The sequence below is a fragment of the Pseudopipra pipra genome, chromosome 9, assembly GCF_036250125.1.
Source record: "Pseudopipra pipra isolate bDixPip1 chromosome 9, bDixPip1.hap1, whole genome shotgun sequence".
In the NCBI taxonomy this organism is placed as follows: domain Eukaryota; kingdom Metazoa; phylum Chordata; class Aves; order Passeriformes; family Pipridae; genus Pseudopipra; species Pseudopipra pipra.
This window is the reverse complement of record NC_087557.1, coordinates 5,244,652-5,385,372: the sequence shown is the minus strand read 5'-3', so window position 1 is coordinate 5,385,372 and position 140,721 is coordinate 5,244,652. Positions and strand designations below refer to the sequence as shown.

The 140,721-nt window shown below is 48.4% G+C and overlaps 6 protein-coding genes across 9 annotated transcripts; 3 read left to right on the top strand and 3 right to left on the bottom strand.

Moving 5' to 3' along the window:
- Positions 1–61,694: 61,694 nt before the first annotated feature.
- NUF2 (NUF2 component of NDC80 kinetochore complex) lies at positions 61,695–75,391 on the bottom strand. 3 transcript variants are annotated; one of them, XM_064664271.1, is made up of 13 exons: positions 75,185–75,391; positions 74,171–74,245; positions 72,708–72,784; positions 71,997–72,058; positions 70,993–71,090; positions 70,489–70,562; positions 69,185–69,281; positions 68,210–68,272; positions 67,211–67,348; positions 66,333–66,473; positions 65,352–65,527; positions 63,225–63,360; positions 61,695–62,573 (listed from the first exon to the last, which is right to left on the bottom strand). In XM_064664271.1, exons 1-13 carry the CDS (start codon positions 75,305–75,307, stop codon positions 62,424–62,426), a joined length of 1,410 nt encoding a protein of 469 aa, XP_064520341.1. In that variant the 5' UTR covers positions 75,308–75,391; the 3' UTR covers positions 61,695–62,423. The 3 variants fall into 3 exon arrangements, with proteins under 3 accessions (XP_064520341.1, XP_064520343.1, XP_064520342.1); XM_064664273.1 differs by having other exon boundaries at positions 62,379–62,573; positions 74,152–74,245; positions 75,185–75,297; XM_064664272.1 differs by lacking the exon at positions 74,171–74,245 and having other exon boundaries at positions 62,379–62,573; positions 75,185–75,383.
- A 1,118-nt stretch (positions 75,392–76,509) lies between these two features.
- Positions 76,510–79,358, top strand: LRRC52 (leucine rich repeat containing 52). The gene is made up of 2 exons (XM_064664277.1): positions 76,510–77,252; positions 78,979–79,358. Exons 1-2 carry the CDS (start codon positions 76,616–76,618, stop codon positions 79,236–79,238), a joined length of 897 nt encoding a protein of 298 aa, XP_064520347.1. The 5' UTR covers positions 76,510–76,615; the 3' UTR covers positions 79,239–79,358.
- A 1,087-nt stretch (positions 79,359–80,445) lies between these two features.
- Positions 80,446–86,197, top strand: MGST3 (microsomal glutathione S-transferase 3). Its single transcript, XM_064664280.1, has 6 exons — positions 80,446–80,555; positions 83,111–83,234; positions 84,128–84,201; positions 84,832–84,889; positions 85,543–85,615; positions 85,973–86,197. The coding sequence occupies exons 2-6, from the start codon at positions 83,118–83,120 to the stop codon at positions 86,098–86,100; spliced, it is 450 nt and encodes a 149-aa protein (XP_064520350.1). The 5' UTR covers positions 80,446–80,555; positions 83,111–83,117; the 3' UTR covers positions 86,101–86,197.
- Positions 86,198–86,402: 205 nt separating this feature from the next.
- ALDH9A1 (aldehyde dehydrogenase 9 family member A1) lies at positions 86,403–94,360 on the bottom strand. Its single transcript, XM_064664270.1, has 11 exons — positions 94,111–94,360; positions 93,293–93,438; positions 92,065–92,194; positions 91,637–91,771; positions 90,965–91,161; positions 90,021–90,161; positions 89,123–89,311; positions 88,522–88,609; positions 88,023–88,164; positions 87,388–87,500; positions 86,403–87,283 (listed from the first exon to the last, which is right to left on the bottom strand). The coding sequence occupies exons 1-11, from the start codon at positions 94,289–94,291 to the stop codon at positions 87,189–87,191; spliced, it is 1,557 nt and encodes a 518-aa protein (XP_064520340.1). The 5' UTR covers positions 94,292–94,360; the 3' UTR covers positions 86,403–87,188.
- A 100-nt stretch (positions 94,361–94,460) lies between these two features.
- TMCO1 (transmembrane and coiled-coil domains 1) lies at positions 94,461–112,937 on the bottom strand. 2 transcript variants are annotated; one of them, XM_064664278.1, is made up of 7 exons: positions 112,792–112,937; positions 111,394–111,471; positions 108,058–108,117; positions 104,801–104,847; positions 104,125–104,192; positions 100,432–100,576; positions 94,461–94,793 (listed from the first exon to the last, which is right to left on the bottom strand). In XM_064664278.1, the coding sequence occupies exons 1-7, from the start codon at positions 112,859–112,861 to the stop codon at positions 94,695–94,697; spliced, it is 567 nt and encodes a 188-aa protein (XP_064520348.1). In that variant the 5' UTR covers positions 112,862–112,937; the 3' UTR covers positions 94,461–94,694. The 2 variants fall into 2 exon arrangements, with proteins under 2 accessions (XP_064520348.1, XP_064520349.1); XM_064664279.1 differs by lacking the exon at positions 100,432–100,576.
- A 5,142-nt stretch (positions 112,938–118,079) lies between these two features.
- On the top strand, positions 118,080–137,912 carry UCK2 (uridine-cytidine kinase 2). Its single transcript, XM_064664275.1, has 7 exons — positions 118,080–118,358; positions 128,431–128,590; positions 129,609–129,705; positions 130,560–130,702; positions 134,959–135,056; positions 136,958–137,006; positions 137,502–137,912. The coding sequence occupies exons 1-7, from the start codon at positions 118,104–118,106 to the stop codon at positions 137,639–137,641; spliced, it is 942 nt and encodes a 313-aa protein (XP_064520345.1). The 5' UTR covers positions 118,080–118,103; the 3' UTR covers positions 137,642–137,912.
- The last annotated feature ends 2,809 nt before the right edge of the window (positions 137,913–140,721 follow it).

The following is a 140,721-nucleotide window of genomic DNA, read 5'->3' as shown; positions in this document are numbered from 1 at the left end:
CAGGGGTACCTCCCTAGAAAAGAGTCTCTAACAACCTAAGGGATTGAGCAATCAAGGTCTCAGCTGTGATTCCTACTCCAAGTGGGCAGCAGCATCTACAGAGACCTCTGATTAAGCATGAAAAAAAAAAAAAGGCAACAACTAGGAAATTGGTAAGTGGACAACTTAAGTTCAGCTTTTACACATCAAAATCAACAATGAGAATCATTTCTTTTTCCACTGTAATTGTTGTAACAGCATTGACTCTAATCTTAGAGAGAAAAAAATACCCACCCCAGATTTCACTCCAGTCTAGAAGTGAGTCAGCTCTCAAACCTCAGTGAGAAAGAAAGGCACTTGCTAGGAAGGATGTGAGAAAATAGAGGGTTAGATTCACCAGTCTCCTCTTGGGTCATGCTAAAATTACTACGATTTAAGTTAATGAATAGATTTCCTTTTGTTCCAGCTCAGCTTCATTCTGCAGCATTACAGCCCTTATCCCAAGCTGGAAGCAAGCGCTATTCAGATAAAACAAAGCCCAGCTTCCCTTTGGCATTACCACCAAGACTTCTTCATAATAATATTTATAAAATAGCTATTAGGATGGGAGGGGATAGTAAAACCACGCCGGTAAAAGGCACTCAGGTTATAAAATACCAGGAATTAAATCTGCCCTGCAACACAAATTCCCTTCCCGCCCACGTGCTTGCTTGTTTCAAAGCACCTTTAAAGGCAGAGTTGCATCCTTCTTATTCCTCAGGACCTCGGGCTCGTCCAGGCTGGGGGCCAAGCAAAGAAGTCCCCAGAGGCGCTACTGCTGCATCTCCTCTTACCACATTGGGCTCTATTCTCTGTTGAGACCTCTCTGACAGTGATTGCAGGGGCAGTTTTGGTCAGGGCACATCCATTTGGACTATCTCCACATCCCTACGGAGCAGGGAAGCTCAACCACACGTTGCTCTGAGCTCCCCAGGCAGCAACAGAGGTCACAGCACAACCACAGGTGACTGGGGCAATGGGACTTGCTCCTTGGCAGGCTTGGTTTGGCACCACCTGTGCTTCTTCCAGGAAGAAAGAAAATGTTTTTGTACAGCTTCTGGCAAAATGAGCTTTCCAAGGACAACCTCGTGTGCGGCACATCCCAACAGATTGCAGCAGCAAGGGATAGGTCAGCCCATAAAGTAGACTCTAATGTCTTCCCATCCTTGCCCTACATACCCACCAACAAAAGGCAGGCTACCTGGCTGCTCCAGATCACTGGGAAGCATTGACCTCTCAGGAGTTATTAGCAGCCAGGACAAGAAGCTAACAAGGTGGAAACTTCCCCCAAAAGGTTAATTTGCTGGAACCAAGCATCAGTGCAACCACCAGGACAGAGAATAAAAAGCACACAGCTCACTGCCAGTCTCTCAGCATCACCACACAGAGATGAGGCTAAAGCACAAGACCAGGAGGTCAGGCTGCAGATCTGCACATCCAGCGAGACAGGGCCATGGCAGCACCTCTGCTAGGAATGTTTTCAGGGCGTTTCCCAAGTTTACAGAATCCTGATAACCCCAAACCAAGGAGTGACATCTCACTGCAGCCAGCCTTGTTGCTCATCATATCTGATTTCCAGCCTAAGCTCAGCTCTGGAGTTCACCCAGCAACAATCCATTAAGCCCCAAAGAGTCACATTGGGAACACACAGAGTGAGGCTGCAAAGGCCAGCAAGCCAAGGGGGACCTGGGAGGGAAGGCTACCCACAGGCTGCACTAACGTTTTCCTGGCTTTTTTCAGCATCTTGAAGGTGAGGAGGGAGCGGGAAAGGAGATTTGTGAGAACAGAAAGAACCACTGTATTTATCCAGGCTGACACCTCGCATAACACCAGCCAGAGCATCTCAGCTGTAACCCCTGCGCTCGCCAAGCGTTGACACTAATAGGACAACAGCTGAGCAATTAAAAGGAGGAGAGACAACAAGATATCAAGTCAAAAAGGCTCATGGACAAGAGACAGAAAGCCCTAATTTCTGCTTGTTCGCTTTGGTGAGAGGAATATTGTCAGGCACATACCATGCTCAGGAAAAACTACATTTCTGTGTCACCACCAATTAGTGCCTCTTTCTTAGGAAACTGAATCCTCCTGCCTTTTTGCTGGACCAGGCTTTCATATGGATGCTTGACAAAGGGTGTCAGAACTTGGAGTGCACAGCATCCCTCTGCACAGAGAAGTGGCTGAAATAAGCAGCTGGCCCTGTGCTAACTCATTTAAAGACTGTCCAGAAACTGTGGGAAACAAGAATTTACAGTGCCTTTGCTAGGGATAGAGGCAGAGGGAAACACAGAGGAGAGCCTCTGAATCAGGAGGCAAACAGCAACTCCCCGAGGTTTTGTTTACATGCTTGCCCAGCAGAGTTAACAACCAGGACAGTGTGGAAGTGGTTGTACTGGTTTTGGGGGCCCAGGTAAAACTACTCCAAAATCCCTGAACATAGGATTATACATCCCTAGCTCCCTGTGTCCTGGGCAGTCTTGGGGCCCTGGCTGGTGAGAGGGCCCTGGGGGGAGCAGGGCTGCAGGTTTGGGCAGGCATCTCTTCTAACACATCATTTAGACAGACACGCTTCAATGGGGAAAAAGCAAGCAGCAAGAAAGAGCCCACCCCAAACAGGCAGGACTAATGTCCCCAGTGTCGCCCCCAGAGCCTGTGAACCCCTGTCCTAACAAAGCTGTCTGAGGTCTCACAGGAAAATCACAGCAAAAAGCCACTGGCAGGGCTGAGGACAAGGTCAGGAAGGAAAATGAAGGGCAGGGAGGAGGGGCAGCCAGTAGGCGCAGACAGACTGAAAAGCTGGACATCAGACCTGGATTATGGTAGCAGCTGAAAGGAAGAAAACCAGGACTGGAGGCTGCGTTGCCAATCCTTGCTTTCACTAGATTAAAAATGTAAATTCCCCCGTGTACTAGTCTGCCTTGGAGATATCAAGAGTAACAGGCAATTAGGAGTAACAGAGTAGCAATGATGGCAGCAACAGGCGAATGTCTCTGGGAAAGGAGGGGGTTCTGGTGTGAGGCACAAATCTCCCTCACACTTTGAAGGATGCATGGGGAGGGGTGTCTGGTCCAGCTCCCGGTTTACTTCTCCAACAGTTGAATGTTTCCTATCAAGCAGTGGTTGTATCACATTTAATCTGGGTTAATAGAATTGCCGGCACACTCAAGGGAGACAATGCTGGGAAGTGGGAAGCAGCAGGGGCAATGTGACCCGTGGGCCTCAGAAGGCCACGGGCACACGTGGCTCTAGAGTCAGACACGTGCCCTGCAGCTGGATCCTCAGGGTGCTAACAAAGGTCCATCATACACCACATGCCCTTCCCCAGCAGGGTGTTAATCTCCCTTTGCTACCCAGACACGCCTTTTCACGTGACTAGCAGGAGCTTAACCCCTCCAAGATCACGATCCATCGCTGCCAGGGAAACCACACAGCTCCAAAAAAAGGAAAAAAAAAAACAAAAACACTCAAAAATAAATAAATGGGAAGGGAAAGCAGTTGATGAGCACAGTGGTAGAAGTCTCACCCTCTTGGAAAACCAGGCTAGAAAGACAATTTGGCATCCTCTGGTCTCCTGTGAAATGCAGCAGCACCATGAGCAGCACCAGAGCTGAATAACCTGGGAAGTATCTGCCAGTCACCCACCACCTCGAGCTCTGCCAACATAGCCCATGATGGAGTAACACCACAGAAATGGCCCACCTGGACACCCCCACTTCCACCCCAGCCAGGAAACCTAACTAGAGAGGAAACCCAAGATTTAGACAACACCAAGAGAAGGGAAGTACTAGGAAACATCAGAAACCTGGGAAAAAATATGAGGATGAAAAGCCACACCAACACAGAAAATAGTGGTGAAGGGAATCTGAGAAATAAGAGATACAGAAGGGCTGGTGAGAAGGAGACAGAGCTACGTGGAGGCAACTGGGTTATAGGCAATCTTACATCAGTTTATGAAAATATCCCATTAATCTTCATAGCGCAATCTTAATTGCAAAATCTTTCATCAGCCTTGTTATTTGTGCACCTGTCACTGGAGACACTCGGAGTTGTTTTGTCGTCATTTCTCACACTAATTAGAGGGGCTTGGGGTGGTTTGTGGGGTGGGGTGGGAAGGGGGGGTGCTGTTGTTTTTTTAATTGTCCTCGAGCACAGCTCAGCTTTATGGTAACGCTGCCAATTAGGGTCCTGCCCTGTGCAGGGCTTGTAAGCCTTCTAGGCACATTACACAGGACTAGAGGGGTTGTTTTAATTAAATACCCCCAGACTAGTAGGGAAATATTTAGAGCAATTTAACAATCTGCTGCAGAGTTGTTAAGCCTCCAATATATCTGCTTAATGTTCATTTGGGTATTTAATAATCTCCCTACCTTATCTAATCCTGTTTAAATTTAAAGAGATGCATCTAAGCTGGTGAAGTAGCTGGTGCTTATTAACAGCCGCTGGTTATTAAAACATATTTGAAATGTCATCACCAGTGAGCAGTCCCAGTAGCAGGCAGGTGACTTGGAGCCTGAGGATGTATTTCCTTCTTAACTGGAGCTGCCCAGGGACAAGACCCAGTGGTATCATTGCAAGCTTTGCTCTCACCACACTGGTGCCTTTAATTTCCAGCCTGCTTCACCTGCTTGTGGAAGGGAGTGTGGTGGCCTTATTGTGTAATTAGTCAAAGCTACAGGTTGCTTATTTTTAAGGCTATTTTCCAAGGCTGCAGCTACTCAGATTGGGGCATTTCTAAAGAACTGGATGTTTTGTTTTCTCAAGTGAATGGAAGCTGTGTTTTGTTTTGCTCAGCCAGTTCTGCACAACTCAGTGAGGTCCACAGAAAATCATTTGCCTGAGGATAGCCTACGAGGCCAGAAAGACTTTATTTTGCAAGGTTTTAGTCTAGCTATACTTGCATAATTTGTATGTTTCTAGGCTGGCTGTCCTGTTCTTGGTAGTCTCCTTACCTCAGTTTGATGCACTGTCTTTTCCAATGTCTCCTTTGTTCCCTCCAGATCAGGCAGCCCCAGCACACTTCAGAGTGGTGCCACTCAAAACTATGATCAGGGCAGGTCCCAAAATACTGCTATCACAGACAAGAAGAGGGTGGTATAGAACACACAACTCTCAGCTTGGACAACTTATACAAAAGGAGAGTCAAGCAAACAATTGAAGTTTAAATGTGAAATGGCCTCCAGGCAAAGCAAACAATTTTCAGGACACAAACAATAAGTCACTCTTAAATCCCATGGAACTGAACAGCCCAGACTGTTTCACAAGCACTAACCCGCCCAATTTTAAAGCACCTTCACTGCTGAAGATGGCAAATAGCAGTTGTCTATGTAAAGAGAGGAAAAAACTCTGCCAGCCAATTTAAAACAGAAAAGCACATCTGGGAGAAATCTCCCTGCCCAGTTGAATGAGACATGCTGTTCTGAAGAGCTAAGGCCACAATGCCTTGAAGGTTTAATGTCAGTGTCCTCAGATGAGCAAGGTTCCCCATACATCTTGTTCAAGCAGGAGTATCTCAGCTTCTTACCTTAAAGGGCAGATTTTCATCATAAGTCTGGTGCTCTGTTTTTGGCCACCGTGTTTTGAGACAGAAATGGACCATTTGAAGAGAGTGAGCCCAGAGGTGACACATCTGTCACACACACTGCATAGGAGCACAGCCATCCCAGTTGGTCCTCATTGATTAGAGAGCAGCTTTCAAACAGCCTGTTAGAAACATGAAGGAAAAGGTTTTCCCAGCCACATTCACCACAGAACATAAACAACAGGCTAAAAATGGAGGCAAGGAAGAGGAAAAAAAGAAAAAGAAAACAAAACCCCCACCACCCTTTCTATGCTTGTTACATTACTCTTGTTGAAAGTCCTGGAAGATGTTGAGCAACCTGTATCCCCAGGGGTCTTTAAAAACAGATTAGTCTAGCAATGACATAGGTAGAGTTGATCTTACCTTGAGGCAGGGAGACAGACTCATACAACCTTGGCAAGGTCCTTCCAACGCCTCTTCTGCAGCACAAGCCACACCAAGTCCTACCCCATCCCCCCTTTTCCCCACTGCAAGGGACTGGTTATGATACCAGTCAGAGGAACCTGTACACCAGAAACAAGCTAAAAACAGGGATAGAGAGACCACAACCACAGGCCAGCAGAAGCAGCACTCTGGCCTGCAAGGCTTGGTGAAAAAAGATAACCCATCTCATATCCGCAGCAGAACCCCCAAATCCAAGCCCTTCTCCACACTCCCCACTGCAGATTTGGATGACAGATGACCAGAGGGCAGCAAACGGAGCAGATATTTTTATTTGTTTGTTCTTTGTTCCTCATCTCTCAGACACTGGTGTCATTGAGGATTTTTTGTGGAAGAGACACATCAGCACAGTGACGGATCCTGTCTGGTCCCATCAGCACCAAGGCGGTGTGTCCCCAGAGTAACGCGAGAGGACTGCCATTCCTGCAGGGAAGGATGCTCAGTGGGAGGTGTCAGCCTGGGAAACACAACAATTGTTTCTCTCCCATCGGTTCGGTGGCACTTGGAAACTTTCAGGATGGGGGAGAGGGCTGAGTCTGAACCCAGAGGTGTGCCAAGGACTTGCACCACTGAAGGGCAGGGAGCAGACTTCACACCCAGGCATCAACACAATGCCAGCCACCAGTCCTGTCAAGGGAAAAGGAACAAGTATTCTTTAAGTGGCTGTTTCCTACTGGATGTGCCCTGCAGGATAAGGAAAGGGACTTCCTTAACCTCCACCCACTAGCTGACACTTCCCACTGCGCTCCCTCGTCACCTCTGTGTGCAGAGCTGCAGTCACAAATCATGGGCTTATTTAGACTCTTTAAAAAAAAAAATAATAACGAAAGGATGCAAGTGCTTACAATGCCATTTCCTTAATTCTCAATAAAGGATCCTATTTGCTTCCTCCTCCATAAGTCACCTCTGGTTGAGCAGTGTGGGAGCAGGATGAAGGGATGGCGTGAGTTAACACTCCAGTGCCCTCTAGCAAACACAGCTTTGACTGTAGCAGAAGGACTGCATATCCCCTTTCATGAGAGCATCAGAGGACTTCGGATTCTCGGTGGCCATGTGGAGAAAAGCCTGGTGGAGTCTGGCTGTGCTGTTCTGCCTGCCAGGCAAACAGGGATCTGAGATGCAGAAAGACTGAGTTATGTGCCAGACACACATACAAGCTGAAGAGCACCAGCTCCCTGGAGACCTGGCCACCAGATCACCCATGCTCAGCACCCTGAAGATCTCAGCTGGGGCTGTAGGTATAATTTTATACAGCAGATGGGGAAAACTGCCACCAAAGATTCGTTTCTGCATTTGCCTTATTGGGAGAGGAACTGGGTCTGGGCTTTTTCTCTGTGCAACAAAGTGGGATGTCCCAATATCAAGTAGAGATGTATTACAATTCCACATTTAGTCTCATCTCTGCAGTTTAGGTCTACCCAGGCCTTACCTTAGGCCAGCAGGAGATGCCACAACACAGCCCTTCGCCGGGTGGAAAGTGCTTGGAGGAGCTGCTTGTGAACAGCAGGCTCAGAGGGATGAACCAGCAGAGGCATGCACAGAGCAAGTGATAATTTCTGTTCCGTGCAATTACAGCTGGGAAGGAGTAAACCTCTGGTGCACAAACCTGCCAACAGTTTACTGCCGACAAGGAAACAAAACCGACAGTTGACACTGGAACAGCTACTGATACCCTGTAATCATCTTAAAAATAGACTCTTCACAAACCTGCTTGTTAGTAGGGAGAACATATGCTCTTTTTAAGAGGGTGGGGGGAGGAAAACCTCTCAGCATCTCCAAAGCAACATTTGCATTAGCCAGAGCACATGTTTGGTGAAGCTGAAAGTATCTTCCCAGAATTTGGTCCAGTGCTGCTGGGTGACCAAGGCACAGAGATCCTGCATTGCTGCAGCACAAGAACACAGTCCTCTGAGCCCAGCAGCCAGTGCTTGCACTGCTATTGCAGACACCCAGCTTATTCCATCTTATTACACATATCTGCTCTGCAGGCTCCTGGTGCACAGCTTTTATTCACGGTGAGTAGTTCCCAGGGCTCCTTTTAACTACAGCCCACAGGAGCCCAGCTGCTTTACCCCTGACCAGAGTGGACAGAGAAACACCATCTCTGAGCCAAGTGCTCTGGAGCCTTGTTCCAGCCTGGAGCACTGTCCATGACAGAGTGGGATGACAGCACAACCCTGGCCCAGGGACTGTGGCATCCTAGGGAAAGTGCCAAGAGTAAGTTATTCCCATAAAAGATAGCACAGCTCAGGACTATTCCAAAATCCATCAGAACAGATAGTTCAACCAGGATCTGGTCTGGGTTGCTGTTTTTTTCTTGATTCCAGCTTGCTTTTGCTGAATCTCTTAGAAGACAGAAGGGCATTCATGCAGAGAGGCCTGGTTTGGTTCCTACCATATTCACCACCAAATTCACTCACCCACTAATTTCTGTCCCCTCTGTGCTCAACACATCAGCACTGCAGGAGAGAGAGGGACACACATTCCCTTGTAAGTGGATTTCATTTTGGTATGAGCCATTTAGAGATTATATCCATTTCAATTTGGGCAGGGATCCAAGGTTAACATCCCTGCTCTTGTTAACAGAGCTTTGCTTGCAAAAGCCCATCAGCTCAGTTTTACATCTTATTTGGGAAAGTCAGTGCAATGTTACACTGTGCACCGGGACAAGGGGAGAGGAAAGGCAGATTTTAGTGGGGCTTCCCAAGTGCTGGAGCTGAGAGCAGTTTCCCTAGGATTCCTGGACACATACCACTGGGATCCTCTGTCTGCCACTTGTGATCAAAGACATTGCAGACTGTTATTGTACAGCCCTAGGGTCACCTCAAAGATTTTCCAGTGTCTCCACACGGTCAGGAAGGAAGACCTCTGCCAATCAGACACAACACAGCATGAGGGTGGCACCCTCCATCCAGGCTCACAGCAGCATTCAAAGCCACCCCTTCCTTTAGAATTCACATTTATGCAAACCGTGGTTCCCCAGTTTCTGGAAGTCACATCCACCTCTTGGTGAAGGTTGCTAGCCAAGTTCCCAAGGCCTCTCTGAGCCTTTCAGTAGGTTGGCCAGCCAAGGTAAGCCTGGATACTCTTTCCTGCCTTGCAACCCCCCCAGGGAAGATCACAGACTGTGCCTACACACAATGATGTGTCAGAGCAGCAGCTGAAAATTCAGCCCTGAGACCATCCCATCACAGGAGGATTTCAACCCCAGCACCTCTGGGACAGTAGTCACAAGAGTCCATCTGCAAATTACAAACTATGGTAAAAGCTGGTCTTGAACGGTTTGGGTTCTCCAGCCACTTTGTGACACCCAAGAAGCAGGAGAAGAGGAGCATGCTTTGGATAACAAGGAGCAGTCTTGGCTGCCATAATTGCCAGCCTGGAAAGGATCTGGCAGTGCAGCAGCAGCCACCTTGCCATCAGGAGACTGCCTTTCCTGCATAACCCCGGCACCTGAGCGGGAAGACAGCTCCTTCACCCAGGGCAAGGGTACGAGCGGCTTTCACGGCGGCGCTCTCAGATTAGCTCCCAACAGTCAATACTGCCAGCATGAATTATTAATCAGCGTGTCATCCAGCCTCAGAAGCTGATATATCCACACCACACAGGAAAAAAGCTTTTAGCAACACACCCGTGTCAGCAAGCCCAAGGCGAGCTCGCCAGGCACCTCCTCACACCTCCCTGCTGAGCTGCCGGGAGCCGGCGGGAGGGGGCCCGCGGTGGTATCCGTGTGCTCCCGTCTCCAGCACGGAGCTGTGCCGGCCCCAGAACCGGCTGCATGAGCTCAGCACATCCACCTGTCACGCAAGCCATTCGCTTGGAAAATTATTCTGCTGGAGCATCGCTGAGGACACCTTGCCAGTGAAATATCAGACAACATCAGGCGGTGTTTACTTGCTCCAGTGCAGATACTACACGTTTATTATTTACACTTTGCAGCATATTTTTTGGAGTTATGTCAATAAGACTGAGAGTTATCAAGTGATCTGTTTGCAGTCAGTCAAAACCTGCCACTTTGCCAAAGGAATTTTAGGATGGGGATTTACCATTTCACACGGGCCTAATCCACAGCACAAGAGACTGAGGATCTGGGAGATGTTTGCATTTGCAGGACCTCAGACTCAGTTTGTATTGCTTACCTTCTCTTCTTCCTACCTGAGGGTTCTCCACTAGTCCCAAGGGGAAAGGAAATGTTGCATCCTGAAATGGTGTAACAACAAAGCACAGATCTCCTCTCTCAATCTCAAGCATTTGAAGAGAGGGTTGGGTGGACTTTTATAGACTGTGCCAACTATTCTAAAAACAATACAGAAGTGGAAAAGAGAATTAGGCCAAGCTGAACACATTGTCCCACTCCTTGGTCATGTTTGGAGACTGATCAATCAAAACTGATGTACTGGATACCAGGTTTGACTGAGAAGATCCCATTCATTGCCCATTTGTGGTGAACAAAAAGATGCAAAGTATTTCCCAGGTGGCATCTCTTGCACTGCAGGGCTTTGCACTCCTCCTGAGCGCAGGAATTCCTTCATGTGATGCTACCAGCTGCATCCTGCTGATCCAGAACCATGCCAACACCATGGCTGCCCCCATCTCTCCCTGAGCTGGAGGTCAGCTCTCCCATACAGCATCCCAGCATGAGGATGCAGCTTATCCAGCCTGGAAGAACTTGGGAAAGACCAGGCCAGCACAGTTGGGGACTCCCCATACATGGGGAACACAGATGGGTCTGGAGAGAGTGTGTCACAGCTGTCCCACCTGTAGATATCACCTGCTGTCCTAGCCAGCATTTTCTCCCATCTTGTCTACTGGCTTTTGTCAGAGACAAAGAAAACAATGAGCACTCCCAACCCAGCCATGGCATAAACTCATTATTCCCCTTGCTAAGAGCTGGTTAACAGTAAATCTAGCAAACGTCCTCCCTGAAACCTGAACACATTTTTAATTTTGAACTGCCTTTTGAAATGAAATTTTACATCCAGAGCTAGAGGAAACAACTTCAGAGAAGACCATTGGACAGCACACACTTGAGCACTTTCACTGGTAACACAGACCAACCACTATTTCCCTCTTCCAAATCTGGATATGAGGGACAATTGAGTGCCAAAAGCTGTGGTTATCCCAAAGAGTTTAAGATAGTTTTCAAGGGCTCAGAATAATAGCCAGCCTCCAGGAGACAAAGCAGGCACCAAATTCTAGCAGCCACTCTCTAATATGGAAAGATTAGAATCATAGAATATACTGAGTTAGAAGGAACCCATCAAGATCATCAAGTCCAACTCCTGGCCCTGCACAGGACACCCCAACAATCCCACCATGTGCCTGAGAGTGTTGCCCAATTGTTTCATGAGCTCTGTCAGGCTTGGGGCTGTGACCACTTCCCTGGGGAGCCTGTTCAGTGACCAACCACCCCTGGGTGAAAAACTTTTTCCTAGTATCCAGCCTAAATCAAGATCCTCTCCCCATTCTCACATTTTTGATTAGCAAAGTGCCTTTATAGTTCTGGCTGAAAGACAAAAGCATTCAGCCATACATCCATGCAAAGCCACCACGTATTTTAGCAGTCATGCTCTCCTGCAAGTACTGTTTCCACAATGGGAAATGTTTAAGATTTGGTTTCTGAAAAGTCCCCTTTCATCACTTCTTGAGCTGAACTGGTTCTAGTATTCAACCCAGCTCTGCAGTTCGGCAGCAGAGATCTGAATTCTTGGCCCAGTAATGAGTGCCAAGGCAGTTGTTTTTATCTTATTCAGTCAACAAGAACATGGAAATCAATTTTTCCCAATCTCAGTTATGGCTAGAAATCCATTCCTTTTAGGCCAGCTACAGGATTAATCTATTGAATGGTTTGCAGGCATTTTGCTGACATACAAACATTTGAAGAATACATTATGCTTCCCTCCTCCTACTATAGCATTAGTGCACTTTTTTTTTTCCTGTAAACATCTTTGTTCGGGAATCCATAAGACAGGATGTGGAAATGCATGTCTGTCTTGCAAACAAGCATCGTGTCTGCAAAGTTTTGCACTGCACTTAAATCTCTGGTGCTTGGTGACTTCAGAAAAAGAGCAGAGACACCTTGTGATGCACAAGAGCTGCAAACAACACAGAGCACAAGCTGAGGTGCCTCCACACAGCCAATACTGAGCAAAGCATCAGCGAGGATATATGAAATAAGTGAGATAAATTCCAGCTTGAGTGGAAGCCTCGACCCAAAGACCTGTGAGTCTAACAATTAGTCTCCTCTGCTGGTTTCACAACATCAGGGCGTGCGTGCAAAAAGCCACCTCACAGCTATCACTGCAGCAGTGCAGTACAGTTCTGTCACCCATAAAAAGGGAGTAGTTGGCCATGGTTTGTTCTCTTCTCATAGGAAAAGAGGAATTTCATCTCTTTTGGTCCTTATTTTGGGCTCCAGAAAGTTTCTTGCCCTGTTCTCAGCAGGATTGCAAGACACTCTGCAAACTTCCTGGAAGAGTGTGTTACATTCAGTGAAACAGCTGAATTTTAATTTTTTCCCCATTTTACAGGCACAGACATAGAAGTGTGTTTTCCTATTTCATCAGCATAAGCAGTCCTTCCTAAAACCACTGCATACTTTCAGCACCAGAACCTTTCCAGTTACCAGAGATTTTTCCCACCCAAACCTGGGGATACGTCACCCTCAGTTCCAGTATCAGCACTTACTCATAAGAAACAGGATCTAAATTTCCACTTTTCCAATATCACAGCTTTTCCACACCCAGCCTCCAAATGTCAGGATTGTTTGTAAAACTTTCCACAGGTGATGTATTTCAGGCCAAAGGCTAAGATTTGTTTTAAAATGTTCTTCACAAAATTTGATCTGGGCAGCAGTATCGAAATGGTTTTGGAAGAACAGAGAAGGATAAAGCAATTATATCCCACGCAGCAGGACAGCAGAAAGTGAGTGCATCCATCTCACCACAGCTGTCCTTTCTTCCTCCAGCAACCTGAGTCCAACAGACTGTGCAGATCTATTTCCCACCGCTGTGCAGGGCACTACAGGTATATCCAATTCAGAAAATACTCTCTGTGCTATAATGTGTCAGCCTGGCCAGAAGGGACATATCTAGTTATGAAGATGTGGTAGCCCTGCTTGCTTACCTACAAAAAGGCTCAATGCTCCAGGGCCACAGGGAGATGACAGAGCTGCTCCAGAGCTGTCCCCATGCCTGGACACTCCACCTGACACAGACAGCAGTGGAGACCTCAGTATGCACACAGGAAATCTATCCTTTTCTTTGCCTTAAAATCCTGGGTACTGATGGAACCTAGAAATGAGAGCAGAACAGCACAAATCACTCCTATCAGCAGCTGATCCACGCTCCAAAATATTCAGGCTGTGGACGCTGACCTTAATGTCTAAATAGTGCTACATTCACCTGGAGTATCACATTGTCCAATTAGACCTACCCCAAGAGCTCTCAAGTTGCCTATGAAGTACATCTTTGTGTCTGTCACCATCATGGTGCCCTCCTTCTCCCAGCTGACCTTTCCAAATGATTGCCCCCCTGTTTCTGTACAGTCACCTGCTGGGCTGGGGCTAAGACAACACATTGCACTTGCTTTTCAGCTGGGAGCAAACCTCCAAAAGTGGATTTATCTCACATAGCTCCCAGTACTTGCAGCAATACATTTCCTCGTGAGCCCTCTGGAGGGTCTCCAGCTGCCACCTGCAAGACCCAGTCAACAGGTGAGTCCCTTCAAGCAGCATGTGCAGGCTGAAATAGGTTGGTTCTGACTGTGCCTTGCAAGTCTTTGTTGCCTGTACCAGGACACACACCAGTCATAGGCGTGAAGGCACCTGCACCATTTTGGGAAGCAATTCCCTTGTAGGGAGAGCAACATGCCCATGCTGTGCAGTGCCTGGAGGGGAGCAGGGGATGCTCAAGGACTCCTTCGTGCTACCATATAACATCACTGGAGAGCTTCCATCAGGTTCTCTCATCTTGCCAGGACATCCAAGACAGATCCATAGTAACTGAATAATCAATTAATCCTCCTGTAGAGCTCCATTTACATAATGAAAACGCAGCCTCCCAATATACCACTATTTTTCAGTTGTCTAGACCAATATATCTGTCCTGTAGTTGGAGGGGGGAGACCTAACACAGCTTCTATTACAGGTGGCAGAGTTCCAGATGAAATCACGTGGTGGCAATAAAACTTCTATTGATTTCATGTAAGCATTTAACCCTAGCAGAGCACATATTCCTCCAACAGCCCACAGTGGACTCCAGGTCCAGCAACCCAGACTGAATTACAGTTGCACCTCACATGGAGCCTGGGGAATCTCTTCTCTTTCTCTCTAGCTCCCAAAGAAGCCATAGACAAGCAGAGAGCAGACAGGCTTCACTGCACATCTTGAAATATGGCAAGAAGTTTGGATTTTTCAGTTCAATACCTGCAGCTTATCTCAGACCACAGAGGCAGGTCTCGCCCTACAGACCTCAATGAGAAACAAATCAGCCATAATTCTAGATCCAGCTTGTTTAGCACACAAGGGCCTGTGTTGGGGTCTGTCCTCAGAAGCCTTCTCCCAGACTGAAGACTAGGACCAATAGTGCTGAATAATCCCCCTTCTCCACTCTACACAGCACTGGCTCAAGTCAGTAGCCAGCAGAGACTCCAAAGTCAAGTTAGAGCCCTCACTCTTCCTTCGGCTTTCACCTCAGTAAATAGGATATGAAGAGCACACAACCAGTATCTCACAGCAGGGCCCGTTTGCTGGCCCTGTCTCCCAGCCAAATGGGACTGGCTGCAGATGGGCCATCAGCAGAAGAGGCTGAAATTCAGCTGCAGCCCTTGGTCCCGCCACAGATTTCTGCAGGTCAACAGGCAAATCATTTTGCACTTATCTCCAAGCCCACAAAGTTAGTGCAAGTATCCCCAATAATGCCCATTTGGAAAGGGCACCAAATGTCTGGCCAGCACTGCCAACAACACTGCTGGGCCAGTGGAGGTAAAGAGACAAAGCTGTGTCAGACCCTGTCCTGGGCAGGATGGGCTCTGTGTGCAGCATGACAAGCTCTGAAACAGCGTGCAAGGCTCCCCTCGCCTCAGTAACAGCTCTTTATTCCTGCATTTCCTTAGGAGCATGGTTTAAGTGAGCATGCTCTGCCCTCCTCTGCTTGCTCCAGGTTGTCTCTTCAGCCTGCTGAAGTCCAGGTAAACTCGTGCATCTGGTCCAGGGGATCACACTGTGCTTTCTGGATGACACAGCCACCTAACACAGCCCTAGTGACTTCTGGCCATTCCTGTGACCAGGGCACACGCACCAATCAGCCACTAACTGTGGCAGCCTAACATTGCAGCTGGGAACAAGGACACTGGTGCCACACCACAGGGCTCTCCACGACCAGCTGACAGGAATGCTGAGCACAACTTGTTCCCATCTGCACAAGCAACTGTTCCTCCTGCCAAGGCAGCTCCCCCAGGGCACTGTCCTGACCCTGCACCGCTGTCAGAGGACACAAGGTCTTCAGAGCACACAAAAAGCATCAAGAGTATCTCACACCACAGCATTCCAACAGCCAGGAACTGCCACGCCTGGGGACACGTGGGCTGGTCAGACCCTGTGGGGGTGGGACAGCCACCATGCCAAGTGAGTGTCAGGGACACATCCTTAAAGTCTCCCATCTCTTCCCACTCAGCCAAGCACAAGGTCAGGAGATTTTGCTTCCTGTGTAAGCAAGTACCAAGATTTGCCTTGACATTTGCAGGTCACTGGAATCCAAAGGTTTCAGAAGGCGAGACTTCAAAACCCTTTAAACTCAGCTTTTGCCAGCACACCTCAGTCTCAAGCTGCCATGCTTCCCACTGGCCTTTCCTTGCTCCCCACAACATCTATCTGGCTCTCCCAACCTTCCAAACAGAGCCCAGCTTCCACAAAACTGAAGTGAACACATCTCTGCTGTGGTCCAGGTGACCTCTGTTTCTTCTCCAGAACCATCTCAAATGTACTTTGAGGAGCCCTGACCTGCCTGACATTCACCATACCTCTTGCTCCTCCAAAATGTGAATTCCAATTTTTGCTGTCAAAGTTCTTCCAACCCCTCTGAGTTCCCAGGGAGGATCAAAGTGCAGAATAAATTAGATTTCCAGGGCAAATTCCTCTATATATCCTCAGCAAAGAGGAGACCACTAGGAGCCATATCACAGCACTGACAGAAGAGCAGGAAATCCCTGCTTCCAGGGCACCTCAAAGCTTCAATCATGAGGAGAGCCCTGGGCTACTGTGATCTTGTTCTCCTCACAGAGGAGCGCTTAGGCCCAGAGTTTTCCATTTGCCAGGTGCCTAGAGCTGCCCAAGGATGACAGAGAGCAACTCATTTAGTCTTGGCAGCCCTGTATGTCCCAGGCATAAATTTTGGCACAGACTCCAAAGCCTGGGAAGCCAATATCTTCCTAGATAGCAGTGATGCTCCTCAGTACTTCTGTTGAGGCTTTCCCTGCTTTGCTTCTCGTATTCTACATCCTCCCTGGGGACCATGGCAAGCACAAAGGCAGTTCCTTTTCCGCACGTCTCAGAACGGCTGCCTTGCAAAACCACTTTCTCCACAGGTCTGGAGCTCTTGAGAACAGCCTGCATCTGGTATGACGCTGCATTTGGAGTCGTCCCCACTCCCAAAGGACAATCTGAGCCAAGCTTATGTTACCAGCACCAGAAGCATGTTCCCCACTTCCTAAACATTGCATCAGAGCACACAGTGTCAGGAGCATTTGGAAATGCACTGAAGCTTCCTCTGCATATGTGTGTCAGAGGACACGCACGCATCCCGTCTGGAAGCTCGAAGGAAGGCCATCTGCCTTTCATCGCCAACTGGTGACGGTCGCAGATTCTCCCTGTCGCTTTGGCTACTACACGCTGAGCTGTGCCCAGCTCCACAGCGTGCTCCAGAGCCACCTCCTGGCTGAACGGATAACAGTCCCGGAGCAGAGCAAAAAGGGAGAATAAACGAAAAACTCCCTAACGAATCCAAACGCCACCTTCCCGGTCACAGTCCTTTGATTTGTAGCTGCCATGCCCCTCCATATCAGGTTTCAGCATCACTCCAAACAGAGACACCACCCTGCTCCCGTGCCTGACTACGGCCCCAAAGCCAGTACAGAGTAGGGATCGCGTTGTTGGGATTGAACAGTTTTGCCTGCAGCCCTGCCTGCCTTGCCACCCTGGTTCCAGTGCCAGCATGTCTGGTGCACCTGTGCTCACACCAGCTTCCACCAGGATGCCCCCAGTGACTGACAGGCAGCTGGACACAGATGCTGCCATGCGGAGGCAGGGAAGGTGGCTGGCACCAGGCAGGGTAAAACCCCAAGGCAGAGGCTGAACCCTTGCAGTCAGGCAGGGAAAGGCTGTGACTCTCCTTAGCCCTCTTCCTCTCTCTGTCTCCCACTTGCACTTGGCTCATGGGCACCAGAAACCCACCCTACCCCTCCCAGCTTCAAATATTCATCTATTTCAGCTGTTTCTGGATCTGTCTACACCAGGACTCCTCCTTCTCTTCCGAAGGTCTGTGCCACTCCTTCACCAAGCTCAAGTCACTCTGGGACAGTCAGGAACTGCTCCCTTCCAGACCAAAAGAAAGGACAGGAGACACAGTCACCTCACAAAAAGGTCCTTGGTCTGGCAGCACAGAGCAAGAAACATTTCTCTCAATCCATAACAAGGCCAGGTCCTGCTATTTGAATAGGCTTGTTTTCCAGCAAAGCTGTGCAAGACATCCAGGCAATTGAGGTGCCTCAAGGAGTGCAAGACACACTTCACATGGCCAAAGGTCCTTCCCCAGCCCTGCCAAAGGCAGGTGAAGACATAACCACCAGGATCCTTCTCTCTGATGACAGGTAACGCCCTTCACACTTGATGCTACTTCAAACAACAGGTACATTACCCAGCACTGGGAGCACAGGCTGCAGACAGAGGCAAACTAAAGCACAGACTTAAATCTTAAGTCGGGGTTGTGCACACAAAAACAACTGATAAAACATCAGATTGAGCCTTATAAGAAGGTTTCACCACTGTAAATCTATTAACATCAGGTAAAGGAAGGGTTCCAGGAATTTATAGTGATCTCTAGCCTGAGCTACTTTCCTCTCCACCTTCTTTCTTCCTGCCTCTTCCAGCCCGATACAGAACATTCCCAACATCAGACCAGACTGAGGCGACAACTACAGACCTCAAGAGGTCTGGTGAGAGGACTCCACGCACAGCTACAACCCCACTGCAGGAAAACCCAAAAGCAGCCAGCAACCCACCCACCATGCACGCTTCAAACAGGTAAAAAAGCACCAGACGAGCAGCGTAACCAAGAATGACACTGGAGTCCTTAGGATGTAAAATCTCTTCCCATGTTGCAGCATGTTGACCTGACAACATGCCATCAGAATTTTAAATTATGTATCTGAAAACTCTTCTCCCTGTCAGCGAGCGTTTGAACCTGAAGCGAAGCCGGCAGCAGAGAAGAACAGACAGGAGAGGTAATTACCCGCGGTCTCCTCCAAGAGCTGACAGAAAGCAGGCCCCGTGCTGGAGATCCTGGCCTCATTACGGGCTCTCCTGGAGGCTGCAGCTGCTCCTCTCCACGGTCAGATGTGAGTCACAGCGTTTGGGAGGAGAGAGGAATGCTCCCACAAGCTCTTTAATGGCTGAGGGGCCCATCGGCCATGGCACAGCCACAGCCATGGTGGTGTTTTAAGCCCCAGTGCTGTGCTCAAACTTCAGCAACAGAGCAAAAAACCAGCCAAGATGTTGGCTTTCTCATTCCTAGGGCATTTCTAAGCAGGAAGGGGCTTTCTCCTGAGCCAATGGGTGCTTTAGAGCTAACGGAAGTAACAGAGCAAACTCTCACTCCTTTCTCGTTGATGGCAGCAAGACAAAAACTGTAGGATTCCACAGGACCGATTTCTGCAGCAGTGGGACCTCCCAGAAAAAAAAAGGCACTTTGCCCCAAGAGATCTACCACTCCACAAAATCCAGGGTCTCCTGGAAGTCACACATGCTCCTCAGACATTGCTTATGTGAGGCAGAGTCTCCTTGTGGTCCACAGAGCCCCATTCCATGGCTCAGGACAGTCTCCTGCCATGCAGCTGCCAAGGAAAGCAAACTGCAGCAGCATAGAACACAGCAAGGTCTACAGGCTGAGACAACTTGGCTGAGGTCTTCTCCACATGCATCTCTAATAGCCTCTCCTGGCAGTGACCCTCGTTGACCTGTCGATCCTAGGGAACAGGAAAGTAATTCCAGCTCCATTCTCCCAACCTGCTGCTGCCCATCTTCCCAGCCATGCATGCACAAGGAGGTTGGAAAACCCCTCCATGACGGATTGCTGCCCAAGGGGGGCTGAGCCACCGAGCCTGTTTGACAGAGAAACTGCCAGCATGGACCCAAGCAGCAAAAGGTGACCCATTCCAGCCACCTCAGTCCCTTCCTAGCAAAAGCCTGGCCCAGGGAATTAAATGTCCCGAACAGCAAAGAAGCAGGGAGAGACATGTCAGTAGCCCAGTCCTGCATGGGCTTAAGAAATGCTCTGAGCCCATTTCCTCCAGGGGAAGAGACATGAAGCATGTGAAGCCACTTCAACACGAAAACAGAGTTGCAGTGGTGATGGAGAACCTACAATACCTATTTTCCCCTCAGTGCTACCTGCCCTCCTGGCTGGTGGCCCAGGATGAGCCACAGCAGAGGGACCAGTGAGGGACACAGCACACTTCTCTCAGTGAAGTGATGCTGCAAGGCTGCAGCAGGTCCAGCTCTTCCCACAAAGCCAGGAACGAGTATTTTTGCCTCCAAAGGGTCTACTATTAACTAGCAGTTTCCTTTGGGAAAATACAGACCTCATAAAGCCAAAACCTGGAGCAGCAGTTGTTGTCTCCCCAGCACAGCCAGCAAACCTGGGCTGGCAGTGCTGGCACAGCTTGTCCTTGGATCCTGGGAGTGCAGGCAGAGCAAGGAGAGGAAAGATCACAGAATCACAGAATATGCTGAGTTGGAAGAGACCTACATGGATCACTGAGTCCAACTCTTAGCCCTGCACAGGACCATCCCCAAGACTCACACCATGTGCCTGAGAGCACTGTCCAAGCTGTGCCAGGCTGTTCCCTCCCTGCTCCCAAGGAAGAGGACAAGAGGGGAATGTGTATGCATTCAAAGGGTAATATTGGCACATTACAGAAAGCAAGTTTAATGACACCTAATCATAATGCTACAGAATTTTGGAAGGGACATAAACCCTTGGGCATTAAATGACCTTTTGAAAGACAGAGCAAATGGGAGCTAAGTCACCCCACAAAGCTGCCTGCTCTACAAGTTCCTCCATCTTCCACAAAAACACACAGTGCTGGAAACACCAAAAACACCAGACTGAGTCAAATGGATCTTGGTGCAACTCCTGCCATCCCTTCGTGCCTAAATAATTAACATGGTAAATCATTTCCTTTCTAACAGTCTTTTTCTCAGTTGAGAGACATTTTCTGCCACCTCCTTCTCTCCTCTTCCCAACTCTTTACCTCAGCCTTTATTTTTTTTTTTCAATACAAGCCAAATTAGTTTGGCAGCTTGGGGCCAACAGCACAGGTACATACCCAAGCTGCAGAGTCCTCCCGCACCCTCCAGTCCCCATCACACCCGAGCTGGCACTTTGTGTGTTAACAAATTTCCCACCGAGCTCTAGGGAGCGAGATCAGACTCCAAATGCCTCCGAGAAAGCCTCGTATTTCTCTCCACTGCATGTCCCATGAGGATCTGTTAACACAGGCAGCTTCTGTGCCATCCTGGTCAGGGCTGTGCTCGAGGAGTCTTAAAACGGAGCATAAACTCCTGCCACCTCCCCTGGAAGTGTGGTACTCCTGAAGGGATCGGTGGGAAATTTCACACCGGGTTAGTTTTAATGCTTTAAATATTCTGTGAGGTTTGTGTTCAATTTCTCGTCATAAAGTTTTAATGGGAACTCCTTGAAATTGCCAGCTCTTCTGATGCATCTTCAGTCAGAAACTGTCTGTCTAGGCAAAACTTGGTGAGGTGCATCCTGGTTATATATATCTGGGGTACTGTCTGCAGTTTTTAGTTTAAAAAAGAAAGCACATCAGATATGCAAGGTTTAGCAACATTTTTAACGATGATGTGTCAACATTTGTCCCACACTTGCAAGCCTGATAGCCTAAATCTTTGGTGGGGGATTATATATATATTTGATAAAGGTGATTCTGTAGCTATCTACTGCAAAGGGAGACAGGGAGCTGAGGACACAGAGGCTCAGCTGCGAGCTGCCACGGGCTAAAACCCACTCCCCCACAGATCACTCGGCCCCCTCTCTCTGTCATAAACACTGCTGCAAAACTCTTGGAAACACCAGGGAACAAAAAACTTTGTGGAATAAGCTCACTGCTATGCTACATAACAAGATCCCAAAAGTAAATCCATGTCTTCTCCCCTGAGATCTAGGCATTGCCAGCATGAGCAGAGCTGTGGAAGAAGACTGTAAAGAGGCACTGGGCAGCTTTTCTTAATATGTCATTGCTGTTCAGGACTGGATCTGGACACAAAATCTAATCCTAGACAGTCAGGGGCTTCAGAGAAAAGCAGAAGAGATTAAAGGAATTTTAAAAATTAAAAAAAAAAAAAAAGAGGAAGTGGAAAATGGAGGCAGGAGGAATAACTAGAAACTAATTTTGTTCAGGGAGAAAAGGTAACCCTGGTTTTCCAATCTATCAGCTCACCATAAGAGTCAAAAGTGTGGACATCGTGCAAAAAAAAAAAAAGTTACTTATAAGGGAGGATGAATTTTGTAAAATAGAAACTAAAGTTCCTGCTCTGAGATGGGATTTGACTCCTCGCATATTATTCCCTGGATTTGATCCTTCTTCTTGCATGCTAAAGAATAGCACATGTGCCCTATCCACTTGCCCTGCACGGGATACCTCTCCCAGCAGCCCCTGCTCACAGGTAACAGCCACAGCTCTCAACAGATACCACTGAGCTGTAGAGATTAAAGAGCCACAGAATGGCCTGCGTTGGAAGGGACCTCAAGGATAATTTTGTTCCAACCCCCCTGCCATGGGCAGGGACACCTTCCACTAGACCAGGCTGCTCAGAGCCCCATCCAACCTGGCCCTGAACACTGTCAGGGATGGGGCAGCCACAGCTTCTCTGGGCAACAGGTCCTGCGTGGCCCTTCCTTGGGCAGCAGTGACAGACACTCATGAGGACACAGCTGGACCACAGAGTTGCTCCTCACCTTGCCCCACTGGCACAGCACTAGTCTCAGTTAGGGAGAGGATTTTCTACCCCCTACCTACCCACTGACCCTGCTCAGTGCTGATCCCCCCCAGAATGAAGCAGCCTTCAGCTGTGTGCTGCCTGGGCAGCAGGTCATGGTGCCCTTTACCCTGCATGCCTGGACCACCCCCAATCCAGGAATGGGGGCTGCTTTCTCAGAGCAGCACTGTGTTTCTCTCTGCTTCTTCCCTCTCTTTACCAGCAATACTTTATGCAAATCAAATCTCTCTTTTGCTGGCTCCTGCTGTGCTGCAGAGGGTTGGTGAAGGGGAGGAGAGGGGAAGGGGTGGGAAGGAGGGGGGGAAGAGGATGGAGCCTTGTTCGCTATCAGCTGCTCAGAAGAGCAGAGCAGAGACAAGATTGATGATGCTCTCTGGATATAAGATCTCCTCCTTGTGAAAGGCTGCTTATGAGGCCTGATAGACTTGTCATCTCTTAATAAACATCGCTGATATGTCGGTGAGGAGAAAGCGGGAGCGAGGGGAGGACACACAGAAAGGCGGCTGACAATTTACTTAGAACGATGCCCTTCTCTTGCCTTGGCCTTCACACGCAATTCGGTGGCCTCTTCCCAGGGGAAACATTCCCAGTCCAGCCTCACCACTACCTCCCATCTCAGCAGAACCCAGGGACGAGGTGAACCCAGCATCTGGGCATTTCCACTGAGACAACCCCTTTCCCTATGAGCCTGGGGCCACCAGGCCTTGGCACGTACCTTGCCCCAAGCCTCAACAAAGCCAGCAGGATTTTCAAACAACTTACACAGTAGCTGTGAGAGCAGATCCCAGTGGGACAGAATGCAAGGGAGACATTTCATCAGCACCTTGCAGAGTCCAAAGCTGTTTCATTGCTCTTGTGCTCCTCCTATAAACTGCTCTCTAAATGTAAGGGGCTCTGCTCTTGCCCTCATGGCTGTAAGTCAGAGGGACTTGCCCATGATCAGGAAACACATCCTTTGCTTTTATTTAACCCCTGTAAAGCAACAACAAAAATTTTAATGCCTGGAGTAGGCATTTGTCCTACCCTGTTCCAACAATGACAATCATAGGTAGAAAATGTGATGTTATCCCCAGGAGCTTGTTTGGATACAAAAAATCCACGTAAGGCACACAGGTTTTGTGTGGCTACAGCCACATTTTCCTTGCATATCTGGCTCAATTTGTATTTAATCAAATACACGGTTAAAAATCCTCCAGAGCATTAGCAGGTGCTTAGTGGTGCTGTGTAAGTGCAGAGCTAAGGAATAACGTGCTGTAAGCACAGCTAACATAAGTGTTCATAGCTCCCCGTGGGGCTAAGAATGACTGCAAACCAGCTTCTCCACCCCAGGCTTGCATATGCAAAGAGAAGTTCCTACAGAGACCACACTGGGAGCAGTCTGCCTGGAAGGCAGGTCCTCTGCATGTCATCGCTGCTCCCTTACGAGGCTCAGACCTGCCCTCAGCTCCAGGGACCCTTCTCCAGCAGTGCAGGAGGACATGGGGCTCCTCTGCACATTTGTGCCAGCCCAGCACACGATGATGAGCAGCAATTCCACTCCTGCAGGCAACTCAGTCAGCCAGGCTCCTTCTGCGAATGCTTTTGGACCCCTCCAGGGTTTCTACTACCTCCCCTCACACACCGCCTTCTGCAAAACCTGCCCCAGCACACTGATGCTTCACAACACACCTCATCTCACACTATTTCTCTGTAAAACAACGCCGTGAAGCAATTTCCCCCGTCCCGCACTGATTCCATTATCACTTTATTATCATGGAATAATTTGGGTTGGAAGGTACCCGCAAAGGCCACATAGTCCAACCCCCCTGCAACAAACAGAAACAACATTTGCAATTATGCCAGGCAGCTCAAAGCCCTGTGCAGCCTGATCCTGAACGTTTCTAGGGATGGGGCATCCACCGCCCCTCTGGGCAGCCTGTGCCAGTGTTTTACCACCCTCATTATAAAAAGCTTCTTCTAAACCAACTTTATGAACAAGTTCTGAGACAAACTCATTGAACTACAAGGACTCCCTCCATCTGCTGCACCAATACTAATATTTTTAGCAAACTAAGTCCTTCCAGGCTTTGGATTAATTTTATTTTTTTTCCTCAACTCACTATATTTTCTCCATAGCATTTGTGTTTGCAGGAACACAAAACTATCTGTGGCTCTTTCAAAAAATTTAATATAGGACTAGACTTCCAAGGGCTAGATTGACCACCAAAACACACTTGTGCTAAATGAGCACAGGAGGGATCACCCCAAATGACTACCTGACAGAGGAAACAAACACGTTTCTCTCTGTTTTGCACATTACCTTTCTACCATAACTCCCAGGGGAGAGATGCCATGCCTCTCTCCTCCCCAAAATTAGTGACCCACAAGGAATAAGTTTCTCGAGGCTGGAACCCACAGCTCAAAGGAGACCTGAACGGCCTCAATTTGATTAGAAAGGAAAACAACCTCCACTCCAGAAGGTGAGAGTGCAGCCCTGGCATTTCCTGCCCTCAGCAGCCCATAACGAACCAACGTCCCCAGCATCACCTTCTCACTCAAAAGGGCACTTCAACACTCGAAACCCTCCTCCTCCACCCACAGAAAATCAGTTTGTCCAGTTCTAAGGTCAACACTGAGGCATTAAAGTGGGATCACACTCACTAACTGGCGTGTCCCTGCCTCCCTTCAGCTCCCCAGCTTTGCAGGAACACCAGGTCATGTTCAGCTCGTCTGACTGCAGGTTCCCTTCCTTACAAGATTGTCCTTGGACAGCCAACACACCATACCCACATCTAAGTGCACAGCTTGACTCTCTAGCTCATATTTTAGTAAGAAACAGCTTGTTTTGCAGCTATTCCATGTATACAAACATCTCTTATTCCCCTGGCACCTCAGGCCAGATCCGTGAAACAACAGTTCCCCAGCACTCTCAAACAGATAAAAGTTCAGGTCCCTCATGCAATATTCCTAAATCCTCATTATTTCCTTTTCTTAAGTTATTTCAGGGGGTTTTTCCCAGCTTCAGCTGCTGGTGGCAAGTGAACACATGAGAACCACAATAAAGGTGCTAAAGAACAATTATGAGCTTCTAACCTCTGTGGCTGTGAAGTCCTTGAAACCAGCAACAAATGGAAAGTCTCCAGTTGAATTTTCCTTAAATTTCACTCCACCATGTAACACCCAGTGGCCCCTCTTCTCAAATTAAGACTCAGAGCTCAGCTGGATTTTCAGATTCATTCACAGATGTTTGTTTCATTGCACTGGGAAAGTGATTTTTAATTCTAAATCCCTGCAAAATCACATGCGTTTTGTAGACTTTACTATTTTCTCTCTCAAAAAAAAAAAAAAAAGATAACACTAAAAATAAAGGATAAGTGGTTTTAACAAACACGAGAGGAAAAAAGCTTTGCTGAGGCTGTAGACAATAAAGAACCAATTAACTACCTCATCCAAGAAACTGAATTGCTGGTCATTAAAAAAAGATAGCACCAATCTAAACTCTGCCTCTGTGATTACAAACTTAAGGTACAGTATATACATTTTCTCCTCAGCACTTAACCTAATGGTTATAATGAGGATATCTAAGTGACTGAGGATATTAGTTGGTCAGAGGGTCACCACAGAGCCAGAAGGACAAAACATAGCTAGAAAATATGATGGTATTTTCACATCACATTTTACAAGTTGTCTTCCAATACAAATAGAGCCATGGAAGAAGAAAAAAAAAAAAACTCGCTACATCATTTAGAAATTTTTCGCATTAATATAATTTAAATAAACAACAAAAATAAGAAAAAACAGGATTCATGAGCGATGATCAAGTGGGAGGATGAAATCCTGTATTTGGGAAGATGCACTTTCTTTTTGAGAAATCTGAACGTAATCAATCTAGAAAAAGAACCCACAAAGGGGAGGAGAGTTATTCACACTCAGGAACTGTTTGCAATCTTCCAGTGCTATCCCAGCTATGCACCCCCACAGTTTTGTGCCTGGAGCACACAGACATTTCCTTCCAGGAGTATCACTGTGGATTCCAATGGGCTGCTTCAGGGAGTGGGAGGGGGTGCAACTGAAGGATCACGGGGCATGAGAGAGAGAAAGAAAGAAAGAAAGAAGAAAAAAGAATATTTGGGAAAAAAACGAGACTTAAAAGTCTAAGGGCAGCTGAAGGGGGGTGTATTTCTCCAGCACAACCCTACTTGAACAGCAAAACTCTCAGAAATACAGGATTGGAGCCCTTTGAAAACTGCCTACAGCACACAGCACCAAAGATTAAAACCCCAGCAGTTCCCATCCATAACTCACCCTGTTTGGCAGGGAGCATCACACAACTGAAAACGCAGAGACAAACGGAAGGTGTCAGGTTAGTAATTTCCTAGCTCTGCAGTGAGCAGCATGGAAAATATGTGAACCTCTATTTCATCCTCCACATCATATTAATACTCAGAGCTCAAGCAAGAGATAACTCAAGGGTTTCCTCCCTGTGAGGGTGGTGAGGCCCTGGCACAGGTTGCCCAGAGAAGCTGTGGCTGCCCCATCCCTGGAAGTGTTCAAGGCCAGGCTGGATGGGGTTTGGAGCAACCTGGGATTAGCAGAAGGTGTCCTGGCCCATGGTAGGGGGTTGGGGCAACATCATATTTAAGATCTCTTCCACCCCAAACGATTCTGTAAGTCTATGAACTAAGCTGTTCTAGCTTTTGAAACATGGGGATAGAAATAAAATGCAAGTAGTATTTTAGGATATATATTAAAATACCAAGTGGAGGGTGGAACTAAGTTAATGAACTTAAAAGAAGACATCTGAGCAAGTAGCCCATTACCCAGATTCCAGCATGCACAAAAATCATAGATCATTTGCTTTCACATAAGCGTCCATTATCTCTGGTTTGTTTGGTTTTCTTTTTTACATAGAAAGACATTATCCCTCCTAATATTCCCTGACAAAGATTTAATGCTGACATTTGTTGTGGTTTAACCCCAGCCAGCAACTCAACCCCACGAGGCTCTCACTCATTCTCCCCTGGTGGGATGGGGGAGAGAGAACTGAAAGGGTAAAAGTGAGAAAACTTGTGGGTTGGGATAAAGACAGTTTAATAACCAAAAAAAGCCACACATGCAAAACAAGGAATTCATTCACCACTCTCCATGGACAGACAGATGTTCAGCCATCCCCAGGAAAGCAGAGCTCCATCACACAGTTTTTTGGGAAGACAAACACCATGACCCCAAATGGGTCCTCTTTTTCTTTCCCCAACTTTATATCATCATATATATGGTATAGAACATCCCTTGGGTCAGTTGGGACCAGCTGTCCCAGCTGTGTCCCCTCCCAATTCCTTGTGCATCCCTGGACTCCTCACCGGTTGGGCAGTGCAAGGAGCAGCAAAGGCCTTCACTCTGTGCAAGCTCTGCTCAGCAGTAACAAAAACATCCCATTGTCATCAACATTGTTCTCAGCACACATCCAAAACACAGCTACTGTAAAGAAAATTATCCCAGCCAAAACCAGCACACCATTTTGTATCCTTTTGCAGATAAGGAGATATCTCCTTCATCTTCTCAGCAAAAAATCTCTCCTCCCCTCCCCTTGCTGACACAGTGTAATTCTCCAAATCTGCAGTTTTAAGTGAAAGTGAATCTGATTTTGACTCAGACTCCAGATGGGTATAGCTGTAAAGATATTGTTATGTGAAAGATTAGGCGCTAGCTTAGACAAAGAGGTGTTCAGCTGCAAGCTTAATAGCCTCTGAAACAGCAACTGCCACAAAAGAGCTTCCAGGTACCCATATTGCTATCCATAATAACCACGGTATTGCAACAGATGATGGAAAGGCTGGAAACTCCCCGTGGTATTCAGTGCTCTGCACAGAAAGCTACTGACCCCAGCTACAGCTCTGAACCCTTGCTGGTTGTCTTTGCCCACACACTGCAGTGGTGACAGTGTGGAGAGGGGTGAGATGCTGTGGAGGGACAACAGTGCAGGTGATCTGCCAGCTCTTCAGGGCTGGGGACCTGTGGCACAGTTACCTACTGTGCTTTTACCTGGCAAACACAATGGATGGAAACTGCAGGAGCTGGGTTAATCCTGCCTGTCCAGCCCACTGACCACCCACCATTCACCCCGGGCTCTCCTCACAACTCTCTCACCCTTGTACAAGGCTTGACACCTACACTCCACATAGCCCAAGCAAAATTAGGAGTATAAGTGAAGGAGAGATGTAAAATCAGCAATTGCAGCACCAGGTCTGGAATGAGATTGCCACCTCCTGCCCCCTAGAAATCCTAGAACAGCTCCCAGCTTGGGGGCTGGGAAGAATCATGTCCCATCCTAGATCCATTCCCATGAGCACATTGAATTGTCCTCCTGGCCCCTGTAGCTCTGAGTCATCAAACAGGACATTTTTCCACAAACCCTTCTGCATCCCCAGACACCGCCTCATTACCCAGCTTAGTGGAGGCCACTTACATCCAAGTCACTGCCCTAAGATCCTAAAACTCTGCATCCACCTCAGCCAGCAGCAGTTTCATCATCATCTTCAAAAAAAGCAGGGATTACTGTCACTCTGATAAGACTCAGTGTCAGTGCCACATAGTAGAGACCAAGACCACATGGCAGACGATGCTATCAAAATAAATACAACTGGAGAAACACCACAGAAAGCTCAAATGCCCTCTGATCACCCCAAAAAGCCAGAGTCCATCAGTACAGCTCCATACCTATGTGAAAGGTATGATTCTTCTGTGCAGAGCTTGCTGGCTGTCCCTCCTGCTGCCACCATCACTAAGTGGTTTGGGACTTCCAGATAGTCTTGGATTATATTTGTGGAAAAAACAACCCGTGGGATTCAGTATGCCAAGGGGCTGGAATGGATAAGCAGAAACAGCCAGAACACTGCACAAGATGTGGTGTTTGTCAGATAGGGGCCATAAGTGCTGAACAAAGCTTGTCAGGGTCCTCCTATACCCACAACCCCAGCAATTGCTGCAGAAAGGCACGATAAGCCTCCCTTCCAGAAATCCCAACCTACCACCCCGGCACTAATAGTTCTGTGCTAAAAAAACTTCCTCCTGTTGAAGAAATAATGCAAAGGGAGAAACTTCTCTGCTACTTGCCATGGCTCCTCCAAGGAGAATGAGCATCCTCAGAGTTGAAACGGGGCCTGTGCATGAAAGGCAAAACTGTGTTGACCTATAAAATGCCAAGAATCCATTATAAGCACCTCACACAGGTAAGTTGCACCTTATGGAGAGAGCTCAAACTAGGAGATGCCTCAGCATCCCTTCCACTTTGTCCTAGAAAATCCTGTTGTCTGGTGCTCCTCCTGCCTCCACAGTGCTCAAAAAATGCCACTGGGAGTTAAGAGACAGGTTTCCAGGGCACACGAGGCACTCTGTCCATCACTGGAAAGGCACATTCCTTTGGTGCACAGTGGAGGCACAGATGTGACCTGTGATTCCCACGTCACCATAACTCACCCAGCTTTAAAAACATCCCCTCACCCAGCACACGGCCCCATTTGTTTCACATGAAGTGACACTGGCCAGCCCCACAGCAAACAAATGTTCAGAGGGAGAGGGATGTTAAGGGACCTCCTTTCTTCATCTCAGATTAATTAATTAATCTATACTGCTTGTCAAGGAGCCACTTTGGAGCTGCGAGGAGCCAGTCATACACTACACGTGGCTTTCTGGAGTTCAGCAATATTCCCTGGCACAGCCATGCCAGGTAGAGCTGGGGAAACACTAAATTAACACTGGCATTCATTTGCACCAGGCAAACACTGTGGTTCCAGGAAATAAACAAACAAGAAAAAGGTAATATTTTTAGGAAATGCTACAGTAGAGCCAAAACACGCAGAGCTGGCATCAGGCTTATAATGAAGATTTTTTTTTTTTTCCCCTGTTATCCATCTTGCCTTGTGTCCAAGAAGCCAAAAGGGATCAGGCTAAAGGCACACTATTATTTTTTTTTCTTGATAGGGCATGCAAATACAACATTATTAATGACTGACACAGTGCCAACATGTACACAAGTGTAGTTGAGTGATTTTTACACAGACAGCAGGAGGAAAGTTTAGCTTCCCCAGGTTCACTCTAGGAAACCAGACCATAGATCTGGTGAAATGTAGGAGAAGCTTTGTGCAACAGTGAAGCGTTGCAATAGATGATGAATAGATAATGGGGTTTAAGGGCTCTGAAAAGGTCACCTGCACCATCTCCTTGCCCTAAAACAGGAGCCATAAACCATCTCCATGCTTCCCCATGCGCACACTTTTATATCTGTTGAGCATCCAGCACAAAAGAGCCCTTTGCTGATGGACACTTTGATGATTTAAGTGTTAAATAACAGATAGGTGCTATTTATGTGGAAATTATTTCTGTTGGGACAGAGACAAGAAAGCAGCATTTTCTCTTGTGCCTCTGCCTGCCTCACCTGCGCTCTCACTGCTCATCCATCTCCCAGGATTGCCTGGAACATTGCACATGTAGGAGCATTTTCAAACAGCTCACATTTTCTTTAGAAAGTCAACCTGTTCAGTAATGGCTCATCCTGCTCCTCCCACCCTCTGCTACACACTCCCTCGGGATGAAGAGGGGAGAAGATTCAGCCTGCACTGGAAAACAGCTTTATGTACATTAAAATATCACCACTTGCAAGTCTGATGCCACTGCAACCTACAAAGCCAGAAATAGCAGCTTTGTCCCAGTGGAATAGAGAAGGACAAATTTCCAGCCTCCCAGAAGAGCTCAAGGAATGCAGGTGCACTTAGTCCTGCAGTAACACAATCTGTAACAGCAAAAATATTACAGGAAGGGTGGGAAAATAGTGTCTCAGGTCATTATATTTTATGTAACGGCCTTGTACGTCTGTACAATGAACCTCCTGCTCAAAGATTAAAAGAAAAGCATTTCACAGAGATGAAAGCAATAATCCCAGATCTATAATTTTCCAAAACACTGAAAGAACTTTATGAAGTATTTGGTGATGTCAAGGATCTCTATGGGGTACACAGTAGGAAACAAAGAAATAATAGGATGGTTTGGGTTGGAAGGAATATTAAAGGTCACCTCATTCTAACACCCCTGCCATGGGCAGGGACACCTTCCACTAGACCAGGTTGCTCAGAGCTTCATCCACCCTTGTCTTGAACACTTCCAGGGATGGGGCATCTACAGCTTCTCTGGGCAAAACTTCCCTGCAACCAGCCATCTTCTCAAAATTACAAATACAGACCCCAAAAAATTTTGCATTACCTCCTTTCCCATGTTAATCAAAAAATCAATATTTCCATCTTTCGAACAAAAACATTTTTTCTGTCCACAAAGGTGCAGGATTCCTGGTTCTGCCACAAGCATTCCCTACAACTCAGTCAAACTGCTCCAACCTGGACGTGCAGAGGCTCAGACATTTCCAAAGGTATGCAAAGAACAGGAGCAACCAGGCAATTGCACGTCTTCAAAAACACTCTGGTGTCTTGTAGTATGAGAAGACGAAGGCAGGAGCATAACCCATTGATCCCACAGCCGTGGGAGAGCGAGGGCAGGGAGTTGTCACAGACTATCAGTAGGACTGTTGGCAGTGGGAACAGGAGTAAGAAAAACAAGGAGAAGACTTGTACCAGCTTTTCCTCCCCACGCTGAAGGAATTGTGTGTTGATTGGGAATAAATATGGCAATGGGTGTAGACCCTCCTGTGTTTACAGAATCACAGCCCAAAAGGCTGGTGTGCAGGAGAGGGAGAGAGCAGAGCTGAAGGCAGCAGGGTGAGCCACAGCACCCAGGGGACAAGCAGGAGTTCACTCTCTTCCCTCGGGGGCCACAATGAGGCAAAAGCCATCGTAATTGTCTGTTTCCAACAAGGAGGGATGATTCAGAAGATCACTGGTAATCTCCAGTCACTCTGAGACACAAATATTTTGGAGGGAAAAAAAAAAAAAATCAAAGCAAGTCCTCAGTTCACTCACCCCTTTCCTTGCTGCTTTTCAGACTACATGGTCCCCCAGGAAAGCACCTGGGAGACCAGCAGTTGTCTCCAGCCCTGTGACAGGAGAGAGATCAGGACTGCCAAGGACTGTCACCCATCACAGTTCTTTAGGCACCAAGCTCTGGAGATTTTTTTTGAGATTTGCACAGCTACAGGAGCAGCAGCCAGGCCCACAGAGGGATGTGTCATCTGACTGTATCACCTTTTGGGAAGGTTTTAGTGTTACTTGCCCCAGGAAACCTGGAGGGGAGAGAGCTCCCTCAACACCACAGCAGCTGAGCTAAAGCAAGCAGCCAGATTTTTAGGCAGAAAGCAGCCAAAAGAGCCCCAGGAGTTAAAACCAAGAGTTACTAACTCCAGATATCATCTGCCTCTTGGTGCCATCACCGCAGCAAACCATTTTGCATTTTGCTGGCAAGATAAGAGTCTTAGAGAAGCCAAGCAGAAAGAAAAGTATTTCACCCTGCAGGAACCACTCTTGGATGGCTCTCAGTGACCTTCCCAGAGATACACAGGTGTGCACACGCAGATCCACACACACCATCACTCTGACACAGCCGGGGCCGCTCTTTTGGCAGCCCCTGGAATCCGAGTGAGGGAAAATGCAGCGGATGCAAGAGGAGTGTGCACAGTGGCACTCCTGCAAAACAAGAGCTCAATGCAGTGGCGGCAGCAGCAGCAACCGCCGAATTCCCATTTAAATAAAATGCCAAAAGGCAGTCAGCGAAAGTGACATTTATGGTGTTACTACAAATGCATTCAGTGGGAAGCCGAGTAGCAGAAGCAGGTTGGGGGGAAAAAAACAAGCTGTAGTGAAAACTGCCATCTGTATATTGTGCCCCATTTTTAATATTCTGTATTCTCATAAAAAGTGTTGTTTCTGTCACTATTCAATCTCCCAAACTCACATGGAACACTGTTAAAAGTCAGCAGTGTGTGAAATGGTATTTTAAAATAAATGAAACCCGCTCGCAAAGCTGCGGAGGAATATTGCAATGCCAGGGTGCTGACAGACAGGCATTGAAAAGTAACAACCGTTATCATCTTAAAGCAAAGCGGATTAAATAAAAACCCACAGCTAGTGGTGCATTACCAAGTCTGATATTGACACAGCTGCCGTGGTGGTTATTTTTCATTGTCTCATCAAGACAAAGCATCACGGGATATCAATCTTCCCTCTGTCAGGCCATGCCTGCTGTAAAGTTTTTCGTTTACATTTTCATTATATCCCTTTTATCTCAGCTGCCAGCAAAAAAATATATATATGTATTTTATATATATATATATACACATGCATATACATATATATGTATATGCATATTTGTATGTATGTCTGTATGTAAATACTTTTAGGAATGCTGAGACTGGCTGACCTTCAGTGCATGTGCCAAGCCACAGCCTCAATCCATAAGGATCCATGTTCTCCCAAGACAAAGCCAGTCCCTACTTGGTGGGCTGCAAGGACTGGTTTAGATCCCCTCCAGTTGGGGACAGGCTGGTAAAGGTATGATCCCTCGAGTGCTCTCTAGCCAAGAAATCCAACCCACACAGCTGCCAATGTTTTCTAGGAAGGCCCCTTCCTGTAACCTGATTTCACTGGTTGGACCAGTCACATCTCTTTTGCTATCAAGCTCAGTTTGGTGCGTGGAGGAGAGGAAGAAAATTAAGCAGAAATCATAATTCTCCATGGAGGGCACTGGCTGTCTCATCAATACTGGTAGCTGTTACATTTCTCCCTTTGTAGCTCTACAGGCTGATCTCTGCTTCCAATCATTCCACACATTTCTGTCCATCTTTAACTTTTCCAGCCTGGCAGTACCACCAAAGTGCTGCTCAGGAGGCTCACAGGCAAGTGTTGCTAGGGCAGAGAGCCTTCCCGAGTGTGCTGAAAGCCTCACAGAGCTCACCTGCAAACACAGCATTGTAAATCCAGCCTATCCTTTCACTCCCACTAACAACTCTGCTGTTTCAAGGCATGAGACAGAACCAGCTGTTTGCAGCTGCCCACAGCATTCCCCAGAGCAACAGGGACTGCAGGAGGAAGAAATGGAACCTTCCCTTATTCTTAAGCGAGCCTCATCTTCCAAACCTATCACAAATGGCACCTATGGCTGCTCTTCTGTGCTTGTTATTTAATTAAGTTAAAGCCTCGGCTCCAACACTTCTTGTTCTTGCGTTTCCTGAGAGGCAGCTCAGCACTGCCCGGCACAGCACATCAGCCCTTTAAGAGTTGGAACTCTGGGAAACGTAGTTCCCAGGGGAAAAACAAGGCTAAAGCGGCCACAGAGAGCTGCTGGTGCCCTGGGAGAGCTACAACAGAGGCAGAAAAAACAGTGAAGGAAGACCCCTTGGAAAGAGGCCGCAAATGGAAATGTATCTAAGTGACCCACCACAAAAAAATTCCCTGCCTCATTCCCGTGATCCCTCTGTGGGCTGACAGTGCAGAGCCAAACCCCCTCTACTCGGCTCCCAAGCCAAGTAACCACCCAAATCCTCTGCAACGTTGGACACACACATTTGCACCAGTCCACACATACCCTCCTTATAGACCCTGTGCAGAGTAGCAGGAGGAAAAACATTGATTACACCTTTCCTAAGCCAGGAAAGGGCTCTCTTCTGTGGCCCACAGTGCATTTTCCCATCCAAGTGGGGATTACCTCCAGTAAGCTCATCAGCTTCACTGGCACTTATCCTGAGGTCAAGCCTTAGCTGCTGAAAACCACACTGCAGTGTAAAGCAATTCACCCTCCCACCATGTCTTCCCTGCCTCAGTTTCCCAGCACTGCACATGGTGTCCCTGAGCACTCCATGATCCCTCTTCCTGCTGCATCTCCCAGGCTGTCTGCACCATTCTCCCACTGTAAATCCAAATTCCCCTGTCAGAAACATCCATCCCACTGAAGGGTCTCTACAACCCTGGGATGTGTGTCCTTTATCCTGCGGCTAGAAACATTCCCTCTCCATCCCCCAAAACATTTCCTTCTTCCAAGCAACAGTCTCCCCAAGGTGTTTTCATTTAGAGAGAATCATTAACCCCTGAAAAAGGCAAACTTCTGGGAAGCCATGGCAGTTCAGTGATGCTCCAGCCCTCACTGCATCCCTCCAAGGTCACCTGTGTCTGTGTTCACTTCCAATGAGCTCAAATTGAACCCCCAGGTCCTGCCCCATGACCCTGTGGCCCCAGACCAGCTGCAGTTACACCTTCTCCACAGCCCTCAGCATAGCAAAGGGTTACACCAGCTCTTCCAGCAGTGTTTCCTCTCTCTCCCTCTCTGCAAGCAGCAGCAATTGCCATTCTGCATCCTTAATAGCAGCGTAATCAAAAGTTATGATGCATTTTTCAGTAATCACAAGAAATGATCCCCACTTAGCGTTAAGTAAAGCAAATTTGCCACTGGAAGGATAAAAAAAAAAAAAAAGGAAGAAAAAGAAGAAGTCAAAAGCATTTCAATTTTCATTTGAAACGAATGAGTCAGAGTCAATTTGGTAAAGCAGTTAACAGCAGCTGTGCTCCCCTTCCCAGCCCCTTAACAGGTACAATTTGCTTTTAACAAACAACCTCACAGAGGTCTCTGGCACCATGTTAACACAGTGGCATTCAACCCCTCTTGCTGTTGTGTATTTAAATTGGGTAATAGAGTCAGGCAGAGGAGATCCACCATGAATCTTAAGAAGTGCAATTTGACAGCATCTTTAAAAAACAAACAAAAAAAAAAAGTGGGGGGAGCCTTTATTAAAAAAAAATAATAAATTATTTTAAGAGCAGGTTTTGTTGGGTTATTTCAAAGCAGCATATTAGAAACAACAAGAGTCCTTGAAAGCCCCAGCAGGGTGGCAAGACCCCAAGCTTGGGGCTGTGAGCAAGGAGAGACCATCTGCAAAGATCTCTGCAACACATGGCATTTGACATTTGACAGCCAAAGCACCCTCAGCCTGGGTGTATTTGGGGTACCTCAACCCACACCAAGAGCAAAAGTGGAAGACTGTATGTCAGAAAAGAAGAGGGAAAAGCCAACAACAATAAAGCCAGAACACAACAGCCCCGCACGCTCCAACACTAAGGTTGCCCCAACCCCTCAGGGGATCCCACACCATCCCATAAACTCAGCAGTTGCTACCTCTCTGCAGAGAGGGCTACCCCTGGGCTGGAAGGAAAAGCAGCATCCCTTCTTAGCCCTCCTGACCCCAGAGCATCCCTGTCCTTCCCTCACCCCAAAGTCAGGCCCTTGACAATGCCCTCATCTCACTTTTGGTTCAGACAGTCATCTCCTCTCATTCATTTGTTCTTTGAAGAATTCTCATTTCATTACCTTCCAGGCTCCTCAGCTTTGTGGGGAATTACAGGAGGTCAATGAAAAATTCATGTTCTCAGTCAGTAATTGGCATTTTTGTTTCCTTTTTTTAGAGGAAGGAAAGCAAAGAAAAGGATGTGAATGGGGCAGACAGCAGGGCGAGTGGGTATCTTCTGCCGGTTATTAAGATAAAGTCTCTCATATTGCTCCCAGTCAGTGCACTCTGGTGCTTGCTCCAAGCAAACCCTGTAATCCTGCATATTGAAATCTGAAAGCATTCCTGGTACTTTCATTAGAGGGACAAGTAATGAAAGCAGACTGGACATACACAATTATTACAGTGTAATCCGCTGGAAATGAAGTCAATCCAATCACCCAGCATTCTGCTTTCTTCTCATTTTTTCGACTTCAAGTAAGTGCTTCCCAAATTCCAGCTGAAGTTACTGTTACAATCAATAGCACAAGGGCTCTTAGCATAAGACTCAATTAATATGATGCTTTGCAAGTGCTCCCCTATTGATCTCAGGCTGGTCTGAAACACCAGCCAGCACTGGCACCAACTACAGCACTAGCAAGGAAGACAAATGCAAAACTGGGGGATGCCAGAGAGCTAAAAGGAGCAGCAGAGCTCTTTAAAGATCACCAAGAAAAGGAGAAACCCCAGTCCTGGAAGCACGGGAAGTTCTCCAAAAACTAAAACGAGCCTGGTTGCGACCTGCTCCATCGGATTTGCCACCAACAAACATGAGACCAGGATTTCACCCTCCCACTTCGTGAAAAGAAACTCCCTCCAGCCACCTCCAAGGTCCCGCCCTGCCGAGCCGGGGGGCGGGCGAGGCTTCTTCCCCCGTCTCTCCCTCCTGCTCGCGGCGAGCCCGCTGTCAGCCAGGAAACAGATTGCTACATCCAGCACGACCAAGGCTTGCCATGATTAGATCTATTAATACAGTGCATCTGATTCACCTCCAAGGCCCCAGCGCTCAGTGACAAATAGGGACGGGCTTCCCCGTTTTGCTGAGCGGGTCCCCGCAGGAATGACCTCCTGCTCGGAGCCCAGGCAGGCAGGACCAGCAAGCACCAGGGAGGGCAGCATCGCCCCTGTGCTGGTGGGTGCCCTGGGAAGAGCCCCAGCAAAATAGAAGACTGACAGCGCAGAGAGCTGTTAACCACAGGTGGTGGTCCCAGAGATTGTGTCCCAGCAGGTCTTTCTCAATTTGAGGATGTAAATGAGTCCTTGTTTGCCCTTCCTGCAATCTTTTCCAGGCAGAATTATCTCCAGTCCCACCAAAGAGATCACTCTAATGGCCCAGTCCCTCCTGCCTCATGCCATCAAAGGCCCTTGCAATTCCATGTGTCCCTACTGACTGCCACTTGGGATCCACATTTCCCTGAGGTCAAGGAAGGATCTGTTCCTCTGGACTTGTCACCTCCTCCATGATCACACCTCCTCACCCAACTCCCGCATCAAGGACAGCCACTCACTGAGGCACAGCAGGGGCTGTGGGATGGGCAATTCCCTGGGACACAGGCTTCCCTAGAGCTTCTCTGACTTCAATTCTAGGCCCAAATCCTCCTGGTATCACCCATTCCAAAGGGTGGTAAGGCACTGGAACAGGTTGCCAAAGAAGTTATGGATGCCTCATCCCTGGAAGTAAGTGTTCCAGACCAGGTAGGATGGGAGTTTGAGCAACCTGGTCTAGTGGAAGCTGTACCTGCCCATGGCAGGGAATTAGATGATCATTAAGGTCCCTTTCAACCCAAACCATTCCAGGATTCTGTGGTACCACAGCCTGCTCCCATTTTCTCAGAGCAGGGGGGGAGCATCATCCTGTTTTTTTGACTCAGCATTCTCTTGTACTTCCTAAGCACCTCCATCAAGCTGACCTTTCTCCATCACCTCATGCACTGAAAACCAGAAACATCACAATTTTAGTACCTCAACCAAAGACACAAAATTTTTCCACGACAAAGCGAAACCCTACCCACTCTCTACCACAACCTGCTGCCTGACTTGCAGAAATAAGACAGGCCCCACTGCCTCCAGGGCTGATTTACATGGGATGAAGCTTTCATACCTTAACCTGCTTCCCCTTAACCTTGCCCTGCAGAGCTTGTGCTCTCCCCTGCCATGCCTGTGGCTGGGAGAGAAAAGCCAGACAGGCATCGCTCCAGCAGGCCTGGCATCATCTGCTCATCAGCCTGGGTGACGTCTCCTCATCAGCAGCTGCAGCCCAGGGTCTGCCACGGTGGGGAGGCACACAGGCAAGTTGAAGGTGGACACTTAGCACATTTATTACCTGCTTATTAGATACCAGGCTCCCATTATGATGAATTGGCTGAGTGATGGCTCCCGCCAGCTCCCAGTGCTCAGCAAGGCTTTCTAATTCCATTTTGCAAAAGCTGGGCCAAGGCAAAATCGTTTCCGAGAGGAAGGAATAAGCAGTTGTTTTTATCCTGCCTGCAAAATAATCTGACCCTTTGCAGAGCTTCAGCAGGACCTTTCCTCGATGCACTGTCTTTCCTCCTGACCACGTGAATGCAAAAGTTAAATTGGATATTAGGAAGAAATTCTTCCCTGTGAGGGTGGTGAGGCCCTGGCACAGGTTGCCCAGAGAAGTTGTGGCTGCCCCATCCCTGGAAGTGTCCAAGACCAGGTTGGACAGGGCTTGGAACAACCTGGGATACAGGAAGGTGTCCCTGCCCATGGCAGAGGGGTTGGAACTAACTGGTCTTTAAGGTCCCTTCCAACCCAAACCATTCCATGATTCTATAAAAGGGGACAGCTGGGAACCAGCAGCTCCAGTGGCCACACAAGTTGGGGCATCCCTGGTGCTCCCACAAAGTCCCTGCCAAGGGAAGCACTGCATTAGAGGGCAAACCCACTGATCACACCCCCACACACCCCATCATTGCTGCACCACGGCGGTGACAGGGCTCCCTGCCAGCCCTCACTCAGCACAGAGAGCACACAGCTGGTCAATATCCAGATGGACAACACCACGGCATTTTGGTCTGAACCACAACTCTGCTGTCTCCTGAAGGTGCCACAGAGCCCACAGCAGCTTCACCCTGTACAAAAGGACTCATGCCAACCTCCACAGTAAAATACCACATCCATGAGCCTCCTGGTGGAAAGACAGGTATCATGAGGTTAAAAAGTCAGTAGAAGGTGCAAAGACTTGTCAGGAAATGGAGACAGGCTTGAAAGACATTCCAGAAGACTGGAACCCGGGAAGGAGATGTTTTTGCAAAGCAAAATGATAAAGAGATAAGGAAATTCACAATTGTTTCACGAGACCACTGTTCAACTCTTCTAAAGGCAGTAGAGAAAGTCACGGCCAACAGACTGATGGCTTTGGGTGCCTCTCCCAGGTGCTGTCATTCCTTTTGTGATTATTTCTTCATTGTTCCTCAGTTCTGTAGAAACCTGTTCTGATATCCCTTATCCCTCCCGCAGGCCAGATTAAAAACTACATGCAGGGGCAAAAAGTTCAAAGGATAAGGAAGCTGCATTCCCACCAAGTCACTCCCAGACTTTGGTGCTTTTCACATTCTTGGTTTTTTTCTGCTCATTTTGATCAGTGAAAGCGACCCTTGGATGCCCAGTCCAGCAGAAATGACCGTGCTTTCTTTGCTTAAGCAGAGGTGCTTCATTGCCTATTCACCCCTGTTGGCAGGAAAGACATTCCCACACTGTGATTTCACAAGGGGCACCAACTATGGGCAGGCAACAACACCACACTGCATTTGTTCTGAACAATACAGAGCAACTCCTTGCTTAAGGGAGACTTTCTGTGAGGGAGTTTGAGAGCCTTGGAGGCTGGAAAGTGTCAGCTGTTGGTGGACAACCTGCCTGCAAACCAAGTACCCAGATCTACAGAGGAGACAAACAGAATCACAGAATATGCTGAGTGGGAAGGGACCCACAAGGATCATCTAGTCCAACTCCTGGCCCTGAACAGGACCATCCCCAAGACTCACACCACGTGCCTGAGAGCATTGTCCAAATGCTTCTTAAGCTCTGTCAGGGTTAGTGCTGCGAACAATTCCCTGGGGAGCCTGTTCAAGCACCCCAACCACCCTCTGGGGGAAGAACCTTTTTCTTACATCCAACCTAAACCTCCCCTGACACAGCTTCAGGCCATTCCTTTGGGTCCTGTCACTGGTCATCTCTGGTGATGATGAAGAGATCAATGCCTGCCCCTCCTCTTCCCCTCCTGAGGAAGTTGTAGCCTGGGATGAGGACACTTCTCCTACAAACAGTCCTGCAGTGGCAGAGAGACCAGCTCATGAGTTTTCACCTCCCTCCAGCTTCCCCTGCCAGGGTTCTGTGGGGTTTTGTCCCTTTGCTCCCCGCTGCACCTTGCAAGGGAATATTCACAGGCAGAGACAGACGGGGTGAGGAACCTCATTCACACAGAGCTGAGCGCAGAGAGGTTGCTGTGAGCGAGCTGATCTCTCTGCTCGGCAGGAGATGAACACCTGCCCCCCTTAGGGATGGGCTCCGTGCTCAGAGTTTCCCTCCCCTTCCATTGCTGGAGGGCCCTCGGCCCCAGCCCGGGGGAGGACCAGGCGTCCTACATATCCCCACTGAACTGTTACACATTTCTGCCGTGTTCCTTAGACAGAGGACTCTGCTACCAGCGAGCGGGAGAGAAGCTGCCATCTGGGACCGCATGTGCTTTCCAGACAGATGGCTGACTATTCTAGTCGTGTTTTATTTCTAGCAATGGTTCATACAGCAACAGCGCTAGTGTGAAAATGGGATGTGACAAGATGTGTATTGCTTACACCTTCTGTAAAGTTCAGATAAAACCAAGATTTACAGAATGTAAAAAAAAAAAAAAATCAATATAATTAGGTAATTAAGAGAAGCAAAACCCCCTGATTTAATGCTGCATTGCGTTCATGTGTATTACAGACTGTGTATATGTGTGCGATATGGAACATACATATGTATGTTTCCACATTTGTGCATGTACACAATGCAAAACGACTGAAAAATAATGAATGTATACATCCAGCCATTGAAATAAACACAGCTACCTGCTCCAGCAGGCGTTTCAGACAGAACTGCTGACAACCACCCACTGTTTCACCCTTTACACTGAAGCTCCGCAGGGCGGGAAACACCCTCTGTTGTGCTGGAGCAGGTCACAGTGCAAGGTCCTGGTTCTTTACCGTGTTCCTTGAACATTTTTTTCCTGCATTCTGCATTGCAGAACACCAACACCTAGGAAGGTTATCAGTAAGAGCAGCATCACATGCACAAGTTCTTACTGGTTAAATTAGGATAATTGCCTTGCTTTCTGCAGAGCCAAGGCTTCACCTCTGATCGAGGTAGGGAGGCACATCCACAAAGAGCTTGACACATTCCAGTGTAAAACTGGTGAAACTCAGCTATAAAACCCATTTCCAAGTTCTTTTGCAGCTCAGGTTTCAATGAAGGCCTGAGCTGAACGTGTTAAAAGGCACTGGTCACACATTTGGAGCTAGCTAGAAGCAGGCTTCCCTCCCACATGGAGACCCTTGGCAGCTCAGCTCAAGAATTCACATATCCCACACAAGCTCAGAAAGAAGAGAAAAGATGGCAAGAAAAGTATCAGAGACACAAGTACCTGTCCTCTGGCTGCCCAAAGGAGCCAGTTCAGATGGAATGAGCTTCTGGAAGAGGCTGCTGCTGGCCTCAGGTATGTCCAAGGTTACTCCTACAGCCTCAAGAGCAGCGAGGGTCCATCTCGTTTTGCACCACAGGATACCCTGGGGCACTACACAGAAGAGCAAGTGGAAAAAAGGTACTAACTGACCTACATCTCAATATATAAATCCCATCCAGCAAAGTCCTGTGCTCGTGGCCTCACAGCCCAGCTCCTAATGGGCTCAGGAAAAGCAGAGATGTCCTCTGAAATAGCAATGAGGAGCTGTTAAACATTTGTTACAGTGAGTTAATGCAGAGCAGCTAGTGGTAAGAGACCCGAATGCAGTGTAGCACGCTGAGGTTGTCAGCATATAAAGTCCCTGTCTCTGCAAAGTTATTACCAGACAAGCAGAGAAAAAGTACGCAGCTCTCCTAATATTAAAATGCAGGATTGTGGCTCAGTAAGGGGTGAGTGCCAGCTAACACAGGAACCCCGGGCCTTATGTGCATGAGTGTGCTATGCAGAGACACAAAATCATACTCAAAGATAAGCCTGGAGATGCAGAACAGGGAAAATTCACCTGAGGAGCAAGAGATGAGCCAGACAGGTCAAACCACATGCTGCAGGCAGGGATCCAAGCCTGGTCAGACAGGCAAGTGAAAAACTGCCACCGCTACACCCCTCGTGACCGACTGACTCAGCAAATGGTTTTTTGCACTTTCAGGCCCTAAAGTAGAGTAGAAAGGACATTGCATAGAAACCAGACCGTATTTGGGGAGTTTTGGCAACTCTGCCTTTTTGTCACTTTGCAGCTCCCCGGGTGTCACTCAAACTGGAAATCTTCGGTCCGGTTCCCGTTAGGTGTAGATGTGTTTTCACACTTCTGCCTAGCCAGGTACTTTCTGTACTGCTGATGGTTAATTACTTGAGGATGAATCACACTGCTCAGCAGGGAGGTGGGGCAGGCAGAGTTCGCTGAGCAAGTCGTGGAGTGGGGTGGCAGGGAAGAAAACATCTCTGCATCAGGCGGGTGGGCACACGTGTACAGGATTCGCGAGGAATAAATTCAGAGAGGAATCTCAATAAATCTCCCAGCCCGACCACTGGGGTGGGAGTTTCTTTTCCCCCTCCCCGCAACAGGGAAATTCTGCTCTTTCCATGGGGGGTGGGAAGTGGCGCAGGGCTGCATTGAAATGTAAATTCACTCAAATTATTAAGCACAAGAGAGCAGCTCCTGCCAGCCCTTTGTTCCGCAGTCAGAATGTGTAATCTAGAAGAATAAATATAGTCAGATATCAGCTAAACAAAGAGACCCGGGGCCATGCATATTCAGCGACCCTCTCCCCCAGGACATCCCTTCCCCCTTTATCAGGGAGGCTCTTTCTGCAGTCAACAATTGTAGATCAAAATGCCCTCATTAACCAGGGCTGAGCTGGAAACCTCTTGCTGCTTCACACTGAGGGTGGGTTCCTTTATTTCTCTCCAGGAGCAGAGATCTCCCTACCCCTTTGTTTTCTCCTCAGCCCACTTTCCCTCCTGGGAGGACAGGGCAGGGGTGCCCCTGAAGCCCACCGGTGCTGCACTCCCATCAGCAAGGTGGGGTAGCCACAGGACAAAGTCCTGGGCTCCAGGAGCTGTGGTGGCTCCAAAACTGCCCTACACTTTGCTGCGATCTCCATCCCTGTTCCAGCAAAGGGAACTCCCCCCACAGAAGGCAGCCAGGCTACAGGTCTACACAAGTGCCCTAAAGAGGGCAGAAGACACCAAATATATCCCCTCTGCCACTTCAGAACATATTCCCAAGACTGAGTGATTACCTGGAGACTCTCAGAGATGCTTAAAAAAAAAAAAGACCACCCAAAGAAATAATTTCAATTTTTTTTCCCCACAGCCCAGAGGGGGCTGAAGCCACCATAGGATCTCCAGGTCCAACAGGCTTTGCAGAGGTGCAAGTTTCACACTGTGACTACCTCCACTGTCCTGCCGTGTGGGAGCAGGTGACCACGCTGGCATGAAGCCAAGCTGGGAACTGGGTGGAAGGGACAGGGCCTTCCACAGCCATTCCCTTACCACAACCATTCCAGCAGCAGGGAACAGAATATAAAACAGCCAGCCGAGGATTGCATCTGCCCCAAGCCATAAGGAGAGGTGGCTGGAGGGGAAGAAGGCACCAGGTGAGGAGGAGAGGGTGCTGTCCCCCCACCCAGGGCTGGGGTTGTTACCTAAGCACAGCTTCTCATCTCCAGTGCTGTCAGTCTCACACCTGTCACTACCACTAAGCTTGCTGCAGGATTTAAAAATGAGGTGGAGGAGGAGGGGGGGAAGAAAAAAAAAAAATCAATTTGACTGTTTTTGAGTTATATGAATATAATAAACCCTGAGTGTCCTGCTTTTGGATGCAGTTTGCGCTTCCAATAACTCAGCAATATATTCATTAAACAAAGAGAGGTAAAAGCAGCAAGCCATTAAAAATAAAGCACCAGGAGAGGGAAGGCCATGCAGGCTGTAAATATCTTTGACTCTTTTTCAACCTCCATTTTCTTATCCCTGCTCATTCACTAATTGACCTCTGGATCTTGCTTCTCAGAACTGTTTCCATCACTGCACTTTGTCCTTCAACCACAGAGGCAACAAAGGATGTCAGGCACTCTCTAAATGCAGAGTAACTCACATTATAGACCTCCAAAGGAGGAGACAGAGTCCATTTCCCTCATCACCCTAGTGCTGTGATGCAACACCCCCTGCACAGGGCTACAAAAACCACAACAACAAAGAGCAGGTGTTTCAGGTGAAAAAATACATCCAGTTTTAATCTGTTTATGCACTGTGCACAGACCCTGTACGCAAACATAAGAAATTCCTACCTTCTGGTATTTCAGCTTCACTGCATGAAGTCCACCCATAGCTATAGAGACAGACTCTTCTTTCTCATCCACATGGAGGCATTCTGGCCACGGGGCAGTGCTCCCATTACTGATCCAGGCAGGACTTATCTCCAGCTGGCAGCCACCAGATCTTCACATGCCGATCCAGACTGAGGACCAGCACACATTAGCACTGAGCCATCCCACAAGGAGGATGCCCCACTCCATGGGTGGAGGGTGCACAACCCTACAAACCCTGTAAAGGTTGAGCCTATCACATGTAGACCTTCCAAACCTAACTACAGGATCACCACCTTGCCAGCATGGCTGCCAGGAAACTGCCTCTGACCCATCAATGAAGTCTGTCTTATCTTGCCCAGCCAGAAGGACCACCCCCAGTACCAGGTGTTTTGACTCCCAAATTAAATACCAACTCCAATCACATGGCACAGCAGTGATTCAGAAGACAGCACCTGGCTGGCTCAGCACCCTCCAAAAGTCTCCCTAACAGCTGGGATAGATGTCCTGCTGGTATGGAGGGAAGTGGTTACTCAGTGGGAGGCTCAACTCCATCTCTGCAGCATCTGGTTCTTCCTTGGAGCTCATAATCCTCTGCGTGATCTTGTTTCTTCACAAGTTTTAGGAGCATCTCAGAGCATCACCCAACATGACAAAAAAAAACCCAGCAAGTGAGACTTCCCTAATATTTCCTCTGATTAGCAAAAATGCTTGCTGAGGGAGGCAGGCTCAGTTTGGTAAGGGCACGTGGGTTTTTTCTGCCCCAAAACCAAAGTGATGAGATTCCTCTATTCCTTGCCTGCAGGCATTCAAAATGCCATGTTTCCTCCTTTCCCTGGGATTTAAAAGAGCAGCCTTCTCATGTTCTTAATCCCTCCCAAAGCTCACAGCATATGGCAGTTTTGAAGGAAATTGGGTTAAGAGCATAAAGGCTATTAGAGGAGTTTTGCTAAATACTGGCTCTGCAAGGGAAGCTGCAGGCAAGGGACAGCCTGAGGATGTCACAGACCTTACTGGGCCTCGGAGAGCAGAAAGCAGGGCCAGGAGCTCAGTATTCCTGACCCTTTGACAAGTTATCTACATCCAGTCCCTGTCAATGCTGAGCAGCAGAACAAAGAGATCAGACAAGCTCATCTCCTTGTTTTCTCTGAGAAAAAGATGTGCTCAGCACAAGGAGGGAGGAAGAGTGCTTCCTTCAGGTTCAACAAGGACCAGGTGCTGGGTCCTGTACTTGAGTCACAACAAGACCCTACAGTGCTCCATGCTGGGGGCAGAGTGGCTGGAAAGGACCAGAGGTGCTGGTCAACAGCAGCTGAATGTGAGCCCAGGTGTGCCCAGGTGGCCAAGGGCATCCTGGCCTGTATCAGCAATGGTGTAGCCAGCAGGACCAGAGCACTGGTTGCCCCCCCTCTTCCAGGCACTGGTGAGGCCACATCTTGAATCCTTGGGTGAGTTTTGGGCTGCTTATGAACAGGACATTGAGGTGCTGGAACGAGTCCAGAGAAGGGCAATGGAGCTGTGGAAGGGTCTGGAGCACAAGTCTGATGAGGAGTGGCTGAGGGAGAGGGGAAGGCTCAGGGAGGACCTTCTCACTCTCCCACAGCCACCTGACAGGGGGGTGCAGCCAGGTGGGGGTTGCTCTCTTCTCCCAGGTAACAAGCAACAGGACGAGAGGAAACAGCCTCAAGTCACACCAGGGGAGGTTTAGGTTGGATATCAGGAAAAATTTCTTCACCTAAAGGGTGACCAAGTATTGGAACAGGCTGTCCAGGGAAGTGATGGAATCACCATCCCTGAAATTATTAAAAAAACATGTGGACAGGGGAAATGGTTCAGTGGTGACCACGGCAGTGCTGGGTTAACAGCTGGACTTGATCTTAGGGGCTTTTTCCAACCTTAACGATTCTATGATCCCTAGAGGTTCTCATCCTCCACATGGCCCAAGGCTGATGGGGAACTGTTCGTGGAACCTCTCCCCTCAGGCACAGCACAGGACATTAGTTCAGCCCACCCTGAGGAAGGAGAAAAACCTTAAAAGCAGAGATGTCCAAAGTCGTCCAGGTGTCGAGGCACTGCTCTCAGCCAGCCAACACCCACCTGTGTATCAAGTAAGTGATTAACAAGTGATTAACACTAGGGTTTTTGGGTTAAACACAGAGTCTGACTGGCCACCAGTGTGCTAGACAGAAGCCTCCTGCTGCAGGGAGGGGACTTGCCACAGCCAGCAGCTTTCACTGAGCAAGCCTGTTTTTAACTACAAATCAGTTAATTTAGAGAAAAGTGCCACCTTCTCCCCTTAATAATGAACAGCTTTTCTCTCACTGTGATTTTACAACGGTGCAAGCTCAGCTGAATATAAGTCAGAAGCAAAAGAGAGCAGAATCTGGCCTCAGCTACTTGTATTTTGTCCCCTAAACAAAGGCACATTTGATCAGGAATCTCCTTTTCCATCTGCTCATCACTGGTAGTAGGAGACATTTTCAGAGCAGCCCGGTACCTGGACAGTTTCAGACAAGATTTCTTACACTGCATTTTGCAGGATCGTCTGGAAGTTTATCAAATGCTCCTTTATCCCCAGATATCCCCTGACCCATGCACGGGTACATGAAGTCACCACAGATTTGACACAAAACCATTAGAGAGGAAAAAAGTAATTCAAGGCCTCTCAGTCTGGCTCATCAGTGAATATTAATTTCTATTGTCATGCAGTTGACTTGTAGATCAACCGGATCATTAACTCAGACCTTTTGTGCAGTAACATTACACGATGCTGCAAGTTGCTCAGACACCAACCACTGTGTTTCCTGCACTCCCACTGTGTGAATGCAGAGTTCTGCTTCCAGGAGAAGGGTGGCACAGCTCGAGTCCACCCAAATATCAGGTGACTGTCCTGGCTACCCACGTGGAATTTGCCGAAATAACCACACCATGCTAACCTTTCTAGGCAAATAGTGCCTTATGCTGGATAGCTTATTCCCAGATGTACTGGAATGGCCAGACTAATGAAAGCCCTGGTTCTCCCAAGATGAAGGTGTTCAGTTTAAAGAAGTTTACAGGTCTAGGCAAAAGGCTGAAGTTTTAACTAAGGATTTGTGGCCCTGCAGACTGTAGTTTCAGGGAGTGAACAGATCTATATCGATTTACAACATCAAAAGGCTCAGATCTTGTCTCTTTCATATCTATAAATAATAAGTATTGACCATAATAAACCAATTGAGAACACACTGCTGGATCTCAGGCTGCTGTGAATACTGAATTAGTGATGTGAAGCACAGCTTGTTTACTTCCCAGGCTGTTGCTGCCGTGGATGTCCCACCTTGCCAAGCATTCCTGATCATCCTCCTGAAGAAAGGCACAGGCATCCATAGTCTCTGCTGGAAGCTCTCATTTGCTTTTTCTCCAGAGAGAAGCAATGAAGTTAAAAGCCAAGGTGCTTTCAGGCACTAAGGAATGCTGGCATAAGATGTGAATTCACCTGGGCAACTTGCAGCAGGTCGAGACCTATGGGATTTTATGGAGATTCGTAAAAGGAGCTGAGCATTTTCATCCAGCTCTCCTTGTCTGGGAATGGACTCAGTGCAGACACACTCACAGCCACGTCAGGATCAGCTGGGCCCAGTGTTCAGCTCTGTGCCTCCTGCCAGAGCTCTGCCCAGGAGAGGATGATACCCCACTGCAGGAATGCAACCTGTGTGTAGCAGCAGTAGTTTAACCTCCAGAACAGCCGAAAGGGGCTCAATTAGCCCATTAAAATAAATAAATAAATAAATAAAAATGGGTTTCCCTGCAGTGCTGCTACTCAGATCAAGTTTTTCTCCTTTCATAGACAGTCACCAGGGCTAAACGAAGGGAATTCTGCCATGGGTAAGACTGTGCTGGGAACCAGGAATGAATGAAACAGAGGAGCTGCAGATTAAGGTTATTTGCAGGATGTGTTAGCAGGAATACAGGGCAAGAGTGAACTGCAGAGAAATAGAGCTCAGCTATCCTGTCCTGCACTCTCCTTTGGCTGCACCTCTTCAGCCCCTAGTGCTGTGCTTCTGAGAGCACAGTCTTTTTGTAGGGGAAAAGCAGCCTGAGGTATTACAGAGCGGGTTCGGAGACGGGCACAATAGAAAGAAGGTGGCCCTGGAGAGGGGCAGGGGCTCCATTTCCAGTTCAACAGCGACCTCTGCTCTCAGCAGCCCGAAGCGCGGATGTCTCAGCTCATAGCTCAGTTTAGGGACACCTTCAGATAGATCATTTTGGTCTGTTTTACCTATGGGGAATAAGGACACATCTTTCACACGTGGGCAACCACCGTGACCTTCAAATCCCATCAGATGGAGCCCAGGGCTTCACAGCCCCAGCAGTTGTTAAAGCAGCCTAGGATTTACCTTCTCCTACTTGGCTGATATTTAACCAGATGCCAAGAGAGACAAGGACACCTGGTTTCTAAATGGATTGTTTTCAGCATACCCCAAGAGGGAATACAGATATATGTGCACTCACACACAGACACACACACAAGACTTGCATGGAATCTCTTGCACAGAGCTATGTAACCAAGACAAACCAGAAGGAGGGTGCAGCTCCTAAACTTACCAATTGCCCCTTGAAGGCTGGGGGCAGCACTCAGATACCACATACAGCAAATCAGTTTGAACATTCCAGCCTGCAGAACCATTCCCAGTATACCAAGGCTAAAAGATCTGCCACAGCTCCTCCAAGCAGGCCATCCTTAGCTCTCCCTCCTGTGCTGGTCTCAACTCACAAGTCCCATATCACAAGCTGTGGAAAGTCCAGGACTCTTCTGATACTCCACAAAACATCAAGCCAGATCACACCTCTCAGTGCTGCTGGAGTTCCCCACTCTCACAGCAGGTGAGAGGGGAGAATCCCATAGGAAATCCCTCCTATGCTGTGCCAGGAGTCCAGCATTAAGATCCTCTGTCAGGCTGCAGAAATCAGTGATAGTTCTCACTTTGCCAACTCACTCAGTTTTGGGCTAAGATAGGGCAGAAAAGGGAGAATCCACACCTTGCAAGCTCCAGACGTATTTTAAAAGCTCACCAAAATATTAATAAGCTAAATATCCTAATGCTATTAGATAAAACAGCTCTGCATGGGAAAGCTCTACGCTGATCCTCCTTTCTCCAAGCCCACTCACACAATTGTACTGTAAGCCATTGTGATAATTCTTTGAAAAAAGCAGCTAAGAAAATAAAGGTCAGTTTAAAATACCCTCTCAGCTGTAGATTAAAAAAAAAAAAAATCAAGCTAAAATAACTATTTTGAGTAAGGCAGAGGATCTGTAAGGCAACTTCAAAATTGCTGCAGCCAAGACTGTCCAAAGCTTGCACAGAAGTTGGCAGAAAATAGTGAAAAAGGTCTTTGCAGTTCCTGAGGATTGTGTGTGCTCACCTCAGATATAGTTATATTTTTAAAAAAAAATTTACAAACATCACCTGAACTATAAATAGTTGTTTTGCATTGGTGTTTCTAGGAAGTATTTACATCAACTTTAACAGATACTTCGCAGAAAGTTTGTCTCTTTTTTTTTTTTTTTACAACTTTGTGTGTCTTAATTGCTGCTCTGTTGATACTCTCAGTGTGATCTCAGTTGTGTCCACAGGACTGCACCTGCATCAGCGCCCCACTCACACAGAACTCCAAACAAATATCAAGGCCAGAGTACAAACAAGGGCAGAGATCTGCAACAGATGAAGCTGCAGTTCACCCAAAAATATCTATGTACAGACTCCTGTGTAAGTCTGTATACATCTCTATCTAAAGACCTTACATAAAAAAAGCCCTTACAGATGGGTGCATTATTAAAAATGAAGACATTAACCCTTCTCTCCTGTTTTGTCAGGTTTGCCTTCAGAGCTCCAAGGTAAGATGTTCTGCTTCACCAAAACCAAGAGCATCCCGAGGTGGTTGTGCCCTTGTCTCAACAGTCCTCACAATCCCTAATGGGAACAGATAGAGGTGCATTAGCATCCATTCAATTTTCAGCACTTAGACTTCATAACTCTTCCCATTTTGTCACTCTTAATATTTATAAGACACCTAGAAAATGATTGATCTTCCTTCGGACCCCTTGTCATTCACAGTTGCTTATCTCCTCTGTGTAGGGGGCAATCAACAGATTTATAACAGCCCATAAAAGTTGTTACCAAAAGTACAGTTTCTTTGTGTGTGATAATTTCTAATAACTCTCAGGCATGATAGCAATTACTGACAAAAGTCAGCCTCTGTTAATAGAGTTTATCTCAGTTCATCATATATCCTTTGTCAGTGGAAGCATTTTGACAAGCCTGGGGTTAATTAAAACTGAGAAGACAATAAAATACACCTAATCAAACATTACAGGTACAGAAATCAATTAGCAGATTTATGGCACTTTGGAGCCCTCTATAACGTGCAAAATTCAAAGAAACTGTCAGTTCCATCCCCCCCAAGACAGTGTAATTGAATTTCTAATTGAAACTATTTTTCAATAGGTAACACAATCTGCAAAGTTTGATTTGCATTAAAGTGGCATCTGAAGAGGACAGAGAAATCAAAAAAAAAAAAAATAAAGAAATCCCATGCCGCTTCTGTTATTACCAGCAATAATTATTATTATTATTTGCATATTTAAAATTTTGCTAAAGCCCTTTAGAATCAATGGAGCGGCCAAGTCTTTGCCAAGATAGCTCTAGAGACCAAGATTTCTGCAGGAAGAGTTCATTTGGATCAGAAAGGGGAAGAACAAAATTCAGGGCGGGCACAAATAAGATGGGCGTAAAACCATTTGGGCCTGGTGATCAGCAGAACAAAGTCCAGGTGATTTTTTTGATGGCCTGTTACCAGTGGCATCCCTAAGGGATGGACACTGGGACCAGGATGATGGGACAGAGCATCTCAGCAGGTAGGGGACACCGAAACAGCAGGGCAAGCTGTGTGCTGGAGGAACCTCATGACATTCAGAGACAAATACCTTCACTGAGCTGTTTGGCTTTTGTCTTTCACACAAGCAATGCAGGTGTTGCCAATTTGGGCACAATGGCCACACAAATCATCATAGAAGCAGTTCAGGTGGGAGAGGACCTTTAAGATCATTCAGCTCCAAACTGGTTCTCGACAAGAATAACAAAACAGATTATAAAAGGCCAGAGTGTAAAACCCCTGAGCTTGTTGTTCCACAGTGTTTCTCTCTGAAATGCAATGAGACAGAGCACAGACGTGCACAGCTATACAGTCTAATTACATACAGGACTGCTCAGTATATATTATCTATATTTTACACTGCTTCATTTCTTCTGCTGCTCGCAAGATACAGCTAGGAGCTATCTCTCAGTAATTTACTGGGAAATAGGAAAGACTAGAAATGAAAAGTCAGGAGAAATGAAGACACAAGGTCAACATAAAGCTTTCCAAGTACTTGCATCTCTTTCAGTGCAGTGAACCAGAATAACTTCCGAGTTCAGCATTCAGATGTCCAGAATCGGTTATCAACAAAAGTATGTTACTTAAAATGAAATATTAACTGTTTGCTTAATTCTTATTAAAATATTCATTAATTTTTTTAATGTTATACAATGAAACAAACAAAAAAACCCCATGAAAATTGGTTTTATTCAAATATTACTCTGATTATAGCAAGTCCAAGCTCCATCTCTCACTGGATCCTGCTTCCTGAGAACCTCAGCAGAAATAAAAGTAGAAGATACTAGATTTCAAAAACAAAATTCTGGGCAAAACATAACAGCAAAGAGAAAAGTACGAAGCAGCAGCAAAATGGGCCTTTCTAGTGATTTTCTCCTATTTTAAGGAAACTGTGGGCAAATGGACAAGGCTCTCACATTCCAGCCACTTTTGCTTTACTACTCTCTGAACAGCACCTCATCTAGAAGAAAAGTACCTGCTGAGAACACATCTACAGTATCTTCATAAGGCATTGAATCTTATCCCAGAGTGGAAAGGCATTCCCAGGCAGCCAGCTCTGTAGGATAAATCAACAAGCAAGGCACAGGGAACAACGGCCACCTGTAGTAGAGATCTTTACAAAAGGAGCGATTCCCCCACGTTACCAAACACAGCTTTTCATCTGGATGTCACTCGCTGTGAAATTAAATCCTGGCACTTTTGGGAAATGGTCCATGGAGAGGTGATTAATTCTATTAGAGGATGTGGAGGGAACTCACTCTTATTTCCTTTGTTAAGGAACAGGGAGTCCAGAATTCAGATTGTAACAGTGTTCCTTCTGGAGTGGCTCCTTGAAACTGTCACTGTCATGGACGGGGTTACTATTATGCGTCTGTGCCTGTGAGAAGTGACCTTAACTTCTGCATTTCCCAACATTTTGGAATTTTGAAGGCTTTCTCCAGCTCTCTCCTCCCATGGTGGCTCCATGGAGATGTACCTGCAACTGCACATTTCCTGGTACTGCAGCCCTCACCTCCCTGGTTTCAACAGGATAAAGCAAAGGACTGATCTAGTTTTGTAACTTACACTGACCACCATTTAAAGTGTTCTAGTGGTCCCAGTATACCCTTTTCTAAGATAGTTGATCCAACATCAAACTGGATGAAAGGAGACAATTTCTGTTTTGGTTGTTTTTTGTTTCGTTTTTTTGTTTTGTTTTGTTTTTACAGTTGTGGTTGTTTGTTTCGTTTGTTGTTGGGTTTGGGTTTTTTTAATTTTATTTTCCTTCTTCATCTTTCACTGCCTTCCACTACAAGCACACCTTGTTGCTTGCTCTGTTCCTTGTATGTTTACACACACATTGCTTGTTCCAAAAGGATTTCTGGCACTGGGAAGTCAAACCTTTCCTTTGGTCATCACTAGAAGCAGCTTTCAGTACCAGCCCCTGAAATTTGCTACCAAAGTAGAATGACACAGGTAGCAGGGAACAGGAGCTTAACAGGAGTTAAGAGTAAAAGCAGGTGGAGTTGGGGGACCAAGGGGCACATCCAGTGGGTTCAAGGTCTTTTTCTGGCAGGCTGATAGGTGAACATTGAAAATTATGGTTAAGGTTTTCCTGGTATCAGCTTAATTTTCCCCTGCTGTAAGTGAAGTTTAATTTTCTCCCTCTGTAAGACTTGTCATTATTTATCCCACAGATCGTGATTTCCCAGTTCTTTCCCATTTTTGGCTTTTGAAATGCAGCCTGCAAAGCTGGATACGTTCTGCCAGCCTTCAGCAAGAAACAGAGAAGTAGTCATATCTCTCCTCCGACCCCACAACTTGCTCATGACACTCCTATTAATGCTTCCAGGAAGAAGATTTCTTTTTAAAGGCACATCCCTGACTCACTTATCTGTGATTCACTATGAACCCAAACCCTTCCCTGTAGTACTGCTTGCCTAGGCAGCTGTTTCTCATTTTTTTAATCAGATGTTTCCTCCCTAAAGGTAGCATTTGTCATGAATTTCATCTTATTGATTTCTAGCCATTCCTACAGCCTAGATAGTATTGAACTCAAAGCCTTCTCTACAGGCTGCTGGTAAATTCACACCCCACAGCATCTTCCTCAGGCATTGTAAGGGATTCTTTCCTGTATGAGCCAAGGTATTCACAGAGGAGAACTGAACCCAGTGCAGAGAGTTTGCAGGTCTAGGGGAAAAAAACCCCAAAAATAATAATAATAAATTTAAAACAAAAAAATCATTCTTTGACAGTAAGCCAAGGGCAACAGTTCTTTGAGAAAGGTTCTTCCAATAAGTGTGATCCCACTTTCTAAGCAAATTCAGTTTGTGCTGATTTTACAGTGGTGTCCTCGAGGATAACAACAACTGCAAGTCAATAGGCATTGCATCAACCACCCTTCACTCACCCACCCAGCAGCCACACAGCCCAGAAGAAAGATTCCCTTTCTCATAGTGCTTCCTTGTCCTATCCAAATCATCATGGCTTGATCCTTCCTACAGCAATTTAAAAGCCTTCAGAATCCCAATGGCGCAGACTTTTCCACGCCCAAATCACCGGATTCCAACCCAGAAAAAAACCTCATTTTGTTTCATAGAATCCTAGAATGGTTTGGGTTGGAAGGGACATTAAAGTTCATCTCGTTCCAGCCCCCCTGCCATGGGCAGGGACACCTTCCACTAGACCAGGTTGCTCCAAGCCCTGTCCAACCTGGCCTTGAACACTTCCATGGATGGGGCAGCTTGATCTGTGCCTCACCACCCTCACAGTGAAGAATTTCTTCCTAACATCCAATCTAAACCTACTTTCTTTCAGTTTAAAGCCATCTGATAGCAGCTCAAGAGTGCCAGCACAGCAAACCCTGACCAGCTGACACATCTCCACTGATACAGGGCAGGACAGCTCAGACAGAGCCAACACGTGCTCTGCAATATGTTCACTGCTGGTTTAAAGCAGCAGATTACACCAATGCCCCATTCAGAGGATGTCAGGCTGTGTTGGCACATGGTCACAATGTGTTGTTACACGGTAATTTTCCCCTCAGCCCAAATATCACTCGCTAACGTTCTGGCCAGCCGCTGCAAGGTAATCCCAGGCAAAAATAAAACCCCAAATTCTTTCCCTATTATGTCTGTGTACAGCATAAGTCTGCCTTATTTTTTTTTTCCCCTTGCATTCAGCTTTTTGCCTGGATGCAAGAAGGCAGAGGTTTAAGAGGAATACATTAAAAATGCTTACTTAACACTAACTGTAAATTCACCTGTCTCCTCAGTGCTGATACATTTTCCTTCAAAAGTTTGCATCCTTTGACGTCTTTGCAGTCCCTCCATGTTCCTGCTGCTGTTTCTCAGCAATAGATAAGAAAACTTCAAAACCTTGCTCTGCAATAATGAGAATCAAAAGAAAAGATTTTTTCCCAATCTTTCTACATAAAAAGGCCTGAATCAGAGCCCAGCAGTGCACAAATATTACTCATGTCATTGACACTAAGAAAAGGGGAGCTGTGAATAAAAAATGTTAAAAATGAACACAAGGAGCATTGTTTGCATATCAGAAAAATTAATCTACATAGAGAAGTGTAAGAGCCTGCAATTCAGAAAGCAAAGAATTAGGACAGCCCAGCTGAGAATAATTTTCTAGCCAGTTAATTTAATTGCATAAATCATTCCTTTGTTAGCAATAAAGAGATATAATTAAAATGAGATTGCTTCTCATTTCTATTCTCTGGAAACTAAAGGAATTGATTTTGGGGAAAGCATTCTTCCAAATACCAGATCGGCAAATTACATTTACCTTTTTAGAAAGGCTAAATTATTTTGCGCTAATATCATGGAGGGTTTAATTAATTATAGATCTGCCATATGATCTTAAAGAAATAATTTACTTAATGCCCACAGAACAGAAGTTTGTAAGTGCGTGTATCCCTCTGATAGAAGGTGTGCAGATTTTTACAAACAGGTCACAAGTTGAACAGGTGGCTGTCAGGAGAAATAGGAGGAAATATAATAAATGTTTAAAGATGGGGGATGGTTTGTTAAGAGATATTAAAGCACTGCTTCCTATTTACTGGCACATACCTGGATTACTGTTCTTTGAACACCTGCAAATTGGTTTTTCTTTTAAATATCGTAATGATGGTTGTTTTCTATCCACAAATCTTCAGGGCTCGATAAGCAGTAACAGGTTAATAACAGAACCAGTCAGAGAGAAAAAAAAACATGAAGCCCACCAATTAAAACAGAATATTGTTTCTGTTGAATACTGCAGGGGTTGGCCACTGACAGGGCCTTTACAAGGCTGTAACACACCCATCTACACACAGAAATCCAGTGTACACCACTCTGTAGGCTCTGCTTTCCCCCCAAAGCCATCAGGCAGCACAGAACCAGGGAGATCACACAGGTTTGGGCTCTCTCTGCTTCACTTAGGGCCACCCAAGCAGTGGGTCTAACAAAAGGGACTGAAAATATCCCACTCTGCACATCTGCCACACACCCCAGCACTGCACCCCCAGTCATAAGACCTGCATCAGAAACAAAGGCCACAGCACATGACCAGCACTCCAGCTTCAACCAACAGAAATGCAGAGGGGGGGTCCCAGAAATAAGTAGAAGTCTCCCCAAGTCTTCATGTGCCCTCAGTTTTTGTACTGTGTTAGCAAGGGGTAAAAGAGCAGCTTGCAAGTTGGTATCCAAGTTTCACTCCTTTGGAGCTCTTCCACCCCAGATGCAGTTAAATACACATACATAATTTCACGGAATTGTAGTGAGAGGACAAGGAGTAATGGATTCAAACTGACGGAAGAGAAATTTAGGTTGGATGTATGGAAAAAATTCTTCCCTATGAGGGTGGTGAGGCCCTGGCACAGGTTGCCCAGAGAAACCTGTGGATGCTCTATCCCTGGAAGTGTTCAAGGCCAGGTTGGACAGGGCTCTGAGCAACCTCATCTAGTGGAAGGTGACCCTGCCCATGGCAGGGGGTGGAACTGAATGAGCTTTAAGGTCTCTTCCAACCCAAACCATTCCATGATTCTGTGATAAGATACTCAGTACCATTTGAGATACCTGCCTTCCCTTACCACCCTCTCTTTGTAATAATTTACCATGCAGGGGACCTCAGGTACAAAGGGAGGCAATTCCCCCTCTTCCATTATCCCTACAAGAACAAGCCCCTTTTGCCTGCCAGGGCCTACAGCAGAGGCAAGGATGGAGCAAAGGGTGGTGCTGCCAGGGGCAGGTGGTGAAGAACAGAATCCACTCCCTCTCTGTTGTACCAGGAGGGTTCTCTCACATCCACTCTCTCTGCTTCTCTCAACAAAGAACATACACTGCTTTCTACGTATTTGAGATCAATAGTAATCTCATGGATTTTTGCCATGCTACTGATTCTCTCAGGTGTCCTTTTTGTCAGGTAAAAGCTTCCACCCTTCCACCCTTCTCCACAGGAAACCTCTCCTGCCATCAAGGATTCCCATTCCCCAAATCTGAGGCTTTTCAGCTGGCAGAATACTAGGTATAAATTTAAGTCAGGCACAAATTTAAAAACAGGCTGCTGTGTTCAACTCTCCAAATGGTTGCAGAAAGTTTTCCACAGACCTCAGACAGGCACTAAGCTGCGTCATTTCCATGGAGAACACATCCTTATGCAGCAAACCCTGCAGGCTGTGGAACACCTCAGCAATGTACCTGCCTGACAGGTACCACTTCCCAGTACCAGCTTAGCCCATCCTCTGTGGGATCTACAGGGAACTGAAGCTCCCCAGGATCAGCACACCTGGCAAGTCATTCCTACACACAGTTCATCACACACAAGCTGCCTCGTAGGGTTTTCCTTTTGTATGTGCTTTGGAACAGGGGAACAGAACAGGAACAGCTGTGTCCCAGGGACATCATTCCCCACGGAGACCACTATGGCATAGTGGCAGCACACTCGTCACTAGAGAGGGTGCTGTGAAGGAGAACAGGTAAGTCGAGAATGGAGAAGGCTCTTCATGCAAGAGTTAAATAGCAGATAGATTAGATCTCATCATTTGAGTTTTCCAGGAAAAGTATTGTGTTGCTATGGAAACCTCAATATAACCTGGGTTTTCCCTCCTTTTGTTTGCTCATTTTCTACAAACACTGGCCTCGCCCAGTCCTCTCCTGTTGGACTTGCAGCTTGCAAAAACAACATTTTTTTCCCTCTAATGCCAATTTTTCTTTGCAAGTACATTTTTCAGTGCATTGCCTTTCACAATATCACTGTCCCAACCTCCGAAATCTTTTTTTGCAGTAAGTACTGCATGATGTGTTACCCATTAGGAAACTGTGCTCCTTAAACACCTTGCTCTCTTTTCTGCTCGGGGGAAAAAGAGACAAAAGCCTCATGGTAATAAAACTGAGGCTTTATTCGGTGAAAAAAAACACACCTACAACCTCCCTTCTCCGAGAGTCAACAACATCCACCTCTAGTGATTGTGTTTTGGTACTTGTAAGGACCTGTCTCACCCAAGGTATTGCCTGGAGCGTTTACCTCCAAATTTCAACAGCTCCACTCACGTACTTTCGATGTAGCAAGTGAGACCAAACCCAAAAAGCAGCACTGTAGGGCAAAGTCCATCAGGGACAGGCAGCAAAAAGGGTCATATCCTTAGGTGGAAACATGCCAGTAAGTTTTAACTTCTAGTTTACCTGGTCCTGGCCAGTCCTAGAATATATGAGTGTCGAGCTGCAAAGCTGTGATCCTGAAGCCGCAGATTCAGCAAGTTTCCTTTGGCTTGGCGTGGCAGAAATGGAACATGAATCCACAGCCACTCTCTGAGCCGACATCCCCACCAAGTGGCCAGCACACCAGCTCCTCTTCCAGCTCATCCCATACCCCAGCAAGAGGGTCTCAGAGGTGAAAATACAACCCTTGCTCACCTAACCCAGCCCCGCTCTCCTCACCCAAAGCCTAACAGAAATCAGGCTTCAGAGACAGAGCTCTAAAGATCTTTGCAGCCACGCTCTGGAGTAAAGGCAAAACAGAGGAGTGATAAAGAGGATTCCTTCCTTCCCAAGGAAAGCAGCAGCATTGTGGGGAAAAGGTATCACACAGCCTCTTCAAGTTTTGTGCTCACTTGCTGTGCCAAGCCATAATCTAAGCTTCACACACACTTCCCATCTTACCACTACTTTTTCTATTTGCAGAGATACCAATGTTGGTTTAAATTCTTTTAAAAGCTGCTTACAGAATACTGCTCGTAACTCAACGTATTTCAAAACAAGTGTGGCCAGTCCAAGCAGTACAATGCAAACGTGCTACAATTTATGTCGTACATTATGTATTACACTTAAGCATGTGCAAAAAAAATTCAGCTGCACATTTAAGCAGTAGTATAGACAGAAAAACTAAAAAAAAAAGAAAAAGAAAAAAAAAAACCAACAAGAAAATTTTGACTAACACTGCCCTCTTGAGGGAAAGAGAGCTGTATTGCCTTAGCAAAGCCATCCTTCCTTCCTTCACTGCTCTTCAGGCCACACTAAATTCCCCTCACTGCCATATGGTTCGTGGTGGATAGAAGTTTTTTGAAAAGCAGCAGTAGACTCACACCTAGGAATCAATTATCTCTAGATAAAATACATTTTGCTTATGTTTTATTTATAAGTACTTTAGGTAAAAATAGACAGGTGGCTGTGAAGGTACAAGAGCCTATTGGAAATACAAAAATCTGTCCCTGGGAATCAATAGTTTTCTTTCTTCATGAATTGCAGCCTTTTATTTTACCCAACAGCCAGAGTCACAAAACTCCTGAGAGCAGGAACCAGAATCCAGCTTTTTCTTTGGGCTGCAAACTCCTGGTCACTGGGATACACAAGCATCATCTCTCCAGCCTAGGAATCTTCATCTGCTGGCTGGAGTAATCCCTTGCAGTACCTATTGGAAGCTTTTGGGAATCTCCCAAGAGCTGCTGCAATATCCAGGCTGTGGAGTGCAGCCTCCAAACAGTATTTATGAGCAAGGAGATATTACTGCAATATTTATAGAATACCAAGTCTATAGAATACCATTTTGAATCTCTAGAGCATCACCAAATAAAAAAAGTTAAGTCACACCCCAAAATTCTCAGAGAAGTTAAAAGAAGAAATGCTTGGCTTCCAGCATCTTGTCAAGCTGGGATATAGGCTAGACTGACATGAGAAGCAGGGATATCACAAGAAAGCTCAGGGAAAACTTTATGAAGTCATCTGTCTTTAAATGTCATAGTACTGTAAGGCTGGAGATACCTAGAAATTACCACAGCATTTTGCACAGGCATCAAGTTCATTGTAAGTACTGCAATGAGAAGCCACACCTTCCCATAGATAGTATCCATGTTACACTAGAATCCATGCTATGGCAAAGGAGTGGAGCATGTGAAGAACAATGTTTTAATACACAGCACAAGAGGAGATATTCATTTAAAACTCACTTCTGAAGTACAATACCCAGAACATGATTATTCCACATGTGGCCTAGAGCATGAACCCCAAAGAGAATTTTTCTGTGCCTGTTACATACTTAGCATCTTCAGCTCTTGGAAGAAATCAACCACCTTAGCAGTTACTCTTTCCCTAAACTCTGCACAACACAACAGAACTGTTGGGATGAAGAGTATGCTCACTTAAAAACATAAATGCTGCCACACACACACACCTATCACACAGACTATATTTGACAGAAATGGGCAAACTATGAGAAGCTTTTTACTAGGTTGAAATTTGCAGATTAACACTGACTTCCTCTGAAATGTCTCACACCCAGGAAAGTGGTGGAGTCCCCATCCCTGGAGGTATTTAAAAGTGTAGTTGTGGCACTTGGGGACACGGTTTAGTGGTGGGGTTGGCAGTGCTGGGTTAATGGTTGGACTCAGTCTTTGAGGGCTTTTCCAATCTAAACAATTCTATGCTACAGTGCAAGGAAAAAAAACCTCAGAGCAAAACCCTAGGAGGGTTTGATGCCTCAGTGAGAGCTTTAGAAGCAAGGATCACCTGCTGTCTCTGACTGACTTGGAAACACCTCTAGTTAATAAGAGATGGAGAAGAATCAAAACTAGAAAGATGGTTTGAATCCTCCTCCTCCTTCCATCATAAAAAGCTGTGTAGCACACATTCCTAAAAATGTACAAAGCAAAGTATTTCAATTGAAATGTTATGCCCAGTCAGTTAGAGGAGTAGAGAAGGAAGAGACAAGAGAAAAAGGATTAATCCTTTTATCAAATATTGTAAAAAGGAACATTTTTCAAAATAATTAAAACCACTGTGGCACACTGGGTGCCATCACAACTTAAGGTACAAAATATCAATCTAAAATTTAAGAGAATTAAGAACCCTAACATAGACATTTTAATAAACACAGATGGGGGTTCAATACCCCACAGAGCAGAAATAAGTTCAAGGATTGAGTGGGACTGTACTGTTAACTAAAATGATACTCCTGTGTGTTTACAGTTACCAATATTTGTCATGAGAGCAACTTGGCATTTACATGGATGCTACTGCTCTGTCAGGATTTCATCTTAATTGAGTAATGGTAGTGGAATATCACCTGTTACTGACTTATCTTGAACAGTCCATACATTCAGGCCACACCAAGGCACCAGGTCTTCCCAGAGCAAAGCTTACAGAACAGTTGCTACAAAAATCAGGATTCTGTCTAAAGTCTTGAGCAATTTGGGGTTAGCAAGAATTGCAGTATTACCACTAAAACCAGGTACTGACTGAAACAATAGAAACTGAGTGTTTTCTTATCCATGCTAGTGAGCTCATGACATCAGGATCTGCCTACAAAGCTAAACGTGTTCTGACATGGTTTTTGAGAAAGCTGGCTTTTGCCTGGAATCATTATCCACCCCATGCAAAGCACAAGCTCTTGAGTTCAGGTACGAGGACAAACATAATGAAAGTGGAACACAAGTGCAGACAGGCTTAGTGACTACTTCCAGGAGACTGAATGCTAAGCAGCCCTTTCTTTAGTTCAGCAATTCTCTCTTTTCTTGAGGCTTCGAAACTCTTCGCTGTCTTAATGAGAGATTCATGACACTTCTCCAATGCAGCCTTCAAACTTAGGTGTATTTCCTGGAAGGAGAAGGTAAAGAAGAAAAAAAAAAAATCCATCAGCAAAGTTAAATCCTTATCAAGCATAAATGTTAAGTGAGTGATGTTGTGGACTCAAGTGATTTCAAAGGTATCTACTCCCTGGCTTAAGAAGCAGCACTCACAAAACACAGGGGAGTTACACCAGAAGAATAAGAGCAGCCACAAACAAAATTCCATTATTGCAATTCTGTTGGAACTCTAGTGGTCACAACACTAAGATGATCAAGCAAACATCACTAGCCCAGTATTCACACCACTCCTTGCCCTATTCTGTGTTAACCTGTGTCTCCAAGGTCTCTGCCACTGTGACTTCCCAGCATGGACAGTACTTCAGTAATGAAGAGATAGGATGAGATGCTACAGGCAAACTGTGATCCCTCACTCTCAACCCATCAGGATTTCTGCCTCTTTCCAAAGCTGAGTTTGACAGACATCTTAATAAAACTCTAGGAAGAAAGTATTTGTGATATGGCAGGTGGTCCTGTGCTTGAGAGAGGCTGTTGAGAGGATTATTGTACTGCCCATACTACAGTAACTGTTCCTTTATGTACACAGCTCAAGTTAAAAATTAGTTTTGATTTTTTACCAAAAAGAGGATTCCTTTGTGGGGAGGGAGTAAAGAAACCTCACCTTGGCTTTCATTGCTTCTTTCCCAGCATTATCCTTCAGCTCCTCAATTTTGTACCTCGTCTGTTGGATTTCCTTGTGAATGGCCATCACTTTATCATATACAGCACCTCTCTTCTCCTGGACTTTGTTACAATATCTAAAGGTGAGAGCAAAAAGTTAGTACTGAGCCATTTGACTCCTTCTAGATTAAGCTTAACCCCACCAGGACCAAAGCTTTCATTTTAGGAGCATGAAACTAGTAGCTTCCAGAAACAATGTATAGAACTTACTTGCTTGGAAATTAATCCAATTTTTAAACTAGAACAACTTAGGTACAAGAAGGGAAATTCAAAGTGGAGTTAAAGGAGGATGTTGAAGATCCTCAGTTGCTGCCAATCAAGGCAACTCAAGTGACCTCAGTGGAGCAAACCCAACAGACAGCTGGACATTGCCTTCCTGTCTTGGAGTGATGCAGGTTAAAAGCAACACAGCTGCACTTGATGTTTCAGCATAACTGGATGTCACACATTTTCCTTAGCCCTAGATCCCACCCCACCAAACTCTAATCCTATACATCTACATCTGTTACCTGCAACTTCCAGTCCATCATTCCACTGTGTCCCAAGGACCAAATAATATTTCCCCAGCATGCAGGTAGATCCAAGTAGCTCCAGCTGAGCTGCCACATCATCAGCAAAGGGTGAGTGTGGGAACAGGGGATCTACTCTGACTTCAAGTGTAAAACCCACCTACCAGTTTGCCCTAAGCATTTGTACAATAAATACAGCTGGAATTGTAGCAACAGCTTTCTGTAAAGAATAGCTGAAATAACTCGTACTTAGCAAGAGCCCACTTACACCTTCCTACCTCAAGGGAACAGTCAGGACACATTCTCTTATTCACCAAAAAAACTCTTATCTTCAAACTAAGGTCACCTCCCTTCCCCTCTTGCTTATCAAAGTATCTAATTTTATCACTCAATGGAAATACCTAACACATTAAAACCAGAAATCAGCAGCAACTTTTGACATAAAGAAGCATTAGATTATATTATTTTTGTTCTTTATCGCAGAACCACAGAATCAGTTGGGATGGAAAAGATCTCTGAGATCATCAAGTCCAACCTCTGACCCAACACCACCATGACAACTAGACCAGGGCACCAAGTCTTTCCTTAAGTACCTCCAGGGCCACTGACTCCACCACCTCTCTGGGCAGACCATTCCAATTTGTAACCATCCTTTCTGTGAAGAAATTCCTCCTAATGTCCAACCTATTTCCCTTCCAAATAATCTCCTTTAGCTGGTACAACACACTAAATAGGGAGCAAAGGCAGCCTGGGAATATTTCTGCCATTCTACAGACCACACAAGCCTTAAGCATGACTAAATCTTCCTTGACTCTCTCAGCTCTGTGGAAGAAGCTCTCTTCTGTCACAGTTAATCTACTCAGCCAATAATTTTCCACATTCCCTTTTCTATCCATGTACAAAAAAAAAAAAGAAGAAAAATTGTTATGTAATAAATTCTCTATAACAGTTCAGCTCTTCTAATCTCACAGTGAAGCCACGACCTTACAAGGCTGCAGTTTGCTGCTGCAGGAGTGACTGACGTGCTGCAAACACGGCCGTGCAACCTGCCTTTAGCATACGGGAGGAAGGAAGAGGGGCTGAGAGGCTTTGATCAAATGACACTTTTCCTTTTGTTTCAGAAGCATCATGTCAGGATAATGCTCCTCCAAGATGAGAGCCCCATTTCCCCATGGGTCTCGAACATCTTTGATAATGAGCAAAAGTGGCAAGGGAAATTATGAAAAATTCATGAAAGGCAAATGGGGCTTTGTTGAAGTCTGATAAGTTGGAAAATTATCCCAATGTGACATTCTCTTTAAGAAGATAAAAGAATCAAGAATAAGCATTATAAATTAAATTAGTGCTCCAATAAAAGAATTGCTGTCAAGTCACATTGCAATTATTGATTTGAGACCCCAAGTCCCTGCCTGAAGCATCACTGGTCTTCATACAAAGCTGTCCCACACTGCTCATTTTCTTCTTACTGCTAAGCTGTGTGTTTGTACCAGACATGAACTTTGGCAGCACATAAAGAAGACATAAAGCAGCATCAGGCAGAAACATCAACTCATCCTTACTCAAGCACAGTGCACTTGTGCTGCTCAACATCTTCACGCTTCTTTTGTATCTTTAGCTCGATCGTAGCCAGCGCCTCACGTTTTGCAGTGACCAGTCTCTTTAGGGACATTTCATCTGTCTTCACCCTTTTCAGCTCTATCTGAGCACTGTCACTCTGGTCCTCAATATTTCTGACCTGGAGTACATAAGGACAAAAATAAATTCGATAAGGGAAAAATAATCAAGATAACATTCCCTGTTAGTGTACTAAGATTAGAACTAGGTTGCTGCTTTTTGGAAATATGACTGCTGACTCATTCTCCCAGTGAAATACCAGTTCTTTATCTGATTATAAATACATCCAAATGGACAAGATCTCATTACTTAAAATGACTTTCAGAAGTTACTGTGACTTCTGCTAACTCTTTGCCCAGAGTAATTGGAACACATGCTATACAAATACCCAAAAAGACTGCACAGCATTTTTCAAATGCTCCTAACAATTGCATTCTCCCAAAACCAAGTAGCAAATAGCAAGGTACTGTATTGTGACAAACACTTCATCACAGAATGTCTGCCTTAGTAATATTAGTAAGGGCACTTAAGACATGACTCTTCCTGAAGTAGCAATTTTTTTGCTCTTAGTTTCCACTCTCGAGGCAGAAGAAACTCGATTTCACTCTTCTTCTTCCATCATTTCTTACCAACAACCCCAAGACAGTTCAAACTATTTTAGGTCAGGTTTCTATGGCAACCAAGGCTTTGACTATTCAAAGTGGTCAATAGCTAGTGCATAGTACATTAGCTAGTGCCACACAGGAAAGCAGCAGCAATGTTTTACTGACATTATAAAGAATGACATTTTCAAGTTTTCCAAATTCCTTCTTTACAGGGAAGAGGAGAGATGGAAACTTTCACAGTACAGACATCTACTGATGATCACCTGTCTTGCTTAGACATTAAATTCACCCTAATCAGATGTAATTTTGGATAATACAAACCTCTGATAATACACTGGCCAGTCTCTCCACATTTGCTCCTTGTCTTTCCATCTTCTTTTTGTATAACTGCACCTCCAGTTGGCACGATGGCAGAATCTCAACTAAGTCTCTATAACTCTCATATTTCTGAGTAATTTCTTCCTTTAAAGAGAAAAGACTATTAATAAACAGCTTTGGAGTTATTTTATATAGAATTAAAGCATATTGACTTTTATACCCATACCCTCATTGTTTACCAGACACTAGAAGTAACATTTAACAGTTATTGAAATGAGATATTAAGTTTACACCTTTGGAACAAAAATACCTAAAGAGGCATGAACAATCATGAACCACAAAAATTAAAAGACTGGACATTAAAATAAAATAAAAAAAGCTAGGAAGGGAACTCAGTGATTAGCATACTAGTGGAGACAGCCATCAATTCCAGAAACAGTGAATGATAAAAGAACCATTACCAAGCACATATTCTAAATCCAAAGGCATTTGGGAGCTATCAAATATTGTCATCTCTTGAGAGCGAACAGCCAGACAGGTGCATTACAGATTCAAGAGTTCTACATCTAGCCTCACGAATAAACAATTACTCATTGAGGAAAAAGTAGCACTGACAGCAATCCTGCTTAAAAGAAGAAGCCACCAGCAAAAGCAAAAAAAAAAAAAACCAAAAATAGACAAACAAAAAATCAAAAATAAACAACCAACTCCATTATGAACCTTCAGTTCTCTGAAGTTATGATTTCATTTCGGACTAACAACTGTTCTGTTGATGTTTTACTACATGTCATTCAAAAAGCAGTTCTAGATGATGACAGCTCAGTAAAACATGTGCTTTTTCTAATAGAATACCTCCTTGTGTGGACAGAGGAAAACCTCACCTTGGATTTCTTCAGTTTCTTAACAGTCTCTTTCATCTGTTCTTTGTAATTTTTCAGCTCCTCTGGACTCTCCACGATTTTTGATTTCAGCTGCTCTTGTTCTTCTTTCAAAGTAGCCATAGCCACTTTAAGGTCATTCTGGTTAACAAGACAAACACACTTTCAATATTAGCAATTAGGTGAACAAAGAGGAATTGTATAGCATTGTTTGCCAAGATCTTATAACTAGACAGGTTCTTTGCTCTGTAGTCATTCCTCATTAAGAGGTTTTAAGAATAAATTCCTCTAGACAGCATTAACATTTCAAAGCAGATAACAGTCCGTTTTGCTTCCCTATCTTGCTTACAGGGGTGCAAATACTAAGTCACAATAACTGCAGTTAACTAGTACTCCACAAGGAGTCTGCCAGCTAATCCTAGAATGGTTTGGGTTAGAAGGGACCTTAAATATCATCTCATTCCAACCCCCTGCCACAGGCAGGGACACCTTCCACAGACCAGGGTGCTCAGAGCCCCATCCAGCTTGGTGTGTTACTAGCAGCTCTCCCTCAGAATACCTCACCTAGGCAGTCACTGGAGGGTTTCAGAGCCAGCTCTATTAGCCTAGTAGAAGAACAAAAAGTTTCCTGTGCAACCTCTCAAAACCTCCTGTTTTGTCTCCACAAATGAGGTCAGTCCTGCCTCATTAGCCCACTTTGTGCACTTAAGGTAAGCCCATGGCCTCTCAGAAGTCCAGATTTCTTGCCCTTTATCAGTTTCCTGAACCCAGAGAGCTTGACATTGTAGAGATGTGTATTTAAAGTTAACAACAAAACCAGCTTCTGCAGTAAAGCTCCTATGGAAGGGAAAAAATAAGCTGAGTCATTTTCTTTAGAAAATTAATGATCACCACCTGAAAGTTACCTACCTCCAAGAAAAATTTTATCCTAGAAAGAGAGGTGATCTATTAGTTGATCTGAGATGGAAGCTACATCCTGCACCTACACAGAGGTGTACTTACCAGTTTTCGGGTACTCTCAGCAATATCCATCTTCTTTTGTGAAATCACTTCTTGCAGAGCTGTCTAAAAAAGCAACAAGCTTTAAATAAGCATCTCTGCAACTGCTACCTGCTTTACCTTTCTATCAGACCTGTCTACAGGAGAAATCCCATTTATGGGTCCTTTGGAGTGTCATAACCAGCAGACAAAACTGGAGTCTGTAAGACTTCAAAGGCAGGAAAGAAGGATGTTGTTGCAAATGCCACTGGGAGCATGAGGGGTGTAGCCAGCAGTAGGTAGCTAGGAACAGGGATAAGACTGACTACCTCTATTCCTACTGACCCTAGCATTATTATACCCCCACAACCTTCTTTGACAGAAGCCCTGTTCTTCAGGAAAAGAAAAAATCTAATTTAAAGTTCCAAATAATATAGAAATCAAGCATATGGTTAATAATATTAATAGTAGAGACATGACTTGACATAAAAAACCCTAACCACAGATTATTGCTTTTTTTTCCCCCAAAAAGAAGCTGAAAAGGTTACACATGAGACCTTAGAGGCAAGTTTCCATTGCTGAAAAGTTACCCCTGCAATTAACCCCACTCTTTTTGCCAGGCATTCCCTTGGGTAACCCTTCTTAGGCCTCATTTCTTGCCATGGCTCACCTCCTGTTCCAATTCTCTAAATTCAGATGGAAAACAAAAGGAAAAATACACATCACAGTTCCAAATAGTAACACAGGTATCTCCCAAGTAATTTCCAAAAGAAAGAGCCGAATATACTTTTGTATTCCCCAGGTCTGATTTCAAGAATGTTTCACATTCCTTAAAGCAAAATGAAGAGGGGCCAGACACAGCATTGTGTTGCAATGACCTTTAAGTCAGAAAAGTCTCCTCCTATGTTACAGGTAAGGGAACAAAATCAACAGAAGTGAGGAACAGCCACAATTCGAAGTCATAGCAGTGTTTCAGAGAAATATCTAACAAGATGATACCTGTTTCCGGCGATAGTCTTGCCTTAGCAGGTGCTCCAGGTCCCGAATGCTCTCTGTCAGCTGCTTGACCTCTTCTTGATGTTCAGCTGGAACGGTGCTAAGTGAGAAATAAAGATATTGCACAGCTTCAGCATCATTACAGTCAAGCCAGAGTACAGTAGATACAACAATCACTCTCTCCAGAGAGTTTACAGTCAGTAACTTTAGTAAACAGAGCAAGACAGCCTCAAATTAATACATCTTATTTTCCTTTGCTTGCAAGACTTCGAAGCATAATCTAAAGGGCTATTTTGGCAAGAAGTGGTACAAGCACAAAAGAGGACTAAGTTCAAAGATCACATTAAGCAAAGCACAAAAGAACAACACTCCCATCAATTTTTGTGGTAATTTTCATTTATGAAATTTGAATAATATTGCCTGCCACAGAAACAGCTTGTATCAAGGTAGACCTATACTAGCTAGAAAACCTGCTGTGTAGCACACACCAAAAGCAGCTGTCAGAAAAAAACACTTTGTTTTGAAAGCTATCTTGGAAACTAGCCATCTCTTCATCCTATTACCCACAAACAAAAACAAAACTTAATGGTGCAAAGACACAGGCAGCAGGACTAAATGGCTTGAAACAGAGATTGTGGCAAACATGTCAAATAACTAAGGCAGATGACTTTACCCATCTATTAAGTTAAAAATGGGCTTCCTACAGCTATTGAAGGGATAAAGACATCATTACAAACTAACTGTAACAGCAAAAAGTTTCACCCTAGTCCCCAATATACAAATAACAGGATTCTCTCAAAGCAGCCATATATTCCCAAACTCATTTTCATTCTCTGCCTGCAGAGAATAAACACCCACAGCTTCCTCAGCTGTGCTCCAGATCCTTCAGCAGCTCCACTGCCCTTCTCTGGACACACTCCAGCCCCTTAATGTCTTTGTTGTGAGGGGCCCAAAACTAAACCCAGGATTTGTGGTGTCACCAGTGCCCAGCACAGGGGAGCAATCACTGCCCTGGTCCTGCTGGCCACACTTTTGCTGACACAAGCCAGGTACCACTGGTCTTCTTGCCCACCTGGGCTCATGTTCATCTGCTGTTGATCAGCACCCTCAGGTCCTTTTCTGTCCAGCAGCTTTCCAGCCCCTCTTCCCCAAGATTGTAGTATTGCACAGAGTTATTATGACCCAAGAGCAGGACTCCACACTTGGTTGGCCTTGTTGAACCTCACACAACTGGCATTGTCCCATTGATCCAGCCTGAACAGCCAAGTCAAGTAGTGCCTCTCCTGGTGCTTACTCCTCATACTCACTTCAGTTTCTCCAGCTTCATTGCTGCCTCACGATTCGCAGCCTCCAGTTGCTGGTGTTTCTCCAGAGCTGTTTTCTGCAAATTAAATATTCAGATATTTTTTATTTTAGAGGAATATAGCTTCTCTCTGAGCTTCTGTTAGCTTTGCTCATCATTATTTTGCATGAAATGCATCTCTGAACTGCTGAGATATCCAGAAGAGAAGCCACCTACAATTCAAGCTTCAGCCCACTGACCATTTCACCCATCTTTTCTCAAAACAATGCAAAGTGTCAGTCCTCCACTTACCAGGCTAAACTATCAAATAATTATTGAAAAAAAACTCAAACCCTTTCAGTAATATCCTAAGTAGTAACTGGTACCTTCCTATACTACTTGGCTACATTTAAAATTCCAACATGTTACATAAACATGAAGTTAAACCACAGCCTTTATGCTCCCATTTCTAGGTTAACATTAATTATACTGAAATAGGCATCTGGAGTAACACAGCACCTAGCCTTACATAGTTCAGTTGTAACTCCAAGTAGACCTGACGCCGGAATTCTCTGAAGTTTACAAAGTTAAGGATGCCACTCAAGAAGCGAACAGTCCTCTTTGTTTCTGAAACAGGAATTGCAAGATATCACTGTGCTGGTTTCCACATGCATTGCAGTTGCTTATGAAAACTTGGGCAAAATATAGTTCAGAGAAGAGGCAGAAATTACAAAACAGAATTCAAATTAGTTCTTCCCCTGCTCACCTTGGAAAGATTTCAGACTACACAAAAACTAGCACCAAGCTAGTTGGAAACTCTTAGCAGTTCTGTCCAATTCAGCAAATGAATAATGGCACCTGGGTAAAAGACTGTTAACACACAGCCTCCCATTAAAACAGAAGGCAGGGAGAAGGAGTGTCAATCTTGAACTACAACTCCGAGGAGATAACCTCTCTGTAACTCTCAGACTAACTGAAGGCAGCAATTTGAACTGCAGGGACTTCTTGGGTTTATTCCAAGCAATGTGAAAGATTATTACAAATATGTTTTATTCAAGACAGATCCAGAAGTGAAAGAGTTCTTCACAACAATCTTTTCCAAGTTGTTTGTGTTGTAGCAGAGTCACCACAGCTGGGTACTTAAAAGGGTGAAGCAAAAATCCAATCACTTCCTACACAGGCATCAGCATAAGAAATCCTACAGGGTTCCAAAGTTGTCAGGGTAATTTTCATTACCATCTATTCTTACACTATTTCAAGTGTGTCACAGTCCACTCTCCAGACCAGCAGTTCAACAGACTCATAGCATTTAAAACTGCCCTCAGTTATTGACCTGGATCAGCCTACAAAAGGAATAAGAACTGCTCAGTAGAACCAACTTGTCAAAGGGCCACCACAAGGGTCAGAAGAGGAGCTGGAACCCAGGGACCATACTAGATGTCCATCTGGTAATGCCAAATAAGAAAAAGCACCTGGATATCAAGCAACACCCACCACCCCAGGAAACCCAAGAATTATAATGCACTTGCTTACTTGGGTTTAAAATATCAGCAATTTGGAAATCATTAATCCGGCACACCGGCAGCAAGCGCTCCCTGCAAGGAAAACGAGACACACCTCATCTGTGGTGACCATTACTCAGCTTCTGTGCCATAACCATTTACTACAAAACATGTCTTGTCCTCTCATCCCAGAGCATTTGCACTGCAAGCACAAGTCTCAGGAGAGTAACACAGCAGGACTCCACACACTGATCAGCATTAATAGTTTGCATTCTTACAGCATCTCAGATATTTCAATTGACAAAATACTTGCCTGTAGAACAACTTTTCAGCTTAATTAGGGAACTCCTACACCTAACTATTAGTCAATTCTCCCCTTACAACTGAAATAAAGCTTAAAGTCTATAACACTCACAAGATTCCAACAGACTTCAGACAGCAAATTTACACAGCAGGAACATAAGATTTCTGCTCTAGGTAATGATGACCCTCCAGCCACTCCAAGTATGGATTTGTGCTCCAGCTTGGTGAGGTTGGATTATTTAACCCATTCACTTTTACAAGATAGGAATTTTGCTCTATCAAATATTGCTGCCCCCTGTTCATCTGCAAATTTCACTTTGCTCAAAGCCAGCAAGCAGTGGAATCACCATCAGCACAAAGGCATAAAACCCCAAAGCTCTTAAAAACTTGGACTTTTACAAAAAATAGCAACTGAACAGATGCAGCATCTTTTACTTACATGTGAATATACAAATTGCAGACAGGTAGAAAGCCGTCATATATCTGGGGATACATTATGTCAACATTGACTGGCATCTAAAGAGTAAAGAGAGTCAGTGCATAAGTAGAGAATAATTATAACAAAAACTACACAGGTTTCCACAGCATAAGATAATTCCAATAGGTTACACTCTCTGAGGATTGTCTTCCCATCCACAGGGAACATATATTAAAGTCTGAAAAGTGTCATCAAGTTAATCACTGTCATTTTTGTCCGAAAAACACACAAGACAACAATAACTAAAGCAGCAACATTACAAACTCTGGAATTCAACCTAAACTCTGCTGTCATTTGTTCATAACTGGTGCAGGACAACAGTCTCTGCATTACACACCTACCAGCAAGCAGCTTTTTCTTTAAACATGCCAAAATTGACACATCAACTGTTTTATGAGGAAGTCAAAATGAGAAAGTAGTGGTACACTGTCACATTTTTCTTATATTTTAAATCTCACGATACAGTACCCCAGCTAATGTCATGCCCTGTGAAGAACAGTTGCCTTGTGCACATAAACTGAAAGGGAAGAGCATATCCAAAAATGCCATGAGACAACACTACTTATTCTCATTTTCAGGCATCAGTTCTTGCCTAACATAGACAGAAGACCAAGTACCTTGTTCACTGCGAGTTATCAGCCTCTCCTTACTTTTCTCACAGTTAATGGAGAATGAAGATGATCAGATATTAAAAGCAATACTTACTTTCCTTCTAGATCAGTCCAACCTCCTCCAGCTGTGGGCAAAGGCAATTGCCCAAGGACACAGTATGTATTTTCAAGGCTGGACATGGTGTCCCTTCTTAAGCTTGTCCAGTTCTTCCTGGACTTTACAGACCTTTCTGGCACCCTCAGCACCTCAAATAACAAAATTCACAGCTTAACCACAAAAGGAGAGAGCTCTCCAAAGCCTGTCCTCACAGCCTACAGAGGTAAGTGAGCTCCTCTTCATGCCCACTAGTTCCTGCAGTGAAGCAGGGAGTCCACTTTCCATGGAAAAAGAAAAGAAGCAAACCTAGAGGCAGCACAGCCACAAAACCATTATTCCTACAGGTATCTTGAGCTGAAATTAATATCCAGGTGAAGAGCAATGACCAAAGCAACTTCTCAAGGCCTCAGCAACAGCCCACAGACGATGCTCCCAGGTTCATTTACCTCTGGTTAACGAGCCATGCCGATGGCTGTGCTGCAGTACTTCAATCCCACTCCTGTCTAAGAAACTGCCCTGAACACAAACTCAGATGCCCATGGCACTCCACACACAAGTTTTCTGCAACAGAGGCAGAATTCCTAAGCTCCCATTGCTGCAATTACAACACACAAAACACCAGGCTGCTTGCCATTTGCTAGTGAGAAACTTCGACACTTGTTAAAGGCAATATTCTTTTCCTTTCACATTCCATTACCCTGCCACCACAGCCATACCACGTAGAAGTGCTCCAGGTTGATTGCATACACCTTCTGCAGGATTCTCATGTAAATCAGGTGTAAAACGTCAAGCTGCAGGAAGAAAGGACATGAATCAGTATTCCATATGTTTGATTATTCAGGGCTCCCAGGCTAGGCCATAAAAACTAGTTCAGCCTTTAACACAGGGAGGCCGATTTCACTGAGCCACCAAGACAAATAAGTTTCACTTCTCAGTATTTTGCAGTTCAAGCAATACTTGCTCATGATTCAGTTTTAAGGGACAGCAGGCAGCTCAGACAAGTACAGCCCTGACTATGTATGCCAGGCCCAGTTTTCATTAGATTGTTGCTCATTGAGCAGTTTTCAAACCAGGTGACACCAAAAAACCTAAAAAAAAAAAAAAAGTCACATAAACTATAATCTTGTAGCAAAGAGTGCTCTTCATCACAATACTAAAACAAACGGGAAAAGAACATACCTATAAGCCAAATAGTTTTGCATTTATAGCTCTAATCCATTATCAATTTTGTTTCTTAAAAACCATCATCCTGTCATTTCTGAAGCAACTAGGGCCAGACCCCTCCCTCCACAGGCACAAGCACAGGGAGCCACCTTGAGGCACCAATTCCACTTTAAAGCCACTTTTCTTCCGCTGAGGACACTCATTAACAGCAACATTAATGGTCGGAGCGACACAAGAAGAAAGAGGGTGAAGCAGGGATGGGTTTATAAGCCGGGGCCGATTTAAAGCACTGATTTATCAGTCAAACTATTGGAACTATGAGACTTTACCAACCACTGCCGCTATTTTAACCCAGTTCCCACAGAACTAGGAAAGACAGGCCAGGTACTGTGATGACACCACCCCCACTTCCTGGCGAGGCCCGAGAGGCGAGAAGAGCCCCGGGACTCCAAACCAGCCCCGGAGCACCCACCCCGCGGTGACACGGGCCGGGGCAGCGCCCTGTGACACACGGGGATGGAGGGGAAGGGGGGACACGCGGAGTCGCCCCGCGCCGCCTCACCCACCTTGGGGGTGCCGAACAGGTCGCTCTTGACCAGGTTTCGGCCCTCGGCGCCCGTCAGGACGTACGTGCGGAGGGAGTTGATGATTTCGTCGGGGCTGTAGCGGGGGAAAGTCATGGTCTCCATGGCGGCGGCGGCGGAGGAGGCGCAGCCCGAACCCCGGACACAACGGCCGCGCCGCCGCCCGCCCGCCGCTTGAATGCCCCGCGCGCCGCCCCCGCACCGCCCGCCGGCCTATCAGCGGCCGCGCTGCCGCTGGAGGGGCGGGGCTTGGGGAGCCCCCGCCCTATCCGTCGCCGCGCCGTCGCGGGGAGGGCGGGGCGTGGTTTGTGGAGGCCCCGCCCCCGCGGCGGCCGTTGGCCGTGAGGGGAGGGGCGGGGCCAGCGCGCTGCGTTCGGGCGCGGCTGACAGCGGAGAGCTGTGGGGACATCACAGCGTGCTTGGGGCTGGGAGGGACATTGAAGATCATCTCGTTCCAACCCCCCTGACATGGACAGGGACACCTCCCACTAGACCGCGTTGCTCCAAGCCCCGTCCACTCTGGCCTTGGACACTTCCAGGGATGAGGCAGTCAGTTTCTCTGGGCAACCTGTACCTCACCCCCCTCACAGAGAATAATTTCTTCCTAATATTTAATCTTAACCTCTCCTCTTTTAGTTTAAAACCATTCCCCCTTGTCCTATCCCCATCTGCCTGTGTAAAAACTCCCTCTTTTCCATAAGCCCTGGATAAGGCTTAAGTAATAAGTACTGGAGGGCTGCAATGAGGTCTCCACAGAACCTTCCCCGGGCTGAACAACCCCAGCTCTCTCATCTTGTCCCCTTCCTTCCCCAGAGTTGCTCCAGCCTTCTGGGCATCTTCATGGCCCCTCTGGACCCACTCCAACAGGTCCACATCTTCCTTGTCCCGAGGATCCTGGACCTGGACATAGTACTGCAGGTGGGACAAGAACCTCCTGGCTCCTGCAATAAGACGATGCCAACCCAGTGCAGCATTGCACGGGGCTCTTTCCTAATCGGTAACCAGTGAGCACCTACTGCGGTGTGACACCATTTCTGACAACATTTGCACTGTTCACTGCTCTCCCTACATAGTTTCAGTGCTTTTATCCCACACACAGCTTCCCACACCTCCACTCAGCTGGAAGCAGGTCAGCAAGGTCACAGCAGTGTCCCCGAAACCAGGCAGCTTCTGCAAGCCACTGACATCACGGAGGTGTCACCTGGCAGAGACGCTCCAGCCACTGTTCCACACTTGCCAATGTAAAAACCAGGCTCAGTTTCCAGCTGGGCACTCTGCCAAGGGGTCAGATGAGACACGGACACAAAGTGCTTCCCAACAGCCTTGCAGCCAGACACCTCCTCGGCATGGCTGTGAGGGTAGCGCAGCTTTCATAGGGCGGCTCGCAGCCCCCAAAGGGCTGAGCGGCCTGGAATGTCTCAAACCATGTCTCTTTTGGGTAGACCACGGCCCCTGAGCCTCATGTTTCTCTTGGGGATGGGGATGGCATCAGAGAGGATCAACTGCCCAAGCAGGTGTAGCTGTCAGTACCTGGAAGTGAACTGCACCGGGCAGCAGTTCCAGGAGTTCCCTGCAGATATCCCTCTGGACACCAGGCAGCTGATTCTGGCGGCAAACAATGTCTCGTACCTGCCGGCAGTGGAATTGAGCTTCCTGGCTGATTTGGTGTACCTGGACTGCAGCAAGAACCTCTTGGGGGATGACCTGGATTTCACTTTCATTGGTGTGGCCAAGCTTGTTTATCTGGACCTCAGCTTCAACAGCCTCACCCAGGTCACCTTCAGCACCTTCTCACACCTCCTCAGTCTGGTGGTGCTGAAAATCTCGGACAATCCCAACCTTGTGGCCATCGAGAAGGATGCTTTTGCCAACAACACCTGGCTGAGGCACCTGGATGTGAGCCGGACAGGCTTAACATTCCTGGACACCAGCACCGTCCGGGACCTGCCCAACCTGAGGTTTCTGGGGCTCAGTGACAACCTGTGGCACTGCAACTGTTCCTTTTTGGACTTCATCACTTGGATGACAGAGAGCGACATTCATTTTCCAGGTGAGGGCTGTGTGAGCAGAACCTCTCTCCTCCCTGCTCCCACAGATCTGTGTGGAATGGAGAGGGCCCTCTGTTATCTTGGCCCAAAGTTCAGTTTTATGGGGCTGTGCCACTGCATGTCATCTGAGGGCTCCATCTTGTGCTGTTGCACGAACCAGGGGTGCTGGTGTTAGGAAAGAACCAAATTAAAGACATCTCTATGTCTTTATTAGATGTAGTAAGCTCCCTATAGGCAGTAAAGTGGTTTTTTTTTTCCACATACAGATTACAAGCAATTATGGAACACTGTAATAAAGTACAGTTCTTCGCAGTGAGATTAGAGATAACCCACTGAACCCTGCAACAGGAGATTAAAGCTCATTGAAGCCAACTGGGGAGGGTAGGAGCAGGAAAGGCAGTGACAGCAAAGACTGGAAGGTATGAGTATAGATCCCTACCCTGTGCTCTGGAAAACGGGAAATCCAAAGAAACCAAGGAAGCCGATGAGGCCGTTTCACTTCCCTGCTCTGTTGAGCTTTGCTCTGTCCTGGTGAGATGCTGTGGGAGAGTCCACAGGAGGCCGTGTGCCTCCAGGAGGGCTGCTGGAAAGCATGCACAGGATGGACACCCTGTATCACAAACACATGGGCAGGGAAAGGCAGCCCTAAACCGAGGGTTGTTCCAGGAGCTGATGGATCCAGTGCAAAGGGACATGGGGACAGAGCTCTGGAATCTGCAGCAAGAAGATCCCCACCTTGGCCTTCAAAAAGCTACTGATGCTTCACGAACGCCTGTGCACCCATGTTTTAGGCTCAGCTGGATCTGTGCAGCCTGGGGGCTGACACAAAGCTGCCCAAGTTTGGATGGATTTGAGTAAAAGAGAGATAAGAGCTCTCAAGTTTTACCCAGGACCATTAGTGAGATCATTGTGAACAGCAGTGATGTCACTCAGCCATATACAATATAACAACATGGGATATAAGTCTCCCGTGGCTCATTCCCCTCCACTGCTCCCTTTCCCTGAGGCTCTTCCATCCCGTGCACCACACAGTGCCCAGCCTGTGTCCAGCACAGTGTCTGGGGGTTCCAAACCTGCAGAGGAAGGAGAGGGCCATGGCTGAGGGCACACCCAGCTTCTATAAGGCACCACACTCACCCTTCACTAGCCTGAGAGGGAACAGCCAGCACCTGTTTTATCACTGCAGGTATTCAATATGACAGGGCATAGTTGTTATTTCAGTGGAACTGAATCACTGATGAGTTGCCTCTGCCTCTCTCACAAAGTAGGCAAGGCTGTGCCTAACTGCAAACCACCCTACTTGTCAAATGAGCAGCAGCCTCATTATTCCAGCATAATTTAGGCTTCTTCACTTCAGAATGTGTTTGAGAATGAGAAAACCAACACACACAAGTGCTCTCACATGAAGATGAAAGTGCTCAATCAGCAGAGATGAGCAGTGCAGGGACAGCAGTTTGCTGCAGTGCCATAATCCAGCGGGCAATATCTTCCTAGGGAGGCAACACCACAGAAATCATTCTGGCAACCCGGGAATTGTGGTTTGGCATGGGTCTAGCATGAGTTTGGCTGTTCAGATTTCACCCAAGCCACTGAGACAGAGGGGTGTGAAGTGTGTATACATTTTTCAGGCATTGAGCAAACTTCTCCACCATTTCTCTAGCAGGACTCCTGTTCACTAAAGCTTTAGACACAGGCTGGAGAGTCTTGCTTCTGCTTCTCCCTCTGCAGATGCTGACAACATCACCTGCTACACCCCAGAAGGCCTGCGAGCCCTGAGGATGCAGGCAGTGGAGGCACAGCTTCACTTCACCTGCCTGACCCAGCTACACAAGACAGACTACGTCTTTCTGTGCCTCGTTGGCTTCTGCATATTCCTTGCTGGCACCATTACAGCCTGGCTGGCCGGCATCTGTGCTGTTATCTACAAAATCCATGCTTCAAAGGGAGAGGAAGAGGAGGAGGAGGAGGAAGAAGAAACAGCCACTTAGGACCAGCCCTTCTGAACTCTCATTGTGGAAACCAAAGGCAGGCCCTTCCTGCCTGATTTCCCACATGATGTCCTGCTCTAAATGCCTTTTTTTTTTTTTTTTTTGAAGTGAAATAACACTGCAAGAGGAGGAAGTCTCTGTGCTCCACTTTCACTTGCTTTGCTACTACCTCCAATTTTCTTCTGCCACTGGGACTCAGGACACGGGCAAAATGTTCATTTTGGAGGGGATAGTGAGAGGTGTGCACAGTGCCAGGCATTTCTACTCCTACTTTACCTTGAGACCACAGAAAAGTAGGGACATAGGCACTGGCTTGACTGAAATACGGGAAAGGCCCTGGCACTGTGCTGTAGTTAGGGATGTCACCAGTTTCTTCCTGGCCAGAAAGACCAGCAGAGCTTACTGGAACCAGCCTAGAAAGCTTACTGGAGTCCCAGTAAGTGGAGTCCCACTTTCTGCTGTGGAAAGGCAAAGAAGTTAAAACCAGGACTTTTAGGGGCCCGGGATCCCAGTGGTCCCTACTTTCTTCTCCATTACATCAGTGACAGCAGAAGAACCCTCTGTCCCTCTGCAGCCCGACCCCCTGTACCTCCTCCACTGAATTATGTGCATTTACAGAACTGGAAAGTCCAGCTCTGGTTTGGCGTCACATAACCCTAAAATAGGATTTTTTTTTTTTTAAGTAAGAAATATTGCTTACACATTCTCCAAGTATTCTTGGAAATGGCTTGTGTGTCCATGTCAAAATGCCAGGATTGCATCTACAGACCAGAATAAAGTGAGATGTAAGCAAGCTCCCTCTTATCACTAGCACTGGGAACTGCCAGGGCAAGTACCTGCTTACACAACCAAGCATGGCATCTCCACGCGTGAAACACTGGCTGCTCCGTCCGGCACTATCTGGTGAAATGAAAGGGAAAAGCAGGAGATTTCAGCAAGCACCGTACGAATTACCAAACTTAGAGCCATTAAACTGTAGACTCAGAACGAGAGCTGAGATCTGCCTAAGCTATAATGGGTACGGCAAAAAGGGCGAGGAGCGGGCAGGGCAGCGCTGCGGGATAACGATGTCTGCGTGTGCTAGGGACACGCGTAGAGCTGCCGGGGGACACCGGCACGGCAAATCCCTCTGCAGAGCCACAGGGATCCCTGTCCCGCTCTTCTCTCGCAGTGAGACTGATCGTGCCTGGCCGAGCCCCGGGCCCCGCCTGCGGGCGGTGCTGCGGGCGGCCCGGCCCCGCTCCCGCTGCCGCTGCCGCTACAGCTCCCTCTCCGTTCCCGGCTCAGTCCCCGGCTCCGTCCCGCAGCGCGCCCAGGGTGAGTGCGGGGCCGGGCACCCCGGCAGCGGGGTCGGGGGGACGGGGGGGATGCTCCCAGGGCTCGGTTATGCAGGTTGTCCCGATGGACGGTGGGGAAAATGGAAGAAGCGCCGGGGACATCCTCCCACGCGAGGGAGGTTCCGGGGGAAGGTGGCTGCGGGACGAGCAGGGCGCGGGGGTCTGCCTGCCCCCCTGCACGGGCGGGTTAGGCTGAGCCTGGCCCCGCCTGGCTTGGGAGGGCTCAGCTTTGGAGCGAACGGGGGGACGGGGCGACAAAGGGTTCTCCTGGCTCGAGAGAAAGCCTGGAAAGCCTGAGATTAAAACGGGAAATCCTGTCAGAATCTGCGCGTGGGTCTGCTCGAGGAGCCTTAATGCGCTTTGCTGACTCACAGTAGCTGCAGTGTTATGGTAAACTTGTAAGAACCCTTATTCTGCAGTAAAAGCACCTCTGAGAGCACTACTGCTCCTGCTCTGTGCCCTGTCGTGCTCCAGAATCTCTTGTTCGTGTGGCTCCAGCCTGAAACATCGCTGCACGGAAAGTAGAAATCGAGTCTTGTGCCCGTGACAGTGCATGTCAGCAAAGCCCTTGTAGCTGGGGACAAAGGTTTCAGAAACGCTCCAGGCGCCAGAATCCGGAAACGATCATGGGAGAGGCAGAAGGTCCTGAGTGACTTTGGAGTGCTCTATATGGCTCCAAATCAATAGAGTAAAGGCTTGAGGTACACTTCTGTACCACTAGTGTAGGAATAGCAACTTTATGACTCAGCTGGCTTAATGCTCTGCTGAGCTCTTTGCTCCCAAGATAAACCCCCAGATATAATCTAATGCTGGAAGATAAAATGCCTGGTTCTCCAACAACCTTGTAATTTAAAGGGGGAAATGTGACCATCAACTTGCTCTACTAGGTGGGAACATGTTCTATTTTCAGTGTGTCTCTATCAAGCGCTAACCTCAATTACAGGTGCATGCCGCTGACTTTTCTTTATTACTTTAGGCTTTTAATGTTCTTACTGATAATTTTTTACCAAACTTCATGCGGACAAAGCCAGCTGTTGTCTTCACCTTGCTCCATCCAAATGAGAAATAAAGCTCTCTAGTCCCTGAAGATCCCTTGTGAGAGGCGCTGGCATTGCTGCGACAGGAAGGCTGTTTGCACTGGTTCTGTGAGGTGGCCTGTTTCCCCCCCCACTGACAGATTGTGCTGAGGGGAGAGAGCAGGAGACACCAAAACCTCACTATATCATGCAGTCGTGCAGTCGCCATCTGGAGACAGGCGCCAACTGGTGTTTGGTTTGGAGAGGGAATTATCTTGGTGCTAAAGGGAAGTCTCTTCTGTCTTCTGCTGAGCTGTGTCATGCAGCACCCTCTTGGGTCACCCAGAAAACCTCTGAGGTCTGGAATTGTGCAAGATGGTTGTGGGGAAGGGCCCTTGTGCTCTCTTGTGCTGGGAGGGAGCCAGAGAGCTCCGTGTTGAGCAGGGCAGGCTGATGGCAGGATGGGGAGTGGGAAATACGGAGAACATGCGATGCTGGGCAGCATGGCAGAGGCTGCAAGATGCTCCTCTTGCTCTGTGGCTCTGTCTCAGGCTGCCTGAGGAAGCACAGAACTGTTTAACAAAAGCCACAAAGGCCCTGGGATCTCCTGCCTGCAGAGGTGCTTGTGCAAACCTTGGTAACTGCCAGCAGCTGTGTGTTGTTGGGGCTGGTCACTGATTTGTGACTGAGAGGGCTCCTGGGAGCTGTGGGGCCGAGCATCGCTCGTCTGGCCAGTGCCTCTTTACCCAAAAGGTTCGGTTACTATTGCCATTGTGGTGCGGTTTATTAGTATTCACCTTAATGGTACAAAATAACCATTTATGTAGCCCAGCTCCTTTCAGCTCAGGGGGTTTCTGAGCTAGTTTGTTTTCTTTGTATCATAATGTCCAATTTACCTCTTGTTCCCAGAGCTTGCCCAGTTTGCTGTTGAGTTTATGAGGACTGCCTGCATTCACATTATGCCTTAGCGAGGAGTTCCACAGGTCTGGTTCCCACTGCATGAGAAAACACCTATCTTGGTTTGTTTCCAGTGTGTTCCCTGACTTCATTTGGTGGCCCCCAGCTCTGGGGTTGGAAGGTGGTCCCCTAGCTCATGAGCAATCAGTTTTTTCTCCCTGTCTCCAGAGTATCCCTGCAGCATAGCACAGTGTGAGCTGATGGGACACAACCAGCACAGTCAGAGCTGATGGGACACATTGATGGCTGTTGTCCTGCTCAGAGCCACAGGCTGGACTAGTGTCCTCTAGACATCGCCTCCCACTAATGCTTAGGTGATTTTAAGGCTTGCTTGACAAGAACTGTACAGAAATCTCTTGCTTTGTGCTGCTTAATGCCCAGCTGGCTCCAAGAGCTGAAAATCCCCCCACTCACCATTTCTCTCTTCCTTCAGCCAGTTCCCGTGCTGGGAGGTCTTGGATCCATGCTCAGCAACTCTTCCACGCACGCATATCCATGCGCTGTACACTGCCAATTCTCCAGTCACACCCCAAAATATTAATCTGCTCCCTCTCTCTGACAGCACCAGGATGGCTGTTCTCTCCAAGGAGTATGGGTACGTCATGCTGACCGGGGCTGCCAGCTTCGTCCTGGTCATGCATCTCGCCATGAAGGTGGGCAAGGCCCGCAAGAAGTACAACGTGGACGTGAGTGCTCAGGCCGAGGGGACGGGGAGGTCGGAGCCTGTCTGCTGGGGGTGCTGCAGACAGGCTAGGTGACACCTTGCTTCTTCTGGGGTGACTTGCTGACATTTCCTGCCCCACCACACAGATGCCGAAGGGATGGAGCTGTCATGGCTCTCCAGACAGCACAACAGAGCTCAGGATGTGGGACATCAGGCACTTGGCACCAAGCTGAGACAGCTTGGCAACATCAGTGGGCAAGAAACCACATGGCTGCAAATATGGCTGATCAGCATTGGGGGGGGTAAAGGAGTCAGTGGAACAAAAGTGATGGGAGGGTTTCTCAAACTCAGGGGGAGGATGTGAGTCCTGTCATGGGAAGTGTTTCAAGGTGACCTTCCCTCAGCATCCACTGAGGAGCCTCTAAGCCAGGCAGGGCTGTGGGTTGGGTGGGGTCAGCCAGTCCTATTGTGAGTCAGGGCGATTGCACGCAGAGCTGCTGTGTCACTTGGCTCGAGCACAAACCCTCGAGCTCCTTTGCTCTTTCACCACGGAAGTGGCAAGCAGGGATGGGCAAAAGGACAGCCCCAGGTGCCTGTTGGGGTGATCCCACTCCTACTACATCAAGTCAGGATTGTAGCAAATGTACCCAGTGCACGTGGTGCACAGAGGGCTGGATTTGAGGCTTGGGGAAGCCTCTGCAGCCAGGCAGCAGCTCCAGCGGTGAGGAAGGCAGTGACCTTCAACACAGCTTCTGTGGGCCATGGGGCAGGAGACAGGCTCTAACCTGCCACAGCAAGCACCCAGGCAGCCCTGGGGAGAGAGGTGCTGCAGGGCACACTCCCTGTGCTGGAGAACAGGCTCCAAGCCCAGACTGTGCCTGCTCATGTTTTGCTGCTGGTTTATTTTTTTGGCAGTATCCAACCATGTACAGCACAGACCCTGAAAACGGGCGTATCTTCAACTGCATCCAGCGTGCACACCAGAACACGTGAGTAACATGTATGAACACAGGCCTAGAGACACACAGGGCTGTGGGCAGGGCCCACAGCTACAGAGGTGCAGCTGCCACGTGCTCCAGTTCAGGCTCAGCACTTGAGGACAGCACAGAGCCCTGTAATGCTTAGCAGAAAGGCTGTACTGGCTCCTTCCCATGCCTTAAACTGTGAGATGGGCTATGAAGCAGCCTCCTCTTCCCCAGTTCCCAGCAACTTGCCTCCATGGGTGGATCTTAAGACACAAGGAATCTTGTTTCTAGAAGAGCCTGCCCGGGTCTCCCTGGGATGAGGCCAAAGTCAACCCTGCTCCTGTGGAGAGGCTGCAACAGCACATCAGAGGGGTGCTGGAGACACAACTCCTGGGTAGCGTTTAGCTGTGGCTTAGGGCACAAAATTGAAAGAGTGGGTGGGTGGCCTTTGGAGACGTGCAGAGGCTGGGGAAAGCCCCTAAAAGCCTGAGCATGCTCAGATTCCTTCTTTCCTCAGTCACAGCACTGAGCACAGAGACTCACAACAGGCCCAAAGAGCCCTTGGGAGGGGATGTTTGCAGCTTCTGCCCTTTGGGAGTTTCCTCTTTGTAAGCAACTTGAGCACAAACACCACCTCCTCACTTTTATTTTCAGGTTGGAAGTTTATCCCGCCTTCCTGTTCTTTTTAGCCACCGGTGGAATCTACCACCCGGTAAGTGACACTGTGGTCAGGTCTGCGTGACAAAACTCTGCTCTTGCTGCCTGACTTGGGCAGGAGGCCCAGTTAGCTCCTTTACTGGCCACAGCACAGCAGTGCCCCCTCTAAAGATGTACTTGTGCAGAGGAATCACAGGTATTTAATAAACTCATTACTGCTGTTGCAGCTACTAGACCCCTTTCCTTCCCCTAAGGGCGCCTTGCTGGACAAAAGGGAAGCATTCACAGCCTCCAGTCCACAAGAGGGAAGGGTCCCTCCATCCCTCCCTGCCTGGTTCTTCCAAGCCCTGCCAAAGGAGGTCAAAAAAGCCTGGATTATTTTTAACTGAAACATACAGACAACTCCGGAGGAAGCAGTTGTTTGGGAGAGGCCAACACCTTTATCTTTGCCCCCAAAAGACAAACCAGGTCCTTCCTGAATACTCCTTTTTGGGGAGGGAAGGAAGCAGCATAGGCACATCTGGAAAATGGGAGCCAGCTATAGATTAAGAGGCAAGGTGGAAGTTTGCAACACTTCCTGACCTGGGGCAGCAGCTGCCTCCAAGATCCTGGCCCTTGGTCTGGCTCAGGGCAGTAGTGAAATGAGATTTGGCACCTGCTGACTTTGCTCAAGTCTCCAGAACTTTAATGCTTTTCCTTTCTCTCCAGCGGGCTGCCACAGGGCTTGGCATCGCCTGGATCATTGGGAGAATCCTTTATGCCCATGGCTACTACACGGGAGGTAGGTCTTTACCCTGCAGCACACAGCGGGTGTGTGGAATCTTAAGTCTCCTACAGTGACCTTGAGGCTCTTTGCTCCAGCTTACACCAGGGAGGCAGCATAAAGCTTCCAGTGGGGTGTGGAGGAAAGGGTGCAGGTCCACAGGCTGCTAACACTGCAGCACACTCTTCCTGCTGATGGGAAGAACACTCATCCAATAGGGATAGCTATGCTATGAGGGCAGGTACATGGCCTGGGCTGGTGCCTGCTGTTTTGCCTTGGGATTTATCTTTAGTTCCTGCTCCCCCTTCAGTTTCCAGGATGGGCTAGTCTCTCAGTGATGCGCTGCTGAACTGACAAAACCTGCCTTTTTTCCAGATCCCAAAAACCGAAGGAGAGGGGCCATTGGCTCAGTGGCACTCCTTGGGCTACTGGGCACAGGAGTGTGTTCAGCCTGCCAGCACCTGGGCTGGGTCTGCCAAGGGCAGGGCTGCCCAAAAAGCTAAAGGGAGTTTTGTTCTGTTTTCTTCTAGAACACTTCATTTCCTGTAGATTTTTTCTTGTCTCATTCAATAAAATGAAATTTTCAATTCTGTATTTTCATTCTAAAGTTTTAGAGTGTTTCATTTAAGCTCTGCAGAATTCTAAAGTGACTCTGGTTTTGCAGGACTACAGAAATCTGCCTGTCAGGCACAGATGTTCTTTCTAGATTTTATGATTTTAGTGACTGAAAAGCCACCTTGGAACTTGTTTAACCCACACAGCAGCAGCCCCATTTCTGGACCACTCAATTTATGTCACTCTGTGCTAAGATGTTCCAGATTAGTATTTATTTGATTGTTAAAAAAAAGACATAGGCAAACATTTAAAGTTGTTGCTTCATCATGTGTATAAAGAACAGTAAGTTTACAGGGAGAAAGTAAAATAGCTTTCATTATCCTATGCTGGAGCTTGCTACCATTCTTGTGTGGAGGTGATCCTCAGGGACATGCCTGTCCCAGGCAGCATCAGCCAACCCTTCCCACAGTATTTTGTCCCACTTGTAAGTAAGGTACAGATAGAAAAAACAAAACTTGTGGTTACAAGGGAGCTAGAGGGAATAAACAGTCCTACCCTAAGGCTTTCATGTAGTCAGACAACAGACAGAGGCTATAGCTCCAGGATATCAATTTGTCCAAGAGCTTATATGTGCATAGAGTATTATCAACCTGTTAAGAAGCCAAAACTGAAGTTGACTGAGGGTGGAAGGCAATGAAAACCAAGGCACACAGCACAGGAAGCAGCCTGGGCCAGGCCTTGGTCACTGATAAACTTCTGATAACATCACATAGCTGCAAGAGCTGCTGCCAAAAGCCATATTAGTGCCTCCTGCCCCAAGGTTCCCATTGTCCACCAGGCAGGACACAGCAAGCCCCCAGACTGAGCACTGTGTGTACCTTCCCCCTTGCAGGAGCAGGGTGGCTAAATGCTGCTCCAGCACTGTTCCCCCCAGGCACTGACAATTTTAGAGTACTTCATTGCTGGGTACACGATCTACACCCCTGGCTGACAGGCAGGAGCTGGCTGATGCTCCCCTGAGCAGGACCCAGAGCCCCTAAAACACCGATTCCACATCACCCATCTCCACACAGACAGTCTTCAGCTGCGAGTAGTACTCGATGGCTGCCCGTCCATTCTCCCTCCCAAATCCTGCAGGGAAGAGCCAGAAGTGAGAACGCAGCTCCAGGCAGTGCCAGGTGCCACTCACAGCCCCTGTAACAGGTATGTACCAGGGAAGGTCAGACAGAGCTCACCTGATGACTTGTATCCTCCAAAAGGCAGCTCCACAGGGCTGGCATTGTAGTTGTTGATGAAGCACATCCCAGCCTTGAGAGCCGCCACTACCCTGTGAGCCTTCTGGATATCCCTTCAGGAAAAGAGCAATTCAGCTGGATCTGCTCCCATTCATCCCCCCCTTCCCTGACAGATGACATCCCACTAGAGAAAAGGCCAGCTGGTCACGGTGGGGTTTGGAGCCTGACCTGCCCTACTCTGTCTTTCCCTGCTCCAAGGATGTAGCACCTATTCCCAAGGACACTAAAATTTGGTTTGATTTGCGAGGGCAGGACAAGGACACCAGCACTGCAGATTAGGGCAAGTGGCCAAGAGCAGCATAGCAGGCTCCTGGTGCATCCTGGAGATGCAGGAAGGCTGGCAGCACACCAGCACAGGCTGGGAGGAGTCCAAAGGACAGCTAGGCCCACCCAGTACTTCAGGAAAAACTAAGAGATACATCATTTACAGATTTTCCTTATGGCAATCTGTTGCTCCAGCTTTTCTGGAAGAAGATGCCCATACCAAGGCACTGCAAGAGCAGCATCAAGGTGCTGCAGTATTTCCCTTCTCCTCCCCTCCCTAGAACACTTCCTGCAACACTACACAGTCATACCTGGTGAAGACACCACCTGCCAGGCCATATTTGGTGGCATTGGCTCTCTCCAAAACCTCCTCCTCTGTGTCAAATGGCAGGATGGACATGACGGGCCCAAAGATCTCTTCCTTCACACATGTCATGTCATCTTTGCAGTTCCCTAGAAGCATGACAGAGGACATGTGCCTCAGGAGGAAGAGCTACCAGCACAGCCTGTGCATTTAGCAACCCACACAGCCTTTGAGACAGTGCTCAGCACTGCACAGCCTCCCTGCAGAGGAGCGAGTCCCATCCTGCATTTCAAAAGCCACTAACTGCACAATTCCTGTCAGACCCTCTGACAGCAGAAGGATGCAGCTCTTGGGAGCCTCTCTTGGTGTTTAGTACACCCATGCAAGTGCCTGTCCACACTGGGGACACACACAGAGCCAGGTTATGCTGAACACAGCTTTCTCTAGAAGAAACTCAGCCACATCCACACACAAGACCACAGTACCGCGAGCGGGAGGGATCATACCTAACACACAGGGTCGCATGTAGTAGCCATTCTTCAGCTTTGGATCATCTGGCACGTACAGGTCCCCACCACACAGCACCTCAGCCCCCTGAGAAAGAGGCAAGAGGAAGGTAGGCAGGCATACCCAGGAGCACCCTGCCCAGTTGCTGCAGCTCTGCCTGGCCCTTGTCTTATCACAACAGGCCCCGCTAAAAAGTTTGTCCCCATCTTTCTCATGAGCCCTTTTTATGAACTGAAACACTGCAATCTGGTGTCCCCAGAGCCTTCTCTTCTCCAGGCCAAACAACCCCAACTTTCAGCCTTTCCTCACAGGTGAGGTCCTCCAGCCTTCTGATAATTTTTGTGGCCCTCCTCTGGACCTGACCACCCTGACTTCTCAAGTATCATGGAGAGTGGCTTGGCAACTACTTCAGCCAGTTCCCTCAGGACTCTAGGATGCATCCTCAGGTCCCATAGACTTGTGTATCTAGTGGCCCAAAACACCCATCAACAAAAAAACTAGCTTAACTAGGAAAGCACAGGGCTGGAAAGCAGCTGCCAATCTGTTTGTCTAACCAGAGAGAGAGCTTTCAGGGCAGTCAAGGCAGTATCACAACCTCACCTGCTCCTTGGCCTGCTTGATAAAGCCCTGGACACGATCCAGATGGGGCCGGTTGATGAGGGCTCCCATCCGTGTGTCTTCCAGAAGTGGGTCTCCAATTTTGATTTTCTGGGTGCGTTTCACCACCTCCTTTGTGAAGGTATCCAGGATCTTCCTCTCCACGAACACCCGCGTGCCGTTGCAGCACACCTGGGATACAGGACAGGCTGCTCAGAATAGGAAACACAGCGCTCCACGGTCCCTCCCTGCTTGGATCCTGCTACAGAGATGCTCAGAAAAGCCCCTCCACAGCTGCTACAAGAGTTAACTTGTCCCTGGGAACAAGGAACACAGGATTACCCTGCAGCCCTGGGCTGCACTGAGCAGTCCTTGTTGGACATAGTGGTTCTGATGCCACCAGGTGGCAAAAACGCATCAGGTCACCAGCAGAAGAGACCTTGAGCTGACTTCTCAGCTCCCAGAAATGACCTCGTTGAGCAAATTTGCAAAGGATTACACAAAACCTGCAGCATGTGTGGATATCTCATATTGAGGAAGGACAGACCCCCATAGTGCAGCAGCTCAGCACACCAGACTGGAACCTTCTGCCCCTCCAGAGGACACCAGCAGCGTTAGACCAGAGCCCAGGACACAGGAGCAGCTGTGCTGAGCTGGGTACTGGGTGTCAGGGAGGCTCCAAGTCTGGGAGGGACAGGGCACTGGCTAAGGCATGCTCTGCTGGTACACCCTGCCCTGGCTTCTGCAAGGGCATCTCTTCTAATCCCTTCTGGGAAATACATGTCAAGATAGGAGCTCTAGGGCATCCCTCACCAGGAAAACCACGAGCTGGCTCCGCTGCCCAATTGTGAAACCACCCTGCCTCTCTGGCAAGGGCCATTCCTGCACCACGGATACACACCTCGCCCTGTGTAAGGAAGTTTGCCATGAGGGCTCCATTCACAGCATTCTCCAGGGAACAGTCTGAAAAAATGATAAGGGGGGATTTGCCCCCCAGCTCCAGGGTGACTGGCTTGATCCCTTTAGCTGCCATCTCCATGATCTGAGGAAAACAAGGACAGAAGAAAGAAGTGATCCACTGGCCAGGGGGAGGCTGGTGGAGAGAGGCAAGAGAGACCCAAAGGGGGAGGTCATGCAGGGCCCTTCACCAAGAAGAGAAGCAGCACGAAGGGTAAGCTGGGTTTCTAGATGTGCTTAGTTCAGACTCAGGACAGCCTCAGAGAGTCTGGGTTTTATTCTTTTAAAGATAAAACCAACAGAACCTGGGGAGGCATCTGCAGGAATCCTCATGTTCAGCAAAAGCTGCCAGCAGCTGCAGCTGCACCTGTGTCACTGCAACCCACACATGCACACACGTAGGGAGCATTCAAAGGACATTTCTCCTCTTTCAAAATCAGAATTTATTTCTAGATGTCCTTCCAGGGACTTTTAATTTTTGAATAATAAATTGAGGGTGACAAATTCACAGATATTAACCTCTTGCTTGAAAACAGTAGGTTGCATGCAGCTGAACTGAATTATTACTGCCAGAAACACTCAGGCAGTTTCCCAGTGCTGCTGTTTTACACACCCTCCTCCCCACATCGACATCCACTTAGGCAGGTAGGAGACTTCACTGCAACCACGGGTAAACAAGCGAAGATGACCAAGGGGTTCCTCTGAAAGGATCAAATGCCCAAGACCAGCAGGCTGACTGGATCCCCAGCATGACTCTGTATGTGCCACCTCCTTGCTCAGTCCCAAAAATGCCAACCTGCACCCCTTTTTTATAAGCCTCATTTGGAAAACCTCAAGGAAGTATTGGCAACAGGCCCCCTGTGTCCTCGAGTGCAAAGGTGCCTTTACCTTCGTGCCAGTTGGCACGCTGCCAGTGAAGGAGATTTTGGCCACATCTGGGTGATGACAGAGGAACTGGCCTGTGGCTGCCCCACCCTGCACCACATTGAAGAGCCCCTTGGGCACCCCGGCCTCTGTGAAGATCTCTGCCAACCTCACCACAGAAACGGGGGTGAAGGGAGAAGGCTTGAAGACCATTGCATTGCCTAAGGGAACCCAGAAAGAGGCAAAATGGAATTAACATCCCAAATGCTTTAGGTAAAAAACAAAACAAATCCCCACCACACACAGTGACTTTGTCTCAACAGATGCCATAAGTTTCCCCCAAAAGAGGAGGAAACACTTTCAGCTGATCACTGACAACTAGAAAAAGGGTGCACTTCCTGCTGGGAAGGGCTGGGGGAGATGGGACTGCTGGTCCTGCCCTGCAGACATTTCCAGAGACCTTCCTCTTCTGGTACAGAGCCAAGCTATCAGCATTTTTTGTGATGCACTCCCACCCTCTTGACATCTGAGATGTTCCTGCTTTCATTTCCTTTCCCTTCCTGCCAGAGCAACAGCCTGAAGGTTCTGCTAATCCTTCAACACTTCAAGGTAATCCTAGACTTTATCCCCCAAATCACTCTTCCCCACAGGATGAGCTGGTTTGAAGAGATGCTTGTGTGGGCAGGTCCCCATTACCGCAAGCCAAGGCCGGGCCAGCCTTCCAGCAGGCAATCTGGAAAGGGTAATTCCAGGCTCCAATCCCAACACACACCCCGAGTGGTTCTCTCCGAGTGTACCCAAAGCATCCCCCAGGAAGCTGGATGTGTTCACCTGCAAAGAAACAGCCAGAAGGTAGAAAAGAGCAAAGGCCCTTCCTCTCTTACCAGAGCTTTAGGGGTCAGACCTGGATTTGCCTGAGAACAGACACACGGTTTCACCCCAGCAAGCTCACAGAAGGTGTGTGAGTGCCCACAGCAGCATCAGGCAGAGATCTCTCAAAGATATTCAGAAAATGGAATGGTCCATCTCTTAGAGAAATCAGCATCAAAGATGGCCTTGTGCCATCAGAGGTATCAGGGAATGTGGGACAGAGAACAAAGAGCAAACTCCAGCAACATCCTCACCAGCCAGAGATCCTGCCAGCCCTGCGTAATACTCCAGGCACTGCCAGGATACGTCGATGTCCACTCTGGCTTCAAAGATGGACTTGCCATTGTTGATGGTTTCCATGGTGGCAATTTCTTCTCTCTGCTCCTATGAGAGGCATAGGACAGAGACAGCACATTAGAGAAGCCCATAGTAGAACTCCACAAGGAGACAGCTGCTTCCCAAGCACATGAGTCCCAAAGAGATTCTGACATGGGAAAGAAACTTTAATCCCCAAAAGGGTCATTCCCAATTGCTATACAGCAATTTCCCAATGGTGACTGAGCACAGGGGAATGTCAAAGAGAAAGGTGCTGGGGTTCACTGCTAGTCCAGTCTTGCTTAACATCCCTGTTTATCTAAGACATGAACAAACACGAACTTAGAAGCTGGCTAGCAAACAACGATTAGAGTTCGCAGAACTAAATTGGGAAGAAGAGCAAACAGCAAGACCAGGATGGAACCAGAGGATTTAGTGAAGGACAGGCAAAGCAACACAGTTAGGGACAGACCAGCTCCCAGGCAGAAATATTATCCTGCTGTCTGGCAGGAGCAGGAATTTGGCAGAAAGAAAACAGTTTCCTCATGACATATACACACTGGGGAAAGAAGGTCTGGGTTCTCACAGATCGGTGCCTTGATGAAGATTAACTTTGATGCTCAAGAACCTTATGTCACAAAGAAGTTTGTGACAAAGGTCACTTAAGTGTATCCTCTCCTACGTGTATTATCTGAAAAAAGCCAGTATTCCTATTTTCTCTTACTGCCAAGACACACTCCAGTCATGTGACAACAGCCTCCAACAAGCCAAAAGTTCAACAATGTGAGTTATGCAATTTTAGCTTTGAAATCTTGTGCAGTTAATCTTTGGAGTTGTTTAGAGAAGCACAAGCCCTGCAAGATGTGGACTGGATGGCTTCAGTTTTATATGTCTTCCAACAGAATTAAGCTGAGATGGCACACACTGGCCTTGAATCCAGTGATAAGACCAAAGCTGCACAAACAGGCGCTGAATTCAGTGATAAGAGCAAACCCCTGCCCAAGGCAGCCTCCTGTCTCTTCTGGCCAAAGGTGGGGTTTAACTCCTGAGCTTCTCCTGGAGCTCTGGAAGCCTGCTAGAAGGCCCCAACAGCTACAATAAACCACAAGGAAGCTCACAGACAGAACCACTCCTCCCCAAAAGATGCAGCTGTCTCCCACGACATACCCGGATAATTCTGGCAGCCTCCAGCATCACCCTGCATCGCTCCATGCCAGACATCTGACTCCATATTTTAAAGGCAGCCTTTGCACTCTGCACAGCCAGATCGACTTCCTTCTCACCAGAGCAGGGCAGCTTGCATAGCACACGACCTGGGCACGTTTTAAACAGGGGATAAATAAGATGGAAGTCTCAGAAAAGGGGCTCAGAACATGGTTTACCTTGCACCAAAACCCAAATAGTTCAGTCCAGCCACCCACACCAGGGACAGAACCTCCCCCATGATTCCCACTGATTTGTGGGAATTTGCTATAGAAGAAGTGCTGTAATTCAGCTGGTCTGAATTAAAAGAGCTGCCACCCTCCACAGCCACGTTCTAGTTACTAATTAGCTCCAGTTGTTACAAAATTCCTCTGTTTCCCCGTGGAGTTTGTTACACTTCTACCACCATCTTCAGGACTCTGTTACACATTCCTCAGAGTCGTTAGACACTCTCGAAGTGATTCCGCTGAACCCTAGGCACTGATAACTAAAAATAAATAACTTTAGAGATATTTAAATCGTGGAGTTTTGCCAAGGTCAAGCACCACTGGATTTTTTGCCTGACTGACAACAAGAGCTGGCTTCTGCTGTTAAAGACTGACGATGGGGAAAGGCTGGAGGCAGAAGGGCCACCGAAGCACGGTGGCACTGGAGCAGCAGGGCGTGTAAGACACCCGCACAGGTGGCACCCAGGCCTCGCAGAGAGGTACCGCGGAGGCTCTCCCGTGCACCGACCCCTCGGGCTCAGGGTTACCCCCACCCCAGCGGGCTGCGGGCGGTACCTGTGGCCGGCTCATACACCTCCTCCACCTGGCCGCCGTCGGCGGGCTGGACGCGGGCGCCCGCCCGGTAGTTGAGGGGCTGCTGGATGGTGACGGTGCCGGTGGCGCTGCTCATGGCGAGGCTGGGAGCGAGTGCGCAGAGCCGGGGGAGGAGGGTGGGCAGCCGGGTCTGTGCAAACATCGGTGGGATCCCGAGAGGCGCCGCGGCGAGAGGCACCGCCTCCTCCACCGACGCTTTTCCCCCGCCAGGCCCGCGGGTCCCGCCCCATCCAGGGGCGTGCCCGCCAGGATGGAGCCGAACCCGCGGCCCCGGGCGGCGCTCCATCACCCAATTAAGACACATTCATTAATTAACATGCCCATGCCGTTTATTTCTCAGAAACAAAAGGTCGAGTTATCTTCTCAGAGATGTTTCCTGGTTTGATGAGCGATCAACTGCTGGTGGAACACTCCAAATGGATGATGATTTCAATACTGCATAGCCTGGTTTTGTTTGAACAGGTGATGCCTGGTGCAGAATCCCATCTTGTTACCTCCCAAAGGCAGTCTAGTGCACTGGCCAGGCCTTCCATGAAGGCTGTGCTTTAGGAGAACTTCCCTGCCTGAGGTGGGGGGCCAAGGAAGCCTCCTGCCTGCTTGGTGGCAGCCCGGGAAGGAGCAAGACCGAGCATCTTCTGGATATTCTGCGGAAACAAGAACAAAGAGCAGGATAGTGTCAGACCATGATGAGGGAGACAAAGAGGAAGAAATCCCAACTCTGCTTACAGAGTTACAGAATTGTTAGTTTGGAAGGACCTCTGGAGATCATCCAGTCCAACCCCCCCAAAGCCAAGGCAGGGTCACCTGGAGCAGGCAACATAGGGATGCATCCAGGTGGGTTTGGAATGTCTCTAGAGAGGGAGACTGGGCAGCCTGCTCCAGTGCTCTGCCGCCCTCAATGTAAAGAAGTTCTTCCTCCACCTGTTGAGGTGAAGTTCCTTGTGGTTTAGTTTACATCCACTGCTCCTCATCCTGTCACTGGGCACCAGTGAACCAAGTCTGGCACCATCCTCTTGGCACCCACCTTTGAGATATTTATGTGAGTTGATGAGATCCCCTCTCAGTCTTCTCTTCACCAGACTAAACAGGCCCAGCTCCTGCAGTCTCTCCTCATTAGAGGTGCTCTGACCCCAAAATCATCTTTGTGGCCTCTGCTGGACCCTCTCCAGCACTACAAGTAAAACCTCCCCACTGGTTTCAACAGATTCAGGTTCTCACCCACACAGCCTTATCCATCTGGCTACTGTTTGTTGGACCTCTATCCCTGTATGTTCAACCCAGCTTAGCACAGAGCCAGACAATCATCCCCAACAGCTACATTTAGAGCTGGGCCACTCTTCCCCGCCTCAAAAAAAGCCTCTGGTTACCAAATCCACATTTTGGCTGAGGGTTCTTTTCCACCTGCAGCTACACACCCCACAGTCAGCTGGCAGGTGCCTTATCAGTGTCTTCATGCACGTGTTGGTTTAAAATCAACCTACGATATCTTTGCAATTTAACTGCAGTGCACACTCAGGAGCAGGTTCCCAACAGCTGCTCACGGGCAGCACCACACAGCCCTTGGTCTTCCCAAATTCCAGAAAGCACTGTTGATGGCGGCCCTCAGAGCCAGAGGGTCTGCAAGCTGGCGAGGAAGGCCCTCTCCTAATGCAGCCGGAATTTGGGTCAGCAGCATGGCAACCACAGTGTGTGCCAAGTCCAAGTCAGGAGCTTAGGCACAGAATTAGCATGAATGCTAGTGCTGCAGACAGAACAATGGGGCGGTGGAGACATGCACGATAACAGGACGTATGCAGCAAACCCCAAAACCTGACTATTGAGATGACCTCATCTGCATCCCAGCAGGGTGTTTCAGTGGAAAACAACAAACAGGGAAAGAATTAATTAGCAGAGCCAGGCATAAGCTTTTTTTAAAAAAAAAAAAAAAAATCACAGCAGAATATTTAAATTTTATGTTTTTCCTGATTTTTGAGAAATTTCTTTTAAATTTCACAACAGTACGACTACAAAGAGCCATCTTTGGGTTTCATGCTTCACTGTAAGGAACTCCAGCTCAAGATGCTGCTCCTGCAGTGCTGGCACAACAGAGACATCTTATGCAAGGGAAAGAAGAAAACAACTGTGTCCTCCTCATGTCACCAGCTGAGTCCTGGCTATTGAGACAACAAAAGGAGGAAGGAGGATTCTCTTCAAACCTGAGTGTCCTCTGCAAAATAACTGTCAGGATATGTCAGACAGGAAGGAGAATAAACCAAAATAAAAAAAAAACAAAAACAAAAGGCAGATAGTTTTCTAATTCCGCAGTAGCTACATTAAAATAAAATAATCAGGAATCATTCCAGGTGGAGACTATGAAAAGGAAGGTTTCAGCCCACACAGAAGCATGACAGTAAAGGAGGGGAACACTTGAAGAGGAATTACGTGAGGTCCAAAAGTCCATAACTCAGCCACTGGCTGATGTTCAGCAACTGAATATATACGAGAGCATTTAACTCCTTTGCGAGGCTGCTCCCCTCGGCACTTCCTTAGTCAAGCAATGGACAGAAAGGAGGAAACAGGAGCAGCCGAGGGACAGATCCAGTAACACCAGAGGGTGCTGCAGAGCCAGCAGCAGGCAGGACCAGTTTCGTGTGATCTTCCTACCGGCTCACCCGTGGAGCAGAGAATCCATGGAACCGAAGAAGTGTGCACTGCCTCCGACCTGTTCCTTTTAGCATGGAGGGAGAGGAGAACTGTGGTGTTAAAGTTTACTCCAACTGCTTGAACAGTTCTAGGAGGAAGGGAGATGATAGTCTGTATGTGAATTCCAGACCACAGTCAGCCTCCAGCATTATCCTTCCATGTAGTCCCCTCCATGCTGTGGAAGGCAGATAGCATCATGCACTAGCTCCAAAGCAAGTTTTTCTGGATAGCAATCCTGAAGTCTACAAAGCTGGAAACACCAGGGATGGGGCAAGGTTCAGCAGAAACCTTGTCCTGTCTGCTGTGGGACACCTTACACAAGGAAGTCTGCAGAGTCTACTTCCAACACAAACATGACCATTACCTTCAGGAGCATGGAGGGAAGACTAAAAATCCAAATTCCCCATCCAAGCTCTTCTAATCTGCCCTCAAATGACTGCAGGAAGGACAGGATCTGCTTCTGCTTTTGTCTTCAAACCCAGAAGGGGCCTCAAGGCAGCAAGTGGCTCCCTGCCCTAAAGACCAGGCTCTGTGGGAAAGTGCACTCCTGGCAGGAGGGATAATTGCTGGCTCCCCTTCCCACTGGGAACATGCTTCAGTGACAAGCAGCCTAATCTACAGTTCAGATGCGTGTGAAAAGGAAGTGAAGACCAGCAAACGCCCGAGGAACAGCAGCATATCCCTCTTCCCAAACAGCACAGGTGAAGGCTGGGAGCTCAGAACCAGGAGCGGGGACAGAGGATGTAACCCTGACATTACACCTCCCACCCAGCCCAGCAGACTTTCCCAGCTGAAACCCAACAGCTCAAGGACCCTTGGAAGGCCTCTCCCAGCAACCCTCCTCTCTCCAAACAGGAAGGCAGGAGGAACTAGGAGACAGGATTTACGTGCCAGGGAGAGCTGGGAACAGCGCAAAGGAAGTTACTCACTGTGAGGTGACTATTTTGGGAGATGCTGGCCAGGTCACAGGCAGCAAGCTTCCCAGTCAGTGTTTGAAGAGTTTATCACCCCCACATGCCTGAGGGCCCCATGAAGAGAGTGCCTGATGCTGCTCCTGCCTGTCCCACTAACGTAACCACCGTCCAGTTAAGCCTCCCACCCTCACGTACTCCCCTGCATTTCCCATCAGGTCACTGCTTTTTCACACACACAAGAGTTCCTCCACCTCTGAGCTCCCCAGAAGCATCTCTCTTCCCTGCCATTGATCCCTTCACAGGCAGCTCCAGGGAAGGCTGAAGGATGTATGGTCTCCTTAGTTCGTTTGTAACCTGTTCCCTGAGTTTTGGTACATCTCCACTCCTCCTCTTGTGTGAGCAGCATCAAGCCAGACACAAACTCCCATATCAGTTCTCCTCCCTTGGGCTAGCAGCTGTTTTGAAGCTAACATGGCAAGACTTCCCCTTCTGAACACAGTGAAATACAAAGGATCACAAAACTTTCACCTCCAAGGTCATTGAAAAGCATTAAGTGCAAGTCTTTGGCACCATTTTAAGCCCTTAATTACTTTCATGCCCTCTCCCCTGGCCTCTCACAGCACTTCAAAGTCCTCCTCCCAATGCTGTTATCACCTAGGTTCTTTCAAATAGCAATAAAGCCAGGAGTAGGATGCCAGCAGCAATCACAGCTTTAGTTCCTCCTTTTGAGCAAACTGGAGTGTCCCTGCCCTTTCCTCCAGGTACCAAGGAGGAAGAAAGTGCCTGACAGCTGGAGAACTGCAGGAATCCATGTTAATTCATGCTAACCATGATCAGGTAGATAAGGCAGCATTATGCAGACTGCAGTCTAACACTTTGGAGCACAAACACCCTTCTCCAAAGCAATAAACTAACTTCCCTCCTCCACAGGGCCTCCAGCATGACCTCTCAAGCACAGGGGCAATTTTTTTCCCAGAACTTCTCTTGAAAGGCCAAACCACTGCAAAAAGCTCAGCGTTTCTGAGTTCATGCCATCCACCAATTTCACCATATGAAACAGCAGGAAATTCCCAGGACTAGGACTAACCACAGGAATTATATTTTTGGACAAAAATGGGGGATTTTTCAGCAAAGGAGTTCCCCAATCAACCAGATGGGTGCAGAAAAATCTTGCTGGCAGTGCTATTTAGTTTGATGTAACTTGCAACATTGCAAAGAGAGGACTTCCCATGTAACAGGTGAGTAGCACAGAGCAGCACCAGACAAGATTGCTTGAAGGAACAGCATCAGACTACAGCATACCAGGAATTCTGGAAGGTGGTCTTAAGAGCTAAAAATGTCTCATTTCTTTCAAAGCAGCAAACACTGCTCCAGTTCCCAAGTCACTGGGAAGTGAAAGTCTGTCTTGCAGCAAACAGTCAGGAATCCCCTGGCCTTTGGTACTCTGAAGCTGCGCCTGCCTGGAGTGAGGGGTGGGCCAGGTGAACTCCAGGTGATCATTTCAACATAAGTTATTCTACAGTTATGTAGAATTTTGCATAGGACCAGACACAGATCCATTTCAACACAAGCATCCAATACAAAAGGCTAGGGAGAATTCCATTTATTAGCATGCGCTTCGTGACTAAAGGAAGTCTCTGTTATGGAGCTGCTCCATGAAGCTCATCCTAACTTCTGACAGCATCTGGCATAACACATCACTTCCCTATGCTGATGTGCTATAAGTCTTTCTAAGTCCCCTGCCACCCCCCAAGTAGAAGCAGCTAGAATTCAGGAAGAAAATCAAAGAAAAGGCAAACAAAATACAGAAGCGCAGGTAATTTGCAGCTAGTTGCACCAGCATTCATCCAGCCCCCAGAGTCTATTAATCTGGGAAAATCTGGAAAATAAAGTAAACTTCTGGCTGCACTGAGAAGGCCCTCTTGTCCTCATTGGCCATTATGCCACTTAAGCTGCCAGTGAACCTTCCTGAACAGGCACTTCTCTTATCCTCACTGATATCCTCGCCCTCTTCCAAAAGATGGGACTACTGAGCTAATCTGGAGAGCTGTGTGGATCCTACTCTTGGCTTATCATACCAGACCCTCTCTGTCTGTGTCAAGTTCCTGACACTGGGAGAGACTTGACACCCAAGGTAAAGTTCTTAAGACTCTGAAAAAAATCAGGCAGCCAGCAAACACAGGAAGGACAAACCCAAAAGAGCAGGTTTAACTTTTTCCTCACTTTTTTAGCAACTTCATGGACTGATGAAACCTTTATAGAACTACTAGTCACCAAGGAAATTTCCCCTAAAGCTGCTACTGTTTGTAAAGATGCACACATTACTGTAAAAGTCATAATTACTAAAAAGTAGGATTCAGATTGGCTTCTGATGGAGACAATCTCTTGGTATGGCAATCCACAAAGTTATCATACAAATCAGGAATCCATTTCTGCCAACTCTGTCCTAGAGTCCTGGTGCAAGTCTCTAGTCAAGTCTGGTGCAAGTCTCTAGGCCAGTCCAGGATAGTGACTGTTTTTATGATCTCAACCTAGAATTGCTTTGAATATGAGGCCTAGGAATGAAGGCAAACAACGGATCAAAGATCATATGTGCAATACTGGACTGCAGCAGTAGATTCCTCTTCATGGATGGAGATGTGCTTTCCCTGCTCCAGGCACATAGGGGAGACAGCAATGTGCTCACCTGTCTGATGGACATTGTGCAGAGAATGTAGAGGAAGATGAAGGAGCAGTCGGTGTAATCCTCACCCAGCAGGTTGCGGTGGGAGAGACCTTGGATGTACGAGAGGGGGATAAAGGGAAGCTTTGCCACCACTCGACCATCAAATCTGGAAAAGAGAGCACTGGATCACAACTGGGGACAGTAAAAGAGCATTTGGATACGGAAAGAACAAGTGAGCATCTTCAACGGGCCACCAGAGCAGATGAGACCACATGGAAGGCTAAGAAGCCTCGCTGCCTTCTCCAGCCCACCTCTTCATACGCTCCACCAAGGAGACTGAGCACGCCTCTCTCACCAAACCCTCCACACCCAACCATCCACAAGGTAAGGAGGCTTCCCTCAGTAACAGTTTTGGCACAGTCAAAGAAGTTCATAGTGATTAAGTGATGGACTGGACAAGCTGTTGTCTCATAAAATCTTGGTCGGTATTTTGTAGTTTTCTGGTGCATTTTATTTAACAGTCAAATTTAGCAGATCAGTTCCCAGTCAGCACTTCAACAGATGATGGATGACTGTCACCCTGCTGTATTGCAGTTACTGCAACAAGATAGACTCTTTGCTTTAAGCAAAAGAGCATTTTTTAAGCAGAGAATAAATCAAAAGACACCTTTTTCTTTCCTGGAGCAACCACACTCCTCAGCACAAGAGGGTCATAAACAGAACACATTTAATACCCCCAGTCTTCTCTGCATTAGCTCTGAAGACAAGGCAGTGCAGAGGCAGGATGATAGTGCATATTCCAAGCGGCATGTCCTGCTCCTGGAATTCCTCCAGGTCCACATTCCAGGGCATCAAGCAGAGTGTGAATTCTGGCCAGTTTGCAAAGATTTCTCCCAAGCCAGACAGTCAACCCAATCTTTTGAAGTGAGTGTGTATGATGCCTCATCAGCATGTGCATATTTGGATGTTATTTTCTCTGCATGTGCTGATTTTCGAACAGGTGTTTCTTGTTTCAAGAGATTCTAAATGAGCCTTCTTTCCTGTGGAGATGCATTCACACAGCTACAGCTCAAACACACGCCAACTTTGTTTACATCTCACAGGCAGTTTGGCAAAGGAGCTCGGAACGGATGTTTATCTCCCTGTAACATCCCCCAGTGGCTTCAAATTCTACGTTATTCCTGCTGTGAGAATGACAAGTACTTCAGCAGTAGCACCCCGAGGTACCTGCTTTTAATTCCAGCAGGTTTTCACAGTTATGAAGAGGTACAGAAATGCTCAACTCCTAGAGTAAGGCAGAGAATTGATTGCATTAAAAAGTTTCTGGCAAGAGAGAATTGAGACACACGGAAGCTAATTTCTCTCCCAGGAAAAATCCCTGGTGGCCTGGAGGCCACCACTGCTACACATCTCGCTGCCTTTTAAGCCACAACAGTCATTCAGCTGCTTGTCTTGAGCACAGCATTCTGCTCTTTGGGTTTAAATCAGCCTTCTTGACGCTTCCTTCCAGCATGGTCCAACCTGCTGCCCCATTACTACTGACACGCTAAGAACGAGAACAGCTCATCCCAGTAATTTCCATTTTGGCTGAGCTGGCACTTGGCAAACGTGAGGTGCCCAGCCACAGAGTAGCAGCATTTGCATAATACTTGTCCAAAGGGTGGCACAAAATGCTGCTTCCACACAATTCCTTGCTCCTTTTGTCCCCTGAAGCCATGACCTCACTCAAGACCAGGAAAAGCAGCAAATGTGGCTGCAGCCATTGCAAGCCTCAGCCACCCTTTTTTCTCCTTTTCGTACCACACCCACAGTGCCTCCATGGATGAACCAGCAGTAGGGAGAAGAGGAAGTCTAAGAGCCTCCTAAATCCGTAACTGAGCTGCTCTTCCTGCAACAAGCAGCTGCTCTTTATACTGTGTCAAGAGACTGGCAGTACACGAGAACCAGCTCCACCAAACCACTGTCAGCTTCAGACAGCGCAGGTACCACCCACCAAAGCTGCCATTCGATTCAGGTCCACTGGCTACTTTGTACTGAGACCGGGAGCAAGGATTTAATTATGTAGCCCCAAAGGGCAGGCAGTCAAATCTTTAGATTCTAATTCAATAACCTCAGCTCTTAGCAAGAAAGTTATTCTAGCTCTAACAATCAGTGAGGTCTCTGGATACTTCTGCTGTTCATGCTCCCTCTAAAGAAAGAGGCAGTTAAAGGAAAGACATGCCCAAAGGTTCACATAAAGCTTCTGTCTAGTAGCATGATCTCTGTGGGCAGGAATCCTCAAAAGAGGAACAAGGCAAGTAAACTTAGTGGGTTTTAAGTTTGCTGGTTTCTTCTTTTTTTTTTTTTTTTAAGGTTAATATCTATGGAAGGAGGAGACACAAAGGATTTAACCCAAATCAGTTCCTTCCTAAAGCTCTTAATAAATTTACAGTTCTGTAATACTAGTTGGGCACAGCATACTCAGAACAACTGCCTCTTCCCCCTATAGGAAAGTGGGCAGAGTAGGGTAAAGCCTTTTGTTTTTCCACTTGTTTCAGTGCAGGGGTGGTCTTGATGTTTGTATTGCACCCAAATAGCACGGCAAGCACTTGAAGGCCTCGAGTGCAGCACTATAAATCCCCCATCAGACACCTTGTTGCTGGGGATGTGACTCACGATGCACCTCCAGCCCTGCTCAGGGCTGCAGTGAAATGAGACATCAGTGACTCAAGACTGTACCCAAATTTTAGAGTCCTTTAGTGTCGTGTTGCTCTGCTCAGCTTCCCAGCACCCAGAGAATGCTAGATGCTGAAGTCTGACTAAGCTGAATAAATAAAGAATCCACACAGTGGCACTTCTGTTATTATGTTACCCCAAGTTTGCAATTTATCCACCCACAGATCTCCAGTAAAATAACAATTCACTGTATCCTAGGGACTGCCAGCACAGAGGCCAAAGACTCTGGTGCCCAACGATGTAAATTCCTGTTTGGAGGACAAGTATATTGCCCAGATATCAAGCAACCTCCTAAAGGTTATCCTAATCATATCCATGTCATCTTCAGATTTAACAGCCAACAGTTCACATTTTAAGTGAAGCCAGTTTTAAAAGTCGAGCACAAGTCTTTCAGATTTGCATACCTGAAACAAAGCTTTCTATAACCATGTAAACCAGTTTGGGGTTTTTTATCTTTGTTGTTGTTTTTTTTTAACTGGACCTATCCCAGGTCACTTTTAAAACAAAGGGAGATTGAAGACCATGCCTGGACCTGCCAATATCTGGACTCTGATCACCTTAAGTAGGGCAACAACTCTGCAATTACAGCTCACTTCTAAGGACAAGGGAGCTGACCCAGTTTTGCTTCCAAGAGCATTCTGTGGTCACACTATTATAGTCAAGCCAAAGTGGCTGAAGACTGAAGCTTCTTGCCTGACATCTCCCAAACTTGCCCTAATCAGGATGTTCCCACACAGAAAGGATATTAGAGCTGTGTCTAGACTGAATGCAATTTATTCAGCTTGATTGTCTTCAGTATTCAATGTTCCCTCTTGAGCAGAACGTGCACGTGGTGACTAAACCACCCCATCTTCATATGAAATATTGATCCATTTTATACAGATTAGTTATGGTTCTTGGCTGGACTCTGTCACTGCAACATTTGAGGTGATAAAGGGAAGGTGGAGAATATATTCACCACAAAAATTTATGAAAAAAATCCAGGAAGTTGATACTTACATGGAGTTGAACATTCCCATCAAGGCAGTAAAGCAGAAGCCAATGGCAAACATGGATTTCATTCGAACCTGCAAGCAGAAAGGTCAGAGATAATCAAAACAACAGGCCCACACTGAAGAATTACGAGCTCACACCCTCATGAACAGGCTTTGTACAGATCACTGAAATCTACAGGGAAAAGTGATGACCCAGAAGGCAGAGGGATTATAAAAGTGATTGAAGAACTCCCAAAGATAAGTTCGGTCAACAGCTGGGTACAAAGGCAGGCACAGCACAGGCCACTGATGTGAGGAATTGCATCAGGGAGACAAAACCAAAAAGTGCTCTAGAATTTTCCTGTTACCTTCTACAGGCTCTTTTTTTCCTTAAGCCTACACAGCCAGTCAGCAGGGGATCATTACAATGACTGAAGTTACAAGAAGTCAGACAAATTCTACTTTGAAAACATCATGGAGACTTATAAAGCTGAAAATGGCTAAGGTTTGGCATGAGAGATGAGGCAGTAACTGCTGGAGAACTCTGTGGCTCACACAAAAATCTGTAGAGAATTATTAGAGGAAACCCAGAAGGACTTTTCAGGAAGAAAAGCAGCTATGTCTGCCAATTGAACAAAGTCTTTCTGGTGGAAAACTGACTGAAATCCCCAGCAGTTGGGAACTGGGTTTAATTTTCATACCATTGACAAGTCCCTGTTGTTATTCTTCAGCTTCTCTTCTTGTCTCTCTGCAAAGACAAAAACAACAGTTATAATCAGTTCTGTCAACCTAGAAACCAGAGTGTTTTCATTTCCAGGAAGACTTAACCTTTTTGGCTGTGCAAACAAATAACACTTCCAAAATCAACTCCAGCTCCCTCCGCCAGACAGTAGAAAGTGAAAAAACTGTACATAGCCAACCATTCCTCCACCAAAGCAACATGCAGCAAGGCTGGCACAAAGAGAGGAGGTGGCTGGAATCACACATTCAGCACTTCTGAAAGAAATGCACCGAATGTCAGATTTGCTAACTCAACCAACTGACACAGTAGCATGAACACTATTGCCAGAGAACAGAGACAGTGCCCCTATATCACGGTTCCCAAAGAAAGTGGTCTCAATTTGCCACACACCACTGTAAATACGTTGTGTAAGTAAAGATTTCATTTTGGAGGTGTCAGAAGGGACTTTGAAACAATACAAAGAGCTGGGAGCTGCACCTCAGCAATGCCAACATCCTGCTTGTCTCACTAATGAATTTTGGACTCTTGTCACACCTAGGAGGCTCTCCAAAGATAGATTTCCCACATGAAATTCAGTAATGTGTATATTATTGTGCTTTGCAGAAAATACTTTAAAATACTCCTTTGGAAATTTAGTCTGTCCCTAAGTCACCACAAACTTCAAAGATACTCAGAGATCAGAGAGGACATTTTCCATGCCCCTCATTGGAGGACTGCTCTGGCCTCGAGCATTATCCACTACCTGTCACCTTTCTTGTCCCATGTCCCCATCATCCCTTGTGCTCCTCTCAGGCTGAGGATCCAGAGGGGCAGCCAGGGCTTGGAAGCAACACCCAGCTGAAGTAAGGATGTGGATGATGAAGAAATATCAAAAGAACAGCGTGAATGAAGAGGGAGTGATGCAGAAGGACTGTCAAGTGTGATTTTCCAGGGATCCCACTGAAGTTTCAGTACAAGAGGCCCATGAAACAGAAGCTCCACAATTCTCTCTCTAAGCACAGAGATTCACAGTGTTACCAAAAGCAACAGCAACACCCCTACCCAATTTCTTAGAATCCTCTTGGCTATTTTCAGTTGCTCCTAACTACAAACCATCCACTCTGGCAGGAACTTTCCAGACACCTGCTTCCTGACCCAGGTGGAGAATTTTGTTCTGGGACATTTCAGCAACCTCAAGCCAGTTCTTCAGGAATCACATTTGGCACAAATACTTGTTTTTTCCCCTCTGCTACATAACTAGCCATCTTTTTAGGTGGGCTAAAGGTTACACAAGGAAAAGAACACAGCCGTGATCCCCCAATATACCTGAACTGTCTCTCACCTATTTCTACAAATTCCAAACAAACAGGCTCTGGGTGTTACTGTTCATCCAGCACTCACGTGGATTCCTGATAATGTCACTGTCTTTCCTTCCAGGGGCACATGGAAACAGAAAGCAGTAGCAAAGTTTAAGCTAACAAATTAATTTCTTAAGATGAAACGACAAAAAGCCACACCACAATGTTAAAGGTGTCCTGTTCCCAGCAGTGTCAAAAGGTGATTTAGACACAATGTGACTGAAATTTTTAAGTGTAAAGTGAACTGAAGTTTCCTAAGTAGGAAGCACCAAATTAAGCCTTCTCCTGCAACTTTCACCCTACCTCCTTGTGCACATGCACGATTCACCCCTTATGAAACCAAGAAATATCATCCACACACCTCCTGTCTTATTCTGTGCACAGAACAGATGGCAACTGAGGCAGGTCTGTACCACAGCTGCTACTTATCCATAAAGCCTCAGTCAATATTTATTTTTCGTTAACTAAAATGGTAGAATTCAGAGGCACTCCAGCACAAGTAAATTTGCTGTTACAACAATGCCACATCTTGCAGAGTGATTTGACATCCAATAGAGTTACTGAAATCAGAGATTTCAAAAGCAGTTAACAGCTGTGAGTCATTTTCTGGAAGTCCAGCTTGACATTTAGGGCCTAATTTTTCAGAAACATCAGGAATTCAGCTTTGCCTGAAAACAAATGAGATACTGAAGTTATGCAGCACTTGGAAAAATAAAAAAATCAGCCTCAGTATCTTAGGTCTGGCCAGCAAGCATCACAGCAAACAAAATCAGTGGTCACTTCCTAAGTTCTGATCTTAGTCCCTTTGTGCTTTGTTTTTCCATCAGCAAAACAAGATTATTTCAGTGTATAAAAAAATTGGTGGAGCATCTGAATTCCTCAGATTCTACTGTTTATTAGTTTAGTCCAAGCACAAGTACAATATTGTCTGCTAGGAACATAGCTTGGACAGTGCCCTGCAAAAAAAAGCCACTGTCACACTTTTTAATGTTATGTGTAGTTGTTACACAGGGTCACTTTCAAAGTTGCCTCATCCACCAGGCAGTGTTCATCCCACACAGGGATTATTCAAGATGAAGAACTGAAAACACACAAGAGGAAGCGTTTGGCTCCTGTCCCTTCAGGAATCTAAGGACAACAGGTTTTCTACCTAGGAAGAACTGTTTGAAGATGTGTTTATAATTCCCAAGCTTTGTACAGATCAAATGACTAATCCAGCTACCTGGAGTTACAGAGGAATGAGGAAACCAACTCCCAGGAGCTCTCAGAAGTGTTCCTGCCACAATTTCTGTAATAACTTAACTGAGCTTTACTGCACGTTGCAAGTCCTGCAGATAACAGAACTTCCCAAAAGCTCACATCCCTTAAGCATCTATTTACCTTGTTCTTGCTTAGTTCAGTACTTAAAGAGTTACCTTTACTTAGGAAGACTTCAGCTTATTGACAATGAAAAGGAATGGAAAAATAAATCACTGCCTAAAATTGAGCAAAACTACTTTATCAAATTTGAGATAAATCTAAGGACAGTTATAGTCAACATAAACACCTTCAGCTCTGAAGTGTTCAAATGAGGGGAAAAAAAGGAAAAAAAAGATCCAAAAATTACAATCACAGAGTCCTACAGCTATTGCAAGTTGCCAGTGCATTGCAAAGAGCTTTGACAAGAGAAATTAATAACAATCATGGCTAAAATGGGAGAGAAAGTCAATGAGTTCAGGAAGCGGTGCTGCTTCTCTCAGTGATCCGCCCATGTGACCAAAGCCATCAGAAGGCTGGATGTCTCCTGCCTTGGAAGAGCAAGGCAAATAAGTAAATATTTTTGAAAGGATCATGACTTAAGTTTCTCAGCTTTCCCTCATTTCTGAGGCACCAGTCTTACCTATCTTCTTTTTCTGCTGTCGGCCTGCTGATTCAGTTATCGTTTCCTTCTTCTTTTCCACTGCCAAAGGAAAAGATATTCCATCATTTCTGCACAGGGATACCACCACTCCTTTTCCACACACCAAACAAAACATTTTACTCCTGTAGAGAAGTGGGGTACAAAGCAGCTAGGTATGACTAAGAACATACTCAGAATCAGTAAGTTATCAACTATCAGGGATGATTACACCAATCAATTAAAAACTACAATTAAAAAATTCAAAACCCTGGATAAGATATCAACATATTTAAAGGGTTAATTTAGAACCCTGTCAAGAGCCCATTACATTGTAGACCGAGCAGTCTGGGGACAATTTTGGCTCAAGTGACCCTTGCTGATTTGTCATTAGTACTAGACAGTACTTTTGATTCAGCAAGTGCAATGAAAAGAGCTTTGTGGTCAGCTCTGCTCACAATTATCTGCAGTGGGAAGCAGAATACAGGACAGCCTGTGTTCTCGCACATCCCTTCTCCATAGACCGGCATTCTCAGGGGAAACACTGCCCAAGCAGTCAGCCACAGCCTCTCCATCCTTCAATTAATTAGTACTGAAGTATTTGCAATATTTTAAAGTAGGAGCCTAAGCTCTAAGGTATAAAACACCAAATCAGACACTCACCAGGCATCTGCAACCCACTACCACTGCAGCAAGCAAGGCTCACATAGAGCCAGCACAGTGCACTTGTAACATGGTAAATGTGCTGCTCGTCTGCAAATGTTCTGCTGACAGCAAGGTTTCTCCAGGAAGTAAGAGATATTTTAATTCAAGAACTATAACAAAAGTACTACAAGAAGTGAGGATGATAAAGCATGACCATGATCTAGCAACAGATAGCAGCCCTTTTTTTCCTTTATCTATGAAAACTGCATCTACCATATCTACCTTACCAACAGAGATTTGGCTCATTGTTAGCTCACAGATACCTGAGCACTAGGACTGTCCTCCCATATGAAGGACCAGCTCAGCACAGACCTTCTAGCCCTGATTTCCAAGCACAGAGGAAATAAAGACCAGCTAGACTTCCAAACCACACAAGGATTTGTAGAGCTGCCCTATTCAATGCCTGTGAGTCAGTCACAACTGCTCAGAAAACCACTCTGGCCCAGACAAGTTACCTGAACATCATCTCTTCCACGGCAATGTATTGAGACAACTGCTTTTTCCTAAGAACAACTGCATCTCCGAAAGGCAGGCTGAAACAAGGGGAAAAACAGGGAGCTTGTGCCCTAGGGAATACTGGAGAGAGGTGCCAGATGACTCAACGAACCCAGCAGTCACAGAAGGCTCTCTCCATAACTTTCCTTTTGCCAGCTGGGGAAACCTGATCAGTCCCCCCCACCCTGATCCACATAACCCCGTGGTCCCTGACTCTAAACTCGAGACAGCCTTATGCCAACCCAAAGGAACAGCCCCAATTCTCCTGTGGTTCCAGCAGAACAAAGAGTGCCAAGCAGTCTCTAAAGACACGGGAACCTACACGGGAACCTACAGGACAACACAGCAGAAATTCCAGGGATGGCCTCCAGCCTTGCAAATCTACCCCCAGAACACTGACTACAATCTCTGCAGCAGCCTCAGACAACTGTGCCTCCTCCCCAGGAGGACAGGAAGAGATGAAACTAAGGAGTAACAATGTCTCCTTAAGTACATTACTCGGGCCCCTTTGTTTTTGCAAATGCTAAGGATCACTAGGACTCTCATGGGAGAGCTTAGAGATCTCAAATGTGTTTTTTCCTGTTTCAGATGTGTTAGATAACAGCTGAAAGGTGTGGCTCAAGTGGTCCACTTAGCAAGTTGTAAGCCACCAGGTCAGCCAGCTGTCCTCAGAACAGGAGGGGAAGGAAAAAGAAAAGCAAAGCTGAATTTTTAGTGACTCCTTATTTAGCTTTACCTTTTTTTTTTTTTCTTGGGGGTGGGGAAACGAACAAGGAGATCAGAAACTAATTGAGATGCATGAACCTCAGGTCTTTCCCTTCACAGATGATAGCCTAGATACCAAGAGAGCTATAAAAACAAACAGCATTAAACTCTTACAGCAGTCATTAAGCCCCAGAGATTAAGCCCTGCTAACTGCCCTCGGAACTGAACAGCACAAACACACAAGGACATTAAATTTTTAGCTGGGTTTCAACTACTTCTCTAACTTGCTCTTTTGGGGCTAATTCCATCGTACACATAGGACAAGTGGGATTAAAGTGAGGCAGGCAGAGATGCAATCCTTGTCTGCTGCTGCCGTGCTGACAAAAGCACCAATGTAGGAGCTGTGATACAAGCACGACTACACTTGAACTCCTCAGTTTATTTTGCCTCAGGGAAGGCTGGAATGAGCTGGACTGGCAAGAGCAATAAGTGATAATATTGGTTCTCTCGTGCATTAGGAGCACTGACACCCCAGTGAAATATTTTTAAGGTAAAACCAGCTCTATTTTGGCTCCAGTTGTCGTGTGCAGTCTCCTACTGCTCTAACCTGTGTAGGGTTCACATAGTTGAGTTTGAAAGGTCAGATGAATTTCTCCTCTACTCCTTGGCTTCCAGTACAGACAGGTCCATTGAAACACTTCATGATCAGCCCCTCTCCTTTACCATTTCTCTTAATATCCAAAGCACATCTTCTGACTGCTCACACTCAGCTCCCTTTTCCCCTTCCTCCCTCATCCTTTGCTCAACCGCTCCCAGGTCTCTCTGATGTCCTCCCTATGGAATGAAAATGGAGCTTATTTCCTTAATTAATTCTGTTAGTTTTCAGTTTACATTAGTATAATTTATTTTACATCAGCTGATAGCTCAGACCTTCTGTGATGACTTGGTCTTTACTCATCCCCCGTCGTTAATTATCACTCCTAATCTTCACACATAATGCTTTCCTCTCATATTATTCATTACTCAACCCCAGAACTTTTTCACAACAGACCTCAAAGTCACCTTTTCACCCCTGAAAGGCAGAAATTGCATCTCTGAACACACTTCAGGCATTTGTTTCAGACATTAGCCACCCCTGTTCAGAAAAACAGATGCCAGTACCCACCTCTTACTCCATTAACAGGAAGGGCAATTCAGACAAGGCAACAGGTCTTTGTGCTGAGCTTCCTCCAGCAAAAGACAAGAATTAAGGACAGAAACAAGTCCCCTCACTACAGATTTATGTAACTTGTAGAATTTGGCTCCTATGAAATCCAAGCTGCAGAAAGTTCTCACCCCCTGCAGAAATTTCTCAGAGCACAGCTATTACTCAATCTGACACCTGCTAAAGCAGGAGCAGCAGGACACGTTCTCTGATGTCTGAAGGGTACTTACATTTCTTGCTCTGCTTTTCCACTTCAGCCTTTAATCTCTTGTATTTGTCTGTCCGGTAAACCAGCACCCAAGTGATACCTGAAACAAACAGCAAGTAACCAGGTAAGCAAAGGCCCCCTGCAATAACAGTGATGCAAGTGAGCAAATGCACATGCAGAAATTAAACACTATGTCTACAAAACCACGTCACAGCACAGCCAAGGCAGCACAAAGAACCAGCAGGAGGTATCATCCCTTTCCTTCATATCCCCTTCACATGTTTCACGTAAAACAGAACTGTAAAATAAACTATGAAATAAGCTATATATAAAACTAAAAAAAACTTGTTTAGTTCTTAATTTTATATATGAATTACAGATAAAATAAATGTCTTCAGAAATTGACCAGCTTCAGTTCCCTCATGCTCATATTTACCAGCTGTTGCTCACCTTAAAAATCAAAGGTTGATTAAGGCAATAAACATCTTTGTGTTCTGCTTTTTCACACCACCTAATTAAGGCCTGAGGAATAATTCCTGCTCCTACCAGGACCTGTCCATTAGCAGCATCACATTTTGAAAAGGTAAATTAAGATATTAGACTAGACTAGAAGAGACTTCAAAAGTTTCTCCAGTCTAAATTTCTCACACTTAAACATGATAAAAACAAGTTGAGCCACAAGAGGTTTGTGAGCAGCTCAATAGCAGCCCCTACACAAAACTCTTGGCCCCTTTTTTTTTTGTCTTTGTCTTGACAGCAGGGCTGTGCTGCTGAGGCCCTGGAATCACGAGCTGCAGGGAAGGGAACCCTGTAAACACTTCCCAGGTCAACACAGCTCCGTGCTGTGAAAGGCAGAGGATGTGTACACAATACAACCCCTAATGCCAGGAGGGCTCCCAGAGGGCCAGTGCCATATTCCTCTGGGGACTCTCCCTTGGGATGCACAAAGGTGGTGTCTTGCAGCTATGGGATGAAGGTTTGGGGGTAGAGGGGAAAAAGGGGATTTAGGGATACAGCTCAGTGTCAGGAAAGGGGCCTCTGGCTTGTGACTACCCCAAAAAGGCACCTATCCGACTCATCCTTAAAAAGCTGCACCTATTTCAACCACTTAAAAACAAAAAGTCCTTTCAAGCAGCCTAAGCCACCACCATCGCACGTTCAGGCCGTTTCTTCACATCCTTCCCACAAGAGCTACGGTGGAAAACCACCGTGTCCTCCTTCATCCTCCCCCCCTCCCGCGAGAGGGAACAACCCAACTCCTCTGCACCACAACCCAGTGCTGTTCGGGGTTTATTCACCGCTGTCCTCCAGGGTGCCCGTGAGGTTCAGACGGCCCTCAGCCCCAGCGCCTCCAACCGCCCCCCTCCAGCCGCTCCCTCCCGGCGCTCGGGGAGCCGCCCCCGCGGGCTCCGCGGCTCACCCTCGGCCAGCAGCGCGGTGCACACGGAGATGAAGACGATGAGGAGAGTGTCAGCGAACATGGTGCTCATGGTGGTGCCCCCGCCCCGGCAGCGCCGCCGCGCACCCGGAAGTGCACCCGACACCCGGAAGCTGCCTCTCCGCGTTGCCTAGCAACAACCGGAAGGGACAATCCGCTTTTCCGGATTGGGTGAGGGGCGGGGAAGCTCGGGGTGGCGCTGCCCGATTGGCTGAGGCGGTTGTCAATCACGTCGCGGGCCCCGCCGCCCGCCGTGAGGGAGCTCCTCTGTGATGGTGGCGAGGGCGGTCTGGGTGTGATTCTGCCTCAGCGCTCCCCGAGCCCCGCACACCGGGGCGTGGTGGTGCCCGCGGTGGGGTGGGGGTCATAGAAACACAGAATCAGTTTGGTTGGAATAGACCTCCGAGATCATCGAGCCCAGCCTGTCACCACTCACCACCACCTTGTCAACTAGACCCGTGTCCAGTCTTTCCTTAAGCCCCTTCCGGGACGGTGATTCCGCCGCCTCCCTGGGCAGCCTGTCCCAACGTCTTATCGCCCTTTCTGTGAAGAAATCCCTCCTAATGTCCAACCTGAACCTCCCCTGGCGCAGTTTGAGACCATAAAGTCCGGGTGTGTGCAGCCAGCGCCGCCCTCCCTGCGCTTTGGTGGGATGTGGTGCCTGGAGCCGCTTGGAGGGGAAGGTGCACAAGGCGTTTGCTTTTGTTCAGCGTACCCCTCGGAAAGAGTATGGCTTGGAACAGCCTTCCTGGTTTCTAAAACCCTGCCCTGAGTGAATTTGCCAGTGGCATGAATGGAAGTGTTCACGGCCAGGTTGGATGGGGCTTGGAGCAACCTGGTCTAGTGGAATGTGGCCCTGCCCATGGAATGAGATGATCTTTAATGACTCTTCCAACCCAAACCATTCTATGATTCTAGGAATATCCTGTTAAGGCAGCCCACCAGGAGGCATTTTTTTGTGATCAAATATTTAGGACTATTCTAATCTGCCCTATACCAGGGGCTGTTGCTGTCCCCTGTACAGCCAGCAGTGCAGTACAGCATTTCCTGATTCACAGGGCTGGAAGCAGGGAATTAAATCTCCCATTGCTCTGTGTGTGTAAAATATTCACAGATGGGATGAGACTAAGAAGAACGTTAACGAGGACAGTGCAGTAATGGCAAGGATTTGGCAGAGAGACTTAATTGACTTTTATTGAGGCTCCAGCGGTTACACCTGAAGCAGCGGAACTAGACCAAATCCACGGGTTCTAATGGGGTGAGGAGACCTAGAAAGCAGAAATACAGAAAAGGAAACAGGGCAGGCAGGGAAGGGCAGGTTTGTGTCTGTCCTTACATAACGGAGGAGTTTGCTATCAGTGACAGTGATGCGCTGTGGGATTACATGGGCAGAGCTGAGTGAAAAACAGGGAAGGTAAAAAGCCTATCACCCTTAAATTAAACACTCCGTTCAGAAGGAGAGTGAGAAACTGTAGTTCAGAGGAGACAGTGCAAGCAATGAGTGAGAGCATGAGGTTAGACAGCAAACAACCCCTCCAGAGCCTGGTAACATACCCATGAGGAAATATGAAAGCCACACGTGTGCAGGTGCTTGCCAGTGAGTCAGTCACTGAAAGCTGCAGATAAGCACCCAAGGAAAGTCCCAGTGCTGTCTCTGGGCACGGGGAGCTTTCTGCAACATCAGGAAGAACTGAACATCAGCAACGCGAGTCCAATGGGATTCAGAGCCATCAGGGAGACAGGGATGAAATTAAGGACAGATATTTCAGTTTAGGGTGAGCAGTGGGAAGATATTGACAGCTGATGATATAGCAGGACTTGTGATATATAGAAGAAATTCCTTACTGTGAGGATGGTGAGGCACTGGAACATGCTGCCCAAAGAAGCTGTGGCTGCCCCATCCCTGGAAGTGTTCAAGGCCAGGATGGGGCTTGGAGCAACCTGTTCTAGTGGAAAGTCTCCCTGCCCACGGCAGGGGGTGGAACAAGATGAGTTTCAAGGTCCCTTCCAACACAGGCCATTTTCTGATTCTCTGTTATTTTGTGCCCTCCTGTGTGCCACCTCATGCACTTCCCTGTGCTGTATGCCATCCTCCACCCTTTCTCTCTCTCTCTTCAGAGCTTCCTGGCTTTCCTGGCTGTGAGATGTATCAACATCAATCAAAGCAGCATTTTGAAATACTTTCTCTTATACTGCTGTGGGAAATGATTCACAGAATATCAGTTATTGATACTGAATGTGGTGTTTTGGCAGAGCCAGGCCAGGAGGAGACAGTCAGTGGTATGAACCTCTTTCCTCTCTAGTGTCACTGCTTTGAACTGGAGGTAGAGGTGACAAGGTCTCTTTGTAATTTCATCCTGTCATTTTGAATCACACCAGGATCCTTATCAGCAGGGTTTTTTCAGACAACAGATAGCATATTACTCTCAATGGCATTTCCTTTTTAAAACAGCACTATGTGCTTTGATCAACTTGTAAAGGACAGATGAGAGTTGGATGCAGTTAGATTCGATGTAACAGCCTGGGATATGAGAAAACTATTGGCATAATACACAGTTCTGGACACATGAGTTAAGGGCCAGTGCAGTCTATAAACATTCTAGAAACAGCAGAGGTAATATTTATGGAAGTAACCTTGAAACTAGATTAGAGAGGCACATGTCCCAGTAGATTTCATATACTGAAGTCTCCAGACTTAAACTGAACAAAAGATTCAATTGCTTTGCACAGTGTGTTAATGACCAGCAGCTAGGAAAAGTGTGCAAAATTCTCAGTTTTGAGGAAAGGTGCTATCTAAAACTAACTGGGACTTGGACTAGATTCACTTCCAGCCGTTGCAAGTTCTTCTCGTGTTCTAAATAAGCCTTGGATATCTTTAGCTCGTACCCCTTCAAGGCCCATCAAGGGGTATTTACTTATCCTTCCCCCTGCAGGTGTGTCTGCTCCTGCCACATTTCAAGCAATAAGGGGACCTGGAGGTGAAATGCCACAATGGGCATCCTACAGAGACTCTCAGGACAGACAGCACAGCCTGAAACAGCTGCAGCACAGCAGAGGGTTTGGTCTGTCCCCGAGCAGGGCAGCAGTGAGTGTAGGCACGAGGAGGACCAAAGAACCTGAAGGTTTCACTGTACTGATGGGGTTCTGTCGTTCAGATACGGCTGTGTCAGTGCAGGGGTAAGAAGAAGAGCTGTGAATAGCTCCCAGGGCCCGGGGGTGTGCACAGGAGCTGTGCCCATGTTCAGGGCTTGGAAACTGGCAGAGGGCCATGGGAATCCACTGGAATTCATCCCTGCAGGAAGTTCTCATCCACATATAGCACTTCCTCCCCTGGCAGCAGCCACATGCAGTGCCATGCTCCCATGGCACAAGCCACAGTCTGCAGGGCACTGTTGCAGAGGAATTAGGAATGGTGGGCAGAGAGGGGCCACAACATCCTAGGAGCTCCTCTCTCACATCCTGCGTGATGAGGGCTGGGGTGTGGGACCTCTCTGGCAAACACTTCCACAACTGTTTCACTCTGTTGAAGTAGAAAGTTAAAAACATAAATGAAAGTTCAAATCCTATGTACAGCGCTGCCAGGAACCTTGGGGCATTGCTTGGGCCATCTCCTGCCTTGATGCAGGATCAGCTCCATTAAACATTTTCTACACAGGAGCTTGCCTAGTGCTTTTTTTTTCTAAATCCTCTGTGGATTAGAGTCCTTACTCTCCCTAAACAACATGTTCTAGGACTTAACCATTCTCACACCTAGAAAATGTCCCTGAATGACTATCCTGAATTGCCCTTCTTACAGTGTTGAGCTGGCAACATTTTGTTCTAATCCCCATGGGGAAGATAAAGGTATTCCCTTCCTGTTTGTGGAAGCCTTTTATGTATTTGGAAATGGTTATCGTGTCCCCGCAGCCTTACAGCCCTGCAGGGACCTTCCCCAAACTAAACACGGATGGTTCCTGCAGCCCTGCAAAACCAGGCCCAGGCTGTTCCTGAGACCCCGCTGCAGTCTCTCCATCTGGCCTCACCTTTCTCAAAACACAGTACCTGCCAAGGTTTATATGCCCCAGTGGGACGTTTGCCTTTTTCACTGCAGCACCAAATCGGCTCTTTGATCCACTGTACTCAGGATCTTTATCTGCAAAAGGCCTGGCTAGCCCACAGGTTCCCATCTTGCATTTTCACAGATCATTATCCCTACCTAAGTACAGTACTTTGCACTTGTCTGCATGGAATTGCACCCCACATTTTGCAGAGTCTTTTTCCATTTTGTCGAGAGCATTTTGACTGAATTGTGGCCTCCAGAGCAGTCATGACTCTTTCCAGACGGGTCCATTTGCCAAAGACATAAGCATAATTTTTATTCTTGCTTTTGGGTTGTTATTAAGCACTTCTAAGTGCTCCCAGGACCAGGGCCCAGATGGGGTGGGAAAATCACAGAATCATTAAGTTTGGGAAAGACCTCTAAGATCAAGTCCAATCGTTTACCCAGCACTACTGTGTTTGCCACTAAATAGTGTCCCCAAGTGACATATCTGCATGGTTCTTGAAGGCTTCCAGGAATAGTGATTCCACCATTTCCCTGGGCAATCTGTTCCAATGCCCAGCTACACCTTTGGGTGAAGAAATTTTTCCAAATATCTGAAACCCCCCTGGAATAATTTGAGGCTATTTCCTCTTGTCCTATCGCTTGTTACCTGGGGGAAAAGGCCACCCCCCACCTGTCCACAACCTCCTTTCAGGGAGTTGTTGAGAGCAATAAGGTCCCTCTGAGCCTCCTTTTCTCCAGGCTGAGTCCCTCCAGCTGCTCACCAGACTTGTGCTCCAGACCCTTCTCCACCTCCGCTGCCCTTCTCTGGGCTCGTTCCAGCACCTCAATGTCTTTCTTGTCGTGAGGGGCCCCAAACTGACCCCAGGATTTGAGGTGCCTCAGCAGCACCCAGAACAGGGAGATGGTCAGTGCCCTGGTCCCGCTGGCCACACCGTTGCTGATATAAACCAGGATGCCCTTGGCCTTTTCGGCCAGCGTGGGGGACACACAATGGAGGTTCGTGGGGGACACACAGTGGGGGTTCGTGGGGGACACACAGTGGGGGTTCGTGGGGGACACACAGTGGGGGTTCCCAGCACTCGCTGGGATGATGGCGAGCGGTCAGACAGGCAAAGGGAGCCGGTGGGGAGGCCGAGCGGGGTCCGGCGCACGGCGCGGCCGCACCGCCTTTGTCCGCGGGCGGGGAGGGCGCGGCGCGGTGCGGGCCCGTGCGGCCGCAGTGCCGCCCGCCGGCGGGCTGGGCCCGAGCATGTGCAGCTGCGGCAGGCACCTGGCAGGGAGCCGCAGCGCCGGGGATGTGAACCAGGCGGGGAGGAAGGCCCTTGACTCATCAGATAAATCCAGCCCCGCACGGCGAGCGAAGGCGGAGGAGGCGCGGCGGCGCGGCTGCGAGCAGGGGAGGAGGATGGCGGGGGACAGCGAGCAGCGGCTGGAAGAGCAGGGGCAGCCCAGCGGCGGCGAGCCCTTCCTCATCGGGGTCAGCGGCGGCACGGCCAGCGGCAAGGTGCGGGGGCTCGGCGGGGCAGCCCCTGGGGGCCCGGGGAGCCCCGCGGTGCGGTGCAGCTCCCCCGCGCCGGGCGCGGCGGCCACATGGCAGCGCGGCGGGTCCGAGCGGCCGCCCCGCCACGTGCGCTCGCCGCGGCCCCGCCGCGCCGGCCGGGCATGCGGGGCCGGCGGTGGGGATGGGGATGCGGGTGTGAACGGAGCCGCGTGGGCTCGCTGGCTGCCCGGGGAAGGGCGAGCCTGCGGAGGGAGCACGGCCGCCGAGGCCTCTCTGCCCGGGCGGCGGCCGGAGCTCCGCGGACACGTGGATGGAGGGTGCGGGGTGGGTACGGGATTTGCCCCTTCTTCCCGGCCGGGATCCTGCGCCCCTCCGCCTCACCGGGGAAGAGGGGCATACAGGCGGGGAGGGCGCTGGGGCCGTGTGGGGTGAGGGTGGCCCCGGCTCAGCCGGGGGGGGAGGTGGCATCCCCCTGCAGAATCCTCCCGTCTGTGGCTGTGGTCGGCGTTTGCCCCCGTTCCCCTTCACCTGCACCGTCCCCGGGGGCTGCCCGCCCCACAGGGACGATGCAATTCTTTAATTTTTATTTTTTTTTTTTCCCGTAACGGTGTCGGTCTTGCGTGGGGGTGCCCTTCTCTGCCCAACTTTGGGGGTAGCAGGAGCGGGGATTCTGCAGCAAATGCTGACTCACAGCGGCAGAAGGACCTCCTGGCTGCTGTGCCGGGAGGGGCTGGCCCTTGGCAGCGGCAGGTGGGAGCCGAGCGGGGCGAGGGCTGCGGGGCCGGGGCAGCCGCCCCGCCGGGGCAATGCGGGTCTTCCCGGGAGGCTGCTACACCCAAACTGCAGCGCAGGGCAGCCTTACGGCTCGTTAGCATTTTTATTTGAGTTATTTCACGCTGTGGGGTTTACTTTATTTGTTTAACCCGAGCTAGGTCGCTTTCTCTCCTAATATGAAAAGAAAATTACTTTTCTCCCCCCTTATTTAAGAGCAGTAAAACCAGCTCCACGGCTCATCAGCCTTTCTGTGCAGGGCAGCACGTCCCACCTGCGTTTTTAAGAGGCATTTTGGAGAGCGTGAATAGATTTGGAAGTAGCTATACCTTTGAAATATTGCTTGCTAAGGAAACTGAATGTGGGCCAGCATGGGAGGAGGATGAGCCTTACATCTCTGTTTTGTTTTGTGTTTAGAGGTGGGGACCCCTTTTTTCCCTTGAGGGGTGGCATAATCCAACTGCTGTGTTTCAGCCCAGTGTTTTAAGCATGTGCCTCTGAGTACCCTATTGATTCTTGGACTGCTGTTGCTGCTGCAAGGGGGAAAAATCCAGCTGTAACAGGGGAGGGATGGTGAGAGAGGATGCAATCTCCTCCAGTGGGAACCAAAGCTGGATTGTTCCTGCAGCACTGCTCCTGGTGACTCAAACACGCTGGGTTTGTCTGTTCTCTGATGCGTGGGTCTGCCTCTCTGTAGTTGTCCCAATAACATCGTGTCTGGCGCTGCTGAACTGTTATGTCTCTGAACACGGTGTCTCAGGCCCACAAGGTAAAAGCAGTGATTACAGTACAATACGCTACAGTGGTTCTCAACTTCAAAGGGAAAATGCTTAATAGCAGCAGGCTGCCTTAGTAAAAAATAATAGGGAAATGGCTCTTCCTAGCAAGGGAGATGTTACTAACTGGCTTTTCCTGTCTCTCAGCTTTGATTTTCCCCCCTCTCCAGTGATTGCTGCCTGCTAAAAACCTCTGTGCAGTGCTGCCCATTGAAGGGAATCCAGCAGATCATACAAAGTTGGTGGGGAAAGACTGCAAGAAATATGCTGGTGGAAAAAAAAAAAAAGCTTGCACGTGGAGAAGCAACAGGAGAAAAAGGACGTGGGGCTTGTGCCCACAGGCCCTCAAGTTCACATGTGGTGCAGATGCAAGGCAGGGCTGCAGAGGGGCTGTCCCCCACCTGCCTGGTGACAGTGCCCTGTGCCAGGTGATGCCAGGTGCTGCAGCACGCTCCCGGAGAGCAGTGGTGGGGCTGATGTGCTTAGCTAAGGGCTTGCCTGCAGCTAAAATCCAGCCCAGGGGCCTACTGTGCCGGTGTGCCGGCTCTGGGTGAAAACAAAGCGCTAGTGGGAAGGTGAAGCAGGCACCTTTCCCACTGGGAAAGTGACAGATCCATCTGACTCGCCTTGACACCAACTGAGGGTTGTTGTCACAACACACCCCTTTGGCAGCACACCAGCCCAAAGATAATGGAGGGAATTTGCCTTCCGAGGGCTTCCCACTGCTGCTTTTGAGCCTGAGATGGGCGAAAAAGGCTCCACAGTCCCCCCTACCACTTTCAATGAACCAGCATGGTCACACTCTGGAAGGAAGCAATCCTGTTTGTAGCTTGCCACTACTTGTGTCCTGTGGTACCCTGGGGAAGCTGGTGTTGGAAGCAGCTGGCCTTTCCAGAGAGCTGGGGGGTGTTTGGCTGGTATTCCTTAAAGGCAAATCTGTGAGAACTCAAGCTCAAAGGCTGAGTGCTGTTCCCTAGTGAGCAAAAGAGGCTTGAGCAACTTTGACCACTCAAATAGGATAGGTAGAACCCTGAGTGCTCTCCTGGTTTTGGCTCTGAAAAGAAATCTGGACTGTGTTAGGAGCAAAACTGGGGAGCCACAGAGCACCCTGGGCAGGCTGGGATGCTGCAGTTTCTGCGAGGGCAGTGCCAGCTGCATGGTGGCTGTTTTGAGTCAGCTCAGCTGGGACAGGCTCTTCACAAAAGCTTGCTGGGAGGAAGCATTTTTCTTCCACTGTCTCCCAAAATCCAAGCACTGTGCAGCCCGGGCAGAGCTTGCTGCAGTTTCCTGGGGTAAAGGAGAGGACATGACATTAAGACCGTCCCCTCCTGTGTCGAAGTTGGAGATGACTGCAACCGCCTCATTTTCTCAGAGGGATTCCTAAGGCTGTTTTAAGAATTTTCTTTAATCCTATGCATTTTCAAGTGCCCTGCTAAAGTTCTAGTTTCCCTCTTATACCCATGGTCTTTGTGCTAAGAGCTTCTTCCCTCCCTCCTGCAAGAGATTCCTGACTACCAAGGACTGCAGCATGCAAGGCAGGCAGCCAGGCTGCGGGCCGGAGGAAAGTTCAGGGAACTGACTACTGAGATGAGCTGGGAAGTGTTGGGATACCCCCTAAAGCCCTTCCTATATCCTCACTTCAGTTTAGCTGCTGGGACCTTCCAGCTCTGCCAGCTGTGCTGGAGCAGCTCGCTCCCAGCAGCAGTAGGAGCATCTGGTACTGAGGTGGCTGCAGGGGTGGGAAGAGCTCTTTCAGCTCAGGCTGAAGCATTAATTGTTGTCCCCACATGAAGCGAGGTGCTGATTGCTGCCTTCCAACAGGAGCTTGTAAGAAAAGACAGATTTGTGAAGGGCTGAACGCTTTTGTTGGCTGTTCATTACTCAAACTAGTGAGGGCTGAATGTAGGTGCCACTGTAGCCCCATGGTTGCATCATTTGGGTCTTGAGTTAGTACATGAAGTTAACAGTCTGTTTGAACATGCAGCCTCAGAGTTTCCAGGCTGCAGAGCACCAAGATTGCAGCCTGGTGTGTTCTTCACTGTTACTCCACCAGGCACTTTGCTTTAAACACCAGAAAGGCTGGCTGAGTCTGAGCTGCCTGCCTAGAAAAGTGAGCCAGCTGAAGGAGGCTGGTGTTGCCCAGCCAGGGTGGGACAGCCAGCGTGTTGTTCCCCAGGGAAGCAGTGGTCTGAGTTGCATGAGGCAGTTCCATCTCTGCACGGGGCTTCTTTGGTGACAGAGCTCAGTCCCCTTCCCCAGCAAGGGCTGAGGTCCCCCACAGCAGCCCGGGGATCACTGCCATCATGTCACCACCTGGATGGCTGACAGAGAAGCCTGGGAGAGACCTGGGAGTGACCCAGGGGCACTAGCAGGAATTTCAGCAGCCCTGTGCCGGTTCAGCACCATTTCCTGGTGACGTTTGTTCTGTGGCTGGCAGGAGCCCTGTATCACAAGGTCTGACTTGTTAAACACTGGTGTCAACGTGTGCTAGAGACTCATCAAACTTTCTAGTAGAACGTTGTTCTGTGCCAGCCCCGATCAGACTGATACACAGGACGTTTTGATGGGTCAGCCCTTTCCTGTTACTGATGCAATATGTGTGAGTTCGTTATGGAGCCTGGTTACCATAGTCCCGTGGGCTCAGCCAGCTCCAGGCTATGGAGTTTGCAGCAGGGGCTCAGGAAAAATATCCTGTGCCTAAAACCGGAGGATTGGGAGGGATTGTGCTAGAGGGCTTGTTTTCCTCCCTGTGTTTAGAGCCTCTGTGTTTGTGCCCGTTTGTGCTCCAGCCTGGGATTGCTGATCACATGCACAGTGTGCCAGGCTGAGCGAACAGAAACCTGGCTATCCCACTCCTGGACTGGTTGGCCTGTGGCTCACAAAGGGAAAGGCAGGAATGGTGAACCTGCCTGGGAAAGCTCTGGGTGGAGGCCCGGGCTTTTGGTACGAGAATAGCAAGTTTCCAGTCCCAGTGTTGCCGTACGGATGTGCTCCTTTATGACTGGAAAGGATTGCGTGGGTCATGAACTAGGGCAGACATTTGATAGATGCTCTGGGACCCTTCCCAATTTGGTATCTGTTCTGTGTGTCACCCCAGTCCACCAGGCACTTCCTAGTACTCTATAATTACCGTAACCTTCAAGAAGAGACCAAAATCTGTAACTCATGTGCTGCTGGAGGGAAGGGAAACACTGCCACGGCTCCTGACTTCAGGGACATGACTGAGTAATAGCCCCCTGTGATGCCTGGAAAGAGAACTGTGCTACAGGGGACACTGGAGAAATGAAACAAGTAATGACAGTGGTCCCTGATGTTTGATCTTAGGGAAAATCCTGTTAGATCCCAAAACTGGTGGCTGTTTTGTCCACAGGCATGTGATGAGGGCACCCCAACCAGGCTGCTGCAGATGCAGAGCCATCAACAGCCCCTGCCAAGCCTGCTCACATCCCGATCCTGAAGGAAGGGCATTATGGCAGTGGTGTCCCTGGAGATAACCTCTGGGCTCCTCTCCCTGGTGAGATGGGACTGCTGCAGTCTGTCCTTGCTCCTGGCTGTAGCATTTGTCTTGGGCCAAGGGCATTGCTCCATTGAGGAGGACTGTCCTCGTGAGCAGCAGCTTGGCTCAGGGCAAGCAGCCTGCAGTGGTGGCAGGAGGCTGGACCTCTCCTCCTTGCACACTGGAGCCCAACACACACCTCTTCTGGTAGGTCTTGCTTCTGGCACAGCCCTTCTTCACCTGCTCCTGAGAGGTCTGGCAGCTTCAGCATTCTTTAGGGCTGAAATGACTTGATCTGGGTAAGTCACTTTTACTGGGTATCTTATCTAGAATCCCCGGGAGGATGGGAGGTCCTTCCTGTAGCTGTAGAGGGAGCTTGGATACCCCTCTGTAGTGCCAGGCTCTCTGGGAGTGGACGGTCTGCTGTTAGTGAGTAGGTTTTAGCATGTCCACCTGTACAAAGGTTAGGAGTTCCTGCTAGCCCAGGACAGGCCTTACCCCCCCAGAAGCAGAAGTACCTGTATTACCGTGGCTGCTGCACCAAACCTGGAGCAGAAGGCATCAGCTGTGTCCTGCCTGGCACCTTCACGTGATGGTTCATGGTGGTTGACTGTGGCACTGTCCATCAGCTTTTTCCCTAATACCCATCTGAAGTCATAATTCACTGCCTGATCAGAGCTACCCAAGAGGGATTGTGGGATAATCTGCATAATAATGTTGGGGAATTAGTCAACTCCTGAAGAATATCTGAGCAGCTGGCTGTAGGCCATGAATTAAATAGGTAATTAATATATTCCAAATAAATGTCAGGGGTAGGCCTCTGAACACCAGTCTTGATTTCTTCCCCTGTGCACCACCTCTCTCCTTTTGGGAAAATATGCTGGATTTCTCCCCCAGGTGCCCTCTGCCTCTTCCTTTCCAGCAGAATAAAGCTGTGCTTCTTCTTTGAACACTGGCTATTTGTGTGCTTGGTTCAGAGGAGGAGTCCTGCAAGGGGAGCTGCAGCTGCCTCAGTTCAGGAATAACCTCTCCGAGCTTGCCGCTTGTGCTGTGTGGATACCTCCCTCCCCACCGTCTGTGTGTGGTGTGGGTTGGTTGGCACAGCTTTCCCAGGGAGCAGCTCAAGCACAAAGCCTGGGGGAGTGCAGCCCTGGGGGTTGCAGCCAGTTTGCTCAAAGCAGGAGCCGAGTTCCCCTCGGTGCAGCGTGTGGGAAGTCGTGACCGATGGCAGCGGCTGGGGCTCGCTCCTTGCCTGTGTGCTTAGAAAGTCCTGCATCGGTTTCATGTGGCTAACATGGGAAAGGTCTGCTTGGCAACCATGGAGGCTGCTGGGTCCTGGCTATATTTAGTTTTAACCAAGTTCTGGAGGAGGGGAAGGCTTTTGCTTGAGAAAGCATCCTGTTGCCGGGAATGCACTGCGGCTGAATCACTGTCAGTGTTCGCCTTGGGTCGTGCTGAGGTGTGCACGGATGATGTGGATATGGAGAAGGGGCTGTGTGGAAGCCTTGGCATGGCTCTCATCTACTGCAGATGAGATGTGTCATGTAAGGCAGAGCTAGGGGTGGGGCTCAAATCTTAGAGTTTTTCTCTGTTGGGATTCATTTGTAGCATCATGTCATCTTCCTCAAGTCATCTCCTGCAGTCCTGGGCTTCTCAGAGAAGAAACAATAGTTGTCTTCTCCCCTGGGAGAAGCCACAAGGAATCTGCAAAGGAAGGAATCTGAGCCCAGGCCGTCCCTTCAAGTGGGTGCTGAATGCATGTGCCAGCACCACGTGTCCCCTGGGTTACCCTGCATCCTGGCTGGTTGCATCCTGGCACTGTACTTTGGAGTCATGCTCCAGTCTTGGTCTTTTTGGTCATCTGCCAGCCTCCCCAGAGCCTGGCTGTGGCCATTTCTAATTATTGGTGAATATTTCACAGTCATGTATGTATGCTGTGCTGGTTTGGGAGAAGAGGGTTTAAGCAGGGGACGTGCCAGTCATTTGGGGGGACACTTCCCGAGGCCAGGAGTTTCTGTTCCTGTTGTGTAGGGGAATTTCCAAGCTCCGTGTTTCTGGTGTTTCTTCCTCCTTCACAGAGGGTGTTTATCAACCAAGGGGAAAAACTGCCTGTCCAGCTGTAGGAGATATTCAACTGGCATCAGGGAATGCCCCTCATGAACCATTGTTTCCATCGCAAATGATAGTGAGAAAAGGAAAAACCTTCACTTGGACCTTGCCGAGGTTTGCTGCCCCACTAAGGCAAGCTGAACGCAGCCCTGGGGTTGGAGGAACATGCCCTGTCCCCTCATGTCCCTCTGTCTTGCAGGTTTAATGTGTGAGCAGTGCCGTGGCCCACACCTGCAGGACCAAGGTGACATGTGTGCCTCTTCCCAAACCCCAGAGGTGACATCCTTGCTCACCCAGGTAGTGTGATATGCTGAACCTGAGCTTGGTCCTGAGAACAGGGTGTCCTCATGGTCATCTTTCTCTACCACTTCTGCCAGCTCTCCAAAGCCCACCATGGAAAAGGGAAGAGTCTGGAGCATCTGCCTGGATGCTTTTGCAAGAGGCACCGTCCACCCCAGAGCCCTGATGGCAAATGCAGCTGGCATATGCTCTGATCCTCATCCTGGAACCCCAAGGGAGGACATGTCCCAGTCTCCAGCTGCCAGGGGATGTTTTCTCCTTGGATTTTTCTCACCATTGCGTGTCTTGAGTTGTGGGGCGTGGAAGAGAAGGGTGATTTTCAGAGCTGGTGGAGACTCTTCTCCACCTTCCAGGGTCAGTAGACCAGAGATTTTTGTGTTCATAAGGCAGAAAAAAGACTGACAGGAACTGTCTGGTGCTCTCAAATGATTTTATTGCCCATCCATGTGCTGAGGTCCAAGGGGAGAGAGTGAGCGCAGTTGGTGTGTTACTTTGATCCAAAGTAAAGGAGCCCTGTTCCCTCCACTGGGCTGGGGAAAGCAATTCCTGGTGCAGATCCATGTGGAGCCTGTGGATCTGTAGGCTGGGAACCTGTATGGCTGTGCTGAAAGGTGGTTTACTCCTAATGGCAAAGGGCCTGGGAAGTTTGGTGTCCTCGGCAGCTGTGGCCAAGGCTGAGCCCTGCTGCGCCTCATCTCCTCGCTGCATGGGAAGGCAGCGGTGTCCAGGGGAGAGAGCGGGCAGGAAAAGTGGAGGAGAGGCACTGTGCACGCCCTGGTTTTGCGAAACCTATGGGATACAGCTGGATAAGCACTAGGGCTGACCCCGGCTGCAGAAGGATGTGGGGAGCGAGCAAACAGAGGAAACAGAGATTGGGCTCCGGCTTTGTACCTGCGTGTGCCAAAGGGCAAGTGACTGGCACCGACATGCAGGGCTTTGTTCTGGGTGGTAGCCGCCTGCTGCAGGGCAGGGCTGCCAGCGTGGCTCAGGAAGCACAGCTAGCCAGCTGTGAGAAGCAGGAGGAGAAGGTGGGATGCTCAGGAAGACCCCATCCCTGACCTGAAACACGGAGTTGTGCCCCAGGCTGCCTGGGCTGTTGTTGGGCAGCCTGAGCCAGTTCACTCAGCAGCAGAGCTGTGTGGAGGCTCTCCAGCCAGGCTGGGGCTGACTCACAGCCCAGCAGTCACAGCCAAGTCAGGTCAGCCTGGCCTGGAGGGGAAGAGACGGTCTCTGGAGGCAGGAATGCCGTCAAATCTTCCAGCTTCTCAGGCAAACAGCCTTGCCCTCTGCCTGCTGGGGTGACCTCCTCTGCCAGGCATGCATTCCCCTCCCTGTTCCTTCTCACCAGCACCATCTTCAGCTCTGCAGCCAGGTATGGAGCAGATGGTTGAACCAGCCAGGAGGTGGGAGCATGGAAAAAGCCACTGGCAGGCTGGGCTAGGCAGGTTGGGGCAAGCAAACTGCTCTTTGTAAGGCAGAGGGCTCAGCAGAGTGTTTGTGGTGACTAGGGCCAGGAGTGGCTCAGCAGGGCATCTGCAGCCAACGTGATTCCCATGAGGTGAAGGAGCTCAGTTTGGCACCAGGAGCACCTACTTTGCCCTGAACAGTGGATGCCGTGGGGCAGGAGCAGGCGGGACATGCAGGGCTCCTGCAGGCAGCAGAGCGTTCCCCAGCCAGCCTGACCTTGGCTCCTGCTGGCCAGGGCAGTGCTGGCTGCCAGGTGGTGATGCAGTTAACACCGCTGCGTTACACAGCGGCCAAGGACTCCTGTGACTAAGGAGAAGGGACTGAAGCGGGCTGTGGGATTTGTCCCCCAAGCTCTGAGTCGTGTTGCAATGGCAGGGCCCAGTGTGACCCTGCCTCCTGCAGTGCCAGCAGTCCATGCTGGCCACCCGCACCCAGCCCGCTCCGTGTGGTGTGAGAGGTGCCAGTCCCTGTGCCAGCAGCCAGAGCCACGTGGCTCTCCAGCCGCTGACTCCGCAGTGCCCTTAGGCTTGCTGTGCCAAGAGGCACCAGGATATGCTCGGGCTGCTCCTCCCAGCCCTGGCAGCAGAGCTCTCTGATAAAGCCCCAGGGCTCTCTTCCTGGTGCCTTTTCATCCTGGGTTTTGTTGGCTCTCCCTCTGAGGACTCTCTATCTGTGCCCGTACTGTGGTGGGGTTCCTGGGCTGGATCAGGGCTGGGGGAGCCAAGGCACCGGGCTCCTCCCAGGGAGGAGGCTCAGCCCTGGTGTCCCACAGCTCCGTTCCCTGGGGAGCTGCCTGGCAGGCTGGAGCAGCTGGGGCCCCTGGGCATGTGGCTGAACCCAGGGAGGAGCCAACTGTTCTCCTGCTGCCACTTATACCCAGAACAGGAGCTGTGGGCAGGCCATAGGGGCGGAGGAGAGGGAGGCAGGCAGCAACCTCAGTGCTGCTGTCACACTAAGGGGCACCACAGTGATGCCTCTGGAGGACTTTTCCCTCAGTGGCTTTGGGCTGGGCGTTCAAGACGACCACAAACTCTCGGCTGGAGGTCCAGCAAGCAGTGCCCTGTGCATCCAGGAGTGAATGTTAGCTAGATGTTAGCCCTGTGCCACTTAGATACCACCTGCCACTCACTTGCTTCCTTTGCCATTCCTTTCCCAGTCTTCAGTATGTTCCAAGATCGTCCAGCTGCTGGGCCAGAATGAGGTGGACTACCGCCAGAAGCAGGTGGTGATTGTGAGCCAGGACAGCTTCTATCGGGTCCTCACCTCAGAGCAGAAATCCAAAGCACTCAAAGGCCAGTTCAATTTTGACCACCCAGGTGAATGGAGAACAGCACTGGGGCTCTGCCACACGGTGTGGGGCGAGGGCTGGAGTGGGACCCCCAGTTCACCAGCAAAGAGCCTGCATGGACACTGGGGCTCTGTCTCTACATGGGGCAGGACTGGGTGGCCTAGTTGGCCACCTGTGTCCCCTGCAGTACAGCTTCTGCATCTTGGGAAAGAAACTGCCTCTGGGGTGGAGTGTCTGTGATGAGAAAGGGCAGGTTGTGAACCCTCAAACTCTTCTTAAGATACTTTTCTTCCTGCAAAAACATCCCCCAGTTTGAACACCTTTTTCATAGAATCATCAGATAGTTTGGGTTGGAAGAGATATTAAAGGTCATCTTCCACCTCACCTGCCATGGGCAGGGATACCCTTCACTAGACCAGGTTGCAAAGGAACAAATTGGTTTTTGGTGCAGCTGGGTTGGGCACAGGGAGATCAGGCCTGGCACAGCCCCCTGCAGCCAGCAGCTCCATGTCCCTCCTTCAAGGAGGGAACCATCTGTGCAGCTGCTCTGCAAATCCCTCCACCGAGGGGGTTGTGCCCTGTTACTACGACAGAGGCTCTTTGAACCATCTCCGGGCCTGGTGGGGAAATTCCAGAGCCACTGTCCCTTCGTCCCCACGAGCACAATGGCCAGAGGCAGCGAGCACTGAGCAAACAGAGCCCTGTCTGTCCAGTGGCTCCAGGCTGGAACACTGCTCCAGTCTCTCCAAGGGCTGCAGCCCTGGAGGAGATGCCTTCCTGCACCCGGGCTGTCAGTGCTGCTGTACAAGGGTGGTATTGATCCCTGTGGGCCACATCCCAGGCTGCTGCAGAGCCATGAAGGCCCATGGCTTTGGGAGAGTTGGGTCTTGCTACGCCCATGGGGAGGTGCAGGGCTTTCCTCCCAAGTCTGTACATCTGTCTGTCTCCAGTGCAGGGTGCCAGTGACTCTGGCTGGGCTGAGCTCAGCATCTGGTGGGTGGGAGAGGTTGCAAAGCTGCCTCGGGTAACGTTTCCTCTCTCCTCAGATGCCTTTGACAACGAGCTGATCGTGAAAACACTCAAAGAGATCACAGAAGGGAAGACGGTCCAGATTCCTGTCTATGACTTTGTCTCCCACTCCAGGTCTAACAGCTGCTCCTGCCTTGCCTTGCTGTGCCTCCGCTAACGCCCTGTGGTGCAGCACCCAGCCCAAACCGCCTGCCCCTCTCATGCCTGCTCTTGGGCACCTAACCTGCCAGCCAAAAGTTTCCGTCCTAACTACTCCAGCCCCTTGGCTAGAGGATCCAGGACAGATACAGGAACAGTCTGAGGGTCTGGAATAGCCATGCAGTGACATCCAGCAACATACAGGCGTCAGTGGAGGGAGATTAAGGCCCTCCCCCTTTTTTTCCCCCATCTACACTTCCTCTCCCCATAAACTGTTTGCAGCTTTAACAAGTATTCCAGGCTCAAACAGCTCAGCAGTGCCAGGAAAGGAGGAGGATGACAGTTTTTGGTCCTGCAACACTTCCCTTGCATGTGTTCAGCTTCTTTCTGCATGCCTTTGTTGGTCATGGATGGTGTGACCCTGCTCCATTTCCCACAAAAGCGCTGTGCTGTCAGGGGAGTGCTGCCTGGTTCCCGAGGGAAGCAGAGCTGGCCGTGCAGGTTCCTGTGGGTCAAGCCCCATGCATAGGCTTTCCCGGGCTTTTTACGGCTTGGCACATAACACTTGCAAGCAGCAGCTGGCTGAGGTGGGGGGAGAAGGCCTAGTGTGCTTCCCGCTCTGCCATTTATCCTTCCAGGAAGCGTACGTATGCCTTGGATTCCCTTCACGGCGGTGGGGTAGGTCTGCCCTCTCCTTGGTCGACCCCCTGGTGCAGCAGTGATGTCCCAGGGTTGGAGCAGTGCCTAGGAGCACCGCTGTTTCCCCCCCTCCCCCCTCTCTTTGGCTTCCCTCCCCACCAGCATATTTTGACTCTCCTTCCCCCTGCTAGGAAAGAGGAGACGGTGACCGTGTACCCTGCCGACGTGGTGCTCTTCGAAGGCATCCTGGCCTTCTACAGCCAGGAGGTGCGGGACCTCTTCCGCATGAAGCTCTTCGTGGACACGGACGCGGACACCCGGCTGTCCCGCAGAGGTGAGGCCCTGACATGCCTTGTGCACCGGGGACAGAAATATCCCTTAACTGATCCGGGCAGCTGGTCATGGAGGCAGGTGACAGTGACCAGAGCTGGCACAAAGCTGTGCTGCTGCTGGTGGAGAGCACGGCGGAGCGTCACGGAGGGCAGCTCGTGGCAGTGGAGAGCACCTTGCTCCACGTCTCTTGGGACTTTTGCTGCCTTGCCTGGGATTCCTGCTCTGATGCATGCAGCACTGTGACTGCTGAGCGTGCCGTGTCCTCATATGGCCCCACAGCACCAGCTCTGTGCCAGCAGCTGAGTGGCAGCTGCTGCCAGTCAGCAGTTACCAGCACGGAAGGGTGCAGCGGGCAAGGCAAAGCATCTGGACAGTTCAGTCAGAAGGCAGTGCCTGATAGATCCCCTCAGGACCTGGGGTATGAGTCTCCTGGGGGAAGAGAATTGGAAGGGTAAAAGTGAGAAAACTTGTGGATTGAGATAAAGACAGTTTAACAGGTAAAGTGCTCCGAGGATGGTTTTGGGGTGTGAGAATGTCTGTTGTGGATGGTGCAAATGGAGTGTCTGGTTGTACATCTTGGTCTGTGCAATGCAGCGTGGAGCCTCTTTGGGATTCTTGGCACTGGGGTTATGGTTTGGGGGCAAAGAGCCCTAGAAACCAGAACATCCCTCTCTAGGACTCCCCTTGTCCAGCTGGCTTGGCTGTGGATTGCCAGCTGACATGGGAGGAACTCCAGCTCTGCGGGGTCTGCATGACTTGAGATGCTGTTCATTTTGAAGCAGCCTTTAGGAGCGGTTCACTGATATAGCACCTCCTGGCTGACTGGAAAAGCATCTGAGGACTCCTGGGGTCAGAATTCACTTCTGTCTGAACTGGCTGGCTCCAAGAGACTCCACAGGGTGTCTGGGGATGCAGAAGAAGAGGAGTGGTTCCTTCCAGAGCTCTGTGCTGTGACGAGAGGAGCGTGTCTCAGTGCGTCAGTCTGGGAGTGTTGAGTGCATGGGACTGTTCCACTCTGCAATAGAGCTGGTCTTGCCTGCCCTCCTGCTGTCAGGCAGATACACAGCCTCCTCAGCTGCTGGGATGTCATCAGCACTGATTAAAATCTCCTTTTTACGCATCCCTCTTGACCCTGCCCACTGTTCTGCATGACTCATCCAGGGAGGTGACAGCACAGTCATCGCAGGGAGATGTATTAGCAGGTCACAGATACACACTTGCAAGATCCCGAAATGTGAGCCTTAATCCCTTTAAACAGAAGCCTGGATCCACACCCAACTACGGGCAGCACATTGTCCTGGTGTAACCCCAGCCAGCAGCTCAGCTCCACGCAGCTGCTCACCCAACCTCCCCTGGTGGGATGGGGGAGAGAATCAGAAGGGTAAAAGTGAGAAAACTTGTGGGTTGGCATAAAGGCAGTTCAGGAGGTAAAGCAAAAGCCACAAGCAAAGCAAGATGAGGAATTTATCACCACTTTCCGTGGCAGGCAGGTGTTCAGCCGTCCCAGGGAAAGCAGGGCTCCATCATGTGTAACCGTTATGTGGGAAGACAAACGCCATCACTTTGAATGTCTCCCCTTCCTCCTTCTTCCTTCAGCTTTATGTCATCCTATATGGATGTATGGAACGTCCCTTGGGTCAGTTGTGGTCAGCTGTCCCAGCTGTGTCCCCTCCCCTTGCTGGTGGGGTGGGGTGAGGAGCAGAAAAGGCCTTGGATCTGTGTAAGCACTGCTCAGCAACAACGAAAACATCTCTGTGTTACTAACACTGTTTTTAGCACAAATATGAAACACGGCCCCATACCAGCCACTGTGAAGAGAATTAACTCTATCCCAGCCAAAACCAGCACATTCTTCCATCTCTTGTTCCAAACCACTTCCATCATGCTCAGGTCCCACGCTATCCAATACATTCTCTTTACCCACCACCCTTCTTCCCATCCTTTGATGTAACATACAGATATCATTCCCCGTGTTATGGATCATCTCTGTTAGTGTGCCCCAAGTGTCCACTGCATTTATTTAGTCCATGGCTTTGGGCTCCATCTGTTATGGTGGTCACTCAGGACAGGAGAGGTGTGTTGTGTGGAGTTAGTGGGCACCAAAGCCAGTTCAGGTCAGGTCACTGCTGTGCTCACGCTGCTTCTGGTAAGGCTTGTACTTCTTCCATTCACCATCAGTTGCTTGCACAGGGGCAGCTCAGCTGATTGAGGTGCTGGTGTCTCCTAGTTAGGGCAACTTTGTGTTCCCCTGGTAGGAATCTGGCTGTTTGTCTGCTGTCAGCAGCTGGTAGGACCACTGCAGCATTAAATCTGTTTACTGTATGTCTCCCTGGCATTTCTGGGAAAGGATAGCCTGTGTGTGAGGTGCCAAAGGTGTAATCATGTCCCTGGAACGTAGCTGGAGGCAGCTTGTAGTAAAAGTTGGGATCTTGCATTGTGATGTGGCCCTGAGTCATCTTTCTGTCCCAGAAGTCCTAAAGGGTTGCATCAATGTGCTTTTCAGCTGGGCAGCAGCAGGAAGTGAGGTTCCTGGAAACCCTGCTGATGGCTCAGTTGATCAATAGTGCTGGGGTTCAGTATGTGCAACTCGCACTGTCCCCATCCCCGCCCCTCTCCCAAGAAAAATGCCACTAGCAGAGTGCAAGGGGCAAGGTCTGTGAGGTACCTCAAACAGCCTGATCCATGGGGATCAGGGACCTGATTCTGGCTGAGATCCCTCGCTGCCCTGTCCTTGGCCAGTTTCCGTAAAAGGTCCGGTGTCACATGCGTGTTTTGGGCCTGATTTGAGTGATGCCTGCTGGCTTCAAATGGGTGCCGATCTGTCCCTGGGATATTTGCCTGCCCTGTGAGCGATCCCTCCAGATTGGGTGCACGGTCTTAGCCTGGGTTGTTGGGACCTGTTGCTTTGGGGCCAGGTACCAGACAGTGGGTGCTTGACTTCTGTTTGTGGGGGGGGCAATTCCTTCTGTGGTCTGCCCTGGGAACAGGCAGGAGAGCTTTGCCCTTTTAGGACCAGCCCCTGCACCCTGGGGCAGCTCTTGGGCCTCCTGCACGTGCTGTAAGTACACCCTTCCCTGCCCTGGCACAGACAACAAATAGGGTGTGGGACCTGGGAAACAAAAGCCTGCTTTATTTTCCGTGCCTCTTTTTCTGTATTGTTTGCGCAGGGGCTTGCTCCTGCTCTTGGGAGCAGGCAGGGAGCTGGCACACATCCTTTTTCCCCCCCATCACTTCCCCTGTGCAGGGCTGTGAAAGGGCATGCTGTGAAGCTGCTGGCCAAGGGCAAAGAGCCGTGGGGACGGTGCCAGACCAGCACTGTCCTGGCCCTGCGAGCACAGGGGCAGCGGCTGCCCAGCAGGTCACGCAGGCTGGCAGTGCCGTGCCTTGGCTGTGCTTGGGACATGAGGGAAGGCTCACTCCCAGCCCAGTGCCAGGCACTAGCATGCTGGGGAAAAGCCAGACAGCCCCTTGGGGAGAGCCAAGAGCTGTCTGCTCGGCCACAGGGCTGTTTTGGCTCTTTCCTGTGGATTGAATTCCTGCTGAACTGGGCCACTTGTCCACACTGAAGTGTCTTCAGAGCAGAGATGGCAGTGGCCCAAATAAATAGCTCATGCAAACAGGGTGTAAGGCCCCAGTGGCAGAACAAGCAGGAGGCCAGCTTGCTCTCCTGCCTTCTGGCTTCCTCCTGAGCTCACCTCCTCCAAGCACACCCTTAAGACTGCTTTGCCTTCCTGTCCCACTCGGCCTAGGAGAGCATGAGGAGCCTGGCAGAGCTGGGCAGGGAGTTGAGTTTTGCTCTACTCGCCTCTGTAGACCTGAGTTAAACTGGGCCTTAGTATGTGTATGAGTAACCTCACTGCATTTCTATTCTTTGGACACATCTGCACGGGGATGACTGAGAGAATGCCCTGTCCAGCAAGGCAGAGCCACAGGAGGGAGGTGAGGGCTGAGGCTGGGAATAGTCAGGACCAGGGTGCCACTGGTTACAACTGGAATGTGCTTGCAGAGCTGAGAAGGGCAGGAGGCCAAGACAAGCCCTTGGTCAGGTCAGCCAGCCCCTGGCTCCCAGGAAAGCTTGGAAGCGGGTTAAAAGCATGTAGCTGGGCTGGGATGTGCTCAGACACATGGGCAACAGCTTCCAGGAACAGAGACCTTGGGTAAAATAGCTGAGTGGCTGGCCAAAGGCTGTACTGAAGGGAAAGAAGGTGGAGAGATTTGTGTCTGAGCTCCTGACTGTGCCTTACATCTTCCCCACAGTGCTACGAGACATCAGTGAGCGAGGCAGGGACCTCGAGCAGATCTTATCTCAGTACATCACCTTCGTCAAGCCTGCCTTCGAGGAGTTCTGTTTGCCGGTAAGTCAGGGGAGTGACACCCACGGGAGTCTGCCAAAAACACCTCATACCCTGCCCAGCTCCTCAGACAGGGGCATTTTGTGCCCAGAGCTCAGCTCAGCCTTCTGTGCATTGCTCCTTCCCTGCAAGCTCTGGCCCAAATGGGGCTGCCAGTGCTGGCCAGGGCAGAGCAAGATGGGGACTATTTATACAGCAACTGCCTTCCTGGTGAGATCACCCTTCCCTAGGGGAAGGTGACATGACAAGAGAAACCCCTCCCTGCACAGGGCCTGACAAACCACTGGGCATCTCAGCAGGTGCCAGCCTGAGAGGGAAGATCCTTGGCTACCTTTAGCCAGGGAAGGGGAGATCACCGCCCCCAGGCAGTGTCTGCTGTGGCTGCCTACTCTTTTGTGCTGTCCTGCCTGCCCTTTCCACTCTCCAGTGCTGCTGCTTCATGCTTGGGAGAGCAGGGAAGCTGCTGCTTCTCTCCACACCATGGGATGTGGCCTTGCAGGTTGCATTTCCTGACTGGTGAGTGGCCAGGGTGGGCCAGGGTTGCAAGATCTGCCTGGAGAAAGGAAGCTCTTTTGGGAGCTGTTACTGGAGGCAAGACTCCCTAGCAGACAGGCACTGTGCATGTGGGAGACCAGTCCTGCAGAACTTGCAGGGGAAATAGTATGTTTGCAGGATTAGCCATTGTACACCTTTCCTGGCTCTCATGGAGAGGACCCTGTGCCTTGGTTCTCAAGGCTTTTTAGGCAGATGTGGTAGTTATATGAGGAATTTTTGTCTTAGTCTGGAGGAACTGAGCCACTAGAGTCCTGCAACCTGGGAACTGCTGGCTAGCATCACAGGCAGGAATTAAACCTGTGCCTCCAGCCTCAGGAGCATCTCTGTGCCAGCCTAGCCAGCTCTACCCTTTCCCATAAGAGGGGCTGATTTTTTCTGTGCTACAGGATCTTTTCCTGTCTCCTATGCAGCTCCCTTTTCTCCATTGTGGCTCTGGGGACCATTTCCAGTGTAATCCCAGAAAGGTTTTTCCCAAAAGGCAGGTCCAGCTTGCAAGGCTCCTCTCCTTGCAATCCCCAGCAAGGTAAAGCAGCAGATGTTGCTTCATCAGTGTCTTCTGATGAAGAGTCTGTAGGAGGATGAAATGTGAAACAGGGAGGGCAGAAAACTGCTTTGTCCCTACCACAGCTTTGCAGTGGTCTGCTCCCACTTCCAGCCCTGTGCTCAGCGGCAGAGCAATTGCATGCAGACATCGAGCACACTCAGCACCCACTGTTGCTGTTATTCGACTCCTAAACCAGCTCTGGGCCGAGCAGTCCAGCACTGAAATGGTCCAGCATATCCTGGTGATTTTTGATATGTCTGGAAGCACTCGGAGGTGTCAGGTGACACCCATCACCCAGCTGGCTTGGCGGAGTTTGGCTGTCAGCTGTAAAACTGACACAAATGGGGGAGGAAACTGAGACTGGCACCTGCAGGTGAAACTAGGTCAGAAGTGGTGTCCTGAATCACACCTTCTTTGCAAGCAATGTGGTAGGGAATTCTCCCCCCATTCTGAGCAGATCATGTGGCTGTGCTCAGGCAAGTCTGGATGGATTCAGTGAGAAGGATGTTCCCAAAAGCATCAGATGCTGGAGTCTTGTGATCATGAGGCTTCTTAATTCCAGGTTTTGTTAGGGTGCCTCTTACTGGCATCTCTATGAGCTCAGGAAAATGGAATCAGGGCACAAAGCATAACCCTCAAAACGCAGAGCAGAACACCAAAGAGAGCATCCAAAATGGTTTATCAGCAATCAGTGGGTTTGGGTTTGGCAAGGGGAGGGCAAGGACCTGCCCCAGGAAGCAGGGATGATGCCCCAGCCTGGTGTCTCTCCAGTTTCCCTGTAACGTAGTGCTCTCTCTCCTCCCAGACCAAGAAGTATGCTGACGTGATCATTCCCAGAGGAGCAGATAATGAAGGTAAGTGGACCCAGACCCCTGGCAGGTGGCTTTGGGCTGTTGCTCTTGCAGTGGAATTATGTAGGAGGTAGCAGGATCTGCCACGGAGGTGACCCAGGCCGCTGCTCCCCAAGAGAGTGCTGTTAACACACTCTGCTGAGATGAGCCTGTTCCCTTTGCTCCTGCCTGGAGCATTAGCGACTGGGAGTTTCTCTGCTCAAGCCTAAGAGCCCATCTGTATTCAGTACTTCCAAGCAAACTCCTGGTTCATCTCACATAAAGGGAAATGCACTTCTTCAAGGCCTGGGTCAGCCAGGCCTGGAATCAGCCTGACCATACTGGCTTGAGTGCCGGGCTTAGCTGGGGCAGAGGGATGAAGTCCCAGTGGGGCAACGGGGCAGCTCCTCCCCGCAAGGTTGGGATGGGAGGGGACCAGGAGCAGGAGAGAGACAGCAGGGGCACCTGCTGGTTGATTTGCAGCGATCCTAATGCAACCTCTCCCCCTTTTGCTCACAGTGGCCATAAACCTGATAGTGCAGCACATCCAGGACATTCTTAACGGAGGACTCAGCAAACGCCAGAGCAACGGCTACCTGAACGGCTACACTCCCCCGCGCCAGCGGCAGCCCTCAGAGTCCAGCAGCCGGCCTCACTGACCCCGGGCGGAGGCGTGAGGCTGCGGGCCGGGCACCAGGCCCTGCCACTGCCCCTCTGTACATACTGTCCGTTCGATCCCCCCTTATCTATTTAAGAAACCAGACGGAGACGAATGCCTTTAATTTTGTATGTTCGAAATGCCGAATGAGAAGCAGCCGGTTGCTCGGGAGCCCGGACCGCCCACAGTTCCTGGCCTTGCTCAATAACTCCTCCAGCACGGAACCGGCTATAAATCTCTATAAATATAGAATTGCTCTATTTTTGTGTAAATGCAGAATAACGTAAAATTACTTGCCATAAGGTATTTGCCAGGCTCGGTGTTGCTGGGAGGGGCCGGGAAGAAGGTCCTGGGAGATGTTGGTGTCAGGATCTTCACCTCAAAGGCGGTAAGGAAGGAAGAGCATTCAACAACTGCTTTAGTATCGCAGGTCTCCATCCCAGGGAAGGGCTGGGCTGTGGTGGAGGTGGCAGCTTGAGTGTGGCATGAGTGTTACAACTGGGCTGGGGTTGCCTCCTCCTGCCATTGCTGTTCAGGTCCGAGCAGCCTGGTGTTGGCTGGCAGGCACTGGACAATGCCACTGGGAGCTAGGAGAATGATGTGGAAATACCTCTCCCTGACTGTCTCTGCACCTCCAAGTCTCAGTCCCTCAACAGCATGTGTCTGAAACCCCTTCCCACCACAGGTGTGGGGCTGCTGTCACACCCTCCAGCAAGGGCCTGGTAGGTGGTGCTGGGAGTGTGGTTACACAGACATGGCATCTCGCATCTTTAGCAGTCTCACTGCCTGGCTTGTGTGGGGACAGCATGTGGATACCTTCAGTCCCTCTGGAGTTTGGGGGACATGTCTGTGGTGGCACTGCTACTTGAGCCCTGGGCTCAACCCTGAGCCTGGAGGTTGGCTTGCAGGTCAGAGCTGTGCCTGTCATTCCTCACTTGGAAAAGTTCTGCTCTTGTATGGGGGATTTGGGGTCTGTGACATACAGTTAAGGGGGAACCAGCCTCTTCTAAAAGAAAGGGGCAATAGATGATAAAAGGCAGCTGAGGGGGTAAGCATTATGTAATGGTCCCTGAGCTGCTTGGCATCCCCATGTGGGATATCCACAGGTCCCAGCAGGGTAGTGTGAAACTGGGTGCCCAGAAGTCCCCTGCTCCCCTTTTCCAGAGCATGCTCTTGCCTGGCCTGTGTCCTTTTCATTGTGTCCTGGTAGACAACACTGTCCTTGCAGTATGTTGTCCCAAGGGCTGCCCAGGCATGCCCTCCCTTGCCCAGGGTGAGAATTAGTCTCCCCTTAACTAGTAGTGCTACAACAGCTGTATCTGGGGGTCCTGGTGGGGTTGTACTGCAGATCTGGGAATGCCTGGGGAGCAAGGTGGGGCAGTTGGGCTGGGGCAGGGGCTTGGTGGGAGCTAGTGAAGGGGATGTAGTGGGACAGTAGCCAGGAAAGATCCTTTGCCCCATGCTGCTGAGACCGATTTCCTCTACTGGAAACAAAATTTCATAGGCATCCATCCCACAAAGCCTGGAGCAGGAGCCCTTAGACTTGCTCTCTCTGATAATTTTCAGTCTTTCCAGAGCATGGGTTTTGCTCTATATGGTTAAAAATTTAAGACCTTAGACCATGCGCTGTCGCTCTCCAGCCCGATGTGAGCTGAGACAAGCTTTGGTCTTTACAGAGAACAAGAAAGGAAACACCTCCCCCCAGTGACTGCTGCCGGGGCAAACTCATTCCCTCTTGGTCTGTGATGGGGCCACATGGCAGCCCTTTATTCCCCTCCCTGCCTTCCAGCACTTCCCAAGGCATGCCAGTTTTGCCTAAAGCGAGGGCTGGCACTGGCTAATTCTACCTATTGCTGTAGGTAAGAGCGACCACAGCCCTGCAGAACTGGTGAGGCTTCTCAGGGCTTAAGCAGCCAAGACAGCTCTCAAGATAAAATACTGGCCTCCTCTCCCCAGTGAATAAAGACAGAATAAATGGATGCTGGTGTTTATTGTCTCCTGTTTGGTTCTGCATGTTGCTGACTGCGGTCCCAGTATGCAAGCAGACTTGGCCAACGTTGTCTTAGTTGTGCAAGTCAAAGCCAAACCTGGAGCAAAACTGCTGGCACAGAGTGCTGCTTTGGTGAAGAAGGAGGTGCTGGAGGCAGTGGCTCTGGCTTTTGGCTGGCCAGCCATCTCTCAGCAAGTCCTGGTGCACATGTGCCTGGGGGTTTTGTGGAACCCCTCTGTGCTCTCAGGATAGCAGGGAGGGGGACAAGTTCAGCCCTTCCCAGTAAGTATCTTGAAGAGATGACAGTCAAGTGGATTTCATCAAAAGACCTCACAGGCAGGGTGGCATTAGCACTAGTGGGGTGTCAGGCAAGGGTGAGGCTGCTTTTAGCAAAGGAGTAAATAATTTTGTGGTGAACCACTTGATGTCAGCATGGGTTCACAGAGGGGAAGTCCTGCCTAAATGATGTGATAACTCAGAAGAAATGACTGGCTTGGTAGATGAGGGAAGAGCAGGGCATGTTGTCTACCCTGACTTGTGTCAGGCTTTTGATATGGTCCCCTGTAACATCCTCATAGTGAAGCTGTTGATGTATGGGCTGGATGAGCCCAGAGATAGATGGAAAATGGGCTGAAAGGCTGGTCCCAACAGCGTGGTGATCAATGGTGTAGGCAGGGGTCCATAGTAGGTCCAGCCCATTCAGCATCTTCACTGAAGATCTGCATGGAGAAATCTGTTGACAGAAACTTTTTGATGTTCAACAAAGGGAATTGCAAAGTCCTGCACTTGGGAAAGAACAATCACGTGCACCAGTAGGTGCTGGGGCCGCCCATCTGGAACACACCTCTTCAGAGAAGGCTGTGAGGGTCCTGGTTAGCCTGCAATGTGCCCTTGCAGCAGAGAGCTAAGGGTATCCTGGGCTTCTTTAGGGAAGTGTTGCTGGCACGTTGAGGGAGGTGATCCTTCCCCTCTGCTTGGGTGAGGCCACACCTGCGCGCTGTGTCCAGTTCTGGGCTCTCCAGTACAGGAGCTACTGGTGAGAGTCCATCGAAGGGTCATGAAGGGATGGAATGTCTCTCCTATGAGGAAAG

Coding starts and splice junctions, on each gene's coding strand:
- NUF2 (XM_064664271.1), bottom strand. CDS start 75,307: ATGGAGACCATGACTTTCCCCCGCTACAGCCCCGACGAAATCATCAAC. Junction 66,474..67,210: donor AGAAACTGAAGAAATCCAAG/GTGAGGTTTTCC, acceptor TTCTCTTTAAAG/GAAGAAATTACTCAGAAATA. Junction 63,361..65,351: donor CACAAGTGCACTGTGCTTGA/GTAAGGATGAGT, acceptor TCTCACCTTTAG/ATATTGTAACAAAGTCCAGG.
- LRRC52 (XM_064664277.1), top strand. CDS start 76,616: ATGTCTCAAACCATGTCTCTTTTGGGTAGACCACGGCCCCTGAGCCTC. Junction 77,253..78,978: donor GAGCGACATTCATTTTCCAG/GTGAGGGCTGTG, acceptor CTCCCTCTGCAG/ATGCTGACAACATCACCTGC.
- MGST3 (XM_064664280.1), top strand. CDS start 83,118: ATGGCTGTTCTCTCCAAGGAGTATGGGTACGTCATGCTGACCGGGGCT. Junction 83,235..84,127: donor GCAAGAAGTACAACGTGGAC/GTGAGTGCTCAG, acceptor TTTTTTTGGCAG/TATCCAACCATGTACAGCAC. Junction 84,890..85,542: donor CCGGTGGAATCTACCACCCG/GTAAGTGACACT, acceptor CTTTCTCTCCAG/CGGGCTGCCACAGGGCTTGG.
- ALDH9A1 (XM_064664270.1), bottom strand. CDS start 94,291: ATGTTTGCACAGACCCGGCTGCCCACCCTCCTCCCCCGGCTCTGCGCA. Junction 92,195..93,292: donor AGGCTGCCAGAATTATCCGG/GTATGTCGTGGG, acceptor TGCCTCTCATAG/GAGCAGAGAGAAGAAATTGC. Junction 91,772..92,064: donor GCTGGCAGGATCTCTGGCTG/GTGAGGATGTTG, acceptor GTTTCTTTGCAG/GTGAACACATCCAGCTTCCT.
- TMCO1 (XM_064664278.1), bottom strand. CDS start 112,861: ATGAGCACCATGTTCGCTGACACTCTCCTCATCGTCTTCATCTCCGTG. Junction 104,193..104,800: donor ACAACAGGGACTTGTCAATG/GTATGAAAATTA, acceptor TTCTGCTTGCAG/GTTCGAATGAAATCCATGTT. Junction 100,577..104,124: donor ATGGGAATGTTCAACTCCAT/GTAAGTATCAAC, acceptor TCTCTTTTCCAG/ATTTGATGGTCGAGTGGTGG.
- UCK2 (XM_064664275.1), top strand. CDS start 118,104: ATGTGCAGCTGCGGCAGGCACCTGGCAGGGAGCCGCAGCGCCGGGGAT. Junction 130,703..134,958: donor CACCCGGCTGTCCCGCAGAG/GTGAGGCCCTGA, acceptor TCTTCCCCACAG/TGCTACGAGACATCAGTGAG. Junction 135,057..136,957: donor TCGAGGAGTTCTGTTTGCCG/GTAAGTCAGGGG, acceptor CTCTCCTCCCAG/ACCAAGAAGTATGCTGACGT.